The 144,179-nt window shown below is 44.4% G+C and overlaps 3 protein-coding genes across 9 annotated transcripts; 1 reads left to right on the top strand and 2 right to left on the bottom strand.

The window, feature by feature from the left end:
- Positions 1-12,812: 12,812 nt before the first annotated feature.
- On the bottom strand, positions 12,813-16,158 carry LOC117000427. Its single transcript, XM_033068043.2, has 2 exons — positions 13,661-16,158; positions 12,813-13,182 (listed from the first exon to the last, which is right to left on the bottom strand). The coding sequence occupies exon 1, from the start codon at positions 16,156-16,158 to the stop codon at positions 14,977-14,979; it is 1,182 nt and encodes a 393-aa protein (XP_032923934.1). The 3' UTR covers positions 12,813-13,182; positions 13,661-14,976.
- Positions 16,159-43,174: 27,016 nt separating this feature from the next.
- Positions 43,175-137,659, bottom strand: PLA2G4A (phospholipase A2 group IVA). 7 transcript variants are annotated; one of them, XM_033067801.1, is made up of 20 exons: positions 137,509-137,659; positions 136,403-137,188; positions 96,306-96,402; positions 96,017-96,155; positions 89,788-89,869; positions 76,577-76,725; positions 74,030-74,143; positions 71,495-71,532; positions 70,125-70,263; positions 64,858-64,994; positions 61,068-61,290; positions 60,178-60,292; positions 57,663-57,800; positions 57,246-57,338; positions 55,795-55,866; positions 53,875-54,108; positions 48,687-48,871; positions 45,710-45,905; positions 45,400-45,557; positions 43,175-44,593 (listed from the first exon to the last, which is right to left on the bottom strand). In XM_033067801.1, the coding sequence occupies exons 4-20, from the start codon at positions 96,047-96,049 to the stop codon at positions 44,462-44,464; spliced, it is 2,238 nt and encodes a 745-aa protein (XP_032923692.1). In that variant the 5' UTR covers positions 96,050-96,155; positions 96,306-96,402; positions 136,403-137,188; positions 137,509-137,659; the 3' UTR covers positions 43,175-44,461. The 7 variants fall into 7 exon arrangements, with proteins under 7 accessions (XP_032923692.1, XP_032923697.1, XP_032923693.1 ...); XM_033067806.2 differs by having other exon boundaries at positions 136,403-136,494; XM_033067802.1 differs by lacking the exon at positions 137,509-137,659 and adding an exon at positions 137,282-137,499.
- Positions 137,648-143,412, top strand: PTGS2 (prostaglandin-endoperoxide synthase 2). The gene is made up of 10 exons (XM_033067810.1): positions 137,648-137,734; positions 138,057-138,173; positions 138,282-138,425; positions 138,839-138,982; positions 139,361-139,542; positions 140,305-140,388; positions 140,551-140,797; positions 141,672-141,958; positions 142,115-142,262; positions 142,404-143,412. Exons 1-10 carry the CDS (start codon positions 137,680-137,682, stop codon positions 142,808-142,810), a joined length of 1,815 nt encoding a protein of 604 aa, XP_032923701.1. The 5' UTR covers positions 137,648-137,679; the 3' UTR covers positions 142,811-143,412.
- The last annotated feature ends 767 nt before the right edge of the window (positions 143,413-144,179 follow it).

The raw sequence follows: 144,179 nt of genomic DNA, 5'->3' as shown, positions 1-144,179 counted from the left end.
TTGAACCATGGAAAATTATAAGGCAATTTGCATTCCTGCTTAAAAATCTATAGTCTGAGTCAATTGTCCTCAAAGCTTCATCTCTGTTAAACTAAAGTATAAGACTCAGTATTAAAGAGCAAAATTTACCTGTTGACAGCAGTGATGGACTGTCTTTGCTCAAAAGACATTGCTTAATTAAAAACAAATGGGGTTAATGTGAATTAAAGCTACGAGCTCAAGTGCAATCAACAGTCAAGTCAATCTGAGAGTGAGATGACCTTTAAAGGAGAATGTTTTCACTCCTTAAATACATTGCTGACTTTTGGGAAAGAAAGATAAAGTTTAAAAAGGAAAAAGGGGTTGTTAATAGGCTGTGAGAAAGGGATCTAAAGAGAAACAATCTTACATCTTGCTCTTCCGTGGCGAGACAAGGACCTATATTTTTAATGAATATTTTCTGTGCACTTTCATTTATCTCTTCCATATTGTCCCCCTTAGTGTCTACAGTTAAATCAAAAGAGACACTCACTAGGGGAAAGTAACCAAATCGAGCCTAACAACAACAAAAGTGCTGTTATCCACAGGAATACCACAGCTTCTGAGGAAAAGAGAAAATCAGGGAGCCATTAATTAGGAAATTAGTTCCAACCAAGCTGGCAAGGTTTATTTTCATACGGAAAATGGGATTGTTGCTGTTTACATCTCTCAGAGGCCTTTAGAGATGCCAACTGTGAAGAAAGTTAGAAATGCTCAAAAATAAAGGATTTTTTTTCCTACATTTTAAGGCACAATGGCAGAAGAATCAATTCACTACATCCCATCTGCTCCACCAGCACATGAGCAATGGGATGGGTTGAGGAGTGGGGTGTGAGAGAGCAGCCAGCCTCTTGAAAGCTTAGGGGAAGTTTTTTATGAAATTTCAGAGAAATAAGAGTCTCTGCCAACAGGGCCCCAGTCCTGCCCACTGGGGAATTTCCACTAGGACAGAAACACAGGCTCATGAGGAAGTTCCCAGGGAATGAATGAGATTATAATTTTATAGCACAGTTACCTGCACAAAACTTATTTAATCTTCACAACTCGCCTGATTGCTTTTCCCATTATTATTGGAAAGTCATTCCAGAACCTCATTTCCTCTATCTGTGAGCAAACTTCTGAAGTCCAGCCGGAATTTATGAGCAGACTATTTGAAACCACTCATTCTTATGCTAACATTTCCCTAGAACTTTCTCCATTGATTACTTTTCTCTCTAAAGTGCCTCTCCAGACAAAGTCTATCGCCTGTCAACTTTAATTTCACAAGGTATCATCATATAAAATAGGTCTCTATTTCTTTAGTCAATCTAATCATTTTAGAAAAATATGGGGCATTTTGCAAGATAAATGTTGGAGAGCCAAGATTTAACATGAGTAATAGGAGTTGGAGTAAGGGAGTGCCTGGATGCAGGAGGGCTTTCTGTGCTCCATCCCTCCTGCTCCCCTCTCAGAAGTGACACCTCCAAAGGGACCTTTAATGAGCCTGAACTGGGCAATAACACTTCACAAACACCTATCACCTACACACAAAATAAACCAGGATCTGTCCTCTCTAATGAGCAATTTCCAAGGATTGAAGCACTCAATCCTTTCTTTTCTTTCCAAAACAAGGGTATGTTCACATCTTTTTCTCACTTAAAATACAATTTAAGACTCTCTACCAGGGAATAGAAAAGGTTGCACAGACTAATTGTGTCACAATTCATTTTCTCAGGAAAGTTCCCAAAATCCCAGACTGAGGATGAAAAGATCTAGCTCGGGTTGGTCATGCACAGTTCCCAAAGCCAGGAGGAGAACTAGCAGAAGGAATGCTCTGTCTGCACACTGCAGGAAGATAAAGAGTCCTCAATTTACTTCAGGAAAATAACATGCAGGAAGAAGAGATTCCCATTATACAAAGGATTCTGGGAATACCTGCAAGTTCCAGAATATCAGTTGGTTTGGGGCAAGTCACAGATTTTTTTAATGTTTTCTTTCTGTATCTTTTCTATGTGTGGTTTCTGTGGTCCATGTTTAGAAAAAGAAAATAAACCAGTTTTTCAGGTGTTTGGGAGATCTGCCTACACATGGGATGACACTCAGAGTGAGTGGGGATAGCAAGAAGGGCAATGCCACCCAATCTGATCTGCTCTGGAAAACCATAAACTCTTCAGTTAAAGCTAAACCAGCAAAAAAAACCACATTTAGTGAGTGGTTTGGGGCTGCTATGAAAGAGGGGAAGACAAAAGATGGGCTCATTTAGTGTTTCATGAAAGGTCCCATGAGAGTTGTGACAAACCAGAACAAAATCCATTTCTTCCCCATCATCTCCTTCTCCAGACCAAGGTTATTTGTCTATCCATGTCCTAATTTGCTGGTAGACATTACACACTTCCATTCCTTCTCATTCAAAATTAGATAAAAGTTGGGAAATGCGGCAGCACACCGTGTCCCCACAGAGAGACACTTGGATATTCAATGTCATCTAAAGTCTCCCTGATGTGAGGAGCCCAGACTAATTTACTGCCTCTCCTAGTCTAGACAAAATATAAACAACATCATTTACTGTGACCTGCGGTGTGCTGCTTTCCCTTCTATTTTTCAGACATGTTTAATACGTTTCAGAAAAGCACAAATGCAGGAGTCAGAGACCAAGTGACAGGAATAATTTACTGAAACCTGGAGATTCACATCCCTCTTGATTTTAACACAAGTGGCAGCTTTCACTGCCTTTAAAAAGGAGACTGAGGAGCTCAGCACTCTGCACTAGCCAGGTTTACAAACTCTCTCCAGGCACCTTTATTTTCTCTGAAGTTCCTCGTTAAACTCATGTGTGGCAAGGCTGGAGAGGATGTCCCAGCCTCACACAGGGAGGAGGAAGATCAGCCTTTGAATCCTTGGCAAGCATGCTGTGCAGGGTATTCTCACTTCCAGCCTCCCTGGAACACCCCAGAGCAGAGGAAATGTTCCATGGTTTACTGGCATCATTGCTTCTGCCCAGAGCACTGATTAAAAAGTTGGCTTGGACAAAGCAGCAATAAATGAAACATAAGAGAAATAAAATTTTGGGGGGTTATCACTGCTGCTGTCGTTTCAGAAGAAAGTCAGAAGGGGGATTTCCCAAGAAATTCTGGTTTTCTTAAAGACCTCCTAATACCAGGCTGAAACTACACCCAGCCATCCCCACCGTGGGACTAAAAAGAGAGCAAAGGCTGCAAGGAAACTGCAGCATCAGAGACACTTTGGTTTTATCCCAGGACAAGAGGGAAATCCCTGATTTCCTGTAGCTGCTCTCTCTGTGATCCCAGTGCTGCTCAGCATCCCTTCTCACTGACCCCTTCCAGCCCCCAGCACATCCTCAGGGACTGTTGATTGCTGCCTAAAGCCAGGCCGGCTGTAGAAATCTTTTCAGATGCAAAGGAAAGTCTGGAGCACTGGCAGGACGATCCTGAGATATTATTGGAACCAAAAAAAGATGCATTAGAGCATGTGCCTTGTCTATGCTATTGGCATTACTTTCTCCTTTAGCAGTGGTAAGTCCAGTAACTTGTTCTGATCCTGGAAAAATACAAATCTGGAACCTCAAATCTGCCAATCTCTGTGCATTTTGCTGGCTTAATTTATCAATAATACAAATTAATAGAATTTATTCAATAATAACAGTGAATTAAAAAAAAAATCAAAGACACAAATGCTCCTTCCCTCCTGCCACTCAGCAACAGAGTGAACAAAATCCATGAAAGGGGTAAAGTGAACAACTAAACATTCAAATCTTTATCTCTATCACTAAGATAGAAGCCTTGCCTAACACAAACCTCTTCCAAAATAGAGAAAAATACCATAGAATATGAAATAAGAGAGGAACAGAGTTCAAAGCACATTCATGCATTGGTATCAGCATTTTGAGGGGTAACCACAGCAAAATAATGCACTGGGGGCTATAAAAAAACAACATTAAATCCCACACAGGTCTGCATAAAACCTGGCAGTCTTTTACAAGAGTGGGCTGCCACAGGGCTCTGGATTCACCCACTGAGGATTTCCCACCTGGAAACCCCAAACTCACAGATATGTGCCCACTCAAAGGCTTATTTTATTTCCAAGTTTAAGTTCTCAAAGAATATTTTGGTCTGATGGTTGCAGATATTAATTGAATGCCTGCAAATTAAAATTCAACCTGGCAGCCTGAGCATAGAGCAAGCATTACCTGTCCCACATATGAGGCAAAGAGTTGACAAGCTGCTTCCTTTCTGTGAGACAAAATGTTTATCAGGGTGCTCCCCAAATCCATACTGGGGAGCTGTAGCAAATTTAGAGGCCTCTGACACTTATTTAACTAATTAGCTATAATTAACATTCATTAATTATTAATTATAATTAATATTAGCTTGCCTGAAATGCAGGAATAAGCAAATAAGCAGCTTGCCTATGGGGTCCATAATTTTTGGAACACCACGATGACACAGCCAGGCACTGTGGAAGTGTGGAAGGAATGTGACTCCCAAAAGGGTGGAGACAGATGGGTGCAGCTGCTCACAGGAGGCACCCAACACAACTATTGATTAAAATATTGTACTCAGGAAACTTGAGTTCAGTTTTGAAGCTGAGCTCTCCAGAGTTTTCCCTGTCTCTCCATTCAGCCCTTCCTCCTTCCTCCTCTGCAACACAGGGGATGAAGAAGCCTCATTTTCCTTCTTTCTGCACACCTCAACCATTTGATTTAAACCATCCTTTACAAGGTGCTCAGGTCACCTTTGGAATCCAAAACATACAAATGAACCAGGATGTCCCACACAAACAGGACAGAAGGCATTTTTCCAAGGGATGTGATGGAGTCACAGGGCTCCTGCTCCCATCTCCCAACACATTGCTCTGCAAACTGGATATTGAAAAGGCTCAGACTGGAAGAGCAGCCCAGGTTAATTTTGGATAGAGCTTGATAATTAGAGTTATCAGACAATAGGAGCCTTCCTCGGGCACCTTTGACACTCCCTCAAAGGAAAAACAATGTGATACTGTGAATATATTATCTCTTTGCACAGATAAAAGCTGGAGTCATGCTGTGGTCATCATAAAACCTCTCACTCTTTTGGTTTCTGATGTTTTTGTGCACTTTCTGTAGATCTGGTCTTCTGTTTCTTCCATCTGTATCTGCTTTAGACAAAATACTATGAAAATCTGTAGTAGTCTGACACCAGCTTACTACAGCAAACTAGATCTGAAAACACTCTCATCCTACCCATTAAATGGATGATAATTTGTATAAAAGAATATATAAATTTTAAAACCTGCAGAAAATAGCTGAGATATTTGAAGGTCACCACCTCTTGCACCAAAACTCTGACATTCTATCAGCTTTGGAATAAATTTATCTTGGCTGCAATATCCCAGTGTCCAATTCTCCCTGAATTGCCTGGTGGGAAACATCCTTCCTGTGCAAGCCAGGGAAAACTCAAATTAACTCCTGTAGAAAGTTATAATCACCTTTTCTTAAGGAGCTGGAAGTTTGGGGAGCATATTGTGGTCAACAATGAACCCACTTGACAAGGTCAGGTGGTTTGTGAAGAGAAAATTGTTGCCTGTGTAAAAGTAATTAGGCTGCACTGAAGGGAAGCTGCCAAAGTCCCAGCAGCCTCCACTGGGGTAAAGCAGAATAATTAAAGCAGTTTTAATACCTACTTACACCAGCAAAGTCTGGCTCTAACACTGGCTGTCAAAAAAAAAAATAAATAAAAATTTTAAAAAAAGGCAGAGGTGATGAAATTGCACCATTTTATAGAAAGCTACTGCTAAATAGTGAGGTGCTGAAACACCCAATTATGCACTGGAATATTAACCTCTGTGCCCACAGTGTCCAAGTGGGAAGCAGCAGAGGGGATTTTGGTGCAGTCAGACATTCTCTGAGCTTTCACCAACACCTAAAGCCTTGAGCTGCTGCCAGCACAGGAGTCCATGATTTAATCTCTGTGCAGCTCCAGCCCATGTTCTGCTCTGCAAAACCCCCCAGAAGGGTCAGCCCCAGCTTTCTGCAGCAAAAATAGCATTGACAGGGAGCCTTTGGAGCAAGGGAAAAGCAGGGAGAGCTGCAAGAGCTTCAGCACAAGTTGGATAATCCAAAACTGGAGTTTTCCAGGGTGCTGAAGTAAGGGATGAGCTCAGCTCAGCTCTCCAACACCCAGACTACACCAGCCTTGGATTTAAGCACTATTTCTCCTCCCTTATTTCCTGGGAAAGATTTGCTGTTAAGGTCTAAATTCCATCCACAGGAGCCAAAGATAACCTTAACTGGTGAAGAGATAAGACTTAATAATTCCTTAACCATTACTGATGCTTCTACAGTTCCCATATGTTTTTGAGATTTGAGGGGCAGGTGTTGTTTTGCTTTTTTTATTTGTTTTTAATTAAGCAAAGCAGACAGTTTGTCCTAACTCTGTAATTTTCACCTCGCCCACAGAAGAGCTTTGAACAACAACTTCTTCCAGTTCTTTCCATTTTACCTGCAAGCTCAAAGCAGAGTTTCCTCTGCTGCTGACAAAGTGAACCTGAGCAGTGGGAAGCCAGTAAATCTCGAGCAGCAGTGATGCTTTATGTACCTTAAGTACTGCAAGATTAAAAATGTGGTTTTATCACAGTGTGATACTGACGTTAATAACTCGTCTGGAGCAGGAATTCAAAGCTTTCACTATTCTATAATTGAAAGTAGCCCAGTTGCACACGGATTCAGGTAGCAACAGAGGAGCTCAGATCATCTCAGTCAGTGTTTCACTCCAGCAGGAGCCTGAGAAGGGCAGTGAAGCATCACTCAGTCGGGCATTACCAGCACTGGGGTTTGCATTAGCAAATGAAGCTACATACAAGCCACAATCCCACGCCAGCCAACTACAAAGCAGGTCAGGCATGCAGAAAAATTCATTCGTGGCACTTGCAGAAAGCAGAGAGAACATTTAAATTTCAGATTTCCAGCCCATCAGCACTAGCCTTACCTGCTGCTACATTTTCAGTTGTCCCAGCAACAAGCAATTCTTTTTTTTATTTTTTTCAGCCTTTTTATTATCACTTCTCCTTTTCAGCAGGCTTTTGCGAGACAATTATTTCATAAATCTCACTTACTGTTTCATTTTGTTTTGACTGGGCTCAATATAACAAGTGCAGGCTGTCACAGAAAGCAGCTGGCCACTGCAGCTCAGCGCAGGGCTGCACTCACACACCACAAGGAGCCAGAGGAGCAGGACATCTCAGGGACTGGAGGGATTTCAGGGCAGGACAAAGGGACACCCAGGTGGTCACAGCCTGGGAAGAGTGTGGGGACGGTGCAGGGCACTCTGGTGGAGCAAGGAAAGGAAAGAAACCTTCCTCAAATAATTAGAAGAAGCCTTTACCCTGCCTGGGAGCTCCTGAGCACCCCTGTTTGCAGAGAGTTCTGGCAGGGTGGGGAAGATAAGCCTTCCCAGCTTGCTAAGCAGAAGGAACATTTGAATTCCTATAACTCCTTTAAAATCTCTTCACCACCACAGTTCCCTTCAGCAGGAGAAGCCAAACAACCAAGAGGAATGTGAAACATTCACCTGGATGGCAGTGCTATTTCACATCTCCTCTTTAGCCATCGCTGGCATCAGGCTCAGCACAAAGCCCAGAATCTGAAATGGTTTCCAATAAAAGCAGCACTTCCATAGCTGCCCTGGAGCACCATTAAATGAGGCCACTTTCAGTGGTGGAGCTGCAAGTTAGTTTTATTTTCCTTAATTGATTGCAGCTAGCCATGCTGTTCACCACACTATTCCTAAACTCCCATCTCCCCTCAACACAAGGCTCATCCCACAGACTTTTCATTTTTTCTCTAGTCCTTGGGCTAAATTGGGAGCAGTGCATGTCCTTTCACTGCAAGGATTAACTGCAGCATAAAACATCTGAGAGCCAGCACTGCTCTTGTGCAGCTGCATCTGGAAGTTGTGGGTTCTGTCCGTAAAGACACCATGGCTGGGGTCACAGAGCAGCTTTTATTGCCCCCCAGAACTCAGCAGAGCTCAGAGCAGCAGTGAACTGGGGATAAGAGGGGTGATAGACAAGGTGCTAATGCTTAGGAAATATTGAATTACAGACTATCCTGAGCTCCTGCCAGGAGCCATCCAGTCCAACCCTGTCCCTGCACTGACACCCCAACAATCCCACCCTGAGCATCCCTGAGAGCATTGCCCAAACACTCCTGGAGCTCTGGCAGCCTTGACCACTGCCCTGATCTGCTTGTGTCTAATAAAAGTGTCAGAATGTCATTTTGGTTACAATTTCACTCCCTTCTCTCCTAGGGCACGCATTTTGAAAAGATGATCAAAATGCCAAGGGTGCAAAAATCCTCTGTGTGTGTCTTTGGACAGAGCTAAATCAGCTCTGCATTACAGTCACCTCTGAAAACTCACAAAACCCACAAAATGTCCCCATGTGCACTTCCTACATCAGCTGAAGCACAGCCTGGACCCCAGGGCTCAGCTCTGCCCGTGAGGCTCTGTAAATGGCTCTCAGTGCACACCCACTGCTCATTTCCCACCTGGATTTCCTGCCAGTCCCTCTCATTTGTGCAAAGCTCGTGTTTCTGTTCCAGACCAGGCTGCAGAGGAGCAGGGGCAGCAAGGGGAGCTGCAGCACACAGGGAAAGAAAAACCAATTCACTCCTCCCTCATAAATCATGCAGGAACTAGGTAGGCAGAGCACAAACTTGGGCAAATTCCTGATGAAAGAATTTCTGATGAAAGAAATCTAAAGGTAGCAATCAGAAACTTGCCAGGGATTTAAAAAAAAAAAAAAATCTACTTATGCAGACATTTATATGTTTTTCAAAAGTAAGAATATTTAAATGGAGTGGGTGAATGTCCTAAGGTAGAATTGAAGGAGTTTTAGTCAGCCATAATTTCATTTGAAAAGCCTAATAACACCCCTGGATTTAAATTCCATACATCATTTTGCTTTTGTTTTGCAGTTGTTGAAAATGCCATCACAAGAAAACAATGTGCACCATTTCTAGTAGTGCATATTTATAGTTTTTGGCTTCTTTATCCCAAGAAATTGCCACGTACATAAAGAAAATCAATCTTTTCAATTTCCAAACTGTTTTAGAATTTATGTTCATTTTCTATTACAAGCATTTGACCTGGTCTATAAGTCAGATGGAAAAGTTTATGCCCTTTGCAGTCAGGAAAAATATGTTCATGAGTATTTTTAGACTCTGCAATGTACAAGTGTCCTAAGACCTGAGGTATCCCTTCACATTTTATTTCCTGATGCTCAATATCTTTTCTGTTGCTCGTTTGTGGTAACAATTCCTTTGGGACAGAATGAGGGAAAGCCAAAGTTTGTTCCACTGATAGGGATAGAGATGCTGAGGCAGTTTCTGTGCATTTGACAAAAAAAAAAAAAAAAAAAAAAAACAGGAAAAAAAAGGAAAAAAAACAACAACAAAACCAAAAAAAACCTAAGATGAAGCTGTAGAAACATTTTTTGTTATATTTATCATCAGATGTTGCAATTAAAGACTGGCAAGTTTGCAAAGCAAACGAGACAGAAATAGCAATTGAGGTCACACCTCCAGGGGGAAAGTGAAAGTCAGGGTGTAAAATTCTCATCTCCTGAACCTGGTCAGCTTGGCCTCACACAGATCTGCAGGAAAACACAGGTGTAGGGTGTACATACATAGGAATTTAGCTCAAATTTAGCAATTAACCCTCATGCTAAATACACAGAACTTCTCTGAGGCCAGGAATCTCAAAAAGTTGTGAGTCACTGGCACAGCTCAGTCTGTGACCACCTTTCATCCTTAGAGGCTCAGACAATTCAAAACTGTTTCTCTGTCCTTCTTCCCTGACAAAAATGCAACTATTAATTATTAAAACCTGGGGTGGAAGCAATAACCAAGCAATAACCAGACTGATGCTGCCAAATTTTTGGAAAGTGGTTCATTTGGGGGGGTTACATTCCTGCTGAAAGGAAAGCACCAGGGATTTGGAAGTGTTGGGTTTTCCCTCTTTTCAGATTAAAAAAAAAGCAGAGCAACCATGTCTGAGAAGATGCTGACACTGCTTAGAAACCAAAATGATGGGGAAAAAAACAAGGTTGGGAAATCACCTCCTTGGAAATCAAAGGTTAAACTCAACAATGCAAGGCACAATTTTTGGGTGGTCTGCTGGGGACTGCCCACACAGGCAGGAAGGATTCCCCCCAAAAGGGATAAAAGGATATGTAGGAACTGTTTTCCATAAAAGATTTCCCTGCACCAGTTCCTGGTCATCACAAGTAAGAACAAGGCAGAAAAAATCTGGAAACTCAGTGCAGGGTATGAGAGGGCAGGAATATTTCCCCAGGATTATATTGTGTTTAAATGTTAGTGTGTGAAATCAAAAAGTAAAATGTGCACAGGAAAAATTCAAATCCACAGTGAATTTGAGAGGCTGCAGCTCTCTAACAACAAGTGACAGTGTTCTTTTCCAGTATTATGGGGGAATTTTGTCTTTTGGAAATGTGGGCCTTAGCAGGATTCCCAAAACTGTGTTACATCTCAGGGATGAAGTGAGTCAAATCTAAACTAATATAAATCAAGGTAAACAAATCTGGTTAAGCAGAAAGTACAGTTTGTCTCTATCTTACTTACACCTTCCTGCTACTTTCTGTGCAGTTTCAATCACTTTTATTTTTTTAATGAGAAGAGAGGCCAGTCTCAGGAATTGCAACGTAATTGTGAAATTTAAAGGTTACCATCCAAGTATACTTTAATTTATCCTCTTTAGCTCTGAAATATCCCACCAAGCTGCTAATATCTAATAATCCATTTAGAGAAGCTGAATGTTATCTGTAAAAATTAAATTGTTTACCTTCACCATGGCTTACCATAAATAAAAATGCTCATTCATTATTTAAAATGCAGCACAGCATGGTGCATTTTGTGTTTTCCCTGCTTGGTTTTGGCTCTAACCAACTCCATAAATACATTAGCACCATCTTTTGGCTAAATTGGGTCCTGACCTATATTTGTACCTTTTCCTTACAAATGGGGTGGTTGCATTCTCCTGGAATTTCCAACCTTTTGAACATGAGGAAGAGCCAAACAGGGAAGTGAAGCTCAGGCTGTGGCTGACAATCCAACCAAGACAACATTTTCACATCTACACTGAGGTGCCTTTATGTTGTTGCAGCCTAGAATTGAATTTTTATCAGTATTTTCCTTCTCTTAGAATTGTGTAAGGTGTTTGCTTCTTTTCTGTACAAATGCAAATCACATCCTACTATTATTATTATTATTATTATTATTATTATTATTATTATTATTATTAATCAGATGCTTGCTTGCATCATATCTTTTTCACAAAACATGGAATGTGGGCCTACTCTAGGGATTTGCTGCTACTTTGCCATTCACTTGTACTTTATGTTACCCAATATAAAAGGCTCTAAATTCAGACTTAAGGTGCTTTGTAAGAAGTATTTTCCCTCTTTATTTTACTTTACATTTTGTAATGTGTTCACTGAAATTAGTGAAATGAAATTATGAAAATGCAGTTTCTATTTAGGCAAAAATATCCCCTCCCTTGTGTATTCCCTTTATCCTTCTGCCATTCCATCTGGAAAACCCTCTTACATCCTTGCTCTGCTAAAGGTGCCTCAACAGGATCCCACCAGAGTAAGGATGGAGGGAATATGTGCCAAACATGACAAATTTAGGATTTCAGGACATTGTACCAACTGGACTCCTGGAATTTCAAAAGTAACAGGTTGGGGTTTTTTGGGGGGTTTGCATGTCCAGTTTGCATCATCCATAGACCTGTTAATCCCATCAGAATCCCTTCCACCTCATTTGCAAAAAAAACACCTTCCCAGGGCAAACCTGCATGAAGCTTTGTGTATTTTTACTGATGTTATCTCTGTTCCAGCTGGGGGGTGGGATCAGTTGGACACTGTGCTCTGACAAGCTCTCACCATTCATCACCACCCTGATCCAGAGTGCAGATACATCGGGATTTGCCCCTGGCACTGAGTGTTGCAGCTCCGGCAGTCTAGAGCAGAAAAATAATTTACTGCATGAGAGCAGCAGATAGCAGAGCAGAACCTCATGTGCGAGGGAAGCAATGAGAAATACGTGCCAGGTATATTGATATATTTAATGTGGGCATTTACAAATACATCTTTGCCACCAAGCTACTGGAGTAGGGTCAGTGAAAGAAAGTCAAAGAAGCTTGCCTAAAATTGGTTGAACCTGTCCAAGCAGAAGGCACTTCTCCTTTCTTCCTGTTCTTCCTCTGGACTTGTTTAGCTGCAATGAGAAAACTGGTAATAATTGGCAACATTATGACTTATGGCTAAAGCCATGCAGTTCAAAAGTCTCCTGTGCAATATAGTATCTATAATTTTTACCTATGTAACCCACATATCCACATCAAAACATTCTTTTATCCCTACTGATGTAATTTCAGTCTTCAAGACTGAGAAGTCTGGAAAGATTGCTCAGACTGGATGATCTGAGAAGTTTCTCACCTTGATGATTTTATTATTCTGTGTTTCTAAAAGAATATATGTGTGAACAGGGATGTTTTAAGGGCACATGGAACAACAGCTGGAAGTAGAAGGCAAATAATAATGTCTTAAAAGAATATTGACCTATATCTGAGGAAAATTATGCTAAGATGGGAAGAAAAGAAAGATGTACAAGAGCTTTGTCTCATTCTAGCTGGCAACAGTCACATCAGTGTTGCTTCTCGCAACCGAGTTCTAACACCGGAGGGCTTCGGTCAAGGACATCCCGTCCCAGGGGCAATGAAGCACAGGCACCAACGTGGTGGATGCAACAAAAGCCAATTTATTATTAGTGCATTAGTCTTATATACTATAGATGCTTATGCTTATTTTTAGACAGTACATATAAGGTAATATGTTCTATGATTGGTTACGTGCGTTTCGCTGACCGCTGCCTCGCCTTGCACTTTTTAGTGCTTATGTTTGCACTTTTTCCCTATCGCGAGCTTTCCGTAACAACGCGAGATCTTCCGAGCGCCGATCCCTACATCTCCCCCTCCCCATGACTTAAGATGTCGTGATAGGCAGGAAGCGGTGCTCAGTTTGATGCAGTTGTTGTTGAAGTGTTTCACGCTGTTGTTGGACGCCGGATGAGGCAGCTGAGACGCGGACACTTAAGGCAGACTGTAATCGCTGCAACGATAAATGCTACAGTTACTGTAATAAACTCCTTCTAATTTAACTATGTTATAAATTCTTATATGGAACTAGTAAGCTCTCTAAATATTTTGCTTCTGCTTTGCACAGTTATTTGTCTGATGTTGTTCAGAAGCTTGATTACAAGGGCGTTTCCTGCTTTACATTATATAATTTCTCATGCTTCTGTTAGCTGCTAGCATGGCTGGTTTTTGGTTATCAAACATAGAGATAATCATACGCTGTAGGCAACTGATTATACAAGGCAGTAAGAGCATTGCTACTAAAACTACAATTAAAACGATTATTCCACCTTTCATGATGTCTCTCAGCCAAGGGCCTATGCCTAAGTTCTTAAGCCATCCGTCTAACCCTAGACTATCATCTATTTGCAATTGTTGAGTGAGCTGACTTAAGGTTTGCAACTGCTTATGTATGGATACAGAATGATCGGACAAATTCATACAACACATACCTTCAAATTCTTCACAACCATGGCCTTGGGCTAATAAGAGAAAATCAATGGCAGCTCTATTTTGAAGAGTGGCATGTCTTACAGAATCTACATCAATTAACAAATCACTTATAGCTCGCGACGTGGCATTAGTTTGTTTAGCTAACCAACAACCTAGCTTGTTAAGCTGTGCCAGCGCTCCGGCTGATGCAACGCCTGGAGCTAAAAAGGAGGCTGCAATAATTTCTCCTGGTGACCAAAACTTTACATTATCCTGGCATTTGCTATTAAAACTGTGTACACTGCGTCGCATTCGCCTACTGGAGTAATACCTGGACATGTTTAGAATCATGGATGTGTTGGGTGTCAATAAGGACAATCTACCTATCGAGCAAGGACCTCCTCTAAGTTTTGAGGGAATACCTGGCCAAGCTCGATCACCACAAATCAAAAATAGGCCGCTAGGCAAAGAGAAAGGATGATCAGAGGATCGTGAGTGTTGCTTGGCAGTATATTGGCACCACTCAGATGCATTCCTATAAACTGGAAGGCTTGAATTCACAACTGTTGCACTAATGTTCTTTACCTTTTCATTGGTCCACTTAAAGTATAAACAACTGTCCATTTTTACAGATCCTAACAGTTCTAATTCTTGAGGCTCGGCAGGAGCAACGGGGAGATATGGCACCCAAAAATCCCATAGCTCAACTACTCTATTTGGCTTATTAGCATTGCATGCGGGAGTGCTGTTTGAACAATACGGTTTGTCGCCATGAAGAACACAAAAGTACGGCAGGAGTGGACAAGGCCAGACATCTGTCGGCAAACCTACAAGGCATGTGGAGAAGGGGTTACCAGGTGACGAAAGAGCAAGGCAAATGGATTCCTGATTTGTAAGATTAGCTAGAGTAACCCAAATGTTAGTCTTAGGTTGAGGTGGAACATATATAGCTACAATAGTCATTATGCTCACGAAATATAAGCTTCTAAACAGATTAAGATACATTTTTGCTGGTGCGGCAGGCTAATAGAGATAAAGCAATTCCTTTTCCTGCAGTGCGTAATTAGCTAGGCATTAGTATTTACACAGCAACACCTTGTCTTTTTGGCAAGGCAATATTCACCATACAGACAACAAAGTAGCTACAGCCGGTGATCCACTGTGCTTCTTCACACGTCCTGTTGCTGGTCGTCTGCTTCTTTCACTACTTCGGTACCTGTGGAAATATTGATCTGCACGCGTGGGTTAGTTCCTCTCTTAGTCGCTGAATCCAACTGTCCTTCCACATCAGAAAGGCAGTGGGCTTCAGCACCATTTTTCCCAGATTGCGTAAGTCCTATGGCAAAAGTCCCCCAGCATGAATGCTATCTAACAATGTCAATGTGAGGGGATGGCCCAATCCTTTAGCCTCTATGGTAGCCGCGAGGTGCTGTACGGCTTTGGGCTCTAGGGCCACCCATTCCACTCCCCCCCCGGCTACTGCCTTTACAGGATAAGCGGTAGCAATGGGTCGCAAAGTCAGACCCCCCAATATGCACTCATCTGCTATAAGTCGCCAATCAGTGAATTTTATCCCGGATGGTTCTGTTTGGGAGGGTGGTACAGGAGACCGGGTTCGAAGCAGACGCTTTTGCTTTTCTACCTCTGCAGTTATTTCATTAACTAATTGCTGTAACTGCTGCAGGTTCATCTGCACTTGGTGGTCATTAACTTGCGCCTTCCCGGCCCGAGAGGTACCCCCAAGCCGACCAGGCTCCCGACCCGGTTTCCGGCTTCCGACCGCTGCCGCGTCTCCCCCCTCTTCTGTCCCCCACGCAGCCGCAAGCTGCTCGGAGAGCTCCTCAACCTCCTCTGCAATGTCAGGATGCTTATCAGGGGCCCGCCACTGGTTCCCCTTTTCTGGGCGCAGCACTTCCCTCTCGCGCCATCTTTGCCCATCTGCTCCTCGTCCAGCTTCCGGACTGGCTATTTCTGCTGCCATCTCCAACGGATCCTCCGGGGCTTTCATTGCTAGCCCAGGCAACCATTCCTCTGGGTCCACAAACTGTGGTGGCGCGGATGGCAACGGAGCTGGCGAGGGAGCAGGCTGCGTGGACCGTGCTTTACGCTCTGCCTCCCGCAAATCGTCCCAGGGGTACTGCGGAGGGTTCAACCTCTTTCCAGTTACCGGATATGCTTTCTTTATACATCCCAGACACGACCCTTCAGACATTGGTTTCATAATCCCACAAGTCAAGCACACCCGAGCCATTATCTCTTCCTGCACTTGCTTTTCTTCCCCTTTTTCCTCTTGTGCTGTTAGAATTTCAGAGTCCGAGCCTTCCTGTTTTGGCTCTATTTCTAATTCATCTTTTTCTACTTGCGTTTCCTGCTCCTCAGTGAACGGGAGGCGACCGTAGCAGTCCAACCCCAGTGCCTTGCGTGCCGCCCACATAGTCTCCTTTTCCTCCATACCCCGCTTCAGCAGCTGCAAGATTGTGCCCCACACTTTCAGATGTTTGGCTGATTTGGTAGCCATCGCATGCTCCGCCAGCGCTTGCGTGCATGCCCCCCATCCTTCCGGGCCAAAAATATCCCGCGGATGGGTTATCGCTCCATCTTTCAGGAGCCACTCGAGACATGCTTGTATATCTTTCGCTTTCACTGAAAGCTTTCCGTCTCGAGCTAACTGGATGAGAATCTGACTCAACCCTTCCATGGATCCGGATCCCCCCTCGACCACCCGCGGTCCACCGATAGCTGCTCCGGTTCTCGGCCGGCTTACGCCTCCTCACACGGGCCACCACTTGTTGCTTCTCGCAACCGAGTTCTAACACCGGAGGGCTTCGGTCAAGGACATCCCGTCCCAGGGGCAATGAAGCACAGGCACCAACGTGGTGGATGCAACAAAAGCCAATTTATTATTAGTGCATTAGTCTTATATACTATAGATGCTTATGCTTATTTTTAGACAGTACATATAAGGTAATATGTTCTATGATTGGTTACGTGCGTTTCGCTGACCGCTGCCTCGCCTTGCACTTTTTAGTGCTTATGTTTGCACTTTTTCCCTATCGCGAGCTTTCCGTAACAACGCGAGATCTTCCGAGCGCCGATCCCTACACATCAGCCAGGAGATTTATAGGATGAAAAAAACCCCCAAGTTGAAATTTCATGAAGGTAAGGGAGGGATTTTTCCATTATTTACCAAATGAGGGGGAAAAGATGTTCCAGGGCCACATGGCCTACATAATTATCCTACACTTATCTTTTCAGGCAGGGAAAATCTTCCAGGAGCTGGTGGGACTCTGTTCCCATCTGAAGAGCCAGATTATCATAACTGTGCATCATTGACTGAAAGAGTTCAGGAAATGACTCTTGAGGGACCCAGCCTGGCTCCATCTCATTCCAGTTCCTTCCAACCACATCCAGTGGAAAAGCTGCCCTGATAACAAACACCAATGACAAAATCTAGGACAGCAAAATTTAATACAGGAAAAGGGAAGTGCAAAGAACCAGAAGGAAGGAAAACTTTTATCATTATATTCACAATGCAGAGCCAAAAACTGAAATCACCTGAAGCAAGGTAAAACTGTTTGAACTGAAAAATTAGAAATACAAGTTTCTCTTTTAATTCTGAAAGGTTAAAAATCTCACCACATACTTATTTGCATGAGGAAGTCTAAGTTCAAGGACATGTTTTGGATAAATAAAAAGAATACTAAAACCTGTTCCTTTAAAGGTACTACCCCAACCTGTTGCAATTAGTTTAAATCAATTCACAAAGTGTTTGACACACACCAAGAATCGTTTCTAAATAGAAATATGCTGAATATGGGGGAGAGAAGGGTTTGAAGTTGCAGGAAGGGTTTTTCTCCTTGTTGCACTGGATTTACTGGTCATTTCTTAAAGCATCTCTAAGGCTTTGGGTCTATAGCTCACCCGTGTTCATTTTCACACCTTTGTAAATTAAAAGTGTGAAAGCTGTGAAATTTCAACCAACAAAATACACTGTTGGTTTTTTTCACCCTCCCAGTTTACTGTTTGATAATGGGCTATGAAACCACTGATTTGAAGAGAGCCCAGCCAGTCTCAGACTTTGGGTACCTGCACTAAAATCAGTGCTCTTCTGCTCTTTACAAATGGCACTTTCCCCAAGCCAGCCCCACACTATTTGCAGTCCTTGGGCACAGTGTGTGTGCTGTGCCATTGTCATGGGAAGTGTTTTGCTTATGGAAAACCCACTAAGACAGGTAGAATTCTGTATTTAGCAACACTGTGCACGTTGGGCCCTGAGAAAGGACTGCTGCAGTCTTGTATTCAAGCACTTTATTGCAAACAGCAGAAAATCAGCTCCTGCCAGACATTTAAATATTCTCTTTTTAAATCACCTAAGAACACCTTATGGAGACTGGCTTGTTTATTGAGATTTGGGAGAGACTAACCAGATTTTTCTTGTGGATTGAGGGGGAGCTGAGGAAAACAGGACAGCTGGTTTTCTCTCTCTACTATATTGTCCTCCCTAAAAATAAAAATAATAACTAAAGAAAAAAACAAACAGGAACCACACTGGAGTGCCTTAAAAAAAATTCCAAACCAACAATCACACATCATCCTGGATGATCCATTTTCTTCCATAAAGGTAAACCTGAGCACTGCTTCCCTTTTGGCAGGAAAGGATCCTTTTAAACAGCCCTAACAGACACATGTCACTGCTCAACAAAACACCAAACAGGCCAAGTTTTCCCTGGCTCTTAAAAATCAGCCTCAACATGAAAAAAGATATCAAACTTCTCACCAACACTAAATCAGCCCTCCACAGGCTCAACCATAACTGTGTTCAACCAAGTCAGCCTCAGAAACTTTTCATTTAGTTCTACAAAGATAACACTAGATCAGCATTTTCATTAAAAAGAAATGTCATGGCTCATTCCTTTTTGTGATTGAAGAGGAAGCAGCAACATCTTCCAAAACTCAGGAGAGAAACATATGCTGTAATAAAAAATAAATAAAACTGTGATTGTTGTTCCATTCAATATTTCAGTCTATGATTATAATTACTTCCTGATTGGGAAGAATTCTCATGTTAAAAGCCCCATGTAATGACAACTCAAGTAGATTTAAAAAAAAAAATAAAAAAAGCAATGGCAGAACTCACAGGATGAGCCAGGTACAAGATGCAGGGACAGAAACTTTACTGCCTCTCTGTTGCCTGTCCAACATCTGTAATTTAGCAAAGCCCTGGAACAAAACTACTGGAACACCTAAAGCCACAGCAGATTTTGGTTGTGGCAGGTCAGCCTGCTGTGGCAGGTCTTTCCCTTTGATATCTGCAACAGCCAGAGTGGGGTATGGACGAGTCCTTGTCCCAAAGAAAGCCACTGTCACAGAACAGAGGCAGTGTCCCTGTGCTGGGCAGGCACAGACCCCAGACTGTCGTGCTCTGCACTTCAAGGGTTCTAAGACACAGACTAAGGGGTGAACACAGAGCAGAGCAAATGGGAGGGGTTTGGCAAGACATCTTCCTTCCCTGCAGATCATTTGGGGTCAGACCTTTCCACTGGAGGGGGGATGAGTCTCAAGGCACGATTTGTACAGGGATCTTTCCTCAGGATGAAATGACTGGTGGGAATGAAGGAATGATGGAGAAAATGAGGGAGTAGGAAGGGGAGAGCCTCAAGAAGCAGGAGCTGAACTTCCCAACATGATGGTTGGCATATCTGGCTCAGCCATGACCCAAAAGTGTAAGAAATCTGTAAGCTGAGAGGCAGGAGGTGCAGCAAAGGTGCCTCACAGGCAGCACACAGCCATTCCCAGGGCCCATGGCAGGGGGACATTAGTGGGATGGAGCCAAGCCCCAGGCACACTCAGCCTCCCCTCAGGAGTGCAGCACCTTCCTGCCATTCCCTCTGCTCCCCTCCAGCAAACCCTCTGCTGGAGCTGATGCCATCCAGGATGGGGGTTACACTTGAATCCAGAACGGTTTGGGTGAGAAGGGACCATAAAGATCATCCCATCCCACCCCCTGCCATGTCCAGGGACACCTTCCACTTGCCCAGGGTGCCCCAAGCCCCTGTCCAACCTGTCCTGGGACACTTCCAGGGATGGGGCAGCCACAGCTTCCCTGGGCACCCTGTGCCAGTGAACTGCTGGGTATCCAGGTGGAAGCAAATCCTCCAAATTCCTCTGTTTGAGAGTCAGTAAAACAGACTCTGATAACTGGAGAGGAAGTGATGAGCAGTCTCAAGCCAAAAGCAAGTTTCTGAAGTTCACACATTTTTCCTTTTTACTGAAGGCTTCGTGTTCAACCAGTGTGTAAACTGCACCAGACAACAGCACTAATCTTTCTGCAAGAATCCAAGCCCAAATTTGCAATCCAAAGTGAAGACCTGAAAGAGTCTTTTTCTTGTTTACACAGCACTGTCCTCCAGCTCTTTAGTACCGCAATGTAGAGCACTAGTAACTCAACATAAATACATAACTGTACATAAGGAGCATACACAGAGTCACGCACAAACAGCATCCCCAAAACCCACAGACAAGGAGCTGGGAACCTTTGCTGTTATCATCACTACTTTCTTTGTGTTAACTTTAAAATAGTAATGATTTTCTTTTATCTTAAATACACGAACAATGAAATAAAACAATGTCAAGTCAGATGAGAGAACCCTAAGTCACTTCAAACAATCAAGATCTGACACCTACTGTAAGTGGAGTTCTGCTTTCAACAGATTAAAGTACTCTCAGATCTATTTTTTGTTCTAGTCAAAGGCAGACACGTTGCATAAAACATCAGGGGACTTTCTTTGATCAGATGCATAACTTTACATTTCTTGTTAAACAGTTATAAAAATAAAAAGGCCTTATAAGAGGTAAACTCAGAGGATATTTATACTTTCCCAATGACAGCTCAATTGGGGTCTTGAGTTTAGCACCACTTTCAAGATGTAAAAATAATTATTTGTAGAGTAAGTTTTCAAGTTACATCTCTAGAGGAGATAAAGGAATGATCCACAGCTCTGTGCAAAACAAGTCCCACTTGGAGAGGGTTGTTACCCTCATTGAAATAAACCTCTGCTTAATATCACTGGATTAGAATAGAGAGACTTTCTGAGCATTAATGGGGCCTTTTTGTGCCACTCTGCAAGTTCACAGGAATGATAAAACTGTCTTAATTAAGTCTAAAGATTTTCTCAGCATAAGAGATTATCCCTGGGAGAGGCTGCCAGAGCAGTTCTTTGTCTTCAACAATTAGATCAGATCTGAGGCACAAATGGCAAAGCCCAGAAGAGGAGCTTCTAAAAATAAAGCATGGCAAGGACAGGCTGGTGCTCAGCCTCAACCTATAGCCTCGTTTACTGAGGGGTTTAAGGCTTTTCCAAAAATAAAAATGAATTCGAGCTATCAAATTTTTATATTGATTTTTCCTCTCTGTCATAAAAAAAAAAAAAAAATGGAAGGTTAATCAACTGCTGAGGAATTGGAAGGAGATTAACCATAGGAAAGAACTTGTGATACAAAGGAAAATGGGGCTGTTAAGACCCTCATACTTAGGGTGAGATAAAAACCATGCTGGATGGAACGTTGATTTCGCCAACTTTTTTTATCTTGCAGCTCTGCAGATTTTAACACCCAGCAAAATAAATCCAACCACACAGTGAACAGCTGCTTTTCCTGGGAGCACTTTTTTTTTTGTTGGATCACCAAGTGAGCACCAAGGATGCACGGAACAGTTTTGGTTTCTGTGTTTCCCAGGCAACTTAGTTTTAGCAGTCAGAGTGAAGAGAGAAGGAATTCTTCTTAAAACATCAAAAAATCAAATAACCTGCTGGCAGATTAAAGGAGTTATATCCTTGTTTATCTAAACTCCTTGTCAACATCCTTAAACTCAAAGGGATGTGGGTCAGCTCTGCTGTCCTTTCTTGAGTCACATCTGAAACTGTGACAGGGTTCAACCACTTTGAACAGCATCAGCTCTGTGTGTGCTGCCAGTGCCTCCCCTCCCCTCAGCAATGTTAACTTTCATCCTCTGAGACACTGTTTTAGAAGTGCATTCTTTTTTTCTTGCCACAGCAATATGGTAGCATTTCTAAAGTCTTGGTCTCTCCACAAAAAATGCTTGCTGGTTATGCTGATAAAGGCCAGCTCAGTGCTTTGGGTTAATTGACACAGAGTTAGGAATTCATACACACAACTTTTCCAGACTGCAGAAAGCAATTTCACTCTGATTCGCAAGATAGCAGCTCAGAATCATCAAAGTTGGAAAAGACCTCCAAAATCACACAGCTGCATTCCTTTAGTGGCCCACCCTGCACAATCCCTCACCTGTTTCACAGTATGTGCAGAGGTGTGATGGAAAAGCATCATTTCAATTCCAGCTCCACACTCATTAAAATTACATACAGGTACCTGTGTTGTGTCTCTGCCAATGTATTATTTATGCTCCCTCTCAAAACTGGGATAGATTGTGCAGTTTTCCTTGAGGAGGTGCCCAGGGAGCCAGGAGTGCAGCCCAGAGAGCTGACCCCCAGCTGGCCAGGGGGATATTCCATACCATGGAATGCCATGCCCAGTGCAAAACCTGGGGGAGCTGACTGGGAGGGACCAACCACTGCTGGGGACTTTGATACAGAGCATCACTCATCTTTGCTCTTGTTTTCCTCTGGATCTCTCCCTTCACTTCAATTATTATTATCTTTTATTTTGTTTCAATAACAAAACTTCTGCTTTCTTCTCAACCCAGGAGAGGAACCAAGAAATCCACTGAGGCTTTCAATTCATCTTTCAGCTGTATGTCAAGCATTTAAGGATAAGGTTCCACCTGATGAACTTTGGGAACACAACTTTGGAAAAAGAGCTCTATTCCAGCTTTCAATATCAAACACTGTCTCCTGTCCACCTTTGTGCAAAATAATTTGCAAAGAGCAGATACCACGAGATTGGGTGAGTGATAAGGAAAACTCCTTCCTTCCTTCAAAGGTTTGAGGGTGTTCTTTTCCAGCAGCTCAGCTGGATCTGTGCTAAATGCTAATGAATCCATTTGCATAATCCCTGCTGAGTAATAAATAACAATAATAATAAAAAACGAGCAAGGATCACAGAACTCTGTGTCTACACCAACAGGAGCTGGTGTCAATCTCACACACTCCTGTGCTGCTCTCAGGGCATTTTAGTTTCACTTTCCTGTGAGACCTAAAGCAATATTCTGCTTTTATTTCAAAGTTTACATTCCTATGATTGATCCTTCTTTGTACTGAGCTCCTCTGTGGGTGTTGCTCCACTCAGAGCTCAAAAAAATCTCTCCACTGCCCATGATTTGGTTTTTATGGTGGTTTAGACAGTTCCAGGCAGGCTGGATGGGGCTTGGAGCAACCTGGGACAGTGGAAGGGGTGGAACAAGGTAATCTTGCAGGTCCTTCCAACCCAAACCAGTGATTCTGTGATATCTGCAATAAAATCCCAGTTTCCAAGTCACAGTTACTGTGCAAAGAAAAAAATTCTGTCTGTAATTCCCTGTGTCTCACAGGGCTGCATCCATGCAGAGGTGACAAGTGGGGGGACAGGCAGTTTGGCAAGACAGAGAACAGCCAGAATTCATGAGCATATCCCAGGTAAATGTTAGAGGATTATCCCCCAAAGAGACACAGGTTGGGGTCTGACCAGGAAGGACCTCCCAGCTGCAGCCAGGGAGCACAAGCCAAAGTCAATTAAATTGTACTAATTTCATCTAGTGAAGCAGTTCAGATGGAAACCCCTCAGACAACTGTGCCACACAAACACCCCAGTGAAGCTTTGGGAAAAGGCTGAAACCAGAGCAAACACATCACACATGAGCAGGCCAGGACCTCATCCTGAATCCTGCAGTTCTGCAGCAGAAGCACCAGTATGAGGAATGTGGCACTGGACTATTCAATTTTATCCAATAAACTTACAGGAAGGTTCCAAGAGTCAAGATAAACCAAGACAGAAGATGAGATTCATGCATTTTAACAATTTTGGTGCTGGCCCTTTCCAATGATCCTAGAATGTTTTATACCTAAAAAAGAAAAAGAGGGGTTTAGAAACTATTTTTTAATGGATATCTACCCTTTTTTTTCAAGTCAAACTAAATGGTAAGAATATTTTTTTCACACACTTTTTATTTCTAAATGAAACATGTTATGCCTCAGGTTAGGAAGGATTGTTGGCACAAAGTGACTTCTGAAAACACCACAAGGTTCAGAAACTTTCCATTATTATTCCATTATGGTCATCTTTGAGTAAATGTTTTCTGCCATGGGGTGAACCTTGCTGTAAGAAATTCCATTCTTCCATATCAAGAAATGTGGCACAGCTAAAATCTGATGTTTGCAAATGTACAATCAGCACCATCTTAAATAAACTCCAGCAAGGCACCAAGATTGATGTTTCCTTTGCTTTGGAAATTTTACCACAGTAAAACACTAGAAAAAGAACAAGATTAATAATTATCCTCAAACTTCCCCTTTAATTCTCAAGGAGGAAAAACCAAACTGACCAAGACCATCAAAATACTCCCTGTTTCTAAAAACCAGAGCCAAGGGCTGCTGAGGTTTCCAGTCAGGCCTTTTAAATCAGGATTATCCTAGGAAAGCTCAGCATGCTCATTTCAGGTGCAAATTGAGCTGTTCCCAATGGATGGGCAAAAAAAAGTTAACAAAGCCTTGGCTGGCACTCAGCTTGAACCCTGGTTGTATCACATGTGCAGACATTGTGTTTCAGGGAAAATAAAAGGTATTGCTGACATCAATAGATCAGAGCCAAAGCTGCACAAGTCCCAGAACTGAAGGGCTGCTTGATATCACCCAAATGGGGAAGCAGGAATTACAAATGGCCAACACCTGCTGCATTACTGATCTGGATCCTCTTCTTCTGAGCCTGTGGGCATAAATCGAAATTTCTGTTCCATTTGCACTAAACCAAAGATTTCTGTCAAGGCACCATCTGTAGCAATGAAATCCCCATCCAATTCCAGTTCCTGACACAAACCAAACCGAACCCAATGGAAATTAAACCTGCAAAACACCTACATGAAAGTACACCCCTCCAAACCATCAAAGTCCTCAGACGTCAGATTGTATTTACACCCTGTGTAAAATCCCTTCTGGGATCATTTGGAACAGCCACAGCTCAGGAAAAGCCTCAGTAAAAGCAAAAGCACAACAATCTGACAAAGGCTGCATCCCCAAGGCACTCTCTAAAATGTTTCATTGTATTCTTCTGGGAATAATTGGAGTTTGGGGCAGGCCAGCAGCTGCAGGTGCTGGTCCCAGGGTGTGCAGGGACCATGTGCACAGTGCAATCAGCAGAAAAGAGAATTGCTTCTGATATAAAAACCACCTCTGAACTGCTCCGTTTTCCTTCCCTCATGATCTGCTGAAGGAAGTAAATTATTGGGGATGGGACAAGATCCAGCATTTTTGCACAGTTTTTTTTTTTTTCCCCAGGAGTACTTGGAAGAGCATTGGATTCTCAGCCAGGTAGCTAAAATAGAAATTAGTATCTTACAAAGAGAGAAAAATAAAGAGTTTTCAACACTTTGCACATTTTAAGCTGGAACAGGGCACACGACCAAGTGTTGTGCGAACAGAACATGCAAGAAGAGAAATTTGTCCACATTTCTGTTTTGCTGAGTTATGAGAGAGGACTGGAAGGTCCTGGAACACACTGCTGCAGGGGGGACCAGGAGGGGCTCTATGCAGTAGGGTCATGCTCAGCAAATATTGGTGACCCAGCAGAAGTGTCTGGCATGAGAATTTTTTGAAAGGAATTTCAGGAATGGAATGCCTTTGACACCTCTGGGGTGGGGACCATCAGCTTTAAGGTGATATTCTTACTGAGGTTACCCCCAAGGGAAGCTGAGCTCACAGGCAGCAAGAAAGAGCCAAGGTGCTGGGGAACCTCCTGCTCTGGAGACATGAGTTAAAACCTTCCAGGGAGAAGGGATAAATGTAACATGGTCACCACAGAATGCCAGAGTGGTTTGGGCTGGAAGGGCTCATCCAATTCCACCATGGGCAGGGACACCTTCCACTAGATCCAAGCCCTGATGTCCGTGAGCCCTGGATGACTTTCCTAGGAAAGGACCCCACATTTTAACACCAGCTCACCATGATCCTACTGTTCCCTTCTCAGCAGCCCCAGGAACCTGAGGCAGGTCCAGCACAACCTGGGCTGGACAAGCACTGCTCCCTTTGCTTGTCCACACCCAGCCATGAACCTGCCCAATCCCACCTGCCTGGGGCTCCTTACAGACATTAAATACTTTCTCCAAGAGACACAGTTGGCTGGGTCAAGAAAAATTTATTGAGCTGTCTCCACAGACAGTTAAAATTTATGAAGGGCTCCATATTAACAAGATTATATATAAACATTTTAAAACGCTTTATGCAGAAGTAACAGGAATAACTCAGGGCTAAAGCCACGAGGATTTGTTTTGGAAAAGTTGCATTTTTCCTCTGAAAGCATTTACATGTCACCAGAGGTTTTACACCACAGCTATGTAGTTGTGGCTACTCAGGGAGAATTTTGTGACTTTTGTCCAAAGTCACTTTGAAACAGCATCCCCTCTGAGAGGATGGATGGAGGGTTTGCTGCTCATGTCTTTTCTGACCTTTGAAAAGAACATCCAAAACTGCACACAAGCAGCTCTTGCACAGCATAAGTGGTCTATTATTAATTAACACTCAGCTGAGCCCACGAGCCCTTCTCTCTGGTCGCTGCAGGCACAGGCAAGGAAGGGAAGGTAAAGTCAGGCTGGAGAGGCAAGGAGAGCCCAGCAAAGCCCTGGCTTTCCCAGGAATGTAATCTGGGATTTAAACACCCTGGGAAGGCCAGGATCTCTCTGCAAATCCCACAAGCTGTTGCTGCTCCCTCATGCTTCAGTTCCAGCTTGCCACTGATTTGTGATTTATGGGTGACCCATGCAACCTCACCTTGCTGAACCTGCAGGCAGCCTGGGGCAGTTTTGGGGGCATTCAGCAGAGTGTATGGATGGTTTTACCTTCCACAGACCCCTCTGTCAGTGTGACAGAGCATTGAAAACCTCCTCCTGACTTTCTGCTGGGATGTTTTGCTGAAGCTCTCCCGGTGAAGTGGAAGGGAAAAGAGATAAAACTCAGTTTTACAATGAATCTGAGCATGGGAATGGCTGGAGCTGTGTCAGAGGAGGGTTAGTCTGGATATCAGAAAAAGGTTTTTCCCCTAGGGACGGGTCAGGCAAAAACACAGCAGGAGAGACACAAAGACACAAAAATTCTCTTTAAAAATCCATTTTCCTAAGCGCTAATGTAACAGACCAACAACAGGTGAAAACAGCAGAACCCAAAATTAAAATTAATGGCAAACTCCACACCACATTCCTTTAATCCCTGAACTAATAACAGAGTGCAGAGCTCATTAGGAATTCCTCGCAGGACCCAGGGAAGAGTTAAAATGGGCAGCCTCACTATTTGCTGTGTTGCTCTCCCAAGTGTTGCCTTGCACGGGATGCATTTAATGTGCTGAGGGAAAGGGCAGGAGAGGTCCCTGCATCACAAGATTTCCAGGGAAATTGTCACTTTCTCCTCTTAAGTGACAATTTTGTAAATTCTCGATGTGACAGGAACAATCGAGAAAGCGAATTAGGGGAGGGGAGGGAGGGTTTGGCACAGAAAGGGCTCCGCACTCCGGGTTTGTGGCTCTGCTCAGGAATTTGGGATCCTGCAGAGCACGAGGAGCACCTAGAGGATGTGGGGAGAACTTCAGAGCTCATCCAGGGAATGGGAACAGATTCAGGCAGAAAATAAGGCTGTGCCCTTACCCCCTCCCCACTGTTCTTAGGGCTGCTTGAACAGCCCCAGTCAAATCCCACCTTCCCAAATTTAAATGGGATGTTATGGCATTTCTGCGGGCAAAATACGTAAGTTAATAACACACACACAAAATACCTCACAAATCCCACAGCAGGTGGGGAAGGTGACAGACTGCAGGAATGAAGTCCAGTGGAAGGTGTCCCCACAATGGCAGGGGGACAGAAGGTGAGTTTTAACCAGTTAGGAATTCTGTGATCAGCAGGTGAATTTTATTTCTCCATCCTGTTGGAATTAACAGCCAGCAATGGCAGAGGAGTGGTCACCAGGCTCAGCCACCTGAAGCCTCATCTCTGATGAGAAGGGATGCAAAAACATCAGCTCTTTTAACAAAACATCTGAAAACTGCAATCCAAACCAGGAGACTAAATTAAGAGCAAGATATTAGGAAATATTTTTGAAAAAAAAGCCTTTTTTATTTTCTTTTTCTTCCAGAAATAGCTTTTATAAGACAGTCACTTTTCACCAAAACTCACCAATGAGCTTGGCTGTACAATCCAACCTGTGCTTTTCCAGCAGGGGGGTCATTTCCTACTGCCTCAAAGCAAACAGCCTTGGCTGGGTTTGCCACCTTGTCTGAATGTGCCTGTGCTAGAAGACATCCAACACAAGCTTTGGAAGGGCATCTTCTCTTCCTATTTCATCACATATTTACTAAAATCAGAGCTCATTCCTTCCCCCCACCCCATGACTGCAAAAAAAAAAAATCTCCAGGCAGATACCGACCAATCTCTCTCTTCCTTTGCTGGAAGTCCACCTAAAGCTGCAGCTCTTACCACAACTTTTGCCAAACAAGCACTTCTGTTCGTTCTGGAAAGGCACAGAAAAGCCCTTTAGCCATCCCACATTACTGTTGCACCCAGACTTTAGAGGGCAGACGACTTCATCAGCTCCCTGCCAGTGCACCTGAGCCAAGAATTTATTGACAGGGTAATTAAAGCCCTGACAGCCCAATCCAGGAATGATTATTAGTCCAGCTGCAAGATAAGAAGCATCCAGTTGTCTCATCCCTTCTGAATGATGGGATGCAACCTGCACATGCAGAACTTTCTCTCATCTCCCCCTTTTTCTGGAAGCTCCCCATTTTTGTTCTTGACCCAGCCCTCCCTGAATGTCCCTTCATTATCCTCAATATCCTACCTTCCTCACCAGGAGGATTCTGATGCTGTTAATGGAATTTCTTCTTCTCCAGTCTGTGGTTTTCTGAATGGTTTGCTTACTTGTTTTTTCCTTATTAGTGCATAAATCACACCTATATCCAGTTTTCCTTCCTTATGGGCAGTCACTGTATGCTGGATTCGTGTTCTTTGTTCCCTTTGTTATTCCCCAAATCAGCTTTATCAGTATCCTTTTGGCATCCCTAAAGAACCCTTGGTGCCCACTCCTTGCAGGTGTTTACAAGCCCCACACCCTCTGTAGCTTCCCTGGTAGCATTCTGGGGGCTCTCTGCCCTGTTCTCCTATTTTTGAATGCTAACAAGTCATCAGCACAAGTTCTTTCCACAAAGATCTCTTCTCCAGGGTGAACGATCCACTCCAGCAGAGCAGAGATCAGGAGTGTGGGAAATGACTCACTTTAAAATAAGACAAAAGTGCCAGCAGCTCTTGATTTTCCTTCAGTATTTTATGAGAAATTCTTTCTCCTCACTCCCAACCATCCTCTGAAACTCCCAACCAACTGGAATTAATGGTTATTTGAAATACTGTTTAAAGAACTAAACCTAAATAACACGGCCTACACTCTCTGGGGCAGATGCTCCAGGGCTGTCAGGTTTGGGCTCATTTATTCTGCTTCCCAAATGTTTGTTGTTGCCCACTTCAGGGTTTGCTCCGGCTCCTGCTGGGAAGTTTCCAGCTGTGACAAAGGAATAGCAAGTCCAGGAGGGCTGGTATTTCCTCCACATGTGTTTTTGTAAGATGAGCAGCTTCCAGCAGCTTCTGCTGAAAACTGGATCCCACCTGTGGTGTCTTAGCCTAACTCTTAAATGCATCAGGAATTGGGAGCTGATTTTGCCAGGGGTCAAACTGATGGTGGGATTTGTTGCTTCTTGATAGTTTCTCATTTTTGGAGAGGTCAAACTACCGTGGTTTGGTTTTCCCAAGAGCTCAAAAAACATTGGGCCTTTTCCTTGCCTCTACTCTCCTCCTGCCATTCCTAAAAGTACATTGGAGTTGCTGGGAATAAGTGATTGAAAGAGGTCCCTGCACATGCTCCTGGTTGCCACAGAAAAATATAAATTGAGTGCTACAGTGTGCTAAGCAAGCAAATTGGAAGTAAATCTGTTCCTGCAGAGCTCCTCCACCACCCCCATCCCCTGGGAAAGCAGGAAAGCTTTATCTCATCACCTCGGGTAGCTCGTGCAGATCGGGATAAGGCAGCCTCGAAAGCCAAATTCCCCAGCACTTCATTTCAGGGCTCTGCCTTCACTGCCAGGGCTCTCCGGATGAAATGCTAGCAGCCCTGAGGGACAGCTGTGTCACTTTTTACTCCTCTACCTTTACAGACTGATATGATCTCGAGAAGAGGCTGAATTCTCTTCAGCTACAAGACCAATTTAGCCCCACAAATGTGCAATGAGAATTTATCCCCAGCCTCTCTGTCCCAGCATTCGGGGAAGGATTGCTGGCCCCAAAGAGACACATCAGCATCGTTGTCACCTCTACCTCTCTGACCCCCTCCTCAAAGAAACAAAAACGTGAACAAGGTGTTAAGAGCTGACACTTCCCACAAAAGACAGATTTAAGACTAATTTGTTTGGTTCCTTACTGCTCTCTTGGGACCATTTAGTCTCTCAATGCAAATCCATCTTCTTTCATTTACCATTTGTATTAAACAATAACCCAGGGTCAAAGCTGAGGGTGAGGTTACAAAGGGGAATTCATTGCATTTTCAGAGTGGTTCCAGTGTACACATATTGACAGTATTGATATATTGGCCTCTTGGGGTACTCCCCTCCAAACCCACCTTTGGAGGTCGGATCAAAGCACCAATCCCTCCAATTGTCCTTTGAGCCATTTGCAGATCTCCCGACCCCTATAAGGAATAAAAGAGTAGAAGATTTCAGTCTCTTTTCAGCCCTGAACAGCACCCACACTTCCCAAAATCCCACATTACCAAAATGGTTTCCTCACTCTGTGCCTTGACTCCCATTTGCTCCACACACAGAATCCCAGAATGGTTTGGGTTGGAAAGGTTCTCAGAGCTCATCCAGTGCCACCCTGCCATGGGCAGGGACACCTCCCACTAGCCCGGCTTGCTCCAAGCCCCATCCAACCTGGCCCTGCACACTTCCATATACTATATTTGTAAAATTGACCTGAAATTTCTATTTCAAATGAAATATTTTTCATTCATTCATTTATCTCCAGATAAAACTGTTTTAATTGGGGATTTTACTTCAGCCTGTTTCCAGGCTCCTGCCAAACGAGATAAAATAGGAACCACTCCTTTTATTTTCAGCAAACTCGGTTTCTACCTGTTTTCCTTTTCTTTTCCCTGTCTTTTGCTCCAGACACAGGAAAACCTGGCCATACTCTAGGCAAAGAAAAAAAACCAAGGAGATTTGATGCAATAATTCCAGTTTTACTGCTTGGCACACAGGAGCCAGAAGAGGATAAACTCAAATACTCAGAAATATAGCGCAGTGTTAGAAGCCTTATGAGTATCTGAGTGGGCTGATTGATGTCCCTGAGCCCTCCAGCTTTGCCTGGACCAGCCAGCCAGGGAGAACACCAGTCCCTGGGATGCCATATGGAAAATGGGCAATGACACACGTCCTAAGGGTGGCCTGCAGGGTAAACAAGGTGAGTAACAACCCCTGTGAGCTCCTTTCTGGTGCTGGAAATAAGTCTGCAATTCCCATCTCAGTATTTAACTCCAAGCATTCACAACAATTTCAGATTCATGGAACAAAGCTAGGCCCTTGAATTATGGCTGGGACAGCAGAAAGTAATAAAAGGAAATTTTATAGAGCTGGTAGTCATCATTATAATCACAGAATCACTTATAATCACAGAATCATTAAGGTCGGAAAGGACCTGTAAGAGCATTGAGTCAGAATTCTGTTTGGCTGGGGAGGAGGTGGAGGAGGGGGACACAGATCAGACAGACCACATTTTGATTTAAGAAAAAAAAATTAAAATTAAACAATTAAAATAAACCCTGGCACTTTGATCTCCAGTGTTTTGCTCCTGCCCTGCTGGGATTGCTGTCCTGGTTAATCCAATAATGAGAGCAAACAATTGACCAAATTGTACCCATTTCCAGTTCCTTTCCTTCCTTATGATCACCTGGAAAATTGTCTTCTCAAAGGGGGAAAAAAGAAAGCCACAAAAAGCAAGCTTCTCTGAGCAACCTGTGCAGGGCCACACCACCCTCACAGCAAAAAATTTCTTCCTTGCATTGGAGGGGGGAACATTTACAGCAGATTTTCACTGGTGCAGCTTGATCTTGCTTCTTTCTGCTTTGCCTTCACCACCTGCACTTTCCAGCCTGCTCTGTAAATACTCATGGACCTCCCTCCATTCCTCCAAAACTTCTTATTGCTTCTTGTTAACAATTCCTTAATACCTGTTTAAGATGGGCTGAAATGAAGGAATATCCTTGTGGTTTTCCAAGACATCCCCAAATTTAGGGGGTCTGGCAGACCACTCCTAAACCCCTCCAGCAGGCACAATCTGCCTTCCCAGAACAACAAAGGGTCCAAAAGGCATTGTGTTTATCAGTTATTGAAACTGGAATCAGTTGTGCACGAGCCTGGAGGGATGGATGAAAAGGCAGTGGAGAAATGCACCTGTGCTCTGTGAGTTAGTGAATAAAATGCTGAACCTCATCCTGTGATGTTCCCACTTCACTGTCTCCCTTTGGGATGTACTGGGTTTCTCTGGAAGATCTGGTGTGGGTCACTCATGGCTAAAAAAAACTAAAAACCTCCACAAAAACAATAAGAAGTAGTAAAGCAGCAACAAAACCCAGCTGGACAAACCTGACCTGACCCAGAACATTAAAAACTGCTCACAACTGTGTTGATCACAAGGGCAGGTTTGGAATTGGTTCCAGAGGTGCAGGCATTTCTCATTTCCTTAGGTGTGGTACTAAACTTGCAGCTGCAGCTTTAGGGACGTTTCAGGTGAGCTGCTGCCCCTGACATCCAGGGTTTTCCTGGCTAAAGCACAGAAATCTGGGCACAGCCCATCCCTGAGCCCCATGCCCAGCACCAAACAGGAGCTGTCCCAGCGCACCAAGAGGTGGCGCCCAGAAACCAGGAGACCTGACCTACACTACAATTAAAGATTGAACTTTGAGAAATTGCCTCTGCACATGCAAAGCTTTAAAGCAGTGTGGCTTTGCCAGGGATCAAATTTGATTTGATTTGCTTTTAGAATTTTCATTGTAAGTATTAGTGTAGACGTTCTTGAGGAGCCATACTCCCCCTTCTTTTGTTTTTTAACAATGTGTGTCTCTCTTATGGACATGAAGGCAGCACAAAAAGCAAAACAACACATGGCAAAACCATAAACTCACACTAAGCAGAAATAAATCAGAAAATACATGCAATTGGTAGTGTATGAGAGGTAGAATGGTGATTTAAAACAATGCATTATCAATTCCCTAAAAATTGTACCATCACTCAGAGTCTGCAGTAACTGGCAAACCTCATTTTAGAGCAAAGACCTGGAGAACCATTCCTGGGCAAGATTTCCTAGCTCACTTCAAAAGGAGTTCCAGCTATTATAGGTCCAAATTTGGCGAGTCAGAATGACCTGAGTACAGTTTTGGTGCAGAAAACAGCTGGGTTTATGGTTTACTTTCTGACCAGCTGAGGCCAGGACTTGTTTCTCCAACATATTTTAAAAACATCTCAGTAATAATAGTTAGAAAAGTTTCTTAAAATAATGCGTCTTATAGATAGCTATACAAGGTATGAGAAGATTTGTGGAGCAGCCAGCTTTGTCATTTATCTTCAGCTAAGTAGTAATAAAGCAAAAGAAGCATTGAACAGCTTACAACTAATAACAGTCATAATATGGAATTGTTACTCATTCTTCAGTGCTACCTATAAAAGATAGAACAGCAAAAAATTGTTCTTACTTCTAAAACAAAATAGCTGTGTCTCGTAATTTAATGAGCAAATTTTGACAAAAAATCATTCAGGCTTCATGTCACTCATTTGTATAGCAAAAGAATTGTATCTCATATTTTAAACAAGTATATTTCAACAAAACTTACAGCCAATTTCACTGGAACTTCACTCAGTTGACATCACTGAGACTAAACAGAAATTGATCTTAACAGAAACTAATTTGTTTAGACTTTATCATTACAAAAATGTTACTGAAAATTTACCATACAGTAGTTAAACATCAAGGTAAACAAAATGCAGAGAAACAACTACTGAAATAACAGCAACATGAATTTACTGGAGGTAATAAACGTTGCAGCTTTTTAAGATTGCTTGTACAATAAATTTGAGTTTATCTTAATAAAAGTAATGGGATGTAAGTATTGACGGCTGAGACAATAAAAAATTAGTTCTGTAATAGTGCCATGAGTTTTACACAAGCAATTTGGTTAGGTTAGTGGGTGTGTAAGGGTGGTCCTTGCATGCAAATGGTTACAAAGTCAGGGGTTCAGATTATTCTAAAGAGTAAGCTACTGTTTGCTGTATCTGTGGTCCATCAACTGTTTTGATATCAAGTCCAGCTTCAATTTAAACGTGGCAAGTAAAAATAATGACACCTGAGTCACTAAATAGCTGTGCCAAAAGATTCACAGCAAAATTACTTTGTGGAATAAAAAGCAAGCCCTGGTAAAGCTGGCAGTGGAGTACTAGTAATAGCTAATAGCTAATTGTATCTGCTACTGCAGATGAAGTTCAAAGTTGGCTTTGAATATGAGCAGAAGAATGTTGGATTTCCAACCTAGGCAGTTCCTCTCAGTAAATCATGCAGTTGGGGCTGTGGGATGTACCAGGAGGGGTGCAGCCTCTTTAAAGAGCTTCGTAAGGAGCTTTGAGCCTCTGCTGTAGAAGGAGGGCAAGAGGTAACCCCTTTATCTTTAGCATGGGATTTTTCTTGGGCTTTTAGGACCTCAAAAATCACTGTCAAGAGGGAAGCATTTCTGCAGCCACTTTGTCTCCCTTCATTGCAGTTTCAGTCCCACAAATCTGCCATAAAGATTGTGGGCTGGGAAACTCTTGGCAGCTTAGCTGCTGTCCATTTCTGTATGGCTTTTAAATCATGCCAAGGCAAGCATTTGCCTTACTGCTGTAACAGTTTTTGCAGTTTGAACGACGTCTCTTTCTTGTGTGGACACTGCCTGCCCCATATTCCCTGTAATCAGAATTCAGGGGAACCAGCCCCCTGTAACTCACCTGTTATCCAGAGGGGTTAGGTGTCTCTGGCCAGCTTTTCCATGTATTCTCCCAAAAATGCATATGCAGCACATCCTACAAATTACTCTTCTATCTTTTGCATTCTTGCCTCAGAGTTCTGTTTTCTTTTGCCAAAGCTTGTGGCTTACCATGGCTAACACATCCTAGTCAGTTGTGACAAGGAGAGCAGAGCTGACAGTTCTGCTGTCTAACTGTGTTACTTCATTAGGGTTTGGGTTAAAGTTTGGGTTTGGGTTAGGTTTACAGTTAGGGTTTCCCAGTGGGAAATGCTACTGCTTTTTGTGTCTTCTGCATTTCAATCCTTTGCAAATTTTTCTGCAGAAGAGCATTCTCCACCTTCTCCTTCTGATTTTTATGGAAAATGAACCCCTTACCCAGCCCAGTGCATGCTCTGTATTTATTTACACCATTTCTTGTCAGTGCCACACAGAGTAACCATAAATTTCTTTGAGGTACTCCCCAAAAAATGACATTTGAATTTAAACACTTCACCTGCTAAAACAAAACTCTGTACAGTGCCTGGAATGACATATTTCCCCAATGTGCTGCTGGATCTGCCTAATAATTATTGTCATTCTGATTTAGAGACAACTCACAGGGGACAGGTGAACACTTTTAGGAGGGTCACCTGAACAGAGCTTCAGGTAAACATTTTGTTTAGGAGACAAGGAACAAAATAGGAGCATTGCTGCAAACACAGGATCAAACTGAACTTACAAGGGAGAAACAGGGAAAAAAAATTTGGACTTCTGGGCCACTCCATCTATTTTCTGCCCACTGAAACCACCCCATTTCCACAGTGCCACTTAGCAGGGCTGGCTTAGTGCTGGAAGGAACTGTCATTGAAAATTACATTCATGTCCATTTCAGAGTAATAACAAAACATTCTCCAGGATGTTTTTATTGTCTTCTGACATGAAAGAAACACAAGAATTCTGTGGTGGGATGTGTGACCCTTAGGACCTTCACAGGACCCGAAGCAGGGGAAATAAAGATGGGACAGAAGAGTAAAGAAGTTTAGGAAATAGCGGCCTTTATTTTTGCTCCTGGTTAAAAAAAAAAAAAAAAAAAAGGGTTGAGATCAAACCTCCCATCATACTATCAGCACAGGTAAATGATCTACACTACATTTGTGTCCTCCTCTTAAAACAGCAAACAAACAGATCTTATCCACTGCAGGGTGTCCCTGCCCATGGCAGAGGGTTGGAACAAGATGAGCCTAAATGTCCCTCCCACCCAAACCACTCTGGGATCTTATGGATGAGTGCATGGAATGCCAGCCACAGCAATTGATGTAGAGCACACCCAGAAAACATTACCCAAGACACAACCAAAATCCACAAAAAGCCAGGGATTCTTCCAAAATTTGCAGTTAAATCTGACACAATCTTGTATGTTATGTTGGCCCTGTTGTTTCTGAAAAACAACTGCTATAAATCAATGTATGAGTTCAATTATCAATAACTAACTAAACCTGGAGCCTTGAACAGCACTCACAGGTGGAGGGGGCTGGGTTGAATTCGGGAGCTCAGTGCACAGGCACTGAGAGAGCCTTTTCCATGTTTTCCTTGTGCTTCACTAGAGAATACCAAAAACATAAAGCTGCTCAACTATTCAGTCATGAAGGTCTTGCATCCATGTACAGAATTCTGAGGCAAAAAGGAAAGAGAAGACTTCTAATTATTTTTCCTGCATTACCACTGAGTACTAGAGAAGGAGAAAATCAAGTTTTGGGACAAGATCGCTGAGGAAAATCTGATGACAAATGGGCAGCCAAGCCTTCCGGTAAGGGACGAGTGAAACCTGTCCAGTTTTCCACTGAAATGATTTCTGTTCCAAGGTTAATCACCTCTTTTGCAGCTGGAGGTCCTGGCTGTGATGTCCCTGAGCCACTCTTGGTTGCAGAGGTTCCCTGAGGGACAGCCAGGTTGCTCAGATGCACCTGGTGCTCATGTCTTGCAAAAAGCTTTTGTGCATCCAGGAGGAATGTCAAGAATCATTAAATCCCCGTTTACTGGCCTCGTTTATCACCGCATTTAGCACCTGATGCTGGCCTGGCAAGGAGCTCTGCTCCCCTCTGCGGGCTGGGGAGGCTGAGACTGCCCAGGAATTGCAGAGTTTTGCCCCTGGGACTGCCCTTCCCTCCTGGGTTACATCGCTCTGCCAAGGACCTCAGCCCACAGCAGTGAGGGGGGATGTGGGGACACCAAGGACCAAACCACCTGGGAGCCACTCCAACACTGTGTCCTCCTCCTGCTGGGAGGCAAAGGCAGGATCTTCACATTATTATTTTTTTTTCCTAAACACCCTTTGTTTATTTAGATGGCAAAATATCATTGCTTGGCTATTACCTCAGGATTCATAACACCAAGTTCTCTGTTCTATAAGAGCTTTCCTCGGTGTCCCATCACACAGGGAACTGGGAAAACATGAGCTAGGACTGTTTTCCACTGCAAGGATTTGCCATCAGAGAACAGTGATTCAGTGGCATCCTTTAAGCCAACAAATATTTGTTAAGTGCATCTTACAACACCACAGGCAATTATAAAAAAAAAAGAACAACATTTCAATGGAGTTGAATTTGTCAACCTGACATTTATTACATTACACAACAGAGCAGAAGAATTGGCTTTGGTCACACTGCAGAATGTTGGAATTTTACACTGGAGTGAAATGCTCAAACTCCCCAAACGGAGCTGTTCAGACATGTAGCTGCAGGGCTCCAGCTCCTCATTTGAAAGGAACCCAAATTTCAAACAGCAAATTCCCTTCAGATCCCTGTGCCAGGCTCAAGGGAACAACTTTCCAGTGCACAGCTCCCAGGGCACATTTGTCCAGCTTGGCCCCTGCCGTATTTCTGCAGGAGGAGCTCTGGCCTCACCTTTCCAGCCACACACAGAAAGGGCTGCTGGGTTTGGACCTTGCCCTTTTGGGCATCCCCTCCTTTCTGTTAGCATCTGTTTAAGGAAGCAAACAGGGTCTGGTGGGTTTATTTCATTTCAATCAGCTCTACCAATGCTAGATTAGATATTGGGAAGGAATTGTTCCCTGTGAGGGAAGTGTCCCAGACCAGGTTGGATGGGGCTTGGAGCAATCTGGGATAGGGGAAGATGCCCCTGCCTATGGAGCTGGATGAAATTTGAGGTCCCTTCCAAACCAAAACCATCTGTGATTCTGTAACATTCGCTGACCTGTTTTTCTACTCCGTTCCATTTAGCTCTTGCTAAATCCCTTTAAATCAGTGCACCAAAACCAAGTTCTAAAACAAAACATTAAATTAAAAGGGAAAACACTGATTAAATAAGACAAGACACTGCCTTGGTTGGGCAGAGGGAGATCTCACAGCAGGATGGTTGAGTTTAGTGCAAAACTCCGTGTTAGACTAAACTCTGTGCCTTCAAATTTCACTTAAATTGATAGGAATTTTGGCTGGTGTTGTGGGCAGTTATCACTGCCTGGAAGAAAACATCTACATTAAAGTGTGTGCTGTACAAAACACCTGAGGCTGCAGCCTTCAAGACAGACTGATGCTTTCTGACTCTGGGAGTGCATAAAGCCACAGCAGGCAACTCAGTGCCCCTCAGTGTTCGCCTGCTTCTCACATCCTCACCATTGTTGGGCATTTTATTAAATTTAGGTCACTCTCATCACATTTTGCTGCTTGCACAACCCACCCTTCTCGCCACTGGTACTAAATCATTTACAAGCACAAAGACCAAGCCCAACACAGCTGCCCTTTCCTGACCCAGGAACCCAACAAATACTTCCTTTAGCTGGAAATGTGCACTGGCCCCCAGGGGTGAGGATAAAAGAGGGGCAGCTTTGGTCTTGAGCAATGACAGCTCATAAGTTGAACATAAGTTTTAAATAGATATATTTAACTGGATAAACCTGTGTTCTTCATCTAGAAGATTATATTTCCCACAAATGACTAAAACAGCATTACTAACTTCTGGACTTCTGGAAGGCCAAACAAGCATCAGTTCAAAACAGCTTCCTCTAGCTTTATAAAGGGACATCCTAAACAAGCTCTGAGACTGCCCACGGCACACGTCTGGATGCAAACCTCCCCCCTTCCAGCCTCTGCTCCATCCCTCGTCCCAGCCCAGGATCCACAGCCAACATCAGAGCCCCACGGAGCAGCAGAGGGAGCTTCCCATCACAGCCCTCTGTGCTGGCACCATCCAGGCATTAGTTACTGCCAGCAGCAGGGGCTGACCGGCACACAGAAATGCCCCCAGGCAAATCCCTGGGGTTTGGTAAAACCAGAAGGATTTGCATTGAACCCACAGCTGCAAAGCATCAGTGTCTCTGCTTCCCAAACACGCTGGTGAAACACTTCCCCGATCTCTTCTAAAGCCGTGGCGTTAATTCTGGTTCGTGTTTTGCAGCACACGCCCTAAACAAGCTGAGAAAACATCTGGAAGGTGTTAAGCACCAGGGGGATGTGGAGGGTGTCTCTGATGTTCTCCTCCTCGTCCCAGAATTTACGAACTGCCTGGCACAAGTCTTGTGTCCCGTGCTGTCAGTGCTGGCCCAGCCATCCGTCCCCCCAGCCCATCCAAAAAGCTGGGTGAGGAGCAGAAACGCAACTAAATTACGAAATGGTACCAAACAAACAATAGAACTTTAGAATCATAAAATCATGGAGCAGTTTGGATTGGGAGGGACATTAAAGCCCATCCAGTGCCACCCCCTGCCATGGGCAGGGACACCTCCACTCTTCTGGGCTGCTCCAAGCCCCATCCAACCTGGCCTTGGACACTTCCAGGGATGGGAGATGTAGCTTTACCAGTGTCATTTATTCTTCAAGGACAGATGTTAGAGTTTCACACCCAAATAAGCCCAGAGCTGCCTGTATTTCCCTGCTCAGTTTTGGCTGCCTAAAACAATATACCTAGGTGAGAATTAGAGAGACACAAAGGCCAAAACCACCTCAAGGTTCCCAGGTTTCTGTGGCCAGTTTGGCACAGCCTTTGAGGAGGACACACTGGAAGAGCATTGTACTGATCAAAGACAAAATATTTAAATATAAGGGTGGTTTGATGTTAAATTCCCTGAGGTTTTTCTGACAGGTCTCGGGATGGCCTCAGGGATGAGCTGCTGGCTCCAGGTGAAGATGGAGTGGCAGGGAAACCCAGGTGCTGCAGAACAGCTCCTTTTGCAGACATCAGACCTGGCTCCCAGCCCAGCACCAGTGACCCCGTCCCAGCTGGGGTTCCCCTTTCAGTGCCCCCATTTGCCTCCAAGTGTTTCTGGCACCCCTGAGATCCAGGTCCATCCCACTACATGGGTCTCTCCAAGCTCATGGCATCCTGCTTTGGGCGTTCTGTTCCCAAACATCTCCTGACAGAACCTAAGGAAAACCAGGAGACTTTAGGCTTGGCCTTTGTTCTCTGCTTTCAGGTTTGTGGGGCTTGGCACACGTGGGTTACACAGCCACATAAGAATTGCTGTTCCTGTTGGACCCAGTCCTGTGGGGTTGGGTTTGTGTAAAGGTTAAGGAGTTGCTGTGTCCTGCTTTGCCCCAGTGCCTGCTCCTCACACACAGCAGTGTTTGTGTTGCCATGGGGAATTCCGGGGAGCCCTCACAGCCCCTGCCTTCCTGTGAGAAGGACTCACCTCCTAGGTGAGTCACATCCTACACGAACCTGTCCATCCCAGGTGCCAGCAGGCAGTCAGGGGTGAAATACAGCTCCAGGAAACGTCTGCTCAGCTTTGCTTCCAGTGAGCACCAGAGCAAATCCTGTTATGTCAACACAAGCAGTTGCACAACCAGCTCCTGCCTCCCACATCCACTCCTGTGCACAAGCAATTCTCCAGGAACACCAGCTCTGTGTGTTCTGTAGGAACAGCTCTGCAGGTGATCACTCAGGTTTCATATCACAGACAAAACATACCCAGGGGAAGGGGAAAGGGCACTGGCTGCAGCCCCATTCCCTGCCAAAATAGATTTTTTCTCACCAACACAAACATGCTGAGGTCACCGCTCCGGAGCTCCAATGCTCCCCAGCTGGGTGGGATTCATTCTGAGCATTCCCTTCTGCTGGTAAAGGAAAAGGCAGGCAGAGATTTACAGTGCCCATCCCAGCACTGCAGCCTGCCACAAGGTCCCAAGGAAGAGAAGCTCAATGCTTGGTGCTGGGTGTCCCAGGGACCACCAGAGCTGTGTCCCTGAGCTCATCAGAGCTGTGTCCCAGAGCTCACCAGAGCTGTGTCCCAGAGCTCACCAGAGCTGTCCCTGAGCTCACCAGAGCTGTCCCAGAGCACACCAGAGCTGTGTCCCAGGGACCACCAGAGCTGTGTCCCTGAGCTCACCAGAGCTGTCCCTGAGCTCACCAGAGCTGTGTCCCTGAGCTCACCAGAGCTGTCCCAGAGCTCACCAGAGCTGTCCCAGAGCTCACCAGAGCTGTCCCTGAGCTCACCAGAGCTGTCCCAGAGCTCACCAGAGCTGTCCCTGAGCTCACCAGAGCTGTCCCAGAGCTCACCAGAGCTGTCCCTGAGCTCACCAGAGCTGTGTCCCAGAGCTCACCAGAGCTGTGTCCCTGAGCTCACCAGAGCTGTGTCCCTGAGCTCACCAGAGCTGTCCCAGAGCTCATCAGAGCTGTGTCCCTGAGCTCACCAGAGCTGTCCCAGAGCACACCAGAGCTGTGTCCCTGAGCTCACCAGAGCTGTGTCCCAGAGCACACCAGAGCTGTGTCCCAGGGACCACCAGAGCTGTGTCCCAGAGCTCACCAGAGCTGTCCCAGAGCTCACCAGAGCTGTCCCTGAGCTCACCAGAGCTGTCCCAGAGCTCACCAGAGCTGTCCCTGAGCTCACCAGAGCTGTCCCAGAGCTCACCAGAGCTGTCCCTGAGCTCACCAGAGCTGTGTCCCAGAGCTCACCAGAGCTGTGTCCCTGAGCTCACCAGAGCTGTGTCCCAGAGCACACCAGAGCTGTGTCCCAGAGCTCACCAGAGCTGTGTCCCTGAGCTCACCAGAGCTGTGTCCCAGAGCTCACCAGAGCTGTGTCCCTGAGCTCACCAGAGCTGTGTCCCTGAGCTCACCAGAGCTGTCCCAGAGCTCATCAGAGCTGTGTCCCTGAGCTCACCAGAGCTGTCCCAGAGCACACCAGAGCTGTGTCCCTGAGCTCACCAGAGCTGTGTCCCAGAGCTCACCAGAGCTGTGTCCCTGAGCTCACCAGAGCTGTGTCCCTGAGCTCACCAGAGCTGTGTCCCTGAGCTCACCAGAGCTGTCCCAGAGCTCATCAGAGCTGTGTCCCTGAGCTCACCAGAGCTGTGTCCCAGAGCACACCAGAGCTGTCCCTGAGCTCACCAGAGCTGTGTCCCTGAGCTCACCAGAGCTGTCCCAGAGCTCACCAGAGCTGTGTCCCTGAGCTCACCAGAGCTGTCCCAGAGCTCACCAGAGCTGTGTCCCTGAGCTCACCAGAGCTGTGTCCCAGAGCACACCAGAGCTGTCCCTGAGCTCACCAGAGCTGTGTCCCTGAGCTCACCAGAGCTGTCCCAGAGCTCACCAGAGCTGTGTCCCTGAGCTCACCAGAGCTGTCCCAGAGCTCACCAGAGCTGTGTCCCTGAGCTCACCAGAGCTGTGTCCCAGAGCACACCAGAGCTGTCCCTGAGCTCACCAGAGCTGTCCCTGAGCTCACCAGAGCTGTCCCAGAGCTCACCAGAGCTGTGTCCCTGAGCTCACCAGAGCTGTCCCAGAGCTCACCAGAGCTGTGTCCCAGAGCACACCAGAGCTGTGTCCCAGAGCACACCAGAGCTGTTTTTCAGGAATTGAGCTCATCCCAAGGCTTCACCACCTTCATGAGTGCCGGGTGGCCCTTCCACGTCCTTCAGGCATGAAGGATCTTCGATGTGCTGCCCCTACAGTAATGTCTGAAGCCTTGAATAATTAATTCTCTAAATCCACCTTTTTCCGCTGCCTGGCGACCACCTGTTGGGTTGGAAAAGATATTGTACACATGAAGCAGAAGAACCTGGATTAAAGGGAGGGAAAATGAGAAACAAAGGATTACATTTCTAGGTATGGGAAAACTCTGTGTGATTGGTGTCACATTGTGTGTCAAAAGAGGGGTTTTCTTGCATTATTATTCTCTTTCCACATTTTTTTTAATAATGTCTAAGGAACTTCTCTGCTTTATAAGGAATCCAAGATTAAAAGCAGCAAAGACTCATCCCATGCACTGTCAGTCTTGTGAGCTGCCCCACACCATCGATCTGCTCCACATCTCTTCCCAAAAAAACTGAATATAGCCCACAAATTATCAAAATAAAACTGTCTGAAAACAGCAGGTGACAAATATAGTTTTATTTTTTATCATCTGATAACACTGTGGTAATATAAACTGTATAAAGCATGATAAAACTCTTCCATGAAACAGAGTAGGTACATATAATAAAATAAAAAATACAAATATTACATTACCAAAAGGAAAAACAACATTTAAAAGAAAGTATTACAATAATATATTGGTACCAGTTCCTTTCTGTATTCCAGAATTTATGGAAAATGTTTAAATTATGCAGCACTAAGATAAGTTACTTTTATTTTCTCTCTTGATTTTAAACATGCACTAACTCAAAGAGAAATAAAACCTGTTGATCAATACAGGAAATGTTATTTAACCAGAGAACTTTGCATGTAGATCTGGACCAACCTAGGCTAGGGGGAGGTGTCCCTGCCCATGGCAGGGGGTGGCATGAGATCAACTTTAAGGTCCCTTCCACCCCCAACCACTCCATGATTATTTTGGGGCAGCGGCTGTTAAAAGAAATGCATTGTAATTACTTCCCTTCCCAGGGATTTACTGATTTTACTAATCAAATCAGAGGTGCAGCTGCATTTTCTGCAATTTTCTATTGCAGAGTTACAGCAATACTGATTGAGATGGTATGAAAATAATCACTTTCTTTGCAGTCTTTCATCATTCAAAGTGTTAAAATATATTTTTAAAATAGCCCTTAAAGCTTCACATTCTTACCTGGGCACGTGTTACCAATTCCCAGTAAACATTGCCACTGTCCCTTTGCAGAAATGTGTTGTTTTAATCATGCTCAAATTCAAAATCAATGTCAATTTATGAAGAAACATTCAGGTTGGAAATACACAAACTGACAATAATTTAACACATGGTTTCCAGCAGCTCAAGAGTTTAAGCAATGTAATTTTGAGGATTAATGAGAAAAATAAAAGTTTTTGGCTGAGTGGTACAGACATTGAATATTGCAGCAAAGTGGATTTCAATTTTTTTATTCTAATTCCATCTTACCCTTCAAGCTATGCCCAGTTTACAACAATTAAAAATCAATTACCCCCCCCAAAATACACCAGTGTTTACAATTTTATAAGAAAACAAAAAGACACTGAACCCAATGATCTGCAACTAATTCCACGGTTTTAAACATGAGGATCTCAGCCTAGTGAAATGTTTCAGTTCTTTAAGAAGTACAAAATGCTATTGGGACGTGAGCATTCACAAGGAGAGTGTTGTGAGGAGCAGGGATGCTCCACTCAAGTCCTGCTGACTCCAGTTCCCAGGGCAGGAGCAGTCAGTGGGCAGGGCAGGGCCAGGCACAGCCTCTACGTGTGGTTGTTGTTGAGGCTGCTCTTGTTGAAGAACCTCCTGGCCTCCACACTGCTGAGGGACACGGAGCAGCGCGAGGGGTTCTGCTTCCTGTACTCGATGCTCTCCCTCATGGCCTCCTTGATCACCTGCAGGGATCCACAGCAGGAAAACTCACATTTGAACCCCTCTGAAATGCACAGAGGCAGCCCCTCCTCCCATCAACAGCTGCTGCTCCCACTGCTAGCTCTGCTCCATCACTGAGCAAAGGGATGGAGGAGTTTTAATACACACAGTATTTCTTGAGTGTATAAAACACTGATTTTAGTGCGGTTAGTAAAAATATGAGGGAGGACACTAACACCAAACAAGTCACACAAAAGTACACAGTACTTAAAAAGCCCCATTAAAATTCAGAAGAGCAAATCCAAACATTGAGAAAATCCAAATTTCAAGGATGTAGAAAGTAATTATTATGTTGAGAAAGATTAAATCTTCACTTGCATTTCCTTTGTGCTGATGCAATAAGTTTTCTTCACTTTATTGACTAAACCCCCATATCTTTATCTGGGATGATCATTACACTTGTCACTCCACAGATGTTGGGATTATGATGTCATATTTTGCCAATTATCAATTACAAATAATTATTACTGAGTTAGCTGATAAAGAAATTTCCTTCAGAGAAAACTTCCAGTGTCCTTTTTGTTCAATTTGACAAAAAAAAAAACAGTATAAAATCCTGCACATCATATTAACATCTTTAACATCTTTTGCTCAGTTACTCTGAATGGTTTGGGATGGTAAAATGGCAAAACCAAGCAAGAACTGAAGAAGAAAATCAGGCAAACACTGAGGCAAAGCCCTGTACCTTCTGTAGGGCAGATTCAGGGCTTTACTCACATCACCCACTCCCCCTTGTAACAATCCAGCCCTTTAACCCCCCCATACTTACATCCATGTTATTGAGGGTGTTGAACTCCATGAGGTCATGGAGCCTCTTGAAAGCCTCATTGGGATACTGGAAGTTGAAGGTAGAGAAAGGTGTATCTGGATCATCAAAAATATCAAAGTCTGCAAAATCCTTCTCTTCTTGTGTTTCTCTGGGAACACCTGCACAGGACAAATACAAAATTTCCATCCAAATGTTAGGGCTGAGGATTTATTACCTTATTTTTAACAGCTCCTTTGAATTAATCTCCTACATAACCACCAAGCAATTGCAGAGGAGCAGGTGGATTCAGCACCAGGAACTGTGAGCTCACCTGGAGCTTTGTACTTCCTGAAGTCGATGTTGGCCAGCACAAAGTGGATGATGGTTGGGCAGTCCTTCTCTGAGGAGGTGTCCTTTGGTTTGAAAACATAGCATTCCTTCATGCCTTCCCGGTCAAACACATTGGGGTCTATCTTGGGGAAAGGAAGCTTGTTCATTTTGGCCCATTTTTCAGCCAGCAGGATTTCCTGGAAAGAGGAAAAAGACTCAGGTGCACAGAAGCTTCCACTGCAAAGTCAGGAGGTTTGCAGAGACAGGGATCATGTGGGGTGGTTAATGTAATCCATAAATTATTAAGTCTCCAACACAGGAAGGACATGGAGGGAGTCCAGAGGAGGCACCAGGATGATCAGAGGGATGCAGCAGCTCTGCTGGGAGGAAAAACTGGGAGAGTTGGGATTGTTCAGCCTAGAGAGGGGGAGTTTTGGGGTGACCTCACTGTGGCCTTCCAGCGCCTGAAGGAACTGACAGGAAACATGGAGAGAGACTGTTTCCAAGGGATGGAGGGACAGGACAAGTGGCTTTCCACTGCCAGAGAGTAGGGTTAGATGGGATACTGGGGAGAAATCCTTTCCTGTGAGAGTGTGAGGCTCTGGCACAGGTTTCCCAGAGAAGCTGTGGCTGCCCCTGGATCCCTGGCAGTGTCCAAGGCCAGGTTGGATGGGGCTTGGAGCAACCTGGGAAGTGGAAGGTGTCCCTGCCCTTGGCAGGGGTGGGATGAGGTTAATGTCTCTTCCAGCCCAAACCAGCCTGTGGCTCTCAGGACTAATCAAGTCCATCTCAGCACGGATGACCCATCAGGACCAACTGAGCACCTCACCCTGCTCTGGCTCCACCACCTGCCATGTGAGTCACAGGGAGGAATGTGGTCTGCCCCAGAAACCTGGGGGTGAATTTACAGAGCTGACAGCGAGGGAAAAGCCATCCATAATTCTACTTTGCAAAGCAGTGCCAGTGCTGTGGCAACCACTGAGAGCTCCTAAACACTGGGCTGTGCATTGTCTTACTCAGAGTCAACCCCTGCACACAGCGGCCTCTCAAAGCACACCGAGTGAAGAGCTCTGGAAAACAAGCCTCTTTTTCCTCATGACAACTCAGTAAACAAGATAATTTGTAAATAATGACTCAAAAGCATGTAATGAGGTTGTGTGAGAGGGAGGAGAGGGAAGGTCAAACATCTTTAATCTTGGTTTTCAATGAAATAGGACCCTTCTTTGGACAACTGTTTTGGATACGCAAGAGATTTAGAGATAGTGGGTGTAAAATGGTAAACCAAGGCTCGAGTCATTGAGCAAAATATTAGAGTGCTACCATAGATACAGGCCCACTTCTGAAGTGGCATTTGCTCTTTGCAGTGCACCAGTGGGACAGAACTGGTTCCTGTTCCTGTCCTCTGTCTCAGGAATACACCTGTGTCTGCCTCAGCACACACCTACTTGTGCTTCAGGAACAATGGACTGTTCTCTTCAACAGAGACTTCTGGAAAACCTGAGGCACCATCTAATTTTCCCACCATTTTAAGAGTGTTAAATAATTTTTTGCCTTTTGGAAATGACAGTTTTGAGAAAAACCTTCAGGATGCCACTTGAACTCTCGATGTTCTCCAAAACAACCCAGAAAATTGCAGCTGACAAAGACAGAATGCTAAGGGTATCAGGGGTGACCATATACAGCCTTTTGCACTGACTCCACCTGTGGAATGTTGAAAAAGGGAGGAAAAAGATGTTTCAGAGGCAATGGCAGTGCTGTGTCAGCAAATCTAGCTGCAGGGGCAAAAAAAGGAGATACATTCTTATGCAAATAGAATATTAAAGGGAAAATGGGACTCTGGGATTCAGTCATTGAAAGAAAAACAAAGGATCTCAAGCACTAGGAAGTCTTCTCAGCGCTCCCTTCTCCCCAGTAGCTCCAAGAGACCTAGAAATTACAGGAGTTTCTCCTTTTTATTCTCCAGTGATTTGACTTTGCAGTTGGCAGCACTCATCTCAAGCTCATTTTGCTACTGCTGTTATTTTTTGATGTTGTTTTGGGGGTTTTGTCACTCCATAGCAGCTGAAGGAAAAGAATTCTCTGTTTGTTCTAGCTGAAATTTTTTTGTAAAGCAACAAGGAATGCCAGTTGTTTCTCGAAGAGGAGTATTTTCTGACTTCCCTTAAAATTTGTTTTAAAAATACATTTGGGTTTGAAATAAATAATGCCTCTTTTTTGAGGATGAAAGACCTCCATGATCACACAGACCAACCAAATCCCACCATGCCCACTAAACCACAGTGAGAACCTCACAGTAAGTCTCTGAAGTGCTGGTTTTTCTGCAGTTACCAAAATGATCCATGTAAAGGCTTTGGGATCAGCTGGAGCTGTGTGGATGTGCAGGTTGTACAGACTGACAGCTGTGCTTTCCACACCTGCTGCAGAAAACAGCCATGGCACCTACTCCCTGCTTTCCTCTTGCTGTTTTGCTCTGGTCTGCAGGGATTTAAGAGTCCCACTAAAACAAGTTCTGGGATTATCCCAGAGAGATGTAAATGAACAGTTAGCCCTGACTCCAAAAGGTTATTTATTTAGCAATCCTGAGATGATGGATTTCTGCAAGATGATGACATGAAACCATCCATTTACATCAGGACACACAGAGCAGAACAGCTGGGCAGAGGGAGAGTACGGCAGGGAAAATGACTTAATTGTTTAATTCTGACAGAAAATAAAACTCTGCAACCGGTACCAAAGCAACCATAAAACAACCAAGCTTCTGCTTCAAAGGAGTTTCATTACCCCTCTTTATGCCAATTGCCTCATGGGAGGCATGTAAACAGGAACTGAGGCACAGGGCAGTATTCTGCCTTGACGTGGAAAGAAATATTCCAAAGCTGTAGATACAACAGCACCAAGGCTTTTCTGGGACCACGTGGAATAGAACTGAGTCCCCTTGAACTCCTGAACCCAGGAAAGGAAGGGTCTGTGTCACTTACTTTGAAAGGAGGGCTGGAATCACTTGGCCTGGCTGAGAAATCAAAGGAGATGATGAGATCCACTCCTCTCTGGGGCCTTAGGATGAGCGGGTAGGGCAGGTTAAAGGTCAGCCCACTGTCTACGATGTGGATCTTCTTGCTCTTCACATCCAGGGGCTCATAGATCCTCTCAAACTCGTCAGGATCTGCGTGGAACACAGGAAAACCAAACCAAGCAGGGACACCTGAGTTAAGAACTGAGGTTCTGAGGAGCTTTCCAGTGTCTCCCTAAGTTCTGGAGAGAGCATGGAATCTGAACTGCACAGTGTATCCCAGGTAAACACACCATGAATTCAAGTGTAACTAAAACTCTTAAAAACTGGAGAAGGGGGTGAAAAGCCAGAAGTGTAAGGGCCCTCAGGAGGCCAAGTTCATGAGGTAGCCCCACAGGTGGCTCGAGGAGAACCAAAGGGAACAAATCCCCAGGTTTGATCCCAGCTCTCCCACCTTCACTCCATCATCCCAAACAATCCAAACACAAAGGAAAAAGTTTATGGAATGTTAAGAGATATTCCATAATGTGTGTCAGGGTGTCAGGGAATGGTCCCAGATGCTGTTCAGTGGTGCCAGTGACAGGACAAGGAGCAATGGCCATAAACTAAAATACAACAAGCTCCATCTCAACACGAGGAAGAACTTCTCTCCTTGGAGGGTGCAGAGCCCTGGAACAGCTGCCTGGGGAGGGCACGGAGTCTCCCTCTCTGGAGACATCCCAAACCCCCTGGATGTGTCCCTGTGTCACCTGCTCTGGGTGACTGCCTGGGCAGGGGGTTGGACTGGGTGATCTCCAGAGGTCTTCCAACCCTAATATTCTCTGATCCCCTCAATGTCCCACAACCCCTGCCCAAACCTATTTCCCCCGGTTCCCTCCCAACCTCAGCTCTCCCAAATTTACCCAAAAATTCTCAATGTGGCTCTGCCCTCGTGTGACACTTTGTCTGTTTCTGCTTCTGCTCATTCAGTTGGGACTGCCAGGTCTTGTTTTTCAACCTGCACCAGACCTGATGACCTCACACTCACCACTCCACCAGGAACAAAGAGAAATAGTGACCTATATATCTCTATTTCTATCTCTATCTCTGTCTATCTCTATCCATAATTTAGGCACTGGACAGAACTCCCTGTCAGCCACTTGCTGCTGGTGCTGTCCTAGTGTGGTATCCACTGCTATTTTCTCTAAGCCCAACCTGACGATGTTTCCCTCTAACCCCAACATTCCCTCAGGTGCAGCCCAGGAAAAAGAAAAACCAATCCATTTTCCCTGGGTATCTTCAAACTGACCAGATCTCTGGGCACTAGAAAATGAAAGTCTCTGGACACTAGTAAACTATCCCTGCTGTACTTAAAATTTTTCCCTTGGCAATCTTTTGTTGTTCCAGACCTTACAAATATTTCCAGCACATGGCTTTGCTTTTTAACAAAAATCTAATTGTCATATCTGTAGAGGGCAGTGTAATGTAAGGAATGCTATAATTTAGTTTCCTGGCACCTACTTATTGAAAATGATAGTAAAGAAAATCCATCAATCAAAAATAATTCCAACTGTTGTCCCTGCCATTTCAGGAGTACCAAACCGTATCTTAAAACAGGTAATTTCATTTTTTATTTCTGTTGTTGTTTATAAGAAGACCCTTTTCCTAGTAATGAGGATTTCTAAGGGAGAGAACATTTTGAAATCATTGCCTATTTCTAAAGCACCAGATGTGTTTGTAAACCTATTTTAGAACCAGATATATTTCATAATCATCAATTAGTATAAATGAATGAAAATGTATCAGTATTTATCAAATCCATCACAATTTAAAAAAACAGTAAAAAACCCACACTGACTACAGTTCCTTTTAGCACAAGTAGACCAATTTGGTTTTCCTCTTCTTGTTTAAAGACAACATATCAAACATAATTTAACCATTTTTCTCAATAGAACTTCTAAGGAATTGCAAAAATATTTTTGTTCAAGTTTCGTCTTTTCTTACGTTACAAAAATTGAATTTGAAAGATCTTTTAATCAAGAACAGCATCAGCTATAACAGTGTTTGTGATGGGAGTGTTATTACAGCCACACAAACTTCCTCCCAACACTGAAGAATGAGATGGAGCCTATTGCTTACAGCCCTCGTGACCCTAAAATCAAATTTATCAAAATAATCTTACTATATTTTACAGGAGAAAACATCTAAATGTTGTCAATAAATTCATAACGGTCACATAAATGGGTTTCAGTAATCACAGTCTTCACAGAATCCCAGAGCCTGGGACATGAATTTTCAGCGTTTTACAAAAGATGCATTCCTATTACCAGCACCTCCCAGTCCACCAAACAGCAAACTGGGAGAAAATGGGAGGATGTGGCACTTGGGGACAGGGTTTAGTGGTGGTGCTGGGTTGATGGTTGGACTTGATGATCTTAAAGGTCTTTTCCAGCCTAAACAACTCTGTGGGTATGTGTTTACCAGCCCAGCTCTATGTTTAGCCAGCTCAGCTTCCCAGCAATGGGATACACAGACAGATATTTGTTAGGAAATTATAAAGAGGGCACGTCCTAGAGACCAAATCTGCTCACAGATGGCAGCTCCAGTGGAAGGAGGGGAGAGGAGAAGGGCATTTGCTACTGACGTCTATCTACTGCAAGAGTTTCTATAAATACTGAAATAAGGAAGCAGAGATTAGGGGTTATTTTCCCCATTGTTATGCACTTGGCCTTTTGTCAAATTGTTCTGGTGTGTTGTAACATCAAGAAAAGAAACAGAACAACTCTGAGTTCACATTGAAATCATTCCTGATGAAATAAGAAAATGCTTAGCATTATCTCCACAAATAGAATCTGTGGAAAAGCAAAGCCAAGGGTTTTACCTCCAGACCAAGCAGCTGGGATCTCTGCTGCAGGCACTGCAGACCCTAAATTCAATCCTCAGTAATGACTGTTAGATTGCCTTAGGTGAGCCACAGTTCATCCTCTGCAGAGGGTTTGGGACAACTGGCGATGGAAAGTGTTATTGATACCCTTTTTGATTCACTTATTTCTCCTTTGGAATGTCTGGCAATAAAGGACAGTAAGACTTAAAGCAATACAGACTTGTCTCTGCACTCAAGCTGACAGGTAAACTGCCAGTGCTAGGAATAAATATGCACAGCTTAAATGTACCCAGTGCCATGGTAATCTAAGGATTTAAATTTTATACCACAGTCTCCTTTATATCTGTGCCTCTGGGCTCCTCAGCTCTTTCATATATTGGGAAAATTCCCAGCATTAAAATGTGGATACACTCATCACACTACTGAATGATTACATTTTATATTAACTACTGACATTTGAAGGGGGTTTTAACTATTCTGAACTGTAATATTGCAACCACTCACAGCTGTCAGATCTGAGTTGTTACTGCAGGTTTATGAACGTGGGCTTTGGTTAACTGCAAAAAACTGCAGTAATGTCAAACTTTTCCCATTTTAACCCACAGAAGTTTAAGGCTCTCCAAAGCAATTGTGTCAGACGTGCAGAGTTCTGCCAAACCCCCATTCTATTTCCATCAAAATCAAATCCCAGGAAGCTGCTGGTTGATTCTGAAGACTATCCACGTGTCTTAATTATGCAAAATTCTCATCAACTGTCATTTTTTCCAACCATAAAGTTCCTACACACTTTCCTGCCTCTTTTCCAAGTACTATAAATATTAAGACTACCCAGTTTGTAAACACCTCTGAGATGATAGAAATATTTAGAACGTGGAGTCCAGATGGAAATTACTCTTCAAGCCTTGCAAGGGATTTGTTACATTAACAAATACACATTAGAGCACGGCTGCTACTTAAGCTTTTAAATGACATCTGGTATTTACTGTTGCTTAACGAGTGGCTGGGACAATCTCCTTCCTCTGAATAGAAAATGAGGGCTGAGGAGAATGTTGCTGTCACCAAGGACGGTTGGTAGGGCTGTGCTGAGAGGAACAGCCTGGAAGGAACACTCCCTTCAGAGAGGTGAAGTTGTTCTTTGCCTGATGGACCACAGAATCATGGGATGGGTTGGTTTGAAAAGGACCTTGAAGATCTCTCAGTGCCACCCACTGCCACGCGCAGGGACACCTTCCACTATCCCAGGTTGCCTCAAGCTCTGTCCAGCCTGGCCTGGAGACTTCCAGTGCCAGAAGAACACCAAGAAATTAACTGCCTTTCACTGAACAGATTGCAGTGAACACTAAGGCAAAGGCTCCAAAATTCTAACCAAATACAATTATTCTTTACAGCTACTGTCCCACACACCACATCCCTCATGGAGTGGGGGAAGACTTTGAACTTCTTTTGCAAATTCGTATTTTTCTGAAATTCTTATCCTCTATCCTCATTCTTGCTTAAACCAACATGAAATGTGGATGCACCTGCACATCAGGGACCCTGGAATTGTCAGGTAACAGCATGGTGTCAGCAAAGTAAGAATCTATTGACTGTGTCAGGCAGGGTCAGGCTGGAGATCAGGGAAAGGCTCTGCCCCAGAGGGTGTTTGGAACTGAACAGGCTCCCCAGGGAATGGGCACAGCCCCAAGGCTGCCAGAGTTCCAGGAGCTTTTGGACAATGCTCCCAGGGATGCACAGGGTGGGATTGTTGGGGTGTCTGGGCAGGGTCAGGGTTGCACTCCACTATCCTGCTGAGTCCCTTCCAAAATGCACTGATTCTGTGATCCTACAAGTGAAGAAGTGTGCTGCCTCCAGGGGTTTTTCAAAAGACGAGCTACAAAGGTTTTGCAACAGGAAGTCCTGCAGGAGACCAAGGAAAGGTTTAATTTCTACCAGCAGGCTTAGCATGAATAACAGCCAAGGAACAACATGGATACCTTCTGGAAAAGGCCCAGACAGTGAGGAAGTGGATGTAACAAAGGGCATCATACACAATAGCAGTTTGGTCCCCTTCTGCCATACAGAGAGCCACTGTCCCTCCAGGGGCTGTCCCACATGGTGTGCCCAGAGAGAGGGCAGGGAGCAGACAGGAGTCATTGTGTGCCCTTGGAGCCTCCCAGTCCCCTCCCAGGCTCTGCAGCTGGACAATCCCCACGGTGCTGGTGTGACCCTCCTGGTGTGATGTTACTGCGCTGAGAACTCACTGCCCCTGACTTCATTAATTACCACACACAGCACCAGTGTTCTGGGAACTGACCTGCAACTGCTGCCTGCTCCTCCTCTTCCAGGGACTCCTGGGTGAGCAGCTCTGCCAGAGGGGACAGGGGGTAGCAGCTGTTGAGGTTCAGCCCCAGCATGAAGTTGTGCACCTTGCCAGCGCGGCCCTCGCGCGTGTTGAACAGGGCGCTGTCCCCCACCAGTGCCATCAGCATGCGCTGCACCCAGCTCTCCTGGCTGCTCTCCTGCAGCCTCTCCTGCTTTGCCTCAGTGCCTGCACACAAAAATAAAAACACTGACCAGTGGTATTTAAACACAGCATTTCGGGGGCTATAAAATAAAAAACCTACAAAAAAAATTTTTTTCAGTGAGGCAGGCGCTGGATGATTGGGCTTTGCCACAATGAGTTCAGGGGAGTGCAGAGAATCCATCCTTTCAACTTCACTGCCCAGTGAAACCTTCCATCTGCACAACACATGGATGTGTCCATCAGGAAAACAGACTGGGAACAGATGACCTGAGCAAGGCTCAGTTAGTCTGAGGGTTTCTCTCTAAGTTCTGCTGGGCTCAGGGATAGACCTGAGCTGATGAGATCCATACTTGATGTAGACATGAATTTATCTGGATATGCATTGACAGCCTTCTCCATCTTTCCTGCCTGTTAGAAATCCAGCTTTCCTCAGGAAAGCAGAGTTAGTCTGCACAAGGGATAATGCTATAGCATAGGAATTTTAAAATACTTGAAATTATCATTAAACTGTAAACTACAATTAGTATCTGGCTTTAATTAACTAAAGAGTACAGTGAAAGATCCAGACTTAGATGTCTGCAGCTGGAGCTCACAATAAAAATGACCTGGAGTGGCACCACCCTGCATTCATTCACCTGTGAAAACTTGACTTTTTGGGGTGTTTTGGATAAGAAAATAATTCAGACTCAACCTTGATACTTTAAATCCAGCTTTTAAACTTGCCTTTTTAACCCAGGCTCTAAAGGAGCTGAGTTTTATATAAAGTAGAAAGAAAACAAGCATCAGAGAAGTCCAATATCTGTCCAGTAACATTCTATGGAAGTAAGAAGGATTTCCAAGTGTTTACAATCCCAGATTTGTTGGTTGTTCACTATGGCTACAAACTAGGAGAGAAATGTGTTTGGTGCTGGCTGTAGTGTTTAAACAGGAAATCCACAAATAAATGCAAAACATGGTACCACCTACGGATTTTACACAAATAAGGGGAGTTGAAAAAGCAATCACTGAGCTGAGCTAATGACATAATTCTCTGTCTCACCATATAGGATTTTCTTTTCTTCTGTAGATCCTGAAATCACAAACATTCCCATCTTTGTTCCACTTTTTAAAAATAAAACCAGATTTTTGCAGGTGAAGATCGCCCCAAAAATATAATCAATTACAGAAAGCTAAGACACCAGAAATCTCTAGGTGCTTTAGATACTTAGAGGTAATTGTCAATAGAAAATTCTCTTCCCACTGTCCAACATTCCCTTTGTGGTTGTGCCTCTTCTGGGCACCTGGATTTGGGCATTGTTACAAACACTGTGCCATGCATGAGGAATTGCCTGTATCAAATGTCATTTGTAAAGATGCTAGAAGATGCCTGTGAATGCTGGAAACACACATGAAACCATTCTCAGGTAAATATTTGGTCAGGAAATCCTTGAAAACAATGTATAGTGCTGGTTTAGGGGGCTGGCAGCAATTCCAAGGTGCCTCTGAGCTCAGCAGCTTGCTGGAAACAGACTCCTGGAGAGCTCTGGCCCAGCAAATCACATTTTTGGGTGTATGTGAAATTCCAGATGTGTGAGAGAATTCCCTGATGATCAGCTTGAGCAGGAGACACGAAGTGAAGCCCAGAACCTCCTGGGGTCTCTTGTTCTCTATTTTGTTGAGCCACACAAAAGCTGAAGGAAAGGATGAAATGAAATCTGAGCATTTCCTTACCTTTTGGATGCTGTGATTCATCTTCACTATCTGAGCTGTCGTTGCTTACAAGGTGCTTTAGCCTAATATTTTCTGTTGAAAGAAATATAAATTCCTTTAAACTGCTGGGGTTTAACTGGCAGAACAGTTAAGAATTTCAAAACAATCTGAGTCATAAAATTCTCATAGTCTTTGTAATAGAAAATACAGCTGAAGAGATTTGGTCTGCTGTGGACATTAGAATGTGAGCAGCAGGTATTGGATGCAGCCTGCAATTTTTGGGCTGGAAGAGAAAATGTAACCTTAGCAGTATGTTCCATTCCCCTCTGAACTGTATACCTGACACATTATTCACCTTCATTAAAATGTACATGTTTAGCTTCTGTCCTCTCAGTAGCTCTTACTGAACTAGCAAAATGTTACTGTGATGCCAAGGTGGCACTGGGACAGCTCTAGTTCTGGTCCAGACTGTGGTTCAAATCACATTCTGATCACATTCACATTCACATTCACATTCACATTCACATCTGATCCCACTTCAGAGAATATTTTTAAATGATATGTGAAATAAATCACAGATGACAGATAACATTCTGTGTCTTGCCATCTTTCAAAAGCACACTTTTCCACGATCACATTTATTTGCAAGAATCATCCATGAGGAGGTGGTAACATCCATGAGTTGTATTACAAATAGGAACCTGGAGGTCTCATTCTCATCCATAAAGAAGAGATTATCAAACAGCTGAATTCCATCCATTAGGAGGCAGACAGAGGTTATTATTTAAAAACTATCTCAATCTACATTTTCTCTTCTTGCACTTCAGAAAGAGCTGGCTGTCTAGAACAACTTTTTTACTGGTCAGATCTTCCCCTGTAATGCTGCCTTCTCAATAGGAAACAAAAGTGTTCATCATTAACTACATCCTCAGAACTCGATAAAGTCCATCCAAACCAAGCCATGACTCTTTATTCAGAGCCATCTTGCCATTTGTGTGCCAGGAGTGAAACCAAAATCATTCAATTTGCAAGGAAAGGACCAGATACCAACAGGTTGTGGTTAGAAGGGGCAATTGAACAATGCAGAGATGAGAAAGTTTAGGTGCAGTTTGCTAAGCCCTTTAACAATACAGCCCAGTGTCAAGAGACTACACAAGTAACTATCAAATACTTGTCAGCTTCTGCTCTCCAAAAATCACACAACAACATAAAGAGAGGGTTCCATTAACTACCAGAAAAGAGCTGGATTGATGCATGTGACTTTCAGCAGCTCTGACTGACCAGAAACTAAAGAGAAAGAGAGGAAAGAACATTCCCAATGCTCTTTCCCCACCTCAGCAGCACCCAGCAGTGCCAGCAGCAAAGGTAATTAATTTCACATTCTTAAATGACTACCAGCAGTGCCATCCTTCCACAAAGGGAGAATCTTGCTAGTAATTGCTCTGTATTGTGGAATTATTTACTAATAGTACCTAATTCTTCTTCCATGGTGGGCCCTGTATTCTGAGAATTGGAGACACCAAGGACTCTGTTAAATAATATTGAAAATGCACTGCCCCAGACACCTGAAAGAGAAAAAATAAACAATGAATAGTGCTTGGCAGAAGGAAAGTAAGCTCCACATACCTTAATAAGTGCTATTTAAGCAGGTGGTTGCTCTCTGAACACACCTCTGAATTTGGAGCAGGCTAAGCCATAAGCTCAGATGTCCATGGACATAAGAAACAATTAAACAGTGCCTATCCATATCTGTGAAATCTTTCAAATTAATGTCTTCCAACAAACTGAGAGCTCAACTTCCTGTCTCACAATCCATGTGACTGCATTAAAAAGTCCATTAACTACTGAAATTACTTTTATTTTTAAACCTCTTTCTGTCCCATACTCACCCATCAGAAAATGCAAGGGATTTTCAGCGTATTTCTTCACCACTGTCCCCATAAAAAACTTGCTTCCAAACAAATCAGGAGACATGAAAGTGCCATACTTGGCCATTCCAATTTCATATGGACTGAATTCCACCCAGTCTGCAAAGTCAGAAATAAAACTGTGCTCAGTCAAAAATCTCAGCCTGAATAGAAACAGAGGAGGAAAACACAGAAATGAAGCAAGCAAAGAAATTTTAGTGAAATGGAAAGCCAAATAACCATTTGGAATATCAAATCAAGGTCAGTGATGTCTCAGCATGGAAGGAATCCTCATTCTCTCTGATCACAATAAGCTTCAGTGAAAAGAAGTTGGAAAACCAGAGGTACAAAAGGAGAGCTCACAAATCAGGAACACACAGTGACATCTTTTTTTCATTGCCTGCTTCAGCATGATTCCCTGTCACATGTGTGTCTCAGCTCCAAGCTGCTTTTTTCTTCTCTGCAAATCCACCAAAAATATGGAGACCAGTGACAGAGGTGGCACAAAACCAACACTGAATATCCCAAGGGCTGTGAAATATTCTAGCAGAGGCATTTGGATTCTGCCCAAATGTAAAGTTTTGCAGGAAATCCAATATCAAAAGGCAAAGCTGAGAGGCAGTTGATAAACTTAACAATTCAAATACTGCCAAAGATATCTTTAAAGTCCATTTTATTGGACAGAGAGCTCAAGAAAAATGTGGAATAAAATGTTCAAATACATTTTCTGATCTTAGCAGAAAATATCCGAAATTATTTGCATTGTATTGATGTAGGCCTTTGAAAATGGATCTCAGCTGACTTGGAAACATTTTTGATACCAGTGGAGTTGCTTCCCTTGGAGAATTCAGTTCAAAAAGGGAGCAAATAACAAACAAAATACGTTTTCTCTTTTTACCATTTCACCCATTCATCTACCTCACTTTCCCTGTTTTTAGCAGGGATTAATTTGACTGGAAATAAATCAGAAGTAATTCTCAAAAAGAAAGGCAAAAGAGACAGCTTTGAAATATCCCCACATGTCATGGAATGCCATCCACCCTCAGGATATTCCTGCTGACGTGTGGAGCGGAAGGTAAACACTTGTCCTGAAAAGGAAAGTTTCAATCATCATTGCTGGGAGTTTTATCTCATAGGGTAATGCTTATCTCAGCTAAGTCAAATACAGCATCCTATTTTCCAAATAAATCACCCACAATCTTCACGTTCACTGGAGCAGAAGGAAATTCCTTTAAAGACCCAGTCCAGGAATTTCATATTTCCTTTAGCAAAGCTGAAGTGAGAATTAGAATTAATTTGTGTCAGTTCACCTCCAGCTTGCATTTGCATTGAAGGAGAATTCTCAAATCACAAAGCCTGCTCAGGGAAATAAAATTTCTGCCTTAAAAACAATGTAAATTAAGAAGTGTAAATATTTCTGTTTAAAATTTACTAAAGCTCTCACATCAGGAACAGCTAAAAGGAGGAATAGAGCTTAAAATAAGAACCAATCAAGATCTAGCCCCTTCTATAATGACAGAGATGTCAGCCTCAAATGGCAAACTCAAGATCCTCTGGTATAGGAATACCAGGGAATACCTTTTTTTTTTTAGAGCAAAGTAAAACCTAAAGGTGCTTCTGATCTTGTTTAGAGAAAAATATTATTAACAAAAGATCATTTAGGTTTTAAAACAGTAATCCAAATAAAACTTATTGAAAAACAGAAGTCCATCTAAAACCCAAAATACTCCTATTTCCAAACAAAAAGGTATCAGTTTCCTAAGTGGCAAAGTCAAAGACACATTCTCCCATGAGATACTTAGTCTAATTTACAATTCCTCATTTTCATTTCCAAACAAAGCTTTGATAGCAACTTATCCAAATAACTATTTTAGGAAATACAATGATGTATAAACCTGACGTAAATCACCTGGCACTTCCCTTTCCAGTCTTGGACATAACTATACAGAGATGCACACATCCTAATTTAGTGTAGCATCTTCCACAACTGGACCCACTCTTAACTGAAGCTATCAGAGGGGATTAAAGCCTATGGAACGAACACAAGTAAAAGGGTTTGTTGTTGTTGTTGTTGTTGTTGTTACCAGCACTTCACACTGGGCAAGAAGTGAAAAAGAGGCATCATATCTAATTTATCCAATTTTAATCACAGAATCATTAAAGTTGGTAAAGACCTCTAAGATCATCAAGTCTAACTGTTAATTTCACCCTCCTCTGAAAGAGGTGACTGAGGACATTTTCCTTTCCCTGTTTTATACACTACTTTAAACATCTTTTCCCTGCTGGAGTCACCAGGTTTATCTTTGGTTTGGCACTCCTACCTGAATATGTAATCACCTACTCCTGAGTAACTTATCACTCTGTCAGATTCTCAGAAATCAGACGCAATTAGTCTCAGGTACATAAAAGAAAAAGGTGTTGTTGTTTTTTTTTTTTTTTAACCAGCCACACACCTCTCTTCTTGCCACAAGTGACTCAACACAGATTGGGAACACACCTGCAAACATCAGCTCTGAGACATCTGGTTTGACGTGCAGACAGGTGAAGAGTGGCAGAGCACACTGGGCATTGCTGACTTTCTCTTTCATATTGCTCAGAGTGGTGTCCATCCTCTGCAGGGAAAGAAAGACATCAGTCCCAAACACATCCTGTAAAGGCCTGCTGATACACATAGATATATACATATATATATATATATATATATACACACATACACACATATATATTTAGATTTTAAAATAAATATCACATGTTTTTACTTTATATAAAGATCTGGGAGAACTCCTCCTGTTGATGAAATTTGAAAAGAAAAGTTTTTCACGGATGTGTCAGGGTCTGATTTAATTAAACCTCTGTGCATTTTTTCCATCTCTTGGTAAACAAGGACTTCTAACCAACCTCACACACTGATTAACAGCCCTTCAGCATCAGAATTCTATACATCTGCCACTAAAAGCTGTGTTGCCTCTTTCAGTGTTTTATATTGTTTAAAACCCACTATCAGAGTACACTCATGAGGGACAGAAGTGTATAAAACACATCTGCAAATCTACTGACACATTTCGATCTTGCCACAAGATCAAATCCAGCTGCTGCTTACCTGACTCGTCTGAACTTCAAGTCTTTGTGCCTGACTCAGAAATTAGGAATTTTCCATCATAGAATACAACAGTGTGAAGCTCTCCTGTTGTCTTTTTTTCAAAAAAAGCAAAGGGATCTTTCACGCTGAAATTTGTACTTTTTAAAGCAAATGCTGTTTTGTATAGCAATATGTGCACCCTTTATTAAATTGTCACTAAGCTAATTTTAAAAAAAATAGTAACAGGGAATTATATAAGAATTATACGAAGCTTTACAGCTTTAACAACATCAAAAGCAAGCACTCACATCATGGATCAGTGTTTCCCCTATGAGCATCCCAAAGATGTCTGTGAAGGTGACAGGCTGCCCTGAACTCTTCTTGTTCCACAGAGCCTCGATGTAGCGCTTGACCTTCTGAGGGGTAAGCAGCAGCAGGGGGTTGTGGCTCACAGAGTGCATTAGCTCCTCATTGATCTCCTTGGGGCCCTTGGTTGGAAAATCCGGGTGGGAATACAGAGTTGACATGTACCTGCAATGGCAAACAGGCCCTGTGAGCATCAAACTTGCTGCAGTGTCAGCTGCCTGAAAGCTACAAAAAGCTCAGAAATTAGTTGATGCAGTTACTGATTAAATCAGGTTAACTGACTCTCCATTTATACAGGAAATTGTCAATTCTTTTTTCTCAAAGCACAGAAAGCTGAGCAATTTGCTCTAAATATAAGCATAGGATCAGACACTCAACATGCATTTTCCATAATGTGTATAAAGCAAATGATTAAAGAGTCCTCATTTTTCTGTTTAAGGGATAAGAGACAGAATATCCAAAGCTGAAAGGAGCTCCTCCAGTTAGCACAGCCCTTTGGCACACCAGATGTCCTGGAAGGACACATGGAGCTCTCCCGCTGTTAGTGGCATCTCTCTGCCCTCCAGTTCACTATCATTACTGAAAAATTCCTAAAACATCTCAGCATATCACAGAATTCCAGAATGGTTTGAGTCAGAAGGGACCTTAAAGCCTCTCTAGAGCCACACCTTCCACTAGCCCAGGTTGCTCCAAGCCCTGTCCAACCTGACCTTTGGACACTCCCAGGGATCCAGCGGCAGCCACAGTTTCTCTGGGAAACCTCTGCCAGGGCCTCCCCACTCTCACAGGCAAGGATTTCTTCTCAATATCCCATCTAAACCTACTCTCTGTCAGAGGGAAGCCATTCCCCCTTGTCTTGTCCCTCCATCCCTTGGAAACAGTCTCTCTCCATGTTTCCTGTCATCTCCTTCAGGCCCTGCAAGGCCACAGTGAGGTCACCCCAAAGCTTCTCTAGGTGCACAATCCCAGCTGTGCCAGCCTTTCCTCCCAGCAGAGCTGCTCCATCCCTCTGACCGTCCTGGTGCCTCCTCTGGGCTCTCTCCAGCAGCTCCAGCTCCTTCCTGTGCTGGGCCCCAGGGCTGGGGCAGCTCTGCAGGTGGGGTCTCACCTGAGCAGGGCAGAGGGGCAGAATCCCAATCCCTTTCCTGCCACCCACACTGGGGGCTCAGCCCAGGGCACGAGGGGTTCTGGCCTGGATATGGCCCCACTTTCCAGGATATGATGCTTCCATAATAAACTGAAGCACAGTAACTACAACCTGTGCAGAGAGTTAGCTGACTGTGTGGAAGAGGCAAATCATGAGTTTGTTACTGAGAAACAAGTTTAGTTTTACTGCAAACAAAGCTCAGACATGTGTGCAGGCAGCCCTGGCTTCTATTTGGTTGGGTTAGGCCACACCAAGACTAATCTATGAAAGGCTCATTTACTATTATTTACCCAGTGACCTGGCTCAGGCACATATCCCTTACTCCAGACACAGCTCTGAGACACACACAGGGTCAGCCTGGCCCTGAGGTCATGCCCAGCCATTTCTGTTACTGCACAACCAATCCTGTCCCACGTGGGCTGCCAGGACTCCATCCACAGGTTCAGCTCCTGGGTGCAGGGAAAGGAGAATGCAGCTGGAGAAGTCAGCACAAGGTGGAAGCAAGACGGCAGAAAAGCATTGCTCCAGGGTTAGGCATGCAGCTGAGGGGACAAGCAAAAACCTGCCTCTCCCACCAGGAAAGGAATTCTCCACCCTTCAGGAAAAAAAGAAAAGAGAATTATTCCCAAGTGACAGATTGCATGGAAAAGAAAGAAAAGAAAGGGAGTGCCAAAGTGTCAATTTATTTATTCATCAAGCAAGGTAAGACTGAAGGGTGACATCAGAGAGCAAAAGCAAATTTATTCAAACACAACAGTGTCCAATCTGGAGCAGTTCAGATAATCTTGCTATTTTAACTCAGATTTTATAGGTTTACATTAGATCAACTACGTATTCACCCCTGGGTTTTCCCCAAAACAGACCTCATAGCCAACAGAGTGACCTCTGTCCTGAGCAGGGACTGCCAACCCTTCCCTAGAATCACAGGGAATGTTTTAACACCACATTGCACAATTCCACTGCTCTCCATCCACCTTCTGCTTTTCACAGCTGTGACAGAAGTCCATCCATCTCTCTCAATGGACAGTGATAAATCTGCCCCACCACCAGTGACAGAAAACACGGGCTCTGACCTTTTTTAGTCCAACCTAAATGAGAAATTTACTCTAGTCCGCAGACACTTCTGGCATTTCAAAACCTCCTGGCATTCTGAAAGCTTCCCTCTAGTCTGGGAGGGGGGAAGCAAACTTCAAACAATGGAAAATAATTGACCAAAAAAACCATACAAGCAGTAGAACTGATCATCAAGAGACAGTTTTGGGGTTAGAGTATGGATTAAAATTCATGAGCTTCCTTAGAGCTAAACCAGGTGATAAAACTCATCCCAAGCAGATTCCCTGCTCGTTTATATTACAAGTCTTTTTCTCTCAAAGACTTGAGACATTTGTATGATCTCATCCCTGAGTGTGAAAGGACCCTCGAGGTCTCTGCTCCAGCCTCCTGCCCAATGCAGAGCCAGCCTAAGTCAGACAAGGCTGCTCAGGGCTGTGCTCAGTCAAGTTCAGCTTTCACATGAGCACTGCCTGAGTCAGACTGAGAGGATGACGCCATCCCCAGCCTACCCAGCCTACCCACGTGAGAACGGCTCAACACATTCCGGTGCTTGGCCACTCTCACTGCAACAGAGTTTCTCTAAGAGTTAATCCAATTACTTCTTGTCCTTTCTCTGGGCACCTCCAAAAATAATCTGTTTTTTTCAAGCTACTCATCAGGAACTGAAGATAACAATAAGGTCTCCCCTATCAATACCTGTGCCTGCTCCTCAAGGCCAAATGAACCATTTTAAAACCTGATGTGTTGTCTAAATTAAACAGTGCCAGTGGGACTGAGACAGTGGGTAATCCACAGTGGGTTCCCTGCAGTGTGGCAGCCAGGCCCTAGGCATTTCCAGTAAATCCACCAGGATTTTACACTGGGAGCAAGAGATCTTTCACAAGAACCACAAGGTTGAAAGAGACCTCCAAGATCATCGAGCCCAACCCAGCACAACATCTCAATTAGACCATGGGACCAGTGCCACATCCAGTCTTTTTTTAAACACATCCAGGGATGGTGACTCCACCAACTCCCTGGGCAAACCATTCCAACATTTTATCACCCTTTCTGTAAAACACTTGTTCCTAATATCCAACCTATACTTCCCTTGACACAGCTTAAGACTGTGTCCTCTGGTTCTGTCAGTTGTTGCCTGGAAATCTTTCAGTGATTCTGAGGAGCTCTAAAAGCCCTCCCAAAGCACACAACACATTTTGGGCTGATTGAGCCATCAGCTTCAAAACACAAGGGATTTTTTTGGTTTTTCACATTTCATCAGGAAAATAAAACTCCATACATTAGGTGTTGATATAGAAATATGGGTGTATATTTGTGGCACCTCTTTCCATCCATTCCTGCTCTCAAAGCTCCTGCAAGAGCACCTGGAGCCTGAGCTGTCCTTGCCCTTTGGAGCACCCAAAATACCTCCACCAGCAGACTTGGATGTGCAAAATGTGCTGTGAATTATAACCATAGAAATAAGCTCTCATGACAATTCCTTCAAGAACTGGCTGCAGGGAAGCTGAGGATAATCAAGAGCAAGGCCTTACCAGGTGGATCCAGAGAGCCCAGCAATGTATGTGGCACAGTCCAGGACTCCTGACTCATAAAGTGCTTTCATGACTCCAGCAAAGCCCACCATGGCCCGGAACCCCCCTCCCGAGCCCAGCACGGCGATCACCGGCACCTGCAGGGACAAGAGCAACACAACCACCACATCAGTGACAAGGGACACACCTGGGAGCACCCTCTCCAACCCCTGAACACCCCAAGAAGAATTAGAATTTATTTGAAGAAGTCACCACTTGTAGTAAGATTTCTGAACAAAAATATACTCAGAATTTCTTTAGAATGTCTGTTCTTCTTTATCACAATCTGAAATAGGGGAGTTATTAAATTCAGTTATTAAAGGAACTATTCAGTTACAAAACCACAGAGATTTTTAAAGCAACCTAAACACCAGCTTTAATCCAATTCATATCATTGTGACAGAGCCAAAGGCAGTAAAATTTATTAATGAGAAACAGAACAGAGACAAATAATATTTTGACTGGGAGTTTAAAAACAAGTTTTATAACGAAAACATCCAGTATTACTACATAGCATGAAGACAGTCTCAACTTTACTACCACTTTGCAAAAACTGCCAGAGAGGTAATGGGAATTCACGGGGATCTGGACAACTACTCAGCCACCAAGAGAGGAGTGAGCAGAACCAAACATGTTTATTGTGGCACCAGGTTAAAATTGTGTCCACAGGGGTTTATTTTACACTTTTCTCCTTACTGCCCAGCCCAGACATCCAGGCCGTTCCCCTCAACTGCACAGCTTCCCCAGGTATCTAAAGAAGACAAAATAAAAATTCATTTGCTCCCACCATCATGTGTTTTGGCCTCAGCAAAGGGCCCACCTGGTTCCCAGTTTCCAAAACCCAGTAGGATTTTCCACTGTTCAGTGGTGACAAAGGAACCATCTCTTAGTTGCTGCTGATCATAAAAAGAATCACACAGCTGTGCAGAAAGCCCCTATCTGATCAAACTGCTAATCTGTCAAAAATCTCCCTGAAAGGCAATTTCAGGTGCCAATAGATGGGATTAGTGACAAGAAAAGGATCCATGTGACGACAGTCTTGTTCTTTCTGCAGACTCCATGCTCCAAGCCATGAAACTCCCCTGAGGACTGACTGTCACAAGGAAATGCCCATGAACAATGGCCAAGGCACTCAAGATGTTTCTTGAGGCTTCCACTCCCCAAAACTGCTTCTTCTTGATGCAGTGGGATTATTTTGTTACCTCCTTCATAAGTGTTCAGCTTTAGTAACAGAAACCACAAGTATTCCTGGCCCCACATTCATCATGCAGCTCTAGAGATAGGGATCTATCCCAAAAATGACACAGCCCAGGAAAGGGTTTGGGATATGTTTTGTTAAGCCAACACCCCAATAACGGAGCAGTTGCTTTGAAGGAAGAGCCCTGTCAGTAATCACTCCTTTAATAACGTGGGGAGGCTTTGAAAGCGCCTCAGGAGCACTGCCCACTCAGCCTGAGCAGACACATCCCAACAGGATGGAGATGTCACCTGCAGGTGCAGGCCTGGAGAGGTATGCGAGAACACTTGCAGAGCACCACTGCTCCACTCAGCAGTGCACTGGCACCAGGGAAAATGGGAGTGTCCCTCAGGAGGCAGAGGAATCCACTATGGAGACAGGCTGGCAGTGTCCAGGAGAGTCACCAACATCCTGACTGCAAATGCTTCCTGGATCCACAGGCACTCTGGGCATCCCAGATTCCTGCACTGGAAGGGTGGATACAGCAAGGGGAAGGTGGATTATGGAATCACAAAATCCTTCAGGCTGGAAAAGACCTCCAAGATCATCAAATATAACCATCAGCCCAGCACCACCACTGTCTTCACCACTAAACCTTGTGCCCAGGTGCCACAACCACACATTTTTTTAACACCTCCAAGGATGATGATTCCACCACTGCCCTGGGCAGCCTCTTCCAATGCTTTACAGCCCTTTCCATGAAGAAATTTTCCCTAATATCCAACCTGACCCTCTCCTGCACAGCTCAAGGCTGTTTCCTGTCATCCTGTCCGTGTTCCCTGGAGAAGAGCCTGACCCCTCTGGCTGCCCCCTCCTGTCAGGGAGTTATAGAGAACCAGAAGGTCTCCCTGAGCCTCCTTTTCTCCAGGATGAACCTCCTCAGCACCCATGGGCATTGCACTGCAAATAAAGAAAACTTTAAAATTATGATAAAAAACAACTGAAGAGAAGCACCTACTGCACATTTCTGCTCATTTATTTCAATAGAAGTTGAGCTGCAGCATAAATCAAGTGAGGCAGATTCAGAGTCCTCTCCTGCTCTGCAGAGCAAGCAGGCAGGTTTGTTAAAACAGCTTTTTAGCTCCAATTCAGTCTCTGATGTGTTTAAGGGCACAAAACAGTAAAAACTGAAATTAAATACACCCATCCTGCAAGTTTCCCTATGGGATAAATACAGCAGAGGCAGGGAGGGGGGAAGGAGCTGTAGCCAGAGCACCTAGAGCCAAGAACCAAGGAACCATGTCCTGATGAAGAACAGAGAACAGTGAATACCAAGGGCTGCACACTCCTTTACTGAACCCCAAATCCTTTGTACAGAACCACCAGCACATGAGTTCACTCAAACCAAAAGGTTCTTAATCATATCTTCCAGTAATCAGGCAAGAAAAAGCTAAACCATACTAAATCTTGTTTTGGGAATGAGTAGTGCATGTATATTTATCCAAATGCCCTGGAAACACAGTGCACAAAATCTGAATACCTGTGGTGGAAAAAGAATGCCATAGGGCACACAAATGATTATTAAAAAATTGTTCTGCAAATCCAGTCACAGAGAACTATATGCTTTCTTTAGAAGATTATGATATTTTTAGAAAATTGCTTGAAGCAGCAAAAATAAAAAAAATAAACTGAGCAATAACAGAAATCTCTACCTCTGTGTTTCCAGAATGTGCCTCAGGATTAAGTTAGGAAATTTGAAACTACTCACTTCCCCATACAGACATGTATAATGAATTCAGAGGTATTAAAATCTCTCAGCATCCCTGCAAAGCACAAGCTACTCAGAGATGAAGCAACTTGGGTGGACTTTGAGTAAGTGACTTGTCCAAGATTAAACAAGCTCCACAGACAGCTGAAACTACTCAGTGTCTCCCAACTTCATGTTAAGACTGCAAACATCCCATAAATCCTCCTGCTATCTTCCATCTGCAGCAATAAAACTACAGTTTAATTTGAACAAAAAGGGTTTTTTCATTGCTAAGAAACAGATGAAAATTCTGACAAGTCAACTTAGAAATAAACATTTGACATATGAGAAATGGGAGGATACCTACAGTTACTGTCTGGGAAGATGCAGTTTAACTGATAAAATTTCTGTATTGGAGACAGTGAGGGATACCAAGGGAAAATGATGACACAAAGAATAAGAGAGAGATCTTAACTATCCTTCGTAATAATTAATGTACATCCTTTGTAATAATTCATGCACAGATACCACCTGCATGGAACTGAGACCTGAGGCACTGAGTAGCACTCCAGCTCCAATTGGAGCTTGGCAGAATATTCAGATCCTTTCTGAGGAAGACCCTATTCTGCTCTAGGTCACACCAATGTCACACTGACAGATTCCTACTCTGATATGATCTGCATGTGTTAAAATTAAAATAACTGAACTGAAAATTAAGAAACTTTGAAAATGTTCCTTTCTCAATGCACACAATTTATCTCAATTAAGATATTATATAATCCCAATTAAAATATGTACAATACTTGTTAAATTCTTTCATGTTCCTCAGAAAGTTCACAGAAGAACATTCACAAAGCAAGACAGAGTTCAAAAGTACACAACAATAAAACATTTACCACCTGCTCAAAACTTCATGGAAATGTAAAAGATATTCTTCAGTGCTGGCTGCAAAACACTGTCACATTCTCATACTAAAAATGCACAAAAGGAATCAATACCAATGAAGGAATCAACCCAGATTAATTCAAGGACTCTGTTCCTTGCTTAACACCCCTACAGGCACAAAGTGTTGCTCTCATAATCCTGGAAGCAGCACAGGAGAGGGAATGGGCAAGGAAGAGGATGGAAAAGCTACCACAAAGTAAGTAGATCTGTACCAAGTGGATTCTTAATTACCTCTAAATAATGCAGTGCTTTATGGAATCACTGGAGAGCTCAGTAGGATCTGGGCCCCTTCCTCACTGTGGTGTGAGGCCCCAGCACAGGGTGCCCAGAGAAGCTGTGGCTGTCCCTGGATTCTTGGGAGCGTCCAAGGCCAGGCTGGACAGAGCTTGGAGTAACCTGGGCTAGTGGAAGGGGGTGGCACTGGATGATCCCTACAGTCCCCTACCACCCAAACCATTCCCTGATTCTGTGCTCTGACCCAAGCCACCATCAGCCCACTGAGATCTACTGGCTTCCCTTCCTCTTGGCTTGGTTCAAGCAAGTCAAGGAAAGCTGCAGCTCCTTATGTTTCAAAGAAATAAAACTTCCTAATCCTGATCCAGTAAAACTGGCTCAAGGAAAAGAAGGAAGGGAAGAAATAAACTAATTTCCAAGCTGACTCTAAATTTAAACCAGCTCATTTCCTGCCTAGTCTTTCAGAGATGAAGGTCACAAAGCACGGGATGGGTACTGGGCATGCAGGGGCACATTCTGTGCTAGGTGAGTGCCCAGAGCCACTGCAGGATTCAGCAGGTATTTCACACACCCTGAGGCACTTTTCAGATGGCAATCTCCCATCAGAGCCAACACCTTAACAAAGCCTGGGATTCAAATGGAGGGGAAATGGAGTAGTTTTTTTAAGGGGTCAATAAATCAGAGAATCCTAGAATGATTTGGCTGGAAGGGACATTAAAGCTCATCCACTGCCACCCCAGGGGTACCTTCCACTGTCCCAGGCTGCTCCAAGCCCCATCCAACCTGGCTATGGATATAGTCAGGGATGGGGCAGCCACAGCTTCTCTGGGCACCCTGTGCCAGAGCCTCACCACCCTCACAGGGAAGAATTTCTTCCTAATACCTAATCTAAATCTCTCCTTTTATAGCTTCCTCTGGTCATAAACTTTAATTTGTAAATTTAGAGCCAAGAAAAATTACTCTCCAGGCTAAATACTGCATGTTCAGAGAGGAAAAGAATTTTTATAAACAATAATCTTTCTCCACTGAACCCTTCCACCTCTCACACCTCACTCTTTCCTCTCCCAGGCAAACGAAGAATTCCAAAGGGTGATGCTAATCCTGATGGGAGCTCTCCAAACTTACATCCCGGGAAGTGGTCGGGCTCTGGCTGTTCTCCCCTAGAAATGCCTTGATGCTGTGCATGATGTTGTCCCTGCGCTGCTGCCGGAACCTCTTCTCCTCGTCGCACAGCGCCATGCTGAACCGCAGGTCCGTGGAGGAGCTGTTTGCAAAAGGGACAGGCTGTCACAGGAGGTGCAGTTCCAAACAGGCTCACAAACACCACCGTGGGAAATGAGCAGACACAAGCAGAAAGTCCTCACCCACTTACAAAAGATGAAATGAAATGAAATAGTATTTTTCATGTGAAGTGATTGAGGCAAAGAACAATGTGTCTTTAAGACATGCATTTTATATAGAACTCATTAAAAGCAAATAATTAAATATAGCAAGTGAGTTCTCCACTCACATACAATTACAAATCTACACCACAGATCATACTGGTACACCACAGAAAAAAATAAGCCCTTTCTCTGTATTTTTCCCCACATTGTGGGATAAAAAAATGTGCACAAGGTTGTGTAAGGATCTCAGTGCCATTTCCCATAGACAGCAGAGAGGAGGAGTGGACAATCCACCCTGGTACCCACTGAAAAGCACACAATGGTGAAATGGATCCATTTAGGCTCAGATAATAATTCCCCAGACCTTTAAAATAACTTATTATGTAATAAAATAATAGGATTAAGAAAAGGGGGGGAAAGATTCCTTAGAAGCAATGTTCCATGAAGATATCCACAATTTGCATGGATATCAGGGAATAGCAGCAGAACTTGATAAGATCCTTTACATTTCAAAGCCTAAGAAGACACTGCCAAGCATCTTCTGTTTATTTAATGTCAGAGATATGAAATGCTTGTAATGTACAAAGTCTGACTGGTTTAGGGTGGTCTCAAGGACCACCCACAAATGCATTTTCCTAGTACAACATGATGAGTAGAAATTATCCCTGGGGGATGTTTGTCAGCCTCAAGAGTAATCAGGAAGTAATTTGACTTTTACAGTGCTCAGTGCTCCTATTTATGGTTACAGACAAAAAAGGACTCCTTAAATTCCTTGCTCTCAGAAAATAATTCTGTCAAAAACAGAATTACAACATAAAAATAAACCAAAGTTGTAAGATTTCCTAATTTTTACAGTACCTGGTATTTCTATGTAACAACAAGGAATTTCTGCACTCTACTTCACATATTTTTAAGAAAATCCCAGCAGGGTGGGACTCTTGAGGTGTACTGTTCAGGGCCAGGAGTTGGACTTTGATGATCCTTGTGGGTCCCTTCCAATTCAGGATATTCTGTGATTCCATGAAAATTTTAATGAAGTTTTAAATAAAAAAATTTCTTTGTTGCTGGTAATTTTTCGCTTTTTAAAAAAAAAATATGTGAGATACTCACCATACTTCCAGAGACAATTCCAAAGTCATTTCTGTGACCTAAACAAGAAATATTTAAATATGGTTACAGCACTTAGAGAGGGAAAACCCACAAAAACACCTGGAACATCAACTACTGTCAGAACTTTTCTTTCTTTCTTTCTTTCTTTCTTTCTTTCTTTCTTTCTTTCTTTCTTTCTTTCTTTCTTTCTTTCTTTCTTTCTTTCTTTCTTCATTCCTTCATTCCTTCCTTCCTTTCCTCTTCAATTTTTTTTTAAAACGGAAGATATTTTTGGCACATATGAATGAGATTCTTCTAGATGGATTTTTTTTAAAGCACACAGTGTGATTCCAAAATACACCACTAGCACTGAATACAGTGGAAAATGTTGGTAAGTGCTGGCTTTCATTCCTCAGATCCCACTGTCTTGCCCTTCTTGCACTGCTAATTCCTTTCTGACAGTGCAACTCATCTCTGTCCTGAGGGGATCTGATTCTCTTCACCCACTCACAGCTGGCAGAAGAACCAGGGGATCACATCTAAGTGCCACCTGGGTGAGGGAATCATTGCTCTGTGTTCCACAGGAGCCACCAAGTGTCTCTTCACAGCTAAACATGCCTTAATTAGCAATCAGGAAGGGTGACTGCTCACAACTTGTTGGAAAATCCAATAAATGTCACTGCACAATGGCTTCACTTGCCAACCTCACTGAGCTCCCTGGCCATGAGCTACAGGTTGGCCTCCTCTGCCTTTCACAGAAAAGGATGCCTGCAGGCACGAAGTTAAAAAATTAGGATTAAAGCACCAATTCCCTGTCAGGCACAATCCAGGAGTACTGGCTGTGGAACTAAGACAGAATGGAGAAGTATTTTCATCCTCTGTGCAATGGCCTCACTGGTGCAGCCCTGGAGGAGTGACAGACTCAGACTGTCCTCTATGTAAAACCAGATTCTCCTCCTCACTTGGGGCATGTGAGCACAAGGATGGAGCCACAACACACCAGACTGAAGGTCTGCTTGACCCTCAGACAGCAGTGAAGGATCTGAGATGCAAAGCTGCCTCTGACTCCCACATGCAGACCCAATTCTGAAATGGGAATTGCAAATGAGGCAGGGCATGAGCAAGGTAGGGGGGAAAAAACAGGCAGAGAAACAACAAAGGGAGGAACATGAACAAACAGAGTGAAGAGTCACTGACGAAGCACTTCAAAGGCAGGGAAGCAATTACATTATTCCCCACCTGATATTAGTAATTTAGAAAGCACTCCTGAAACCATGCAGTGATCCAATGCTTACAAAAATGTATGCACATGACATAAATCTTTGGAGGGAAGCATTCCATCGGGGAGGTATCATGGCATTTTCTGTACCTTATACAAGCTGCCACAGCTATTTCAGGAATACATGCTATGTATACATTGTCCACATCAGGCTCAACCTATCTCCCCTTAACTATTTGCTTACAAATTTCAGAGTGTATTTGCCTTTTTTGCAGTTTTTTTCCCCTATAACTCCCTACCAAGTTTTGCTGAACACTGATGAGAAGCTCAAGCAAGGCAAGGCCTTGTATTAATTGAATGAGCTTTGTGAACTGTGTTTGCAAAATGTATTCATCAGTTCTTTCTCACTGCCCCACCTCACACCTGGCAGAACCAGGACCTGCTCACAGCCCATGCTCTGGAAGCCCAAGAGTTACTGAAACACTTAGTCAAATAAATATGCAGAAACTTTTAAAAATGCTGTTATTTTAAAAAGGAAAAATAATGGAGGGTATCAAATTTCCAACCGCCCTAAGGCTATGCCAAATTAAATGCTAAACCTCATATATGAAACTCTCTGGTTTCCAATAAATAGGCCTTTAACCAGTTACTTGCTGTAACTATGCCTTTAAAGTTTTATCACATGGAAAACAGCAGAGTGGCGACAAATCGGGATCTCTGCTCATACAACAAACTACAGCCCAAACCAGAAATGCAGATTGTATTTATAGATTTTAGTATGTGCAGAACAAGCTCCATTCCACCCAGATTTAATAACAGTTTCCAGGTGTTACAGTGCAGGCAGACAAGCCCCACTGAAGTGATTCCATCTGTTTGCAGACATGTTTAAAGGGAATAATCCAATTACTGCATCATTGCATGTTAACCAGGGCTGTGTTACAACAAGCCACTTACAGAAAGTGAAACGTGTCATAATAAAAGAATTCCTTCAGCTTTGTGGAAGCCACAGGCAGCAGCAGGAGGGGCAATGAATGCACTGACCAGCAAACTCTGAGTAACCTCACACTAACTCAGGCCATGAAACTAAATTGCATCAAGTGTGGAAGAAACTGCTTTAGGCAGAGAAAGTTCCAAACTAGACTTTTAAAGAGGATTCTTCCAGCAGGGACACCAAGGCATTCAGTGGCACTGTTTTGCCTAATTCTGCTCTCAGCAGGGCTGTAAGAAGACAAATAGTTAAGGCTTAAAAGTGTCTTTAGGCTCTGTGTTTATCTGTGGGTAACAGTGAATGCTCAGAAAACTTCTGACCAGGGCAAAGTCATCAATGTCCAACTTACATCATTGAAAGTTAACTGGACTTCCTTCTTCTCTCCCAGTTTCAGAGAAGAGATGGGAAACGTGGATGTGCCAAGAGTCTCATCCATAACATAGTTGGCATCCATGAGAGTAACCTGGAAGAGATATCTGGATATTCAATTCTCCTGCAAGAAATCCCTTTTTAATTCCATCAAGCCTATGCCTGAAGTAAAAAAAAAAAAATTATGGAGAAGGAATGGCCCTGACCCAACCCAGTCAATGCCCAATGCCAAATTACATTTCTTTTAAAGCACATGGACAGTGGAGGTAGCACTTCAATGAACTGAACTGCAGGAGTACACCAGGATTATTCACAGTGGGATTTTCATCCCAGCACCTTTCTGGCAGCAAATCTCACCATCTTTCTAATACCTTCAAATTCTACATTTAAAGCACAGTACCTTCAAATTTCCAGTCAGTAAAATTTCCCTATGGAGAAACTTGTATTGTTCTAACTGTGAAAGACCAGAAAACCATCCAGCAACTTTTCAGAGAAGATGGAATCCACATGCCCCAGCCTTGACTCTACAGACCAAGATTGGTACAGCAGTGATTTGGCAAAGTGTGCAGCATTCCAATTTACACAAAGCTGCTCTCTGTATCCAGCCAGACCTTCAAGTCTCTTCTCATACCCTCCATGCTGGAGCAGAGACCTTTCCAAAATAGGATAATATCCAAAGATGGATGTGGATATGGCAGGACACCATTCCATGCTTTTGCTCTAATCCATGTGGATCTATGTTTAGCAGACTTTTGTATCCCCAGTGGCTGCTTTCCAAGTAAGATATTCAGAAAGAATTTCAAATTATCATTTACACTGTTTTTATTAAATCATATCTCCAGACTCATTTGACTTACAGGGTTTTTTTCCACTTTGTGGCATTATATCTTCTAAAATATCACATCTTTGTGGCTTGGACTGTATCTTTTGCAGAAAACAAAAGGAGTCAAGATACAATCACCTGAATAATCACTTGCTACATCTGGGTTCAGCCTCTTCTCACCTATAAAGAATCTTCTTCATCCTGTGCCACAAGCAACCCTTTGAAATTATAAATTCTCTTAATTTTAGGACAGAGCTCGTTATTTTAATGGTATTTACATTGTTCTCTTTCCTTGCAGAACTTTATGCCCATTCCTGCAATCTCTGAGCGCTGTCTCTTAAAACCAAAAGCAAAAGCTTCTCAATGAGATTTTGAAGAGCTGCTTACACTTCAGAGGAAAAACTGCACTTGGGATAGAGTTAAAATTGCAGATTTAAACAAACCAAGGAGTCACAAGGATTGTGGAGCCTGAGCTTCAGAATTCACAGAGGGTTTGGGTGGGGAGCTGATTTTACATATTTCTGACACTGCACTCCATTGTAGCATCCAAAAGCTCTTGCCTACACTACCAGGTCAACAATTAACCATTATTAAATGTTATCTACCCTTGGCAGGCAATTTTCAGAACCAGCAACAGCCTTTAGTTATTGCAAAGACACATTTCTACCTATAATCCCTCTTGCTGTGTTTGTGACTGCAGTAATGTTATTCTTTTCAAAACCCTTGAACCAAATTTTGTCCTCAACAAATTCAAACATTCCTATGGAAGCTGCCTAAGTGTAAGGGAGCTCAGAGCAGGACCCAGGCTCTGCTCCAGGAGGTCCAGCAATGGCCCCAGAGAAACAGGCAGGAACTGAAGCCCAGGAAATCATTGTGAATTCCCTAACATCTTTTGTCTCTAGAGCAGGATGCATGGGATGATCCAACATGCTCCAACAAACTGCCCATGGGTGTAATGCTCAAACTGTAGAGCGTTCCCCAGGAACACAGGGACCTTGTAGGATGCACAACTCCCTTTCAGACCCCAGGTATGATGATCACAAGCTCAAGGAAAACCTTCATAGGCTGCAAACCCATCCCAGTTGGCAATTTAGACTGAAGAGAGTCAGAAGAGAGCAGGTGGTGGCAGGGCCATCCTCTATGAAGAACAGAGCTCACAAAGGACCAGAGCTAACCTTAAATCCTTGCCATGCCCACTCAGAAAACACATCTAACTTTCAGCTTTGTGTACAGTCTGGAGAAGTTTAACACAGTGAGACTGAGCAGTGGCTTGGCCAACAAGGATGCACATGGAGTGGTCCCCAGAAGATTCCTGGGTGGGCTCCAGGCAAGGAGGACACAGCAGACTCAGACTTTTGCTTTGTCTCCAAGGGCAGACACTTGACTTCAGCCCTACCTATTCCCTGTCTGTAAGAGCTGAATCAGGGAGGAAGCAGAGAGCAGTACTCCACAGTTGATGTAAGGAATAACAAACTACTATCCCTCAGGAGCTGTCCAAGAGATGACTCATAGTCATATTTTGTAATGACTCTTCAGGCTACTCCTTGAATAATTCCATTTATCCAACACCTCCTGCTTAGCACCGCAGCTAAACCCAGGTTTCACATTTTAAATAAAGGGGTGATCTTGAGACATCAGATGGCACATACATGTAAGCCACTGTTATTTTACCCTCCATCTCCCCAGCCCAGCCATGGGATTTACCTCCAGAACATTCTCCAGATTGGGGTCTAGAATGAACTCGAAGGTCTCGTTCCACACAGGGTTGATGTCATTGTTGAAATGCTTGGTTCTCTTCCTGCAGTCAGGGGCAGTGGGGATGAACAGCTCCACGTAGGGATCTGGAGTGTCAACTGTGGAGCAGAACACAGGTCAGGCAAGGGAAAACTCCAGCTTGGGCAGGAATAATTGATAAAATAGTGTGAAACCACAGATCCACTCACGGTCAAGGACAGAAAGATATGAAACTCTCTAAGTTACATAAATGTAATGACAGAAGTTATACCAACAATCTCCACAAAAGAAACATTGGGCTTTTAGGAGGGGTGGGGACAAGCCTTGAGCAAACAATGGCACAGGGACTGAGTCAAGTTTATTGGGAATATGCAAATATCTGCCAGGCAGTGGTAAACGTTTTTAAAAGCTTTTACTTCTTCCTCTCTTTCTAGCCTTTAATGGCTTTGGCTCGTGTCACAGTAGCAAGTATCCCACAAAACAAGGAAAACAAGCAGTTTGCTGTGGGTTTTGGCTCCTCTTTCACCTTTGCTGGTTTGGGAGTGATGGAGGAAATCAGTCACAGCACTGCAGTGCTGCACACGAAGTACTCAGCTGTGAAACACTGCCACCATCACAGCTCTGGGGAATCACCACAGGATCAGGACCTTATTTACACAGCAGAACCCCAATTGGAAACAGAGATATGGCAATTGCAGCTGATGGGAATTACCAGGGGGAGAAAAGGAAACACTGGCAAATCCCATCGGATGTGTCTAAAAATAGCCATTCCTGAGAGCACAGAATGCAGCCTACAAATGTATTTTCTGATAAGTTAAAGCATGCAGGGATTTTCTGTACAATGGGGCGTGGGGAAAGTTTTGTGTCAAATGGAGCCAGGACTCAGATGCTTCCCAGGAGAGCAGGGGAAGTTATTTCTGTGGTTGTGGTGGATCATGAAAAGCCTCCTGCTCTGTTGTGGTAAAACACCCACATCTTTCCAACACTGAAATACGGAATCAGAGAATATCCTGAGCTGCAAGGGACCCACACAGATCATCAGTCCAATCCCTGTCCTTGCACTGACACCCCAACAGTCCCACCCTGTGCATCCCTGGGAGCTTTGCCCAAACACTCGTGGAGCTCTGGCAGCCTTGGGGCTGTGCCCATTCCCTGGGGAGCCTGTTCAGTTCCAAACACCCTCTGGGGAAGAGCCTTTCCCTGATCCCCAGCCTGACCCTGCCCTGGCCCAGCCCCAGCCATTCCCTGGGTCCTGTCCCTGGGCACAGGTAGACCAGAGCTGTCTGTCAGGAGGAAGCTGAATCCTCTCCTCCAAGTTTGTCCTCTGCTTTAGTGAAACATTATCAAGCAAACCAATACTCACCACAAACAATTCCTTAAAGGCCTCTCTGGGGAAGAGATTAAACCCCATCATGAAGAAAAACAAGTCCAAACATTTCTCCTTGTACATATTTTAAGTCTAAAGATACCTTTTTTCAATAAAGGCAAATTTTAGAAACTCTAGGAGTTCAATAAAACCTTATCCATGAGGTTCCTGAGGCCCAGAACCACTTCTCCCTCATACTGGGAGAAGAAGAGGAAAACAAAGAAGTTGGATAATTTCAAATCAAATGTCTTCTGGGGAAAAAACCCTGACCAAACAACCAAAAAAAAAAAAGAAGCTTTTGAAGGCTGGAGAACTCAGTAGGTTCTGAATGTGTCCCCAGGCAAACCCCATTCAGTGTTTTCCTAATCCAACTTCCCAAGGAGTTTACCACTGTGCTTCATACCTGTGGGGCTCAGGTAATTGCTATACTGAGGTGGTCTCAGTGCTCCTTGAGTCATGAACAAGCAGCTATTTAAAGCTGGGGATCAGTGTGGAAAGCCTTTAAATAGCAATCTTTATTAGCTCCTGAGGAATGATGTCTGAACTTGTCTCTGTTATGGGCAGGGGAACTGGGGGATCAAGCCCCAAGTCTTTCCTCACCAGCAGATGTTCCAACTTGACAACTTTTCCATTAGTTCCTTTCAACTGCTACACAAAACTCTGCCACAAAGACAAGAATCAAGAGAAACAAGGCTCTTTGAAACTAAAAATCCATGAAGTGACAAGGTGTCATTCACAAAATCTTGATATCCAGCACAACTTTGGCAATAAACACCTGGGTTTGCTCTGCCAAGAGACTGAAGTTGCCAACAAAAACCTGGATTTTAGATAAAATCCTGATGGTTGAGCAGAGTTCTGGGCAAAACACCAGTGCCTCCCTCTGCATTCAGGTTAGGCTGTGATGGGTCCCAACTCTGTTAAAAAAATCTGATTTTTCTTATCAACACAAACAGCAAATGGTTTCCCATCCATATTTAAAAGCCCAAAGCACCTAGAAACCCCAGACCTCTGACATGCAGATCCATTATTAACATCCTAGCAGGCAAACCCTGGTAAGTGTTGAAACAGAAACTAAACTCAAGGCATGGATCAAGTAAATTTGGAAAAATCAGTCTTGGTAGTTCAGTATTGCCAAGTCACCTCACTCCATCTCTTTATTAGCTTTTTAACCCAAGGCAAAGATTTAATCACCTGCCCTTTCATGTTTGAAAGTTTATTTGGAGCTATTTTCAGTTAAGAAAATGAAAATCTATTCTTTTTTAACTTCCTTCTTTAGATGAAGAGAAAATATACAGGAAGACTGCTTGCTCTGATTAAAATATTGCTATAAGCAATACTAAACACTTCTTTGAGATACATTAATCAAAATCTCACTCCTTGGATGGGGACCAAAAACTACAAGCAACCTGGCAAATAACATGGAAGTATTCACTTAATGTATTTCAAAACACTAAAGTTATCAAATGTGCATTAAACAGCCAGCATGCACTCTCAGCATGGGTGTTTTTATTCCTGTCTGGGCTTCTGCTAATTGATTTGCCAGGTAATGTTAAAAAAAAACTGAGCTGAAAATGCAACTAAAAATAGCTTGATCACCACTGTTATCAAAGCACTCCAGAGTGGTTTAGGTTGGAATGGACCTTAAAGCCCATCCAGTGCCACCCCCTGCCATGGGCAGGGACACCTCCCACTGTCCCAGGGTGCTCCCAAGCCCCATCCAGCCTGGCCTTGGACACTTTCAGGGATCCAGGGGCAGCCACAGCTCCTCTGGGCACAATGTGCCAGGGCCTCCCCACCCTCACAACAAAGGATTTCTCCCCAATATCCCATCTAACCATGCCCTCAGGCAGTGGGAAGCCATTTCCCATTGTCCTGTCCCTCCAGGCCCTTGTCACAAGTCCCTCTCCAGCTCTCCTGGAACCCCTTTAGGCACTGGAAGGCTGCCATCCATATTTTGATTTTAAAAGGAAGAATTGTTCTGGTGTATGGGTCAAAAGCTGATGTTCAGTCATGACAAGAGAATTATCTCTATCTGGGAATTATCTCTATCTGGACCTGATGACCCTAAAGGTCTTTTCCAGCCTTGAGGATTTTGTGTAAGGGCAGCACTGTTGGGGAGCTGCTCTTTTGTTGCAGCAGCTGAGATACCAAGCTCAGTGTGCTCAGCAGCAGTCACCTGGGGGAATTTGCACTTGTTCCCAGGACATTTCTGAGGAAAGCTGAGTTTGTGTGCAGCTCAGCCCTGCTCAGGCTGTTCCTTACGCAAGCGCTGCCGCTCCATCACCATTTCTCAGGAACAAGGCAGGCTCAACCATTAAGCACAAGTATCTCAAACCTCACCTGCCTGCTAAGAAACACAATTAAGCACTTCACAATTTCAGCACTTTTGCCAAGGAGGGTCCTGCAATTAGCAGCTTGGAGGCAGATGAAGTCTTGGGTAATTAACAAAATGTTGGTGATAACTCAGATTTACAGCCCCCTATCCAAAGCTCCAGGGGCTGAAGGCACACATCCAAAAACAAGAGCAGAGTCAGCATCCTCACTGCTGGTTTTAAACTGATGCCTTAGGAATGGCTGAGAAGTAGAAAGTAAGGATTCACTGACTTTTCCTCATTTGATTTATCTCTGCTTAAGTCATGGCTATAGGATTCTCCCTTTAAATTACATTATGAATCACCAAGTGAAACACACAGTGGACAGTAATTAGGGTCAAACATTTTCACAGTGAAAAATAAGTAATGCTTTAAGCAATCTGGCTATTAGGGAAACCTGTAAAATTTTCTGCAATGACTGGAAACCATTTGATCTTATGTTATTAGTCTGGTGAGATGGCTGTCATCAGGCCTCCATATTAATATGATTAGTATTTCAGATATGTGATTTATATTTCAGTCATTCTGATTTTAATTACTTCAACAGCATAATTACCATTAAAAAATATAGAAAGCTTGTTCAAGTATAATACTGAGACGGATATATGCCTATCTCAAAATAAAAAGTGGTAATAACCCTTAATTTATCCACCATTAAATGCAATCCCATTGATAAAAACTTACCAGGTCCCAAATGACCATCTTTGTGCATTTCCCACCATTTTTCTGGCTTGCTGCTCCACAGTACAACTTGTTTAGCACATGCAGCTGAGCAGCCTGGTAGAGGTCAAGCCAACAATGGGAATTGCTGGATGACCTCTCTTTCCTCAAAGGGGAAAGAAGCTAAATAACAATAGCATTTCTATTCAAACTGTGAATTTTATGGGGTCTTGCAGTGACATGGAAATATGAGTTGGTGTCTCTGACACGGTCAGGGGAAAAAGTAATGAATTTTAAATTCACGGCTTTTCCTGGTTTCATATGATTTTTCAGTTTTTAAAAAAGGGAATTCTTAGTAATTGTACTTATCAATAACTCTCCCTACAACCACGGAACAGACACTTGAGATGCTCCAGACAAATCCATAGTCTAGCAGTAATGCAGACACCAGGAGACCTGCCAGAAGGCCACAGCAACCAAAAACCCTCAGGAGTTCTCACTGCTGCTTAAGGCACCACAGAGAATGCCAGGGCTGGAGGCTTTGGAGATTTTGCAAAGGGGTGATGCAGTGCCAGATTTTGTGAGCGGAAGGTGAATCCAAGGGAAGTAAGGCATCTCTGAAGCTGCAGCTATGCTTTGAGAAATCCTGGGATTAGGTAACACCTTCATTAAAAATTATTTGTGCCTTTTATGACAGTGCTTTTCATCTCTGGTGTTACATCATTGGGAGGAAGAACCAGCTCCCAGCACAGGCACTGCACTATCACCCAGTTCACTGGTGCAGGACACCATTGCTTCCACAGATCCAGCCTTGCAAGAGGAAAGAAACCCTAAACAAGTCAGCTTTTGGTCAAGCCACATTTGTAGAAGTGCCAATAGCAAACAAACACTGCCTTATCTAGGTTATCTGTACAAGCCCCTTTGCAGAGGCAACTCCTGATGGCTCTGAAGAGGGACATGCTGCTGGCCAAGGCTGGGGCAATTAGAGACGATGGTAACACCTCTGTGATAGCAGATTTAAGAAGAAAATCAAAATAAAGTAGAACACAGCTTTTTTCCTAGCCAGAGAAGAGGAGGAGGTGAGAACATCTGAGGGAAACAACATGGGGACACCAAGGTCAGTGGAGAGGGAGAAGGTGATCCAGGAGCCAGAGCTGAGATTCCTCTGCAGGCTGTGGTGAGACCCTGCTGGAGCAGCTGTGCCCCTGCAGCCTGGGGGATCCACAGGGATGCAGAGATCACCCACAGCCCATGGGGATCCATGGAGGGGATGCAGAGATCCACCCACAGCCCCTGGAGATCCACAGGCATGCAGAGATCACCCACAGCCTATGGGGATCCATGGGGATGCAGAGATCCATGGGAATGCAGAGATCCACCCACATCCTGGGTGACAAACTGACCCAAGCCCCCACACCCTGTCCCCTGTGCTGTAGGTGGGAAGGAAGGAGGGGATGGGGGAAGAAAATGTGGTTTAAGGGCTTATTTTACTTCTCATTGCTCTCCTTTGATTCTGTCCTTTGATTCTCCTTTGATTCTAAGCCGAGCCTGTTTTCCCCTTGGAGTGTTTACTCCCAGTCCTTATCTCAACTCATGAACCCTTCATTAAATTTTTCTTTTCTCTGCCCACCTGTGGCAGGTGAGAGTGAGTGACTTTGGTTTGTCAGTGCATTTGGTCAGTGCCAAACCATGACACCCCACCACCAAAGACATGAGCAGGACAGCAAGAGGCCTGGCTCAGCTCTGCCTGTGGGTCCAGGGAAATGCCAGACCTGGACAGGATAATTTGGCCTGCAGTAAGTACAGGCAAATCATCATATTCCTGCTGAATTACTCCAAACCCACAGTATGATTTTCAGTCCACGTTTATGCTATCCAATGGAGTACAGATTACTCCCAGTCTGGTATAAACTCTGCTAATAGAAATTTAGACTGACAGCATTTTCTGAATTGGCAGAACAAGTTTACACTGGGTCTGTGTTTGGTATCAGGAGGTTTAGATGTTTTGGGACTCTCCCAGCAGCCCCAAGAGCTTTATTTCCCATATTGCTGAAATACAGCCTCAGGGCCTGCAAGGGAGAAGAATCTCTTCGCTTGACTTTTTAATTCACACAACTGTCAGGAATGCTTCAAAAACTCAGCACTGAGCACACATTCCCTGGACTTCAGCTGCCCTATAATACTCTTGGCTGGATACTTTTATATAGCCTGTCACTAAAAACCATCCTCCACAAAAGGGTTCCTTCCTGTGGTGGCAAACATGAGGAAGGCTGATCATTTTCTCCCTCCCTTTCAGAACACGTGCAGTCAGAAATACATAAATGAACATTCTTGAGTTGTAAGAGCTTTTCTTTGGTACAGATGGATCTGTGGGACAGTTGGAATCATACAAAAGGCAGTGCCCAGATGATGAATCACAGAATGGGTAAGGTTGGAAAAGACCTCCCAAGACCATTAAGCTCAACCATCAGCCCAGCATCACCATCATGCTCAGCACTAAAATCTTGTCCCCAGGTGCCACATGCATGTGGTTTTTGAACACCTCCAGGGATGTGGACTCCACCACCGCCCTGGGCAGCCCCTGACAATGTCTGACCACTACTTCCAGGAAGAAATTCCTCCTGATGTCCAACCCGGCACAGCCTGAGGCCATTCCCTCTCATCCTGTCCCAGTTCCCTGGGTGCAGATCCCAATCCCCTCGGCTGCCCCTTCTGTCTGGGAGTTGTGCAGAGCCAGAAGGTCCCCCCTGAGCCTCCTTTTCTCCAGGCTGAGCCCCTTCCCCAGCTCCCTCAGCCACTCCTGGGACTCCAGACCCTTCCCCAGCTCCATTCCCTTCCTTGGTTCCAGCCTCTCAGTATCTTTCTTGTCGTGAAGGGCCCCAAACTGACCCCAGTTTAGATTCTTCAGCCCATGCTTTTAAAATAAATCAAAATGAATCAAAAGTCTCCTTCAGGCAGCAACCTGCAGAACTCTTACCCAAGGAGCTGTGGATGAGAAGACCTATGTGGACTGAAAGAAAAACAGTGAATCTTCTGCAGGAGAAATTCAGTGACTGCTGATAACCCCAAAGGCACATTCAGCTCAGGGAGTCTGACTGAACTGAGGGAAGGAGAGGATCACTAGAAGTGTCACATTCTTACCCTCTTCATATTTTTCCTTTGCATTTTACTATGACTGATGTTCTTCCCAATTCTCCCTTGGATCAGGCACTGGCCCAACCCTAACACAACTTCAACACACTCCTGAGACAGGAAATGAGAGGGAAAAGAATTGAAAGCAAGAAAAAGTCAAATTATCACAAGGGACAAATGGCATAAATAGAGGGAGCCTCCTCCTAAATGGAGGGAGTCAAAGGCTCAGACTGGAGGAACACTGGACTGGACACTGGAGTGGTGTCCACAAGTCCTGGAGGGGAACCCCATCAGGAAGCTCTGCCTGGGGACAGAACAGCACATGGAACAGGAGCAGCTCCCAGCTACCACGAAGCTCTGGGGCTGGTCACAGCCTGGCAGGGCCCGGAGCTGGGCCAGGGGGTTCTCCAGCCACACAGGATGGATGGATCCAGACCTGAGCCAGCACAGCTCCATGTCACCATCACAGCATAACGGAGTCACGGAAGAGCTTCGTCTAGGATGGGAACAAGTTCTAACTAACCTCTCACAGAAACAGGGCCCTCAGTAACTCCATGGCAAGCACTCATGGACAGAATTTCTCTTAAAAATTATATTTCTGCAGCTGGGAAGAGCAGCATTATCTGGGTCAGTTTTACTGTGGAACACACGAGCCTGTTTCCAACATAACTTCCACCTCCCAGCACAGGATATCGCTACCAAAGGGAAAGGATACTGGGCATGCCAAGGAAACTGAAATCTAGCATTTGGCTGCTTCAGTGTTAGACTGAGATCTGCAGTAGACCTCTTGAGCAGTTGTTAGCAGCACTGTGCATTTAAGATTTTTTCTTTTATCCATCTTTTATGGATCCATATTTCAACCACATGAAGATTTGCACATGCAGCTTGTAGGATGTGGAGGACTGGCCAACTCTGACCTACTTTTTCCAGGCTGTTAGGCTGGAGAAGGGGAGCAGTTTAGCTTGTTTTCCCCTTGCAAAAATCAGGACCTGCTCCAGGGCCTTGCAAGAAGAGCCTTATCTGATGCCAGTCAGACAGGTAAGTGCATTGTATCTAATTCAAGGTGCAGGACTGGCCAGCTGTAGTCCAGAGAACAGCTGGATGAGTCCTGAATGAGCTGCAGTAACACAGGCCAGAATACAAGCAGGCAAATCTCCAGTTCCTTCCTTTCAGCTAGGCCAGATTTAAAACCATGCTCACATCTGCCTGGACTGCTGTGACTTGGGTTTAACCCAGCCAGCTGCAACTCCAGGAGCTCTGGCTCATGAGGAACAGCCTCAGAGCACAGGGGTGTGAGGGACAAACAGTGCATGCTGGACATCCCTTCCTCATTGAGAAATCCCAGAGCAGGGCCAGACAGGTAAAAGTGGGCTCCCATCTCAGTTTCCTTTGGAGATGCAGGGAGCAATGAGGGAGGACATGTGCTGAACTGCAGGGATGTCCACAGCTGGCTGCAGTGACGTGGGCTGACCATGCCAAGAGCCACCCAGGAGCTGCTTCCCAGCTCTATTTGGCACATTTTGCAACCAGAGTTCAGCTCTGGAGACCACACTGCTCCCAGAACTTGTTTATCTGGGCAACTTAACTACAGGGAAATGCATCCTTGATTCCAACGGGGAGAGAAGCTGAGTACCAGTGCTGGGAGCTATCAAACTTTAAACATTTTTAAGAAGGGAATTTTTTTCCTACAAATACCCATAATGATACTGCTCACTATTACAGCATTAAAGAAGATGAAGCAAGGAAAATCTGCAAATCCCAAACAGGATTAAGCAAGATGAGCGATCGTTAAGAGCAGAGTCACACAACTAGTTTCCTCTGTAGATGCCGCCATTTGTTGTGAAAGTCAGTACACTTAAATACATGTTTAAAGGTAGAAGTCAAATTTTACAATGCTTCCTCCGACCCAGTTTTCTACCAAGATGCCTGTAAGTCCAGAAGGGGAGAGATGCTATGGAAAGGAGACCCAGTTTGCAAGCATTTCTCTTCCACAATACTGCAGTTTGGGACTCTGGTATTTTTTCTTACAAGTTCTTGTACTCTCATGAAGTTAGGAAAGGCTCTACAGTTTGAGTGGCATCTGAGAAGACTCAAAACTGCACATCTACTATATAAGAACTCACTGGGGCAGAAGCAAGGTCTTTCTCAAGGAGTCCAGTCAGAGAAGTAGTTTTATAAGGTCTGCAATCAGCAGCAAGTTAAGCAATTAGATAATGAAATCCTCACCAAAGCCATGTAGATTTTCTGATTTTTAACCTGGCAATAGCTTTATGTAGCAGGTTTTGGACAGCAAAGGCATAGAACCCTAGAATGGTTTGGGTTGAAAGGGACTATAAAGCTCTCACTGCCATGGGCACAGACACCCCTCTCCAGCATGCTCCAAGCTCTGTCCAGCCTGACCTTGGACACTTCCAAGGATCCAGGGGCAGCTACAGCCTCTCTGGGCACCCTGTGTTAGGGCCTCACAACCCTCACAGGGAACAATTCCTTACTTAAAATTTTTTTTCGCTTCTTTTTCATTGAACTGTGTTTCTGTCAATTCAGCAGGCTGCACTGGCTGACTCCAATCCCATCAGTAGCTGGTAGAGAGTGATGCAGACAGGAAAAAGGAAAGGTGGACCGTGACTATCCTACTCTGTTACAACCAACTGACAATAAATTACAGTCATTTCCTCAAACTGAGCCTGTGTGCCTATGTGGGTAACAGGTGAGAGCTGTCCCTGTCCTCATGCTGACCCTTTGGACATGCTGACCCGTTCTCTACCTGTGCTGTTGACAGAGGGAGTGACAAAGCAGCCAGCCAAGGTCACCCAATCTGCTGCACTTACTCAGCTCATAAACCTTCCAGCCTGGAAAGGAACTGAGCACACCCACCAGAGCAGCAGCCTCTAACAAACCATGATTTAAACCTTTGTAAAGCTACAGCTGCATCACCTAGGTGTTGACAGGACAGCATCCAGGGTGTGGAGTCACTCAGACAGGGACACTAAAACTGAAACAAGTGACACCAATAAAGGAAGGACTTCTATAGAGACTACAGTAAATGGCAGACACCTGAAATATCAAAGGAATTGAATGAACTGAGAAATAGCTGGGAAAGAAAGGGTCTGCCCTCAAACTTCTTTTTGCCCATCCCCACCATCCTGAGTGGTGAGTTCTTACAGGAAATCTCATTTATCACCCCCACACACAAATTCACAGAATGATGAAATGGCCTGAGGATGACACAACTTATTTACACTGCCCATTCATGAAGAGCTCAAGAAATCTTGGAAAACTGTCTAGAAATACTGGTTATCTGCCCAGCCTGGGCTTTAGGAGACAGAGGTGTGGATGGCCATGCCAGAGGAGTCAGTGCCTCCATGCCACCCATTGTGTGGGGCACCACACACACCAGACCTGCCAGCTAAAACTCCTTGAGCACAGGTAGAGTTCAGAGCCTCCAGATGAAAAATATCACACAAAGCACTTCAGCATATTTCATAAACTTGGATTTGCTCAGATCTCTCAGAGCTGTTCCAGAAAGTCTTGAAAAGGCTGATAAGGAAAAATGAACAGCAACACAAACAAAATCCCTCATGTTCCCCCAGGCCTCCATCACCCCACAGTCTAAAATTAACTCTCTTGTTCCCAGAGCACCTGTGGTTCATAATCTGGAGCAACAACGATAAAAAACATTAAGGGCAATCCCCCAAAAGAGTCAACAGCTTGGGAGCATCCATGAGAGAAGTGAAATTCAGGTACCCAGCCCAAACAGGGCTCACACATGGTCTATCACAGATATTTTCCTGTCTTTGAGACAAAAGACCTGATGGAAAAGTTCAGCAATTCCCTTAACAGGTTTCATTTTTGGCATATCAAATAAAACAAATATATATATCTATAGATTGGCACAATCAACTGTAAAGGCCCTTCCCCATTCACAGCTTCAAGCACCTCCCCACAGTAATTAACACAATCATTCATTTGATCAAGTAGCTGCCGGGCTTCCACAACAGGGAATAAAAACACTTTAAATTTTCCAAAATAAATTTTAAAAAAAACCACCACGATCTGTTTTCCTCACTTTGGGGGATTCGCCAGGACCCCAAGGACCAGCCCTGGATCCTTGGAATCTCATCCAGAGATGCCTCAGACTGAAGGTGCCTCAGGCTACTGAGCTGGCAGTCACCTCAGACAAGAAGCCAAGCAGGTTTTAGAGACCTTATAGCATAACTCTGGCAGGTTTTACCAAAATAAAACGTTCTTCCTGAGCAGCTTCTTGATTTTTATGATTTGCTAAGATAAGAGGATTTTTTTTCCTTGAAAAAGAGGATTTTTTTTCTTGGAAAAAAATACAATTACACTGATGGATAATATTTGTAGTTTATACTATAGGTCACCCATATTTCCTCTGGTGCACAAAGTTGCCATGATGTTCTCCTTTTGTCACCCTTTTCATACTCTCTTTAATATCATATCATGGGGTCCCCACTTCAACCTCCCTTTTTTCCCTGCCCATGTTGCCCAAACTGTCTCACGACAGACACCTGCATCCAAGAACCTGTGTAGAACCTGTTCTTTCCATTTAACTCATCTCCTTACACACACAAATTCATGGGCTCCTTGTTCCACTCTTCCAGCACTTTTCCTGAGGTCTTCTTATCTAAAAACCACCATATATATGAAATTATACATATCTGTGTACACACACAAACATCACTGCATCCTCTCTGTGTGCTCCTTCCCCACAGGGGATGACAGACCCCCAGTTCCTTCTTTTCCCCTTTGCCAGGGCTCCCCTCTCTTCCCTTGTACTTGTGGCTGTAACCCTCCAGCAGGCATCAGCAGCAGACTTCAATTGTGAAAACCCCCTGAAGCAAAGCTGTGGATCAGAGCAGCTGCTGTAGTTTGACCCAAAAGTAGTTTCCAGGAGTTGGGAAACACTTGTAAGTCCAGTCAGCTGGATGGGAGAGCAGGAGCCAAGGGTCACACTCATCCTCCCTGCCCCAGCTTGCAAGACTTGGGAAGCACAGGGAAAAGGGAGGGATGGCTTGGCACCAAAGCAAACAGACCCAAGGAAGCAGGAATATTCTTTTTGCGGATTCGGCCAATATTGTCTCCCTCATCCCTCCTTAAGATCAGAGCACAGTTGTTCTTCCTAGTGGTTTCCTGTTCAGCTGCAAAGTCCAGAGGCTCAGCAGCCTCCCAGAAAGAGGAAGAAGTGCTGGTGTCATCCATCTCCCCACCACAGTATCTGCTGACCCATTTGGGTGGATTTTTTTTTTTAATGGTTTCCATTTTTTCTGCTTTCTGCACTGACTCAGCAGAGCTCCCGTACCAAACCACAGTCCTGTGAGGTGGCAGCAATTTCCAGTTTCAGTGCACTCATATAGCACTTCTGACTGAGCCAAAAAGCTAATTGTAGGTGTTGCTGGCTTGTAGGCAAATCGTTTACAACTCGCTCAGCCCTGCTGGATCAATGGAAAGGAGCGGCAGATCTGCTCTCTGAGTGAGAGTGAGCAGTGACACGGGGACACTGCCCCTGCTTTAGCAAGACACACAAAATCCACCACCAGCTCACTAACAATCATTTAACACAGTGAGTCACCATCTCCCCCTGCCCACGGCAACAGGCTCATAGAAGAAAGGCAAAATAGAGAGATACTCACGCATGTCACCAATGGCTCCTTTGGTGACATTTGTGGCTTTCCTTACTGTCACAGTGAATATGTGTGAGTACTGGTGCTCCACCTGAAAGTAAGAGAGTGAAAGGTGATTAATCTCCAGAACCAAAAAAACCCCATCTATCAAAATAAAGTTTCATTTTGTCCAAAAACAGAGAAGGAAATCACCCAGTCAAAACGTAAGGGAAACTCATACTGGATAGAGCATCCTAAAGCTGAACTGCACCCTGGAGCTTTACCAAGAGGTACCTGCACTGGGGCTGCTGGATTTTCCTGCAGCCACACCTGCTAATCTCAACCAACAACACTCCCCCTCACCACAGAACCTGCTCCGAGGCATTTAGTCAGGCAGGAACCACTGGGTACAGCAAGAGAAAAATAAAAGCAGTCTGTTTTACAGCTTGTCTTAGTAATTGCCTTCCTCTGCTAAAAAGAATGGCAGGAATTACTTCAAAGCCTATGTTCTGGAGCAGATAAATGCACACTGCACACACAAGGGGTAGAGCTAGTGCTCTACCTTCTAGTACACATTAATATTCAGCATGAAAGCAGCCTCAAGACAATATAAGGAAGGTGCAAAGCAAGCTGTTAAAACAGTCACCAGCACATTTCATGCACATTCTGGAGGTTTCCTTTCTTGCAAAGCCCAAACACATAGCAGGAGCTGCATGCCTAGGAGCATGTGTGTCCTCAAGAAACCAGGGAAGCAGGAAAAGATGTGAAATTAAGAAACAAAAAGTAAAAGCCTTAATAAAAAGAGTTTACCAGCTCAGCTGTAGATATGTTGCTTTAGCTACAGAGCTCTGAGTTTGACCAACCTGCTGGACACCATTGAGAATTACCAGGGCAGACTGCAGGGCAGCCAATACTGCCTTTACAGGAACACAAAGACTGGGAGGAAATGTGAGGTATTAAAGCCAGGATCAGGTCTCACACAATTGTATATTTTCTGTCTTTTCCTAACTATCCACCAACCTTGTGGAGTACATTAAAATAAACACGACCTATCAGTCACTGGGACCACAACAATCAGGGAGAAGGCCACCATCAGGAAATTCACTGAAATTAATTTAAAATCATAGACAATACCCTTGCAGTGGGACATGCTTATTCAGGCTCTGCCTGGTGCTTTCCTGCTATTTTTTCATCTGGATACTTCCTAATTTTTTTTTTCCAGAACTGGTTGTTTCAGCCAAGCCTCATTATTTTGTGTCTACAGCTCACAACCAGAGACCTGAACAAAACTGGATCCCTCACATATGAATAAAGTTAGTATCTTATAGGTTACATACTATTTTCTCAAAAAAAAAAAAAAAGAAAGTCAAAACTAATCTTCCAAAGACAGCAAAGTGACTTATGAGTGTTTAAGTGGCATTTGGGTCAGGACTCATTAAAATGCACCTCCAGCAGCACCAACACAACTCCTGCAGGAGCCTGAGGTGTGCAAAGGCACAGCCACATCCCCATGGCAAAGGCTCCAGGAGAAAACACCCACAGCAACACAAGGGGTGACTTCACTGCAGCCACTGCCTGACCCAGACACCGAGTTTATCAGCTTTATCTGGCTGTAATCACCCCCACGCTGCGTCAGCTGCTGGAGGCTCTGGCCAGGACTCTCTGCCTGCCTCTGGAATTTTCCCCTGGCAGCCATAGGAGTCATCTGGATCCAAGACCAAGTGAGCAGGCGGGGGAAACTGTGGCAATGCCAGCTGTGGTGCACTAAAACCATCATGGCACAGCAAGTGGTTCAGCAATCACAGGAAAAGGGGAATTCAGACTCTTCCCAATACTCCCAGTCAGATGTTCCCAATACTCCCAGTCGGATGTTGCTCACCTCGAAAGCATCAGACCCAGCAGAGAGGGTTCAGCTGTGGGAACCCAGAGTTCCTAAGAAGCAGTACCTATTTAACAGCCTTCCATGGGCTGACATGAAGACACCCCAATGACTGAGTGACATCCATCACCTTCTCCACTGCAGCTTCCAACATGGATAAAGAGGAAGGAGGATGTGACAGCTCCCTGAACAAATTTCTGCCACAGGGCAAAAAGAAGTCCGGAGTTTTCCTCCACAGTGGGGTAAATGGGTATTTTTGTGTTTAACTGGGAAGGACTGGGAACAACACAGCTATGTGAAGTCATCCCAACTCTGTCATTTACCCTGCCCCAAGAACTTTTACAAGTTGTGACTCTCCAGAAGTCACCAGCTCTCACTGCCCCCTATTTTCAGTTTGCTGTCTGAAAATGCTTAAAGCTGCTTTACTATCTCCCTACTATATTATCTCCCAAGCATGCCAGATTGATGAACTTGGTTTCACAACTGGCCTCAGTTTCTTCATACAGACTGAAGTATTTGTCATATCCAACCTTGTAATTAAAAGAAACAGCCCAAAGTACAAACACACCACCCTCCTCCTTTTTTTTCAGCTGTCAAGAAAGAGCTTGTCCTTGCCAGAGACCACAAATCAGAGATCGTTGAGCATTCAGCAGTGAAGAGGAGTTATTATTAAGTGACAAGGATGGAACATGGGCGTGCTGGGTTTATTCTCAGCTGATAGGTGAAATTCATGTGCAATTCTGACATCCCACAGCTCTGACTGGGAAAAGGGGATACTACATGATACTCCCTGACAACAAGCCCTCTGTAAAGTGATTTTCTCCTATCTTCCATGTGCCTAAACTCATATGCCTACCATCAAAGCAAGGCCAAGCCATCACTTACCAGTTTGCTCTCTTCCCAGCAGCACAGAGATCACTACTATTTCTACTGCAAGTTGATAACTGTTTTACTAATGCCTTCACAAAAATTGCTTTTTATTGACTTAAGCAGCAAATCCCATCATTCCAGCTGTTGTACTGCCAGGAAAATTAAGTCTGATTTAAGACTGAGATCCTCTGAAAGGCATATGAGAACACAGAGGCCTGGCAAAAGAAAAGCAGTGTCTTCTTTCCCTGTGCCTCACCCAAAACAACACACTGGGGATTACAATTATACACAGTTATTAATATCTGGCCATAGTCATACACTTGAAGGAAATTTGCCACTACTGAAATAAACAATCTCCTTCAGTAGTAAAAAAATAATAATACACAGATACACACAGGAAGCTCAAAAGTCTAGGTCTCTTCTTACACCAAAATAAATGTTTTTCATGCAGATTAAGTGTAAGTGCAAATTAGGGCAATTTTCCACTTAGGGTCAAGTTTCTAAGGAGATCAAAAGGCCTAAATGTCCATATTTCAGAAGCATTTTTTATTAAGTTTCTCAGGAGTTCTGAAGAAAGCCCCTGAAAACACAATGATAAATGTATTGACTCCAAATGCCTTTACAAATCCAGCCCTTGCTAGTTTAGATGACTAAGCTGCATTTTCTCAAGTGACTTATGTTCACCTTAAGTCTTGATAAAAATCTGTACAAATTCCTCTAGTACTTCTGAAAAACAGATGATGGTAAATAAATCACTTAAACGTTGCAACACTGAGAGGAGCAACATCTACATTCCTTTAAACATCTAGGACAGGTTACAAATTTCAAAAGCTCACAGTGCAAGGTGTCCCTGCCTTTGGCAATGAGGTGGGATGGGCTTTAAGGTCCCATCCAACTCAATCCATTGTGGGACTCTGTGGATTTAAAAAACTAAAATACACCATGCAAAGTGAGCTTGCTCTACCCATGTGTTTCATTTCACTTCTTCTTTCTCTGTAAATTTAGAGAGGAAAAGAGAAAAACCGAAAAGTTTTCACCGTGCCCTGTCTGAATATGGGTTTTCTGAGTTACAGAAAACTCGGGTGGGCGGTGTTCACTGTTCAGTCCACAAGGTTTTCCGTGACTGCACAGCCATGGCTCAGCATCTCCTGTTTCCACACCTCAGCTCTCCCTACCACCTTTGTTCCTTTCTCACCTTTGAGTGCCTTCCTTCCCCTCAGTAGAATTTCCCTAATTATCTGCTTTGCTCTCTTTCAGATGTTCCTGCATTTGTGAGCACAGAAACACCACCCCCTTCCCAGCCGGGGTTGGGACACAGCCCCACCATCTCCCGTAACACGAGCATGTTTTGCCTGCCCAGAAAGGCAGGGATTTGCATGTGCCAAATATCACATTTGTCATATTCCAGAATGCTGATTCACAGAGCAGAGCTCCACCAGGACACTGCCATTCTGTGTGCCAGGCAATCAGGAAGCTCTGGCACAGGCAGACTGCACAAGAATTAAATGGGTTTACTTCCTTCATGTTAAGGACACTTGAGCTAACAATGGGGCTGGACAAATGAAAATATTTGCCTGTTTACTTAAGTAATTGATTTTCATGGAGTACATGCTCTTCTTTCACAGGGTATTACAATTAAGACAAGCTTTTGTGCCCACACACAAATCTTATCTTGAAGTGGTTTTTTCCATTGTTATAATATTTATCCCCCATATCAAAGTAAATGAAGCTGTATTACACACTTTAATTCTTTGCATTTTTAATAGTAAGTTCTGTCAGCACCTGCGGCAGCTTTCTGAACAACTTAATTAATACCTTAGAGTATTTCATAAAATGAGATAAAAAAAAGCTCAGAAAACACACAACAGTCAGCACAAGGACTTCTGGAAAATGCAGAATCCTTTTGAGCAATTTATCATTTAATGCAAATACAAATTTAAATCCAAGATTTTTGCATTGATGTGAGCCTGCTGCCCATGACTGTTCAACATTTCAGTAAAAGTTTCCATAGGATTTCAGTTTTCAAATTAAAAAACTTCAAAGATTTCCATTCACTTTCCAAGCAATTAAAGGATCAGTTCTTGCACAAACAGTTGATTCTGGAATTAGCAACACTCCCACAGCAACAGTTCAGCATTCCCAGGGAGCTCTAACTACATTTACTATACACACTTTTTTATTCATTGTATTATATCTGTAGGACAGCTCCACTTTGTTGATTATTGATATCAAAAAGTCCTTTTAAGTAAGTGATTTAATAAAATATAACTGAGTGCCTCAGAGACAGATCATTCCAAGCAATCCATCCAGGAGAGGGCACCGATGCTGAAAGGAATTAAGCCAGTATTGTTTTAACCCAGACACCACCCTGAGGTTTGTCCTCCCTCCCATCAGTTCACAGGAGGGAGTAAAAGCCAGTTTGACATCTGCTGGTTTACACTGGTGTGGAGGATGTGAGTGCATGGGGCACAAACGACAGGGTTGATAAGAGATCGCTTCTAGGAAGCACAGGAAGTATTTTTAGCCAAGTAAAACCACTGTGACAAGTGTGTGGCACTATCTCTGGGGACACCTCACTGCTGCTGCTGGCAGCCTGGTGCTGTTACGAGAAGCCCCTGACAGGAACACATCCAGCGTGGCTCCAGATTTTGGGTCGGGCAGGAATTGCCATTCCAGTGTTTGCTTTGGCACCTCCCTTCCAGCACAGCTCCATTCAGAGATTGCTTCTACACTTCCACGGGCTGAGCTCACCCTCCACTTGGGCCAGCTCCAACAGGACAGAATGGATTTTTTAACCCTTCCATGGAATCCCAGAATAGTTTGGATTGGAAGGGACCTTAAAGTCCATCCAGTGTCACCCCCTGCCCTGGGCAGTGACATCTTCCACTAGCCCAGGTTGCTCCAAGCCCCATCCACCCTGGCCTTGGACACTTCCAGGGATCCAGGGGCAGCCACAGCTTCTCTGGGCACCCTGTGCCAGGACCTCACCACCCTCACAGGGAAGGGTTTCTCGCTAAGAAATTTTTGTCTTTTTTTGTATTGAACCAGTTTTTTTTCTCATTCAGCAGGTTTGATTGGCTCACTGCAATCCCAAGGATGTGATAGCTGGGACAAGGATGCAGCAGGAACAGTGGAATAAAGCAGGAGGAAGGCAGCAGGGGTACAGTGTGCTGCTGAGTGGCACAGATCACCTCACTCAGAGTTTGCATGATATATTTTGAGGATTTTCTTTGACCCAGTATTAGTGATATACACCAGAGTCAGATCTAAATATCCCAAATTGTCAACTTATCCCTTCATTCATACTAATGAAAAAGAAAAGAGTACAACCCCCCTCTCCCCCAAAAAACTGCACTGTAAAGAAGAAAGCTAGACACATCTACCATTTCTTGAAGGAAATAGTAACAATTCCAATGTTATGTGCTTATTTAGAGTAACTTCCAGCAGGGAAGTCATTATACAAGACAGTGTATATCAGAGAAGATGAATACAAGATTCAGTGCTACTTACCACAATGTGTTGATAAGGATCTATGATAGACATTTTTGCCTTAGTTTATTCTAGGCAACTGCCAAGTATCTATTTCAATCCCACACAGGAGAGGCTTCCCCTTTTCTCAGAGCAGTGTTCAGTATGAAAGGTCCTTTAACTAATAAATAAAAAAAGATATAATTAAAATTAATCTGTTCCTTTTAAACTGTATTTTACAGAGCAAGTAAGTTCCTACTCATCAGGAAGGCTTTCATTTTTTTTACCAAGAGCCTAATTTCACATAAGCTATGGAGATACAGGTATTTACCTGCCTGAGCTGGAGAAATTTCTCGCACTTATTTCCTCAGGGTAAGAGCAGGAACCAAGTATCTTAAATTCCAGTCATCCCAGTGTTTCTAGCAGCTCTACAGATAAACAAATGAAGAGAGGAATTACATTTATCCCATAAATATATTGTAGTATTTATGCTTCCACGCATTACAATTCTACTTATGATTGTGAGCCCTGCAGGAGCAGCAATACTGCCCTCTGTAAATCTAGGGAGGGAATTCCAGCTGCTGGAGCTCTATGTGACCTCCCAGCCAACCCCAGCTGTCTGGAGCTGCTCCAGAGGCTTGGAGGGGCAAACTGCAAAGCAGGACTTCATGGCTCTTCAACAGGCTCCCCATAGGCTGCTTTCTGAGCCCTCTGTGAAGATCAGGGGCCATCAGAGGCTGTCAGAACAGTTTTCAGCCATCAAAGTAACAGAGGTTATTCCTTTCTGCATCTCTGAAAAACCCTGGGAACTGCTGAATGGGATCAGTTCTCAGATCCAGTTGGACCATGGTCAGACCTGAACCATCAGCAGAAATTACAAAGTGAAAAGAAGTAAAGCACCATGGGGATTTGTTCTCAAGGGAATTATTCATAATGCTAAATTCTGAAACAGCAAGATAACCCTAAACGATGATTTATATCACTCCCAAACCTTTGCTCTTGAGCAACTACATGAAGGCGTGATAACAAAAGATTAGTTTCATTATGATCACTAGAACATTACAATGTCCTTTTTTTAATCACTGAATCATTAAGGCTGGATAAGCCCTCCAAGATCATCAAGTCCAACCATTAATCCAGCACTGCCAGGTCCATCACTAAACCATGTCCCAAAGCACCATGCCCCACACGTTTTCTGTTCCAGAGACAGCGATTCCGTCACTTCCCTGGTCATGCCTGACCACCCTTTCCTGTCAGCCCTAACAATAGTTTGAGGCTAGGAATCACCCTGGGTTTATTTATTCATTTTTATCTGAGGAAGTGTGAATAAGAAAGACTTCAGCATTGGAGAATTGTGGTAAACTTGCCCAGTTATATCATTTCTGGAGGAACTGCTGCCATCTTGGAAGGCAGTCCAGGAAAGGGAGGAGCACAAGCTACCCAATCACATAACAGAGAGGAAATCTGTAAAACCAGAGAATACTCATTTCCCCTAAGTGCACAGCCAACTACCATGCTCACTTTGAGAGGACACACAAAACCAAGCCAAGGATACTGCTCTGCCTGGGGAAATAAGAGAACAGGTTAGACCCATGACGAAAAGTCTGGTTCGAGTTAACGTCCTGCATCCGAAAGGCAGAGTTCCAGTTCCCCAGATGATCCCTTAACTGGTTCAGACATGAGATCATGCTCTCTCTCCTTACAACCCCCCACCTCATTTCAACATCTGCAGGAAGATCCAGACAATACTCTCTTTGGCTACGGGGCCAGGACGAGTCCCCAAGCGCCATCTGTCCTCCATGCTGGATGAGGCAAGGATCGTGCAGAAGGACAAAAATGCAAGCACGTCATCAAGAACTGCATCCCAACACCCGCGCAGAGCGCAGGCGACGGGCAGGGCTCCCGGCGGGGACAGCAGGGCCAGGGAGCAAGGAGACCTCACACGCAAAGTCTGGGATCCCGGGTTCCCACACAGCTCCAACCACCAGCACTGCACAGCCCAGCCCTGCCCATGCCATGTTGCTCCAAACAGAGCTCCTGGCTTGCTGTGTTAATCACAGTCTCTCAGGATGTGATAAGCACAGGCAGGTACCCCAGCACAGGCCCTGGTGCCATTTCAGGGGTCCAGAGCTGGCACAGGGACAGCTATCCATGTTCTTCCCAGAGTCAGTCAGACATCTCAAGAGAGAGCAGGCATTTAAGTGACTTGAATACTTAATCCCTTACAGCAGATTTAATTCAAATCAGGTAAGTACACCACACCCTCTGGAAGCTCACACTACATTATCGATGGAGTTTGGGTAAATCACACAAAGAGATTTCTAGATCTAAAAATCGTAGTGTGGTAGAGATGCCAAATACAGCACTATCAGGAAATCCTGATTACGCTCATCAAGAGCCAGGACGAAAGTCTTGAAGAATGTTTACTGCAAACATCTGCAGCAAACAGAGCTGTGATCTCAAAATTATCTTGCTTAACACTTCCTCAACACACAGTCCATCCCACATGGACTAATGGAAAAGTCTTCATGGAATCACAGAATGTCCTGAGTGGGAAGGGACCCCAAGGATCAACCAGTCCAACCCTGTCCCTGCACTGACACCCCAGCAATCCCAGCCTGTGCATCCCTGGGAGCTTTGCCCAAACACTCCTGGAGCTCTGCCAGCCTCGGGGCTGTGCCCATTCCCTGGGGAGCCTGTTCAGTTCCAAACACCCTCTGGGGCAGGATCTTTCCCTGATATCCACGAAAGCCCTCCTCTGGCCTAGCTCCAGCCATTCCCTGGTCACAGGGAGCAGAGATTGGAGCTGTCCCTTGGGACGAGCTGCAGCCCCCTATGAGCTCTGCCCTCAGCCTCCTCTTCCCCAGGCTGATCATAACTAATTCAGGGCTGTATCACAAGCACAAAGTCCTGCTCTTGAACTGGAGTTGGTGAGCTCCGCCCTTGGCAGATGCAGGGGAGGCAGTGCCTCCAAGCACATCTTCAAGGACACTCTGATATAACCAACACAGATTGCTTTGTTTCCCTGGTGGTATCACACCATCTGTGAGTGGGCTATTGCCAGGGCTGACAGCATTCCTTCCTACAGGAAAAGCACCTCACAGGCAGCACCACTAACATTAACTAAGCTGGCCAGACTGTTCAACTCTATATTATAGGTAATCAAAGAAGACATTAAATTAACTGGAGAACAGAGGGTTATGTGGAGACCTTCCAGAAGCCTTTCAGGATGTGAAAGGGCCTACAAGGAAGCCAGAGGGGGACGCTGCCTCAGGAATTGTAGTGACACGAGAAGGGGGAATGGCTTCAAACTAACTGAGGGAAAATTTAGGTTCGACATACAGAAGATATTCTTCCCTGGGAGGGTGGTGGAGCCCTATCACAGGGTGCCCAGAGAAGCTGTGGCTGACCCCTGGATCCCTTGGAGTGTCCAAGGCCAGGATGGACAGGGCTTAGAGTAACCTGGGAAAAGTATCCCTGCCCAGGGCAGAGGGTGACACTGGACGGGCATTAAGGTCCCTTCCAATCCAAATCATTCCACCACCCTCTGATTTTCATTGTTTTATTGGTCAATGTTCAAGTTTACACAGCAAACAGGCCACAGTTTAGCCTGGTCCTGTCATAGAGAGCCAGCCTTTCCCTTTCTCCAAGTGCCATACATCTCAGCCTTGAGATGGATGAGCCAGCCTTTCCCTAAGTGCCTAAATCTCACTTTCACCCAAAAGTGAACTCTACTACTGTCAGGACGAGGGTGTTTCATTGCTAGGCACAGCACCATCATCATCAGTGGATAGCTGGATCACTCCTTCAGTCGAGTCTTCTGTCATCTCAGCTTATACACACTTGAGGTGACAGACTTAAGTGGAGAAGGGATTAATGTCTTGGAAGACCAATTATAATAGAGTAACTCACAGAAAGAAGCTACACACACACACATATACACGGACAGAGATTATTACTCAGTTCATTCTCAGTACATTCCTACAGAAAACTCAGTGGTACAGGATATGCCAAAAGATAAGAATATCGAGACTTTTCCCATGCTGAGCACAAGCTTACTCCGGAGTTAGTCTCACCAAGTGGAAAGTCTCTGAAAGTGAGTAAACACAGCACAATATAAATGTCATCACCAGAATATGTCCTCACAAGTGTAAGAAAAATCATTAGAGGGAGTTGTTTATATTAAGCTGTCCAATTCTTTTTCAAAAATTAAAGACACAAACAGTTTTAAAATAATAAGTGTGACTCACCAGCACAGTCATTAACTTTCAATCTATTAGGAGAAGAGTAAGGGGTAGAGAATAAGCTAAGTAATGACTCAACTTTTTAAATGAATGTCACCCTCCACTTCTATCAAATCAGATTACAGCATTTTATTTGGTTAGATTGATCCTGTGATTGTATAATAGAAATAACAAATACTCTGTTCCTACATGACTTTGCCTAGCATCCTGGAAAATCACTGTAATGTTATTTCTTAATTTAGGGCTTCCCACACAAAGAGGAAGGATTACCTCTGACTCCATGTAGAGCACCCATCACTCCATTTCCACCACAAATGGAAAAGTAGATGGTCTGCTGATGTGCCAAGCAGATCCATGGGCCACAGCCAAAGGGATGAGGGTCAACAAGGACAAGTGCTGAGTCCTGGCCTTGGGTCACCCCAAACCCCTGCAGCTCCAGGTTGAGGGGAACAGTGGCTGGAAAGCTGGAAGAGGTCTTGAGGGTGTCGGGGACAGAACTAAAAAATGAGCCCAGGTGTGCCCAGGTGGGCAAGAGGCCAATGGCCCCTGGGCTGTGCCAGCCCTGGTGTGACCACAGGCCCAGGGCAGTGGCTGTGCCCTGGTGTGTTCATGGGCCCAGGGCAGTGGCTGTGCCCTGGTGTGTTCATGGGCCAAGGGCAGTGGCTGTGCCCTGGTGTGACCACAGGCCCAGGGCAGTGGCTGTGCCCTGGTGTGTTCATGGGCCCAGGGCAGTGGCTGTGCCCTGGTGTGGTCACAGGCCCAGGGCAGTGGCTGTGCCCTGGTGTGGTCACAGGCCCAGGGCAGTGGCTGTGCCCTGGTGTGGTCACAGGCCCAGGGCAGTGGCTGTGCCCTGGTGTGACCACAGGCCCAGGGCAGTGGCTGTGCCCTGGTGTGTTCATGGGCCCAGGGCAGTGGCTGTGCCCTGGTGTGGTCACAGGCCCAGGGCAGTGGCTGTGCCCTGGTGTGGGGGCAGCCCAGGGCAGTGGCTGTGCCCTGGTGTGGTCACAGGCCCAGGGCAGTGGCTGTGCCCTGGTGTGGGCACAGGCCCAGGGCAGTGGCTGTGCCCTGGTGTGGTCACAGGCCCAGGGCAGTGGCTGTGCCCTGTGCTGGCACAGCTGAGGGACCTCGAGTGCTGAGTCCAGTTCTGGGCCCTCAGGGCCAGAGAGCCCTGGAGGGGCTGGAGCCTGTCCAGGGAAGGGAATGGAACTGGGGAAGGGGCTGGAGCAAAAGGAGAGGCTGAGGGAGCTGGGAAGGGGGCTCAGCCTGGAGAAAAGGAGGCTCAAGAGGGACCTTCTGTCTCTGCACAACTCCCTGACAGGAGGGGACAGCCAGGGGGGTCAGGCTGAGACAGGATGAGAGGGAATGGCCTCAACCTGTGAGATTAGACATCAGGAAGAACTTCTTCGTGGAAAAGGTTGTCAGACATTGGAACAGACTGCCCATAGTGGAGTCCCCATCCCTGGAGGTATCCAAGGAAGTGCTCTGGGCTGGTGACAAGATGGGCGATGATCAGAGGCCTTTTCCAACCTCAATGATTCTGTAGTTCTGTGACTGCTTTCCCCATGCCTTGCTAAGGAAGTGTGGGTAGGAAGAAAGATTCTGAGCAGAAGGGCAAAACGTTCAACCTTTATGCCACATTTCTGGAGGACACTGTGGGGTGAAGCTTGTCAAGGAAGTTGACACAGCATAGCTAGACAGAAGATTTTTAGATTTGACTTCCTCTTTAGGGGAGGTAATAGATTAAAAGATAGTGAATCTTTTTTTAAAGATGACTTGTCAGTCTATAAGCCATTACTGAAAGTATAGGTGACACAGCAACAGTGGAAGGAGAGCTGTAAACACTCTAGCAGGGCTGAAATTCTGGAGAAGTCCCAACAATCACCACCAGCATGAAGTATCATCTTTTCTAGTGCTGAAGGCTATTTTAAAGGCCAAAAGTGAGGAAGACAGGAATTACAAAATTATCAGGCCATGGATATACTCCGTGTTGCAGGAGGCAAGGCTTGGTGAGTCAGGAGCATCAGACATGGTCCTTTAACAAACTTGAATTAGGCTGGATTCAAAACATCTTCCCTATCTAACATTCTGGAAGGAATGGCCTCCCCAGCAGGAATATTCAAGAGGCTGGAAGAATCTCTGCCTGAATACCCACACCTGTGTCACGTTGGCTATGGAAGTTCACTCGACTGAAAACCCAGACAAGTGCTGTAGTCTCCCCATACACAGCATCTGCAGGTCTGAGGAAGAGGCAACTGATTCAGTTTACGGTTTATGTTACAATTATCCTGCTTACGCAAAGGAGACCTAACAAGAAACACTCACTGCAACAGCCTGTGAGGTTATGAGAGAAACCCATGTCACCATATGTGAACTCACTGTATGGCTAACTCACAGAAGGATTTCAAAGTGGAACTGAGTAAATTCAAAGTAAGGAGTTCATTTATGCAAGGAATGAAAATCCTCTGTGAGTTAATACCTTTAAATAACTGTTCTTCCACATCATATTTCACTTCAATCGAAATGGCACTGAAAATAAAAAACAGCCTTGAGAGGAAACAACAGACTCAGCTGAGAGATGCCAAGAATACTCTTTTAAAATGGCAACAATGACTATCCCTTGCTACAGAAATCAAAGCCACAAGGCAGAGAGTTTAGATGGCAGTCTCAAAACTGGCCAAAAAACCGCCGGCAGCTGACCAGTAATCCCCACTGCGTGGGTCAGGCTTATGTGGGAAGCAGCTCACTTGTTTTCCAGCAAGACAGCCAAGAAACAAAGAGGAACGTGAAAAATCTGATGGAAGTTCCATGAAAAAGAATTATTACGATATAGATCTAAAGCAATTAGAATGCACTACTCAAGTCCACCTACTATTTGTGTCTTTTCAAGATCATCTCTGCAGGTAATTTACTATGGGCACAGTGCAATTAGGAAAAGCAGATGGAAGGATGCCCAACATTTCTATACCATAAGAATCTGGAACCTAGTTATTCCACAAATAAACTTTCCATCATAATCCTGGAATTATGGGGGTTGAAAGGGACCTTGAAGCTCATCCAGTGCCACCCCTTGCCATGGGCAGGGACACCTCCCACTATCACAGGTTGCTCCAAGCCCCATCCAACCTTGGACACTTCATGGATGTTTGACAGTTATTTGTTTAAGGGTATTTTCACTTTTGGAAGCCCAGTTTAAGGCTCACTTTTGAATTTTGTGACATTTAGTGCCCCAAGTACCCAGAGCCAGGCTCTCTGAAATGGAAAAAACTCATTGCCAGTGGCAGCTTCCAAAGTCTTGCCAGGAATGCAAACACTTATGCAAGAACTCCTAAAATTAAATGATAGACATCTCAACTGCAACACCTGACTGGGCAGAGCTTTTTGTTGACTATATTCCTTTAAAGCTCATGTGAAAGGGGGGAAGGAAGAAAAAAACTTCCCCCGCATTTCTTTCTTACCTGGAGCTCTGGCAAAACTTTCCACTTGCTCTGCTGCACTGTGGTCAAGAGCTGCTTCCTGCTAAAACCTCAGGATCCCCCTTCCAGAAGTCTCAATGGTACCGTGAAAAGAACTGTTGCTGCATGATTTAGAGCTCTAGAATCAGCCTCCACAAATATCATTCCAAATCCATCCCTGTCCCTTGGAGACAGCACTGAGCCAGCTTCCAAGTATTTCTGGGCCAACGCCTTTTAAAGATTCTATTAAAATCATGAGGGTTTGGTTCTTACATGTCTTTAACTTATCCACACCTTCATTCCCCTTCTTTTGCTTCCCTGCTGTAAAGTACAAATGGTTTAAAAACAAAACCTCTAGGGAAAATATTAGAATAAGCTTTTATTTAAGTGTTTATGGGGTTTTGGGGGAAGAATCCAACATGCAAAGGTGCCTGATGCACTCAGGCTTCAACTGCAGCTGACAGTCCTGCACTACAGTTACGCAGTGGTTTCACACAAAAACCCAAGAAAAACAGATAAAAATGGAATGAGCTGGTAAAATTTAACAGCTAGCTTCTGGTTAGATAATGCATGTGAAACAAACTTAGCTGAACTAAGGTCAGTATGTCCTTTCAGTATCTTTTTCATTCTTTTTCAGTTCAGTTGGTTTCAGTTTTGAGGATTTCCTGGCACTCTGACACAGGCAGTAAGCCCAGTCAGGCTGCTGGCACTGCCAGGCTGCACGCACAAGGTGTGTTTTGTCATCCCCACTCATCATGTCTGCACAATGTGACTCAACCTCCTGGTTTTGGGCTCCTCACTCCAAGCATGAGCTCTGGTCACTGTCTGCAGCCAAGGGGACAGTTGTGCAGCACTTCCTTTGGTCTCTATGGTCATAGCACTTAAAGAATGACAAAGGTGGAATGACTCAAGGAAATCTGTCTGGACTTTCTAGTAAAAGTAGTCATGAACAAACTTCTGACGTTGACATTTTTTAGCCTCTTTAAATGCTGAGAGTAAAATTTGTATGGAAATATTTCATGGGTATTGACAAGCTGGAGTCTGAGTAAGTAACATAAATATATGTTTTACACACAGACACAAAGTCAAACATAGACATGCCCAACACATACTATATTTTTGAGAGGAGAGATTAAGTACTTCCATAACAGTGACCTTTGTCTTGTATCCAGCCCTTGGCTGCTGAGCAAAGCCAGATCTGGAGCAAACCCCACCTGGCTCCACACTGCCAAGCTTCTGGCCAAGCAGACCTTCAGCCCAGGATCTGAACTGTCAAACAGAATGTCAGACTGGTCTGGGTTGGGATGGGCATAAAAAGGGAGAAATGATGCCTTGGGTTTTATATTTTTCAGATTCTCTGCTGCTTGGTGTTTATCTCTGAAACTGCACGTTAGCTGTTAGTGAGTTCTCTTCACAGGGTAGTTAGACAAAACAATCCCTTCCCAGCTTGAGAATCAAGGACAACCTGTACCCAAAACCCATAAACAATGGCTAAGGGAAGGGGGCAAGCCAGGGGGGCTGAGACTTCACATGGGGCTGTGGTTGGACAATTGACCCCAACATGCAGATGAACCAAAACTTATAAAAGTGCAAAAACTTGTGACCAGGATCCATCTTGGATTTGATTTGGGTGTACCCTCGGACGGTGTACCTTGCACTGCCCAAGGTGTATCCTTTCAATAAATACCTATTTTATTCCTTTTGCTCTGCCCAGTCTCTGTTCCAGGTCAGCCTTTTCCAGGCATCACCACCTTGTTCCACCCACAGGGAAATCACTTGCTATCTCAGGTTGCTCCAAGCCCCGTCCACACTGGTCTTGGACATTTCCAGGGATGGGGCAGCCACAACCTCTCAGGAGCAAGCAGCTCCTCAGCTGCCAGCTTTGTGTTTGAAGGCAACCTAATTTGGCAAAGTGTATGCACAAGGGTTTTGATTTTCTCCACAAGACTTGGCTGGGCTCTCCTCCACCCTCCTGTCTGCTGGAGAGGGCCAGCAGAGGCACCTTTCTGCTCAGAGACCACACTGCCCCTGCCTGAGTCCTTCCTCTTCCTGTGCCGTGGCTCTCACAACTTCCCCAAGTTCTCTGTTCCCTGGGCAGCTCTGCCAGCCCTGCCCTGCCAACAAGGCCCTGCTCCTCCTCTTTTCTAAGGGCTTCATTTTTGTGCCCCACAATTCCAGACAGATTCAGAGTGCCAACAGCAAAATCACCAAGCTGTGGCACGAGCTACAGTGCCACCCCTGCTGATTTAGGAAGAAAGTTTTGAATTAGGTGCCACTTCATTTTTAGATAACTGTTACCCACACAGACACACAGTCAAGCCCTGAGAGGATGAAGGGAAGGACTGAAGCCACTAAAAATGAACGCCCAGCATGCCCAACATGCCCAACTGAGGCTTTGGAGATGGATTAAAACTGAAAATAAGATTTTATACAATTCTTGGAAAATTTTCCCTATCAATCATAAGCCAAAAAAAAAAAAATCTCTTTTATGTGATTCTACCAGTACCAGGAAGTTAATTCCATCAGTGGTTACATAAAGCAGAAAAAATCCACAGAAGTAACAAAACCCATAAAAACACAGCAATTTAAATATGGCCTTCAGTAGTGTGACACAATAGCTTTCAGTCACTAAGGAGCCACAAACAATGACTTCAAAAGTAAAAGGATGGCAATCAAAGGGAGGAAGAAACCCCAAATTTACATATCCCCTTTTTAAAAGAGCTTTGCAAAATCTGGGACACAAGGGGGACTTTCATACTCCTCTCTGAGGCACAGAGGATTGGTTCAGGAAACTTAAATGAACTATGACTACTCTCTTACCAAACTAGCTAAACTTCTAATTTAACTATTTCTTAAGACACTGAGGGCTTACTACCTCCCTTGCCAACTCAAACTCTCTCTCAGCATGTTAAACACCCATGGATGTGTTGGCTCTGTGGTGAAAGGGAAAAATGACTGACACATTACATGGCAGAGATTAAATACTGCAGGTGCTCGAGTACCTTTCAAGACTTTTTATAAAGAAGATGTCCATTTGTCAAAGCATGAAGTTGTCAGAAGACAACCACATCAGTTTAAACAAAACTCTTTGGGGGAAGAGTTTAACTCCATTTATACTCAAAACAGTGCTTAAATGTAAACAGCCACTAAGTGGCCAGGAAAGGTCACTCAGCTGGGGGAGAAGCATCTTGCCCTGCCCACACCATTCCTTTCAGATGGTGATTTTGATTCAGATATGACTTAATGCCTCAGAAGAAGCTATTTCATTTCACAGAATCATGGAAGGTTTGAAGTGACCTTAAAGCCCTGTGCCGTGGACAGGGGTATCTTCTACTACCCCAGGTGGCTCCAAGCTCTGTTCAACCTGGCCTTGGACACTTCCAGGGATCCAGGGCTAACCACAGCTTCTCTGGGCACCCTGTGCCAGGGCCTCCCCACCCTCACAGGGAAGGACTTCTTCCTAATATCCAATACAATTTTCTCTATATCAAAAACATCCTTTAAAAAATTTAACCTGCATTCTCCAGGCCACAGGGAAGTTGAAGAGCTCACTGAATAGCACACTGCGTTAATGAATTTGAGATTCTTGGAAAAAGGAATTTAAGTTTAGAAATAAAAAAAAACACTTGGAAGCATGTCCCAGCTGAATGTAATCACTCACCAAGAAAGCCTGTGTGGACATGTGCTATTCCAAATGTAAAATGCCAGAGAAATGCAATATGTTGGCAGGCTTTGCTATTAGCAAAGAACTGGTTCTCATTACCATCAGCACAGGCTTCGCAGCAGCTCCCTACGGGAACCTTACAGTGCCTGGGAAAAGCAGGGAGTCTGAGAGCATCATCACTGAAACAAACACACCCATAAAAATACTCTGGATGTGGGGAGAGTCAGGTCTGCTTCCCAGCACCCTCCTCTTAGATGCTGTACAAGCTCCTGTTCCCATTTGTGTCAGGTTTCTCACCAGCACTGTCCTTAAGTCACAGCTGTAGGGCTTTGGTTACACGGGGAAAACTACTTTTTCTTCACAATACAACAGTCCAAAAACACCAGGTTTGTGAAAATTAAAGAGTCCTGCCTTCATCAGGAGATAACATTACACTCAGTGCTGTGGTTAGAAACTCATTATCCATTCAGCTTGGATTAAGGAGGAAAAGGACTCAAACAGAACAGCAGCACATGAATGGTTAGTTCTGTATTTTACAGAAATTGTCCAGGGCAAGAGATGGCCACTATTGCAATGTTCACTTAAACACACACCCATATTGACCAAATTAAAGAACAGATATGCCTCAAAAGTCTTTCAAAATTCTCCATTATAAGCTAGTTTTGAAAAACAAAAGAGGATCCAACCAGAAAGTTTCTATTTAGTCACATTCCGCAAGTCCACAACCATCTTCTGCCCAAAATGTAGCCTGATGTTTTCTTCCAGGAGTGCCAGATCAGGCAGCAGCTGCTGGCTTTGCATAGAGCTCCAGTTTTGCATGTGAGGTCCAAAGGCACAGTTTTTGGGATGGAGCATGCAAAGTGATGGTGCATGCCACAGCCAGCGCTGCTCCCTGTTCAGTGCAATCATCCACAGGGGCTGTCTGCTTTCCCCTGAGATGGGGCACCATGAAACTTCCGCTTGAGGGCATTTATTTTTAGCATCCACTTGACAGTGCAGTAAGTTAAATGCATGAGAAACACAGTTTTAGTAATTTAGTTTTAGTAATTAAACCCTATTTATAATCTCTGCCCTTGAGAAACAGACATGGTAATGGGGGTGGGGGGGAGGAGGGGAAGCACCACCAAATCAAAAGTAACTTCACACCAAACCTGTAAGGCCAAATCTTTCTATTTAATGGGGTGGCCAAGGCCATGGAGCACATGGGAGGAGACAGCCTGAACATGTGCATCCAATTCTTACGCCATCAGCTCCATCTATCCCAACATTCCAGTTATCAGTCCTGCCCTTCATGCATATTTAATAAAATGCAGCTCCTTGGGAGCTGGGAGTGCTGCTCACTGTGAGAAATACACATTTGTACAGATTACTGTAAGAGCTCTGTGTGTGCATAAATAAGGACCTTTATAATCCCAGTAAATATAAAATAACTTCTTATAGAAGTGCACATTCCTACACATCTTGGCAAAGGATATGAGCACTGATAATACTAGTAGAAAAAGAAATTAGAGTCTTACTGATTTATGCTGAAATCATTCTAAGGAAAATATCAGATGAGTATCAAAGATGAGTCAGTTCAACATCTTTACTATCAGATAACCACTAAAAAAACACAGATGTGACTGATACATCTCAAATAGTTGAGAACTTGTGTATATGGAAGCTTTTGACCCTATATTTTGTGTCTCCTTCCTAAAATTGCATATTTAGGGAAGCTGGAAAGATGGAAAAACAAAGATGTTTGTTCGCAGGCTTAGCTGTATTTTGAAAAATACACTTTCAGCATCCTAAGCTGAAGTAATGGTGTTATCAGGAGCAAAAGCAGCTCTGTATCCTTCTCTCCAAACTACCCAGTGCTACCACTCATCTGGAAGGAGATTAAACACCACAATTAAAGAGGGCTTGCCAGCAGAGCTGTGCAGCCTGGACAGCAGCCCAGTGCTCACACACCACTCGCTCCAGCTCCAACACCAACATCAGAGCCTCTGCCCCTTGCACAGAGCAAAGGGCACTCCCAGTACATCATCTCTGTGCTCTGAGGGATATCTCTTTGGAATCACATGGATTTTTACCATGGAAGCACTTGTTTTTCCTCTTAAAGAGTCTGGGACACTCCCACACTGACTCCTACTCCGGTTGTTTGTCAGTCCAGATCTCAAAAAATCCTTCCCTACACATGCTGAGACTCTTGGAATTACCAGCACGCAGCAAAAGTGTGAGCTGAGATGGAAGTGTCATCCCCACAACCCACTCTCTGGGAAAACATTCTGGGAGAAAAGCTGCAGTATCTGTGTCCCCTGGCAAGGCTGTCAGCTGAAGACAGCACCACTGCTGACAGCCCATAATGACCCTGTGAGAAAATTAATCAAATCTCTACATCTATCTATATGGCTGATATTCTCCCCTCACCAACACTGTGGGCTTATTTTTTACAGGAACTGTGTCATTCTATATAATACCACTGAAGCCCAGAATGATCTGAGTTGGAAAGGACCTTAAAGTCCACCCAGTTCCACCCCTGCCATGTGCAGGACACCTTCCACCAGCCCAGGTTGCTCCAAACCCATCCAGTCTGGCCTTGGACACCTCCACAATGTGTTCAAGCCAGAGAAGTAAATGATAGTTCTAAAAAAAGTCCCTCAATTCTCACTTGCAGTATCGCCACAATATTTTTCATTGGAGTAAAATTTAAATGTTCAAGAGTTTCTTTTGCTTTCCCCATAATCTGTTTAAAAAATAAAAAGAAAATATTGGAAGCTTTTGGTGCTTAGTTTGGTCCTGCTTTGGGGACCACTTTCCCCTGTCCTAAGCCCACCTCCCACCCCTGCCTCACAGACTGAGTAACTCTGGCCCAGACGTTGACACACAGGCTACTGGAAATTGGTACAGTCAGGAAATTTGGGTCATCTCTGTGAGGTAAACAGTAAATGAAAGCCCTCAGGAAAGTCTGAATACCAAGGTGGTGAGGGGCTGCTTTTTTTTTTCTTTTTAAAAAAGGAAGAATTCTTTTGAAAGTATTCTGTTACTACATCACGTTATTATAACCTAGGGCAGGGATGAGGTAATTTCCATTACCAAGGCAGGTTCTGGGATTTGTTTTTCAGACTACTGAGAAAGGCACAGTTATATCACAGTGCCACAGCAAACCGAGACAAGAGTTCATCACCTCACAGCAAGATCCTGCCGCCCTTGCTCATCAAATCAAAGACACATTCTTCCACAAATTATGTGGAGCTTCCGTTCAGAAAGAGACAAATGAAATAAAGCCAGACCAGTTGCACACTCAGTTTAAAAGTGTGTCTTGTGAGTGGCCCCCAGGCTTTAACTGGAAACTGAATCCCCAGCTGAACCAGAGCTGTAGGGAAGGACCTGCTTTTATTGCTTAAATCACTTCCAGACTGTAAGACACCAATATTTTTGACACGTACTTGCCCATCAATGTCAACTAAACAATCAGTTAAGAACTGAGTTTTGCTCTCTCAAGGAAGGTCACTCCCCTTCCTCAGATACAAAGGATACGTGCCCTGATGGACTCTGCTCCACAGCAGTGTTAGATGTCAGGTAAAAAGTAAATTGGAATTTAATCTCTCAACTCCACATTCACCACAGGCCATACCATACTCTGAGCTTTAACCTCTTGAGCTAGAAATTGTCCATGGAATACTAAGTTTTTCTCATATTTTGTAGTCAGTTTTTTATATATTTCAACTTCTGGGTACAAGGGGGAGACACCTCCTTTTCTGGATGCTACTTGCTGCTATCCCTGGTATTTTACATCCCAAGCCATTCAATTAACTACATGTGAATTGAATTCACAGTTCCCAAGTCTCCAGTTCCACTGCCAACGCTGTCCTATTCCAACCTACATGGAAGTCACCAAGGTTGCCACATCCCTGAATATTGCACATCAATTCAAACACTTTAAGAGAGCAATTCCCATTATTGCTGCAGCAGGGTGCACCCAGAAGGTCATTTCTGCACTGCACTGGGTTTGGTCCTTGGCATTGTCAGGAAGAACTGAGGTTATCCAAAGTGTCAGTGAAGTTTGCTCAATGGCTTTGCAGGAATATCTCTGAGGGAAATACTCAGTGTTCACTCCACGCTCATGACTTTTTCCCCTTTGTAGGATGACCATTCATGAACTGAAGGGAAAAACTATGGCAAAACCTGAAGTATTTCCCACTGTAGCTGGTTTAGGCCAACTGGCAAAAGTAAACTATTCAAAGTGCTATGAAAATTACACTCATAACAATGTTCAGCAAAACATATTCGAGTTAAGATGAAATAAAGTATGCAACCCTAGTGACGCAGCAGCATTGGATAACTGTTCTTTCTTCCTTTTTTTTTTTTTTTTGCTTTCTTTCTAATTTTTTTAAGAAAAACATGTCATAAACAGTGCTTGGTGCCAAGAGTCAAACTGGTGTTTTTCCAGTGCACATTGACTGGCCATGCAAGAAGGGATTAATTTATGTGATTCAAGTGTAAATCAATATTTGCATTTCTCTTTTGCTATAGATCCATGCCATAAGGGAACAAGAGACTGCAGAAAGGTGGACAGGGCCAACGTGAAGATCTGGGGAGACAACAGTGCTAGAAGAACATTTATCTCTACACCGTATATTGAAAACCTCTCACTAACAAAAAGAAAATAGGATAAGCACATCAGTTTTACATTCATGCTTTCCTTCTGGAATCCTTAGCAGGCTGAATAACTCTTGGTAATCACAGAGCAGCTCATCCGATGCATCAGTAGCTTCACGTGCATCTCACCCTGCTGAAGTGCAGAACAGCATCATCTGGCAGGCACAGCCACTGTGCAGTTCCAGATCCTACCCACAGCACTGCTCCTCCCTTGGGGCTGGAGGTTTTACTGGGAGCGTGCATCCCATCATCCACATGGGAAATTCCACACTCAGCAGTTCAGGCAGCCGAAGGGATTTTCCCCAAAGCGAAGGCACAAGGTCACAAACCCCAGCAGCTCCTGCTCACAGCAGCTCCCCAGGGAAGGGGACAAGCCCCAGTGCTGCTGGGGGAGCACGACCACCAGCACAGGAACTGGTTCCACCTCTGAGGCAGCAGCTTCTGCACTGGTGCAGCAGGACTGGCCGGACAGAGCACCTGTAAGTGTGGGAACCTGGTCCCAAAGAATCCCAGGGAGCACCTGTAAATGTGGGAGCCTGGTCCCAAAGAATCCCAGGGAGCACCTGTAAGTGTGGGAGCCTGGTCCCAAAGAATCCCAGGGAGCTCCATGAACACCAGGGTGTTCCAGGTCACGCTGGACGGGGCTTGGAGCAACCTGGGATAGTGGAAGGTGTCGCGAGGCATGGCAGTGGGTGGGACTGGATGGGCTTTAGAGTCTTTTCCAACCCAAACCCTTCTGTGATTTTGGTCCGTGATCACACCAATGTAAGTGAACAGAAACCTGCTAAAGGCCGTGACCAGGAACTCTTACAGGTATTTCTCTCACATCAGACCCAAGAGAAAAGCTGCTCTCGCAGGCATTTTGCGAAATGTTCCCTCTGCAGCCGCCCAGCCGCACTTCCCCACAGCTCGCACGGCAGCCTGCCTCACCGCCGGTGCCCGTGCCAGCCGCGGGGACAGCTGCACCCCCGCCCGGCTGGGGATGGAGCTGCGGGACCTGTGCCGGGACCCCGCGGTGCCGCTCCCACCCCGCTCCCCCCGCGCTGCCTCCCCCGTACCTCTCGGAGCCCTCGCCGCGGAGCGAGCGGGGCGGGCGCAGCCGGGGCTGTCTGCGCAGGGACCGCTCCCCGCGGGGGCTCCGCCGGGCCCGGGCTGCACCGTCCCGTCCCCTCCCGTCCCGTCCCGCCGCGGGGGCGGCTCCGCACCGCCCCGGCCCCGCCGCCGCTCCTCGCCCGCCCTGCGGCCGCTGCAGCCGCGCCCGGCCCCGCTGACCCCCGCTCCCACCCCGCGCTTACGGCTGCCGGGCTCCGCCGGGCGCGTCCCGCTCCGCTCCCGCCGCCGGCGACTCCGCGCTCCGGCCGGGGAGGGGCCCGCGCCGCCACCGCCTCTTAAGGAGGATCCCGGCGGCGGCCGGGGCTGTGAGGGACAGTGGCTGTGGGGGGACAGGGGACACGAGAGGGACAGGGGACACGAGGGACAGCGGCTGTGTGAGGGGGACACGAGGGACAGGGGACACGAGGGACAGCGGCTGTGTGAGGGGGACACGAGGGACAGCGGCTGTGTGCGGGGACAGCGGCGGGGCTGCGGCGGCTCCGTCGCTCTGGGCGCTCAGGGCGCTCAGGGCACGGAGGAGCCCCGGGCGCTGCCGGGGGAAGAGGGGCTGGCGAGCAGCGCTTGTCCGCAGACAGAAAAATATTAATCAAATAAATGGAATTTGCGTTAAAATATCCCTTGCTTTAAAAACGCCTTGCTGTCGCGGCGGAGGTGGGTGTTACTGTGGGAATGTGCCTTCCTCAAAGTGTTTAATTCAGCAGGTGTGACCACAAAACACTTTCCTTCTCTGCAAGTACCTCGTGAACATTTGCACGTGTAACACTTTGACTTAGAGACTCATGGTTTTGAAAGGATGGATGTTGAAATAGCGGTGACTGTGCCCGGTGAAGCTCAGCCGGGTCCACCAAGGCATTGCTTGGTCACTCAGTCCCCTTTGGTCCACTTTACACTTCCATCTAAGAAGTGGAATTTTAAGTCACTATTAATTCTATCACTTTTGCCCTTTGTGATGATTAAAGAAGACCTTAGAATACCCCTCCATTCATTTGCCTTTTTGAGTTTTGCTTTAACAGATGTAAAATTCAAGTGTTTTGAAATATACTGAAATTGGAAACTTTGTCTCTAAATTGTATTGTATTATTTGTTGCATTGTATCCTGCTAAACAGAGTGGCCTTAAACTGAAGGAAGGTAGGTTTTGATTAAGTAAGAATTATTCCCTGTGAGGATGGGGAGACCCTGGCACAGGGTGCCCAGAGAAGCTGTGGCTGCCCCTGGAAGTGTCCAAGGCTGGGCTGGACAGGGTTTGGAGCAATCTGGGATAGTAGAAGGAGTCCCTGCCCATGGCCATGGCAGGGGGTGGCACTGGATGGACTTCAGGGTCTCTTCCAACCCAGATTATTCCATAAGTCTGTGACCCTTTGATTAACACCCAAAAAAGTATTTCCCACAGGGCTTTTGGAGTTCACAGTGAGTCAATGGGAGAGTCTGACAGGCTCAAACCTCTCAGCTGCTTCTCTCCCATAACCTGCACTCTTAGTGTGACACCTCTCAAAGATGCCAGTTGTTCTCCAGACACATCAAAAGACGAGACGGAGTTTCACTTCGATGCTGACGTCAAGCTCTTTCCAAAGACCCATTTTTACACTGGGGCTTTGCACAAATTCAGTGCCTAAATTGGAACTCACTTTGAAAAAATGTGGTCATAAAAAAGCAGATAAAGGGTGGAAGAAAAGGCTTAAGTGACTCAACCAAGACCTCCTCCAAGTGCAGCAAACCAAAGGATACTATCCTACAAATGAGGGGCACAGAGGTGGCATTCACATTGTATTAACAAAGTTAAGTGTCTGGCAAACCAGCAGCCACAATTAGAGGACAGCAAGCCACTCCTTGGCGCAAAGCAAACCAGAATCCTCATTTTCTCCATTATCTTGCTGGTCCCCTGCTGTGATGCAGTGAGGGGCTGAGCCTCTCTGGCCACCACTGATGACTTAGTGGTCTGTCTCATTTGTGAGGGAAAAAAGCAGGGTAGGGAAGAGCTGCCCTGTAAGCGCTGTCACAAAGAAGGGCAAGTGTATGTTTAGGACTGCCAGCTCAGAAAGCGCCTGTTTGATGTGGCAGTCTCCTCCTCCACATCCTCAATGTGCCATTTGAGGGAACATGAACCAGAAAAATTCAGCAAATCCACCATGGTGCCGTTATTTGGGTTCTTTTGTTTTCCACGTCAACCACTGTCTGAAGACCACCTCGTCTCTTGGTAGAGAAGGACTCTGAGATGTGTCAGATGAGCTCAGTATTGGTCTGGAGACGTGCAGACATGGCAAAAGCATGAATAAAATTGTTCTCATTGAGTTAGTTACCCTTTCCCCTTTGACTGGGGATTGACCAGCAAGGCTGACCTCCTTGTCTGTGCTATAAATCCTCCAAATGTATTTATTTGAAGTACCCAAGAGATGCCCTGCTGAGCATGAGAGAAGCAGAGTCCCCAGCGCTCAGAGGTGACTGTAGGTGCCCTGGGCAGGTGTGAGCCACAATCCTGGGGGTCATCCTGCTCCACCTTCTCCCTGGCACAGCCCTGCTCCAGCCAGACTTGTGTGGAGCCACATGCTGCTCACAGGCCTGAGCAGCTGCCCCTGAACCCTGCCAAGGAGGGGGCATCTGCAAACCCGGGGCTTATCTCTGACTCTCTTTCTCAGCATTTGAGAAAGCACGATTTTCAGGGGAGGACTCTAGTTTTTGTGGTTTTACAGATAGCAAATGCTGGAATAAACACAACCCCCACCAAACAGGGGAACTCCAGTATTTCCATTAGAACTCCCAGAGTTTGTTCTGATTATCAAACCCCTGATTTCTCCCTGGTCAAGGAAACAACTCATATTCATAAGGAGCTGATAAAGACTGAGTAACTAAATGTCAAAAATTCCTCTTCCCTTCTTGATGACGCAAGGAGAAATAAAAAGGTTTTTTTATACACTGTGACTGTTCTTGTTACTTTATGTAATTATTTTTCATCTTAATCCTGTTTCTTCAAGAAAATTATGGGTAGGGTTTCATGATTTATTTTTCTTCCCTGTGACAAAGGAAGTTTAGCAGCTGCCTTCCCCCCTCCCTCATTCTTCCCCGCACACTGCAGGTCCTGGAATGGGTTAAGAAACCTCTTTTCCTTGTCTTTTAGGTGAAGTTCATTTTTCTAGTTTCAGGCTATTCCAGCCCTCTAAGAGCTGCCTGCTGGACTGTCCCTTACCCACCTGCCGTGTGTAAGTCCAGAGCTGCCAGAGCCCCCAGACTCTGCTCTGCCTCCTTGGCTTCCCTCCCTCCCTGCGGCTGCTCCGCAGTGGAAACAAGCCCTGGACTGCGGCGAGGCAATGACAGGGTGTGGAAAAGGGCCCTGAGAGGCACCGAGCACACAGAGGTCTCTCCTGAAGCAGAACTTTAAGGGAAGCAATGCCAAATTACAGGGGCCCTCAAGGGCTTAGCTTCAGGCAAACCATGGAAAAGGGAGAGTGGGAATAGCAGGACAAACACACACTTAGGTAAACAATAAGGGGTATTTTGTCAGATGCTTCACACAAACCCACTATTTTCTGCCAGACATTTCACCATGTATAAGAGAAAATCACTCTTTGATCAGGCTCAGAAATAAGAGGTGTTCCATGGAGGGCTGACATTTGCTCTTGTGAAGATAAAATATCTCTCCTCCCGTGGTGAAAATCATTATCTATAGCACCATGAGGTGAGGGGGGGACTGTAAACTTGCTATTAAGATTTCCCCTAGTGCAAAAGAGCCATTTGCTTGTCCACTGCATATCCTGACATGGTTTAGCTGGGGGTCTGCCTAAAGCAGGATTTTCAAGCTGATGCCTCCTATCATGGACATCTGGCAGAGTAAATGCATTCCTTTTTTCCACTTTACTCCTTAAGACCATTTATCAGATATATCAGGGCTGCAGAAAAAGGGCTTTTCCTCCAAGCCAATTTTCCTCTGCCCTTACTACCCCATTCCCACATGGAAATATTTCGCCTATGACATAAAAAGATTCTGGAGGACTTTCCACTGTGAATTAGAAAACTTTGCACCAGAAAAGACTTCTGAAGGGAGATCTCAATCAGGTGTCTGATTCCTTGATATTCCTCTTTTTCTTTCTCTCCCTGCTTCCACCTACAATTTTTGGGGCTTGGCACTTATGGAAAAAAACATAAAGGGCTAAAATAACAGCAGGTTTTAGTCACAATCCTGTGATCTTGAAATATCCCCTGAGTGCTTGAAGTGCAGCATGTCGGGGGAAACCTTCATATTAAGGGAGAAGTCAGTCCCTGTAATTACCTGCTATTGTATCTATGGTGTCTGGCCTCATAAAATGATAGGATCACAGGAGAACTGGCTGGAAGGGACCTCAGGAGGCTCCTATCTAACCTCCAGCTCAAAGCAGAGGCAGCTCTGGGGTCAGACCACATTGCCCAGGGCCTGATATTTCCAGCTTTCCTAGACAGGAAACTGGATTTTCATGTGACTTTGACTTGTGACTTTTCAACAAATTAGAATAATTTTATACCGAGACTGATCCTATTTATACTGGGACATTTAAAATGAGCTGACTATAGGATCAAATATTTTACTAAATTTTATCCAGGAGTACCACTTACCCTAGGGATGTAAATAAAGTTTCCTCAGTCTAAACAAAAAACACTCACTAAAAGAGGCAATAGACAAAAAACCCCAAAAGTTTTAAGAGCATGAATAGCACGAAGCTCATTATTCTAAAGATCTGTTGTCCTCACTGTCATTTTCCACCTGCCTTTTTGCCCAGTACCTTGTTGACAGCTCTGCCCAGCAGTATCCCCTTGATTTCCCCTTGAAAAAATCATGTGGTTATCACATATTTATAGATATAATTTAATGTTGCCTGGGAAGAAGTGAGGACTTACAGGTCCAGAAGTCTCAGCTCTTTCCCTGTAACCGTTACTAAAGTCAGTGCAAACAAAAAGCTACAAGAAATAGAATTCAGTTTGAAATTTAAACTAAAAATCAGTAACTAATGAAGACCTCGTGATTCGTACATAAATCAAAAGAAATTAAGCTAACCCCAGTCCTAAAAAGTGCAAAGAATTCCCCCATGTATCACAAGAAAACTGAGAGGAGCCCAGAGACTATATTGGAGACTATATTTTGAGGAGATATATTTTCATTAAACAGCTAAAGGTGTTTGGACAACCTTGTTTGCCCTTTTGAGAGTAATGGCACCATCAACATTCACTTCACACTGTTATTAACATCATGGGTCACTGGTTTTATGGTTCATTCAGGCTCTTCAAAGACAACATTACACTTAAAGGGTAACCTGCCCATTTCCTCTCTCAAATGAGGCCATTTCTGTTCTAATGCCTTCTTTTTCTTTCCATGCAGCCATTACTCTTCTGCTTCTCTGTTGACTAAAATCAATGTGAGCTCTGCTGTGACCATGAGAGACTCAGTTCCACATCAGAAATTATGATGGAAATCCAGGAGCAGTGCAAAACTCCAGGTGTGACAGACCAACGAGAAGCTCTGGAGAAATGTGTTTGCTGAGTTTTGCATCTTCTGTTGACAAACACTGCCTTAATCTCTTTGGGTTATTTCGTCCTCATTCTCCTGACTGTTTGTTTGTCTCACACCCATAAACTGAGTTAGACATTAAAACCCCACATCAAAGACTGATATGAGACTCTACACCAGGCAGAGGGCTGGATTTATTTTAAATATGTCCTAATATTCAGAAAACTTCCTAGTTACAAACTTCCATCAAAGTTTTTTGGCTATCAGGAAATCTTATTCCCTAATGCCCTAAATCTATTATATTGTTATGACAAAGGCAAAGCACACAAGAACATTCCCCAACCACAAAGAAACACTCTGTAAAACAAGTCAAACTCAAATAGGACATTTTTTTCACCAGTAGGAGTTATGGACCCTCAGTCCTTTTCCATCATAGGAGAAAAAGATATTTTTGTGTGCTGAGGCTGAATTTGAATTTTCAAAATACTTTTAGAGCAGCAGAACCTCAATGTACTGATTCAGTCTGGTACCAAGCATCAAATAATCAAAAATAAGTCCTACATGGAACAATTTCCCAACCTGCTGTTTCAGGAAGAATTGAGTCCAAATTTGCAGAATACACAGAAAAGTGAACATTTTTTTACAGCTGCAGAATGAAGAAACTGTATTTTTTTCTAGCTTGGTTTTTGTTTGATGCTGAGGAATAGTTCAGCTGGAGGTTAAACATGTTTGCCTTAACATACAAATAAAACCAAGGAAATCGGGAGACAGCTGTTTCTGAGGTATTGTATGGATTTGCACATCTCTCCCTGAGAAACTATGAAATCTTTTTTCTATATTATAAATGGTCAAAGGCACTCTGTATTAAGAGCAAACCTAAAGATTTCTCACTGACAGCTGAATTTGTGAGTTGCTCTTCCTTATCAGATTAATCCCTGGCAATCAATTCTACTCAGTGATGAATATTTCCATTATTTATTTCAGAAGGAGGATCCTTGTAATTAAAGACATCTGCTCCCAGAAATAGCTGGAAAACATTAGGATGAAGCACACATCACCCACATCACCATGCCCAGCAGGAAGCCATCACTCTCCCCAGAATAACAAACTGAGAGATCATTTTGCAAGTTGAAGTTAAGAAACAGAAAACCTAGAAATATCCAAAGTCACCATCACACAGAGATCAACACAGAATAGCTGATGAATACATGGTGCATGCAGAAGGATTTTTAACAATTCTACAGACAAACCTGGGCATTCCAATACAGGAAGAAAAAAAAGTGCATTTCATGTCTCAGGACCTGACTATCCCAATTAGTCTTTTTGTGCAATGTTGAGTTACAGGAATACTCTGGGTAATTGGCTAAATCTTCCCTTATTCTCTTATACTTTGGAGTCTGCTGGCCCCAGCCTGGCATCCCTGGTGCTTCTGCTCAAGGCAGTATGAGGCAAGAAAGGCTTCCAGCCCTGTGATCCATGGACTCATGCTCTGTGCTGGGACAGACGGGTCTGGGGTGAGGAGGGGGTGGTCTAAGGCAATATATTCTTAAGGAATTAAAATCTCCTGGTGGATGATTCCTAAACATGAGCTTGGGATTTTTACTCATTACCTCTCACACTAATGAACTGGACCCTCCTGGGATAGGGTAATTTATTGAAGAGATCCCTATGATTCTGTGAAAAAGGGGACTTCTTCCCCACAAGTAGTGTCTCTTCTGAGAGGGCCTCTCTCCACAATCCTGCCTTTAAATACCATCTCTGTCTCACTGCCTGGGGGGAGAACCAAAGATCAGGGTGCAGAACGCCAGAACAGGAGGGTCAGGCTGGATATCAGGGAAAGGCTCTGCCCCAGAGGGTGTTTGGAACTGAACAGGCTCCCCAGGGAATGGGCACAGCCCCAAGGCTGCCAGAGCTCCAGGAGTGTTTGGACAAAGCTCCCAGGGATGCACAGGCTGGGATTGTTGGGGTGTCAGTGCAGGGACAGGGTTGGAGCCCATGATCCCTGTGGGGCCACTCAGGATATTCTCTGAGCCAATGATTCATGACTCATCTAGTCACCCTTACAAGTATCACTATCTACTGGAAAAGAACACACAGCAATTTGCCAAAGAAAACAAACGTTACTCAGAAATCAGTAGAGGACGTTATTATTTGATAAAGTATAATCCTTTTCATTAATGACTAAATGCAACAGCTTAGTCCTCAATGATTATGCTTCTTTACATTCCTGGATTTCCCCCAAATAAATTCTGTGAAGGGACATAACTGTATTTACCAGGAGTCCAACAGGCCTTGCTCCAAGTAAAACAGCTGAAGGAAAAAATACCCACAGATAGAATCATAAGCTATATTTTTGTGACTATGTGACACAGGAATGTTTCAGTATGACAATCCAGCCTGCTGGCAGCAGAAGGACACTCCTGTGCCACTTGCAGGAGCAAAGAAGTGAATGAAACACATGAGAAAAACAGCTCAGAAATAATACTGGTATTTCATAAAGACCCTGTTGAAGAATCATCATGGTAACAAGGTACTCAGGTATGCAAATTGTTAGAACTAGTCAGGATGCAGAAAATAAAGAGGAAAAGGCAGTTCTTGTGCTTGAGACATTTTGCAGAATTTCTCTTTTCTTTGTTCCACCTTTTCTCTGGGGGAATTCCGTCCAGCTGCCCTGGTGGAACAGTGCTGACTGCAGAGCAGGGCCCTCACCTGCAGCTGCACCCTCCACTCCTGGGCCTGCAGACTCCAGCCTTTCTCCTTTTGCTCTGCTTGCCTTTTTTTTATTTTTTTTTTTAACTCAGATGTAGCAGTTTATGCTACATTACCAGCATTCACCAATCATTGTCAATACCCAGACCTCAGCAAGCAGGCGCAGCAAACCAACCCTGAGAGCAGGTTCAGCACAGTTTACATTAGCATTCCCTCTCATTTGATGCCAAGCACACAGAGCTTATTCCAGACTTTACTTATCAGAACAAACCCTTGTTTCATTGCTGGCCACTTCTTCCCTTTTCATGTGGGAGGATGGCATCTCATTGAAGGAATGTAAAAATATTCCCTGCTGCCTTTTCCCTAATGAGCCCTTTCCCTGTACACCCCCAAACAAAGCTTCCTGGGGAGACAAATTGTGACAAAGCTGTATAAAATTTTGCCATTAATCCTGAAGCCAGCTCTGGTTCTGAATATGACTTGGCACTACATTTTTATTCTACTGTGCACACATTTGCCATCACATAAAAATGCATGAAGGCTTTAAGGACATCTCTTTCAGTCCAGGTTTAAATCAGCAGCACTATGAGGTGATGGAAGCTTCTCTAGTCAGGACGTCACTTAAGCCCTGTTGAAGTCCCATTGACGTCAAAGAAATAGAAACGTGCTTAATTTTATTTGTATGCTTAAAGGTTGGTCTGAAATGGGTCACAAATGGCCACCTTCTCTATTTGTTCTGAATCCTATGGGATCATTTCCATCAGGGAAATTAATTCTCATTCATTTTTCCAAGACCAGATCCTTTCTGCATTCTCTATGTGTAAACCATCCTAAGCTTAACCAGGAAAAAAAATCCTAAAGTATGAGTACCTGACAGTAAAAAACTACATTTTTTATAATAAACTGTTGAAGACAAACCATTACTGTGCTTAATGATTAATTTGGTTTTCTAAGCTTTGCCTAAGGCTGCAGGTTGTTCTTCCAGGCCATTACTTGCTACAAATGTCCAATTTCCTATGTGTTCCCTCGGGATTTATTATAACACCACTGAGGGGTAAAGGTCACCAAACAAGTCCTTCTGCCAGAAACCTTTTCCACCCATACTCCACCTCTCCACTGTGGTTCTCAAGGCCTCTGATTTCTGTTGTCCCTTTGGGAATATCACCCATTGTCTTGGTTTGAAAGACAGATGCCTGCTAAGGAAGGCAGGACCCTCCCTTGGAATGGAGAAATATAACCACCTTCCCTCTGAATTACTATCATTTTGAAATTAAGGAGGCTCTCAGGCAAAGATATGAAAATAACAACACCCTCACAGGGAACTATTCCTTCCCAATATTCCATCTAACCCTGCCCTCTGGCAGTGGGAAGCCTCTCGTCCTGTCCCTCCATCCCTTGTCCCAAGTCCCTCTCCAGTTCTCCTGGAGCCCCTTTTGGGGGTGGAAGGGGCTCTGAGGTCTCCCCAGGTGAGCACCCCCAGCTCTCCCAGGCTGGCTCCTGCCAGGGCATGACTCCCCAGTTAATTGGTGTCACTGTAGGCAATGGGCATTCCTTGCTCTGGCTCCTCTGAATGGACATGTCCTGCTCTGCTCCCAGGCCAGCCCTGAACTCAAGCTCTCATATCACAGCTCTCTGCTACCAGTGACATGAGAAAGGCAATTAAAGTGTGTCCTGCTACCTAAATCCCACTGTCATGGGGATGGAATGTGTGTTCCAGGCAGGCTGGAGGGATTCTCAGGCGCTGAGATAAAGCCCTCAGAGCAGCTGTGCTTGGAGAGGCTCTGGCACATGGAACAGCCCCAGCTGCTCGGCAGGATGCTGTCCTCCAGCAGCCACTCCCAGCACAGCGCTGGGGGGACTGGTGCAGCGTGGCTGGGTGAGGAGGGAACAGGACAGGGCTTTTCACCCTCTCTCCTGCCTCTCACAAAGCAGCTTGTGCCTGCTTTGTGCTTTGTGCTTCTTGCTACCAGGCCACCTCCTCCCCATTCCTCACGTGCTGCTCAGCACCCTCCAATGTTTCCATCGTTTCTCAGAGAGAGAATGGGATGATCTGCAAGACTGTTTTCTAAGGATTCCGTCCCCTGTAATCCAGATGAATATTTCCTCCATTACTTTGTCTGCTATTTTTAAAGACACCTGAAACTCTTCTTTCCCCAACCAGTGTGTCCATAGAAGGTGAACTGTCATGGAGCCAAGTTGTGCCATATATTTACCTTGTATATTTTATTACCCTCTCAGAACTCCAGCCTTCCAGGCATTTACCTGGTTTATTTCTGGGTCTGAACTTTTTCCAGCTCTTCTCTACTCAGAAGGGAATGACAGGCTCTAGGTGGAATTGCACTAAAAACCATTACAATCCCACTCTGGTACGGGATGGGACCAACCTCAAAATCATACTGGGTTAACTTCCTAATAACTGGGAAGTTACTACTGTAAGGAAAACATAATTATTGAGCATCTTTAATTTACTGCTGATCAACCCATTATCAGCCTGCTGGAGTTTTGCACTTGAGATGGCAGAATTTCATTTTTCTCGCTTTTGACAATGCTTCACTCAAACTCTGTTTTGTGCTAAGCTGTCATCCCTTCAGCCAGTAGTTTTGTAAAACTCTGCTATGAACTGATGTTGGAATTTTGAAGGGGCGCATTACTTTTCCTGGGTATAGAGTCATTTTTAGCCCAAGCTTGAACAAAACATCTGAAGTTTTGAAAGTTTGATTCACTTTTGAAGTCCTAAAAATGTATCTTGGATTCAGACCTTTTATTTTTGAAATTTTTATCCTTCAGTGTAAAACATCCAGATGCTTTATTGTTTCCAAGAACTGAGCAGCAATTCTAATATTCTTGAAGGTCCCAGTGCTTGCAGTTCTAACTGAGCTTAGGTCATAAATCCAGGTTAACAGCGCTCAGAAAAATCCCAAGTAGTCCAGCAGACACAGAGGGCCATTAGCAAGGAAAGATTAGGTAGAAAAAACTAACTGCTCTTACCCTGACAGAAATTATTTCCAGCTTAAACTCAACACAGTTCTAAAAGCTCCACAAAACTGAAAGGATCCCAAGGAGGGGATCCCTGCACTGAGACTGACTTGGGAACTGTTTGTTCTAGCAAAGGACTCTGCTCCTACTCCATGCCAACTCTGACAGAACTCAGAACAGCTCTGTGATTTTACTGCAGTTATGCAATCTCTATTATTGTGCCTGGCACACAGACTTCAACTCCTTCCCCAAATTAGACCAATATCCCCATCTTTTCCCCATCCAAATAATTGGATGGGAATGCAGGAGAAAGGGTGAGAAGGAAGACCAGGAATTCCATCTGCCATTGTTAATTTTACCTTCTTTGCATGCAACAGGCCCCTGGTGCAAACAGGGTGCACAGAGCATGGTGAAATTCTGAGCCCATCAGCACCACACAAAGTCTCTGCATTCATGTCATTCACTTGGTTTAGGGGCTTGAAATAGTCTACCCCTAAATCAACTTGACTGAAAGTTCCTATAGTGGTTAAGTAAGACTTTATCTACATTTTATCCAAAATTTTATCTACAGTCAGACGTCTCTAAAAGCACATGCTATAGATTTCTTAGCCAGATTGGAATTAAGTCTGTAGCTTCAAACACACCAAATAAATTGTTCACAGTGGGCTCTCAGAAAACCCTGTCAGTAAAAGGTTTATGTGGTTTGTGCCACATACACAAACATACCTCCACACACTCTGTATCTATATAAATGTATCTGTCCAGGATGGCATGAGCCACAAACAGGCACAAAAAGCAATGCAAACACAATCTGCATCAAACTGGAGTAATATCCATTTCTGCCAACCATGAAAGGCAAAAGAAACCAAAGGAGAAATACTAACCAGCTGAAGTTTCCTCTATACAACTGGACATGCTCAGGTTTAGCAAATTCACAGAATCCCAGAATGGTTTGGCTTGGAAGGGACCTTAAAGCCCATCCAGTTCCACTCTCTCCTTGAGCACGGACAACTTCCACTCACCCAGGTTGCTCCAAGCTCCATCCAACCTGGCCTTAAACACTTCCAGGGATCCAGGGGCAGCCACAGCTTCTCTGGGCAACCTTTGGCAGGGCCTCTCTACTCTTAAGGTAAAAATTGCTGCCAAGAAAGCTGGAAGATTAGGAATGATGCTTTCCACCAGGACGCTCATTGCTCTCTGGCAGCCAGATGCTCTTCTGTACAGCAATGTCACTGCATCCTTGTTGATTCCAGGTTTAATTTCACCTTGTTAATGTTAATCAAAAGCTGCAATTCTTGGGTATTTTCACAGGTCTTCAACTGTGAAACTCCTCCCTCTGTGAAAAAGCAACTTGACTGAATTATCAGCCCTAATTCTCTGCTCTTCTCAGATGATTTATCTGCTGATTTATTTTGAAACTCACAGCTGTGATCCTGCTCAGCCAATCCTGTGTCTCTGCTTGCTGGAAGGACTGAGAAATTTGATCTTTTGGATAGTGACAGGAACAAACTTAAGACACAAATGCCACTGTGTGGTTGGTTTTGCTAAAAGAGGCACAAGATACAGCTAAAACATGTCTCTCTCTAGGAGAGAGACATTTGGTGGATGGTTAGGGATCAATAAATGGGATCAGGATCCTAAAACTTCAGCTGGAAATAGGCTGACTTGGAGAAAATTTAGGTCATGCTCCACCAACAACATGCCAAGCAACTGAGAGCACATGGGCAAGAGTCATCCTGGAAGGAAGGGGTCATGGATTCATGTCTGGAAACCCAATAAACTGGGGCTGAGCATGGATGGACCTGAACAAACATGAGTACAAGACAATTCATTTGCAGACCCCTCCTCAGCATGCATGGAGTGACCTGGAAATTTCTCTTAATTGAAATGCATAAGGAGGGCCAATCCAATGATCACACCTGGTGACCAGAATTTGCACTCACAAGCCTCCATCCATCTTGTTGGCAAGACTATTTGCACTTTGTGACACAGGCTCCCACTGCTCCTGCTTCCCAGGTATGGTGAATTCAATAAGAATTCCAAAGTGTGCCCCTGTCCAGGGGACAAGGCAGAGGTGAGAAACCAGTCCTGTTCCTCTGCTCTTACACTTGGGGGTTTGGCACAGGAACGTAAACAATTCCCACCAGGCTGCACATGAAGCTAATGGCAAAAGCCTAATTTTAATCTCAAAGTCACCCTTCCTATCCCAGCTCTGGAAGAACTAATTTACTTGTTTATTTCTCTGGGGATATCTTGGATAAAGCTTAAGGTGATAACGTACTGCCTCCCTTTAAAAGTGTAAACATGGACATTTGTAATGCACTAGAAACATGCAAAACAAATAATTATTCACTTCCTAATATTATGCTTTCTTTTAAATAAAACCCTATATTTTCCCCATGTTCTGTCAGAAGAAGTGAGAAAATTGGTCACAAATATAGAAGCATTGAAACTGGGATTAGGTGAAGATTTGAGAACATTCATATGATCAATAATGCCATTAATATCAAAGACAGCAATGGGTTTGCTCTTAAGAATACATATCTCATTAAGTGATTATCTTTGAGCATAAGGGAGAACATAAATATATATGGTTGGTGTCTGGAAATACATAGATGGGTCCTCACCCTTCTCTGAATGAGGCGGGTCACGTGTTGGAAGAGCACCAGAGGCATCACAGGAAAATCTGTAACACAGTGATCTTTGTTCTGGGGCTTGTGTCAGCAGCTTAAACCTCCCATTCAATTCTCCCCACGTTCAGCTATTCCTAAAACTTTTCCAGTAGGGTCCCACTTGTATTAATTCCTATTTTTTCATCCTCACAGAGATGCATGGTTCTTTAGAGCTGAGCACATCAGAGTCCATTTTTCCTCATCATAATTCTGTGCATTAAAGCATGGGCACAAAGTTGTGCCACTTGCAATGTAGATATTCACCAGACAGGATTAAATCAAAGTCCTTTGTAAACCCTTATTTTGGCTCCACCTTTCCAGCCCAAAAAGAGTCACTATTTCATCAGACGTGTGGATAAATTCTGTGTTCTCTCCCAAAAATGTTGATTTGTTTAATTTTTTTTCTTATTTACAATTTTCTGTTTAAATTAATTTTATTATGCCTTACACATATTTATCTAGTGAAGATCATAAATACTGGAAACCTGGCCAGGAGAATGGCTGAGGGCAGAGTCAGGGAGAGGAGATAGAACAGGTACGTAATGTACATCACTATCCATGTCCTGCACGCTCTCACCATCAGGAAAAGGTTGTGGACTCCCATCCCTGGAAATGTCCAAGGCCAGGCTGAATGGGGCTTGGAACAACCTGGGAAAGTGGAAGCAGCAGGGGGAGGAACTGGATGGGCCTTAAGGTCCTTCCCAACCTAAACCATTCTGGAGTTCTAAAAATTGACTGAATCATATGTGTGTCCACACCCAGCTGAGAGCAACTTGCTGGGAATTTTCAGTTGGTAAACATTTTGTAAACCAACATTTTTCCTTTTTCACAACCAAGTAGGAAGACAATGGGAGTGAGAACCTAAAGATAGATGATTCTTTTTGCCCTTGCTACGTTTTCATCTTTATTCTCTGTTCAAACAGAAGAACAACATGAAGCCAAAAATAATCACCTAGCCATGCCCATTATTCCTTAAATCCAGTCTCTGAGCTGAACACACGATCCCAGTGGCACAGGGATAGCCTGGTGTTCCAGAGCTTGCAGCTCCTCATAATCCCCCAAACATTTTTTAGGAGGTTTCAGGGGTTTCTGAGAACCTCAGGGAGCTGAACAGCTCCTTTAACAGGAAGGCAAACAAGGCTCAAACAGCTCCCAGCCCACATTACGTCATATGGATAAAAGGAGGAGGTGTGACCTCAAAGAACGACAGCAGTAGCTATCACTCCTGCAAAATTTGTGTGGATTATTTTAGGATACACGTCAATTCAAATTTGTCATCTCATTTGCCTAATGGTACTTTATTCAGTAACTAAACAAAATATTTATTTTAGCCTTGGTGACCTTCATGTTAATTATTACCTTTAAGTTTTGAGTGTAGCAAAATAAAGGTTCTTTTCCTTTTTTTTTTTTTTTTCCTCCAGAGGTTTTTATACGCATCTCCCTCTAGCCACAGGACCCAGCAGGTTTACTAACTCAAAATTGTGGGTGGGCAGGCACTGGCAGGGGCTGCCCAGTCCCCATCCCTGGAGGTGTTCAAGGAATGACTGGATGTGGCACTCAGGGCTCTGGTCTGGCTGACAAGGCCTTGTTGGGCTGAGTGCTCTGGTCTAGCTCTGGTGATTGGTCACAGATTGGACTGCATAATCCTCGAGGTCTTTTCCAACCTCAGTGAGTCTGTGATTCTAAAACCTCTCTAGGAAGTCACATTTCTAATCCACCCCAGCTGCATGGAAAGGGCCTTTACCAGGCTGGACTAAAATAATTTCAGCTCTTGTCAAAACAAAGCACTTTGCATATCCTCAAGGAAAAAACATTGCATTTTAAAGAAAAATTATGCAAATGTGGAACACATCGTTTGCTACAAGCTTCAAATATACTATTGCACACCTGGAAATGGGTATGGATACACCCAGGGTGATGGTATTTAAAGATGTTCTCTAGAAGTGCTCCTGTTCATGAATGCCTGATCCCAGGTACAACAGGCATTACAGCTCAGGAATGAGCACTCCATCCCAAAACCAGGACTGATTCCAGATACTGGTGATTTAAAAAGAAGGTTAAAATGGCTATATGAAATGTGAAATTCAAAGCAAGTGAAAAAGATTCACCTTAAGATAAGGACAGAGCTATATCAGGTGGAAAAGCAGATTTTAATGCACAGGAACGTGAAGTCTTTATTAATATTTTGGTTAAGCATCAGAGCAAAATGGAACAGCTGAGAAAGAGTAAAATTAAAATCACCCTCCTAATTAAGTTGGAATCAGAACACCTGGGAAGGGAATGTTTTGAAATGTTCACCTGGATGAAATACAAACAGCCTTGGGATATGGAATGAAACATATTACTTCAATCAACACAATTTTTGATGACTGCAAGCCTGAAGTCGTTTAGGGTTTTTTGCATAGGAAGTGCTTCCAAGTTAGGTAAGTGTTATCCAGCAGGATATGAAACCATTGGACCTGAGGAGTTCTGCAAGCAGGCTTGTCTCACTCCTGTCCACCATAAACATTTTAACTGTCCCGATTCTGATGCTGTGCGTAAGTTCTTTACTTCATACTGATCTTGCACTACCTTGTGCTGAAGAGGACTTCCAGGTAATTGGCAATCACTAAAATATTCCAGCCCAATGATAAGTAGAGCATCCAAATCATTGCAATGTAAATCTCCATGGGGCTGCAGAGACTTGTTTTGGAGCAGGTAACAAATCACCTGATATGAAAATATTTCATGCCCAGTAGGTGCAGCACACAGAAAAGGATGTAATGTGGTTACCTGGTGATTCCTGCTCTGCTTTGCATTTGTTGGGGGCTTTTCCCCCACTCAGCATTGCTCACAGTCCTGCCTTTACTCATTTACATTCATTAGTGCTGCAGAGCGGGGAGAAAGGAGCCTTGGGTAAAGTCCCCAGCATTCCTATTGCTCAAGTATAACAAATATACTTGAAATATACTTAAACGTGTAAATATTTCCCCTCTTTCCTACCCTCTGGAAAGTCTATCAACATTTAAAATCCCCAGGAGCTAAGTGCAACACTTCAGAATGATTCTGTGTGGAACAATCCGTGTTTAGTGGATCTGGGCAGGAGCTGCAACCTTTCACACAAGTTCAGCGAGTAGAAGTTCACAGGGTCTCTCTTGCCACATCCACACTTCTATTCCCAGCCACCCCACACGGGCCCGACCCTGGATGATCCCAGGTCATGGAGTCCAGGAGAGCGGTGAGAGGAGCCACGGGGAGCAGTTTGCACGGCAGCTCTGGCTCTTCCCACAGAAATCTATTCAAGAGGAAACACAGGCGCTGCAGACAGTCAGGTGTTCTTTCCCCGGGAAGAGCTGGACCCCTTACGGAGCCGCAGGCACAGAAAAGCTCCTGGAGGAGCAGGGAGTTGTGATTCCCACTGATGGTCTGTCCCAAATCCATGACAGCCTTTGTGATGGCTGGAACAAGCCACACACAGGAACTGCCGATGCCACAGAGAAGCACTAGCCCAAAATTAGCTGCCCAGACGCAGCTCTGTGCTGGTGACACAAACCCTGCTATTTCTACCTTAACCTGGTCTCCAGCCCACTGGCCCTAGGTTGCTGGCAACTCTCTCCAAAACAATCCCTGGAAGAATGCCATCAAAACGAAACCCCAAAATAACACACACCACCAGAACGCTGCAAAGCCTTCATTTACTTAATGAACTCCCTCCAAGCAGCGCACAGAGAAGCAACCAGCACAGAGTTTCCATGGCTTAGAAACCAGACAAGCTGATTGTTTTCTGTTGGGCTTGTATGATTTATCTTCTCTACACCGGGGGTCAGGATGATAAATAAATCCCAAAGTATAGTCAGGACTGCCTCTGGATAAACAGAAAAATAGTACAAGAGAGACATGTCAATATTAAACCAAATTTACAACTTCTCCACAAAGAAACACCATCAAAATTCATTATATAGGATGAGTTGTGTGAAGAACAATAATAAGAACCATAAATTCACACACTTCACTTCTAAAAGTAATTCAACCAGACATGAGTTAGTCCCTAACCTGGACACTTCAGTTCCTGGAACAAACACTCTTGAATGAGAACACGTTCCCTTGGGAATCATGGTTAGAGTGTATGGTCTCCAAGATCTTTTCCAGCCTTAAGGGTCCTGTGATCCTCAGTTGCTCTTTCTGCAGGCACATGGGGCACCTGGCTGGTTTCAGGCTCCCCAAGACATCCAAATAGCAACAATAAAAACGGTGCTCCTGAAGAGGGATGACTGACACAGCTCCAGCACCAAAAAGAGATATGGGATGTTTTTCCTGGCAGATATAAAATCTCTGGGCAGTGGGTCTGAGCTATTACAGCCACTGCAGGGCTTGTAGATCCTTAATTATTTTCTATTTTTGTAACTTTGATCATTATACATTTTCCCTAACTATATATTCTAGGGAGAGGAGTCAAAGCCAGCGAGGTTTTATCTCCTGATGAGCATCTCCAGGGCACAGTTTCTTTGGAGGCTGGATTTTAAGCCCAGTGAGCCAGCCAGGTTTTTATGCCATTGCATAATTGGCCATCTCAAAAAGTACAAAAGCATTTGAGCAATTTCCAGATGATCTGCTTTTGCTTAGAGTCATATGTCTTGGCAAGACACAATATGATGTGATGTCTCCTTCCCAATCATCTAATTTTACTTTGAATAAAGCAGGAATTTCTCCAGTTTTTCTCTCCTGAGGTGTACATTGTCTTGGTCTTGTTCTGACCTGAGTAGCTGAACTCAGAGTATTTCTTCAAGTGCTTCCAATTCCACTGGTAACTACAAATAATTTGAGTTTCTGGAGGCCTGTTATGGAAAAGGATCATGGGGCACAATTTTAATCTGGTCGCCGAGTCCTTTTCCCTCACCAGTAATCATTCAATATCATTTCATCCCTTTTATTTCTTCATTTCTTCCTATTTGTTTTTAATTGTAAGGGTATGTTGGAAGCGTGGCAAAGTGACAAGCTATTGGAAAACAGTCCTGATTTAATTCCGGAAGTGAAGATAAGTAGAGAGGAGCCTTGGGAGCTTGGGTATGCTGCAGTGGGCAGAGCCTGCTCCAGGAGCCTCCCCACCCTGCTGCAAGCCATAGCCATAATTTGTGTGGGCACTGTCCATCCCAAGGGCAGCCATGGGAGCTGTGTCACGGAACATTCTTCTGTGGCTGACACTAGATGACTCCTCCAGCCTCCAGCTGGGAAGAGCTAGAGTCAGTTTTAAGGAACTCAGTGTCTCAGTATAAATATTTGAATCCCCTCTAGGCCCCAGGGAAGAGCCCAGGGGTACCTGTGGGCACCAAGGGAAGGGTCACAACAAGGAGCTTCAGAGTGAAGCTTCCCCCTTCTCAAAGCACTGGATGTCATTGCTCTGGGGAGACCTTGGAGCCCTTTCCAGTGCCTAAAGGGGCTCCAGGAGAGCTGGAGGGAGATTTGGGACAAGGGATGGAGGGACAGGACACAGGGGATGGCTTCCCACTGCCAGAGGGCAGGGTCAGATGGGATCTTGGGAAGGATATTGAGGGTGGGGAGGCCCTGGCACAGGATGCCCAGAGAACCTGTGGCTGCTCTTGGATGCCTGGCAGTGTCCCAGGCCAGGCTGGATGGGCTTGGAGCAACCTGGACTAGTGGAAGGTGTTCTTGCATGGAATTGCATGGGCTTTAAGATCCCTTCCAACCCAAACAGTCCTGGGATTTTGTGATTCCATGAAACCATGAATTCACAGACAACCTTACAAAACCCAGCAGAGCAGAGCTTACTGGGTGGAACAGCAGGTTTTGCACCGTTGTAAACCAATCTGGTAAATGCTCTTGTAGAAAAAAAAAAGTCTTATTTGCAGAAGTAATGTTTCCTTTCTTTAAACTGAATGAAAATGGGGTTAATGAATAAAGCTAAATAAACTTCAGTACCCAAAGGCATGTTTTATGTTACAAAGCATTATACTGAAACAATTTTCCACTCAGCAAAACCTACTTCAGTTTCCCTTATCCAGTTTAATGTCCATATGCTTGAAGCAAAGGAAAATTCCACATGATTGCATTTGCACAACAAAAGAGCATGAGGCGGGATGACAGATTTCACTAAAAGTTAAGCAGGAAGTTGCTAAAAGAAAATTCCAGCATCCGCATTGAGGAGGGAAGTATTTGGAAATCTTTCTAAGGAGGGTTTTCTGTCAGGTTTCCCACAGAAATATAGCACTTCAATATACAATGCTTTCTAAAAATGGCACAGCAGAAGCAATTACCTTAATGTGAGTTGCAGCCGGTGACCAAAAGCAGATAAAATGTCAGCTGACGTTTCTTTATGTAAGGCAGTTACAAAATCTCATGACGTATTTCAGAGCTGCCTGTGATCAAATGTCCACATCAGAAACACATGGAGACTGCGTGGGGAAAAACAGGGGCTCTGCAAATCCCAGGATCACGGGAGCGGGCAAGTTCACAGCTTAACTTTGGTAATAATTCCCAATAACAATTGCCAATAAAGAAAATACCCTTTCCTTCAGTCAAGAAACAATGAAGAATATTTTCCATTTTAAGAGGTACAGCTTATATAGAAAAAAAAAAATCCCATCGATGAGTGCATCCAAGCAAAGTCTCTGAAAAATTATCTGAAGTGAAGTAGCCACTAATCCAGAGTGTGGCTGCCAAAATCTTACGTTAATAGCTTGTGCTTATGGCCCTCCCCTTCACCATAAAAAGGAATTTAAAGTCTGGTGACTTAAAAAAAAAAGGATCAATTGTAGTTAGAATGAAATTTTCAGTCAGCCTCTGCCTCAAACTACCATATAGGATAAAAATGTTGTGCTTCATCCTCCATTCATCAATGCTACTTGGAAAAAGGTCATCCTAGAGAGCTTTGAGCTGAGTTTAAGTCATTTAGGGCTTGTTTGTCAGGAACTAGTCAAGCAGGACTGAAGTTGTGACTACCAAGAGTGCCAATGAGGAAAGGAATCATCTAATCCATTTCATTTGAACAAAAAAACCCCACAGTTCTGAAAGCCATTTCTGCAGGGGCTTCATTCATTCCCTTCCATTTAAAATCATGGGGATTCAGTGTCTGAGCACCTCACAAGGAAAGAGCTCAGCCTTGCTTTGGATCGGTTGGAGATCCACATTTAAGCTGAGCAAAATGGAGCAATTGTTGTGCTCTTTTCCTCTCTGGTTTGGTAACAAATTGATGTGTATCATGTTCCAAGCAGTGTGCAGATGCCCTGTAGTCATGGTATCATACAGGTATCCGGCAAAGAATTTGCAAAGCAAACAGGCCTGGGAAAAACCTGGGCACCACACAGCACTTACAGGTGTCTCATTTCACATCTCATCTCTGCAGGTAAATCTGATGTAAAGTCACTCTTCTCACCTGTTTCATTACAGCCTCTAACTTAGAACTAGGTCTGTCAAGAATGCCAGGAAATTAAAACAAGAACTCAGAGACATTATTAAAAACAGAGGCTTGGAAAGGGTTTGTTAAGCAGGGCTTACTCTATGCAGATGTTACAGATAAAATAAAATCTATCATATTGGAAAGCATTCCTCAAAACTGTTACTGGCTTGCAAATAAAACACAAGCTGTGGATTTACACTGTTTTCCAGCAGCTAAAGCCCAAAGGGAAGCTGCTCTAAAAAGGAAAACAAAAGAGGGGTCTCAAACTTGCTCAGGTCTTGCCTAAGTCAGATGTAGATTTTGCGCCACCCACCTATGTTTTCGGACATTTAAAAAATTACAATTCCAGGAGTAAAAATAACCCCAACTGAAGCTGATCTGGATAACAAGATATGCTCCATTTCCCCGCACTCATGTGCACAGGGACCCCCCTGAGGTGAGCTCCCAGCTCACCCTCCTGCTCCTGGTGCCCCTAGAACAGGTGTGTGCCAGCAGCCCCAGCCCATGCACCAACATTCCTTGCCAATCACTATCCATGGGATTTCTCCTGAGAGCAAGGCAATCCAGCTCCCAGCTCTCACACCCTCTATATTCATATGCAGTTTTGCCTGGAATTGATTTGTGTTCTGAACAATTCCAAAATTGCCGTAGCCTGGAAACCCCATAAATGAGGTACCTTTTTATTGCAATTTTCCTGGGGAAAATAAGCAAACTTCCCTTGTCTCCAAACCAGGTAATGAGTACTTTTCCAGGGTGCCAATGAAACTGGGACCCAAGTGCTCAGTGCTCTATGAGCACACAGCAGGAAGAGACAGAGAAGTAGAGCCCAGTTGCCTGGCCAGGGTGATCCCAAGAAAGCACAAAGCAATGTCATAACCAAACCCTTCTGTTGAGAGAGTTCTCATACTGCAAAAGGCACAAAATAGATGTTTAAAGACACCAACTTCCCCCGAAGATCCTTCAGTTCTCAGTAACATTTTTGGGACATCCAGGATTGTTATTGTATCTGTGTCTGACTTGGGAGCAACGTATCCAAACTGAGAGCAAACTTCAGATTGAGTTTCCTTCTGTCATAAAAGAGCAGGAAAAGGGCACAGAGCAGATGAAATTGAATCACATCCCATAAAACTACTGCACTATAAAACATGAGATTGCCACAGTCACAGAGGGAGGGGAAATACTTCAAACACACAAAAAAGGCTCAAGGATAAATTCAGTGCTAATTCAGCTGGGTTCAGCTGATCCATCGCGAAATGGAGTAGCACCAGTGCTGAGAGACAATGTTTTCCCAGTTGCCACTCCATCTCCCCTTCTTTGGGTGGCATTACTGAAGCATGTCAGTCCTTACAGGTCACTGCATCCTCTGTCCTGAACCCTTGCCTTGGAAAGGTGTGAATCTATGCAGTTAAACCAAAAACGGAAACAGGAACAGCTTCAGGGAATTTCCTCCAGAAATGTCAGCGAACGCAAAAAGGCTGAGGTTGACGAAGGTTCTCTGTTCCACAGGCTGCTCTCACCTGAACCAAAAGGTACTTCAAGTAACAGAAAGAAAAATAACACTAATTCTTAACAAAGATCGTTTATGTGCTAAAAACAAAAAGAGCATTTACTTGATGCATAAAATCTCCACCTGGTGGCGAATCTTGCCACAGCAAACTTTCATTTCTAAAAAAAATTTTCTTTCCAACATACAACCAGTTCTTTACCTGAGCTAATCCCAAAGCATCAAGTGGGGAAGGGCAGCCTTCAGAGAAGCAGCGCTATTGTATCTCCCTGATTTTTCATTATTTTGGAAAGCTGGAGAATCCCTTCAATTATACTGCAGCGGAGGGTCACACAGGTGACCTTCCCCAGCCAAAATCAGACTCGAGAGAGGTCACATCACAACGAATGCAGCATTGGGTGGAAGGTGGGGGGCACTGCCTGGTTTTCCAGCTGCAGAAGTACTGCTTCCCAAGGGGAAACATCCTCTCCAAAGCCTGGAGTTCTGCCCTGCTTCTTGGTTTACATATTGATTAATTATAATACTTGAAAACTTTAAGCATCATCAGTTATCTGTATCTCCAGGGTCCTCTAAATCACAGCACACTTACCTCTGTCTTATCATTTCAGGAGCAATTGGTGGCATACAATTACTTCAGTTTTCCCCTTAATGTTGCTGGTTCTATACTCTAGAAACATTTTCCTATGCACATTATTTCAACAAAATGTCTCACTTGCCTGCTGTTTGCAGTAAAATCTTATCATGTGACAGCATCCACAAAAACTTTGTGAGATGAAACAAAATCAGTGTGAGATGGACGTATGAAATGTAGGAAAATGTGTGTAGACCCTGGTGCTGTGCATGCCATAGCCTGATCCACTGAATAACCAGCATTCCGTAATTAATTGATTTGGTTTATGCAAAAACAAAATATCGCCTTTTTTTACATTTGATACGATTGAGCAAGATGTGGCCACAGGTTCCAGTAGTCCCCAGTTCAGTTGGGTGGACTGACATCCTCTGCTTAAGCCTGTGGTTTCTGCATGCAAATGTATAAAGAAATATTATCTGCCTTCTCTTGATTATGCAGCTTTTCATGTACCAGTCCAAAACATCCAGGAAGACCTACTACTGATGTACACAAATTACTCATTGACCACATTAGACTTTGGGGCCAAAAATAAGATTATGTTTAAACGGTCCTAATCCACTTTCTGTCAAGTCACGGATTTGTAATTCAAACACCATCAGGCTCACAAGCTATCTCTGTTGAAGGCACGATGGGTTTTTGGTGTTTAATGCTGACCTCGAGGGCGAAAGTGCAGCTGCACAATGTGGGGTTGCACAACAGCATGACATCCTCCCGCTTTCATTGTTGCTCCTCACGCAACAGCGACTAAAAATAGTAATAAAGCGTTCTGATTAATAAAAGCTAATCTATGACCAAAAGATAAAGTATTCTCCATGAAATGACGGAAAAACTGTTTACAGTGCAGTTGGGGTGGGGGAAGCCTGAATTCAAAGTAAAACGAAATTCCCCGCAGCATTCCTTCCTTCCCGCTGTTCGTGGCGCTTCACAGCACGAGTGTGATCACAGTGCTCCGAATGAAATGAATGAAATGAATAATGAATGCTAATGAATGAAATAAATAGCGAATAGGAGCCCCGCGCCGGCCGGAGCCCGCGGCGTCCCCTCAGCCGCCCACAGGCTCCCACCTGCAACGCGCGGTGCCAGGCCAGGCGGGCGGGCCGTGTCAGCGGAGAAATTCCCCCCCTCCCCTTCTTCCGCCTGGTGACTCAGCCGAACTCCACACGCTATAAATACGGGATGTGCAGTAGGACCGGCACTTGGAGCTGCCGAGCCCGCCCCGCCTGTCCAGCCACGTCATGCCGCTGCTGCCCCTGGCCCTGCTGGCCGCGCTGCTGGCCGCCGGCCGCGCCGGTGAGTCCGCCCCGCAGTACCCGCTCTGCCTCGCTGCTTCTCCTGCTCCTCGCTCTCCTGCCGCTTCCCTGCCGTGTGCGGGTGCCAGGCCCCCGCTGCCTGTGAGGGATGGTCTCCCCTTCTGAGGGGCCAGACAAGAGGCGAATTCCTGCGCTGTTAAAAGCTGCTGCCCGGTAGCCCAGAGGCTACCGTGGATGGATGGTCGCTGGGATGCCTCCCTGATCCGCGTTAAACTGCAGGGCATTCTCGTTCGCTGTGTAAAGCCCTGGGAAGGTGGGAGTGTATTGCAGAGATGCTAACCCGAGCTCTGGTTCCCCCGCAGCCAACCCTTGCTGCTCGAACCCCTGCCAGAACAGAGGCGTCTGCATGACCGCTGGGCCGGATCGCTACGAGTGTGACTGCACCAGGACAGGCTACTACGGGCAGAACTGCAGCACACGTGAGTGTCCCACACCCCTCTCCGCGGAAAGGAAGCATGAGCCAATTCCACCATTGCAGGTATTCTCCATCAGCTAATTAATAATAACCTTCCCATTGTTGCTTGCAGCGGAATTCTTCACGTGGCTCAAGGTAGCACTGAAACCATCACCAAACACTGTCCACTACATCCTCACCCACTTCCAAGGAGTCTGGAATATCATCAACAACATTCCCTTCTTACGGGACGCTATTATGAGATACGTACTAACGTGTAAGTGTGAATTGTCTCTTCCATTCCTCTTAAAGCTTACTCCGGAATATTGCACTGAATTGATCTATCTACAAACCAAGCAACCTAAATTGCACTGAAGTTAAAACACCAAAATTTAAGACTTCTGCATGATGCGGGCATGCTGAAGTGCAGCTTGATTCTGCTTTCTGCAAGAGTCCAGGATTTTGCTGGCATGAACCTGGCACGCCACTGCTCGTGTTCATAGAGATCCATCTGGTCAGCCAGGATCCAGTACTGTTATTCAGTAACTGTAATCACATTTAGCATCAGTAACTGATATGTGTGGAATTTTCTACTGCTGCCAAATATATGCAAAAGATCTGGCGTTGTGATTTACTTTTTGAGATTAAAATGTACAGTTAAAAATAACCAAATATTTATTTGTCTTTCAGCAAGATCACACTTGATTGACAGCCCACCAACTTACAATAGTGACTACAATTACAAAACCTGGGAAGCTTATTCCAATCTCTCCTACTACACGAGAAGCCTTCCACCAGTAGGACTTGACTGCCCAACACCAATGGGTGTTAAAGGTGAGGAATGAACCAGACACGTAATGATTGCTTGGTCTTTTCTAAGAGGAAAAAATAAATAGTAGTTCCTATGAGACCTTCTTGTCTCTAGCCATTTTTGAGGGTAGCTGACTTTAGGAATAACCATGTTTTGGATATATTGTTTAAAGATCTAAAATATATTATTCTGGTTCTTGCTATTGAGTTGTATGCTAAAAGCAGGGAATTGAGAAATTTCTAATTAAATCAAGAAAGTGAGCATAGAAAAGTAGGCAATTCCCCTTGTTTGTATCCTGCTGTCATCATATTCCACTGAAAGTCATAAGCTTTTTTGTTAGGAATGAACTTCAGTATTGCATAAAGGGTTCTTGAGTTTCTCACTGTCTGTTTCTCCCGCAGGTAAGAAAGAGCTTCCGGATTCAACGCTGATCGTGGAGAAGTTTTTGCTGAGGAGAAAGTTTATTCCCGACCCGCAGGGCACAAACGTGATGTTCACATTCTTTGCCCAGCACTTCACCCACCAGTTCTTCAAGACGGACCACAAGAGGGGCCCTGCCTTCACCAGAGCGCTCGGCCATGGGGTACGGTGACAGCTGGGGACATGGCTCATGCTCTTTGGGAGCTGCTGAGTGGCTGGAATGGCTGGAATGGCATCCTGTGGGTTGCCAGGGGACACAAACACCTGTGCACACAATCCCATGGGATTACCCCTTCTGTAACTGTTCCTCAGGCCAAATTCCAGTGGTTGGCAACCTCTCTTCCCAGATCAGAACCGTGTGCTCTGCACAAGTGGTTCTGTTTAAAATACCTGTTCCCAAAAGTCTGCTTTCACCTAAAGCATGCTAGATGTAGTGCATATCCAGTCAGTTTCAAAGAGCTCTATCCAGCACTTCAGTATTGCCTATGTATTGCTAATAGCCTTAGTTTAAAAAGGACTTCAAAAGCAGACTTGGATTTAAGATCTTTACCTACAAGATAGGCATCCTTTGGACAAAGTGTTCTTCACTATAAGTGTCACTCCTATGTTCAAACAAAAGCTATAAACTGTGTGTGTATATATGGAAAGCTGTCTGCTTAATAAAAAGTTGCTGACACTTTAAACAGAGACCTTTTAAATTGCTGATGTAAGAACCTCCTGTTACGCAGAGATGGCACCGGTTGCCAGGAAATAATTTGGCTTCATCTTAAATATTGGTGCATGATACTTATAAGGTAGCCTTAATATAATTAAAAAGTAAACATCTAGGGGGTGAACTCCTATTGGTATCCATAGAAGTGGGACTTATCCTAAAATAGCAAAAAATGCAGGTTGGCTTCATGTCTCAAATGCTCTTATTTTATAGGTTGACTTGAATCACATCTATGGAGAGACTCTGGAGAGACAACTTAAACTGAGGCTTCGAAAGGATGGAAAGCTAAAATACCAGGTATGTCTTAGCTCAGAATTCCTACCTTCTTACTGAATGGCATTGATTTGCTAAATTAGTGCTGTGTGAATGGTGATCTAAAGTGTGAGTCAGAGCTGAGAGTCGACAGAACTTAACCAAAGTATCGTAGCTCACAGCTCCTGTTGTTTCCCACTTGCGCAGATGATCGATGGAGAAATGTACCCGCCGACGGTGCGGGACACGCAGGCAGAGATGCTGTACCCACCCCACGTGCCTGAGCACCTGCAGTTCTCTGTGGGGCAGGAGGTGTTTGGGCTGGTGCCGGGACTGATGATGTACGCCACGATCTGGCTGCGCGAGCACAACCGCGTCTGCGACGTGCTCAAGAGCCAGCACCCTGACTGGGATGATGAGCAGCTCTTCCAGACCACCCGGCTCATACTGATAGGTGAGAGCCCCTGCTGCTGTGTGCAGCTCCAGCCTGCATGGCTGGAGTGAGGGTGAAGCTATCCTGTAATCTGGGGTGTGAGTGGCTCCTTCATGGCCTGTCGCTGGGGTCATGTTGAGGTGCAGCTTCCCCCAGCTCTGTTGAAGATGGAACTGAAGAAAACTCAACAACCCTCGATTCTCTCATCTGAGGGAAGCGAAACTGAAAGCAGTGAAAAGATAGGAAGTTTAGGTTCCTTTCTCAGAGAAAGCCTGTGAGGCTGGATGATCTCAGGCTCCCTGATCTGGGGCTTTTTTTTCCCCCTAGGGTTGGGTCAGCTCAGGTATGCTTTAAAAGAAAGGCTGTGATTAAGTCTAAAGTTCAGAAGGTTATGTAAAATGTAACTGCATAGTTCTCCTGTCTAATTGTGTGCCCAGTGATATTTCAACTTATGTAAATGGTGATGTGTTCTAAGCTGGAAAAAACCTTGCCCCAACTGAAACCATAAACCAAGACAATTGTATTGCATAGTTCAGAAGCTGAGATTTGCTTTCAGACATCAACTTTTTTGATTATCCCCCCTCTATCCTAGAGATATGGTATAACTGAACACAGTGTAAATATTGGTGTGTGCTGTTCTGTGGAGGGTGCAAGGAATTGTGTCTTGGGAGGGGAAAAACAGACTGTAGAAAACACCTCACTACCCACAGCCTAGAACTCTTGGGATCTGTTCCACCCCTTAGTCACACAAAATACATGAATTGCTTTCTAGAAGAGATTACAGAAAAGTGTTTGTTGTCCTGATCACTGTAGTATATTTTTTTAAAGTTCAGAAATGGTATTTTCCCTGCCACTGAAGAGAAGCAACATTATCTCCTGTTCCGTTGTCCAACAGGAGAGACAATCAAGATTGTTATAGAGGACTATGTGCAGCACCTGAGTGGGTACCACTTCAAGCTGAAGTTTGACCCTGAGCTGCTCTTCAACCAGAGGTTCCAGTACCAGAACCGCATCGCAGCCGAGTTCAACACCCTGTACCACTGGCACCCATTGCTGCCTGACACCTTCCACATCCACGACCAGGAGTACACCTTCCAGCAGTTCCTCTACAACAACTCCATCATGCTGGAGCATGGACTCTCCCATATGGTTGAATCTTTCTCCAAGCAAAGCGCTGGCAGGGTAGGTCCTTCCTCAAGTTGATGGTGAACTGACAGGCATGAGCAGTGGTGGGACAAGGGAATGGGATAAAGATATTTAAAACTGATCACTGGAAAGGCATAACTTCCTTGTGACTCATATCAGGAGATCTTACAGCTTTTCCTCTTTCTTGAACAGGTTGCTGGTGGGAAGAACGTTCCTGCTGCAGTACAGAAAGTGGCAAAGGCCTCCATTGACCAAAGCAGGCAGATGAGGTACCAGTCCTTGAACGAGTACAGGAAACGCTTCATGCTGAAACCGTTCCGATCCTTTGAAGAGCTTACAGGTAACAGTCCTCGTCCTTCCCAGTAAATGAGAGACACTGTTTAAAAATGCCCAGAGTGCTGCAGTGTCATTACTGGCCTTGAGCAGGACAGTCTTGCACAGAAAATGGGATTTTTCCACTTACAGTTTTTACTCGTTGCAGGAGAAAAAGAGATGGCAGCGGAGCTGGAGGAGCTGTACGGGGACATCGATGCCATGGAGCTGTACCCAGGCCTGCTGGTGGAGAAGCCCCGGCCCGGGGCCATCTTTGGCGAGACCATGGTGGAGATGGGGGCGCCGTTCTCCCTGAAGGGGCTGATGGGCAACGCCATCTGCTCCCCCGAGTACTGGAAGCCCAGCACCTTCGGGGGCAAGGTGGGCTTTGACATCGTCAACACGGCCTCCCTGCAGAAGCTCATCTGCAACAACGTCAAGGGCTGTCCCTTCACTGCCTTCCACATCCTGCCTCCCGAGCCCACCAAGACCACAATTAACGTTAGTACCTCAAAAACTGCCATGGAAGATATCAACCCCACGCTCCTGCTGAAAGAGCGCTCTGCCGAGCTGTAGAAATCCAGCTATCTATCTATTTATTTATTTATTTAACTGTGTTATTTATTCTATTTATGGCTTAGTATTTAAAAAAACAACTTGAGCATCTTCATTGTGGGGGTTGCCTTAAATTCCTTACTGAGGTAAGGCTTCCATTTACAAAAGGGATTTTCTGTGTTTCAGCTTGACAGTGGTGAATCCCTTGTTTAAAATCTTCTGTAACAGAATGATGTATTCCAAAATGGATAAAGGTTCCACCTTCTTTTTACTATTGTTTTAATACTTGATGAAGGGGAGTGGTGGTGATTCTGTCTGTCAGTTTTCATAGGTCACATAACACTACAAAAGCAACTTTTTTTCTCAGCAACTTGAAAGCAGCTATTTACCTAAAAGTACAAGAAAAAAATCTGACTTAATGAAAACTGCCAGAAGAGATTATGGATTTCATATGAGCACTCAAAAATGAACAAAAAAAAATACTTGAGTCTCACTTCTTTATGTAAGGTCAGAAAATGCATTGCATTTGTTGTTGATACTACCTCTCCCTCTCTGCAGATAGAGCACTTTGTATCATAACTTAATGTCTCTTATGTGCAAATCCACTTCTGCATTTAGATGAAAGCAAATATTTTTACAACTTTTTAAAATATGTTTTTGATGTTTTAAATATTTAAGTAATTTTTTTACAACTTTTTAAAAATGTTTTTAATATTTTAAATAATTTAAGTATTTTAAATATTTAAAGAAAATAGTACTTTTCCTGGATTCTGCTTCCTTTTGAAGGAAGTGTGACAGGTGCTTTAGTTGTGTAAGGAGGGGAGAATGAGATACTGAGATACTCTCAGGCTGCAATACAAAGCTGCTTGCATTTGGATAAGGATGTTTTCTTTATGTAACTCTGGGGAGGTCTTAACTTTAGCCCAAGGCACTGGGATTCCTTTCATAGCTGTAGTTCTCTGGTCTACTTGATAATGTAATTTCAATGTCTGTTACTCTAAGGACAGGAGGACAGTATAGCTGGAGTTAGGATGTGCTGTGGCTTTGTGCTCCCAAAAGCAGGGGAGCTATAAACTAAGCAGCTCTGTAAATACACAGAGAACTGAGAGAATCAGTAGCACTTCCAGGCACAGAAGGTAGCTCTGCCTGTGTGCACAAGCTGTACATGCAATTTGTACTTCTATTTATTGGGAGGGGGAGGAGGGATAATGTTTTATTTATAATTTATAAACAGAGGTATTTTAAGTAAGTGGCTTAAGCTTCTTTAGAAATGGCCAGCACAAAATCTCCTAGACATATTTGTCCTAATCCAGCAGTAAAATATCTAGTCTCATCTGGGCACATAGTTACACAAGATCTTGTATAGGACTTCAGACTTTGCATGTAAGGG

The sequence above is a fragment of the Catharus ustulatus genome, chromosome 9 (assembly GCF_009819885.2).
Source record: "Catharus ustulatus isolate bCatUst1 chromosome 9, bCatUst1.pri.v2, whole genome shotgun sequence".
In the NCBI taxonomy this organism is placed as follows: Eukaryota; Metazoa; Chordata; class Aves; order Passeriformes; family Turdidae; genus Catharus; species Catharus ustulatus.
The sequence above is the reverse complement of the archived record's forward strand: the minus strand, read 5'-3'. Positions and strand labels throughout refer to the sequence as shown.

Excerpts from the sequence above, each read along its gene's own strand:
- LOC117000427 (XM_033068043.2), bottom strand. The coding sequence starts at position 16,158 with ATGGCTACCAAATCAGCCAAACATCTGAAAGTGTGGGGCACAATCTTG.
- PLA2G4A (XM_033067801.1), bottom strand. The coding sequence starts at position 96,049 with ATGTCTATCATAGATCCTTATCAACACATTGTG. Across the intron at positions 76,726-89,787 it reads AGGAGCCATTGGTGACATGC|TTGACACTCCAGATCCCTAC; the intron begins GTGAGTATCTCT and ends TCTGCTCCACAG. Across the intron at positions 45,558-45,709 it reads CAGGAAGTACAAAGCTCCAG|GTGTTCCCAGAGAAACACAA; the intron begins GTGAGCTCACAG and ends TGTCCTGTGCAG.
- PTGS2 (XM_033067810.1), top strand. The coding sequence starts at position 137,680 with ATGCCGCTGCTGCCCCTGGCCCTGCTGGCCGCGCTGCTGGCCGCCGGC. Across the intron at positions 137,735-138,056 it reads GCTGGCCGCCGGCCGCGCCG|CCAACCCTTGCTGCTCGAAC; the intron begins GTGAGTCCGCCC and ends GTTCCCCCGCAG. Across the intron at positions 140,389-140,550 it reads ATGGAAAGCTAAAATACCAG|ATGATCGATGGAGAAATGTA; the intron begins GTATGTCTTAGC and ends CCACTTGCGCAG.